Source organism: Ceratotherium simum, chromosome 9 (genome assembly GCF_057802395.1).
Source record: "Ceratotherium simum simum isolate JZ-2026a chromosome 9, ASM5780239v1, whole genome shotgun sequence".
NCBI lineage: Eukaryota > Metazoa > Chordata > Mammalia > Perissodactyla > Rhinocerotidae > Ceratotherium > Ceratotherium simum.
Genome location: NC_141908.1, coordinates 13,906,814 through 14,050,992, shown reverse-complemented (window position 1 = coordinate 14,050,992; position 144,179 = coordinate 13,906,814). Strand labels below are relative to the sequence as shown.

The following is a 144,179-nucleotide window of genomic DNA, read 5'->3' as shown; positions in this document are numbered from 1 at the left end:
TATTATTAAGAATATGTTTTACTAATTATGAAAATTTGTTCCTTTTGTTTTAGATCAATTTATTTTTAGAGATTCTAAATGATAAAAATTCTCCACTTCTAAGCGGTGGATACTTTACCACTTCTAAGAGATTAGGTCCCGGTCCTGCTTATGTTCACCTCCGCCTCCCACCCACTTTCCCAGCTCACTTGGTTCATAGTCCCCATTGCAAATTTGTTTAATGTAAAAATAACAATTCCAAACCAATATCACTTACACAAGAGAAGGTTTATTGTTTTTAACTAAACAATAGGAATGCTGTGAAAAAATCAGCCATTGAAAGATCCCAGCTACTTGATGGATCATCCAGGTCTCTCCAACACTCCTCCTTTTATCAGTGCACAATATTAATGAGTTCAATCATGAGGTTGTGTTGTTTACAGAGGTGCCAGGAGGTTGATGTCAGGTCTTAGAAATGTGTTTATTGGAGTAAGTCTGTGTGGGACTATGACTAGTTAGATGGATTTTAGAGGCATGTTCACTGAAGTGAAATGTTATTGATGTGTTAAACAGGTTTAAAACTGATTCTGGCCTTTATACTGTAGTTATCAAATCAAAGGTCATTTTCTGAGAGTGGGTGATGTTTTTATTTTCACGTGTCATGATTTCCTAACTGATTTTCCTACTTATAAGTTTGCCAGCCCATGAAATGTAATTTTTTGTTAATGTAAATTCTGTCTTTTTACTCCCTCCCTGAAATTCTTCAGTGTTTCCTATAGCTCTCTCCATAAAACCTAAAATAAAGTGTATAATAGTATCTAAAATAAAATCTACAAGACCATGTATGATCAGTGCACCCCAACTTTTCCAATATCATTTTGACTCAGGCATGATTCTCCTGCTTACTTATAATTCTCTGCACCCAACATCCTTTCCATTCTTTAAATAACCAGACTCATTTCCTTCTCAGATTTTTGTTCCTTCATCTGGGTGGGGCTGGTGTAATTAAGTTAAATTTACTTTAAAAAGCTTACAGGGTAAGATGATTTAAAAAATAAATGAGATAAGGAAAAAATGTTAGATATATGGCAACAAACTAAGAGACACCAGTAAGAACAACAACAATAAGAGCAATAATGAAAACCAAACAGAAATGAGGATTCAGGTATAAATTAAAAGAATTAATATGCCCGAAAAATCAAATTACTGACACAGAGAAAAGCTCTAGATAATTCCAGTGAATATAGATGACAAAGATAACCAGAAAGGAGGTCAAAATGAATCAAACAAAAAGATGACTTGTTTTCTAATGTAGAGAAATAAACAAGTGGAATAGAAAAACACATTTAAAAATATAATGAATTAAAATTTCCCTGAAATAAAGAATAAGATTTGTATATTAAAAGAACAGATGTTCTAGCAAGCTTGAACAATCACCACTGAAACATAGACTAATTAAATTAATGATTTTTAAAAATGAAGTAATAGAAAGTCAGGTAGAAAAGATAAATCTCACAGTTAAAAAAAAAAAATCAGGTTGGCCTCCAACTTTTCTAGAACAACATTCAATGTCAGAACATAATATTAGAAGAGTTATGTATGTCAAACTCTGAATGAACAAATATTCTGTCTAGCCCAAATTACCATTTTCAAGGGTAAAGACCAGGCATATGTTCTGAACACAAATAAATCAGGAAATAGAGACCAAATATCTAGAACTGCTAAAATTATGCCATTTTACATCAGAAAATTTTTATTGTAAACTCAGGCAGTATAAAAATAATGATTTAATTAATAACAACCAAAGTAGCAAAAATGGAGTGGCTCATGGAGTGAAGGTGGGAAAAAGAATCAGAATGCTAATATCCTCACCTTTCATAGCAGAAAGTCAATATAGTTACTGTAGAAAATTGAAATTATTGAGGAAAAATGTTCCAAAGTCTTAATGTTTTTCATAATATTTTTACATTAGAGAAAACTTTAGGGAAGTAGTATCTTTTATGAGAAGATGTTTAACAGTTCTGCAATTTACTTAATTTCTTTTTATTTTACTTTTCTTTTTTAGTTGGGTGAAATTCAAGTAAATTTTAATTCAATATTCTATCTTTTTAAATGCATGGGAAAATGATGTCGAGTTTATAGCTATGTATAGTTAGTGGTGTTATGTGGGATGATTTATATCTTCTTTTTTGCTCATTCATGTTATAAATGCTTTGTAATAAACAGTACATTTTTTACAGCAAAAAAAAAATGATTTTCTTAACAAAAGAGGAAAAGAAAACTTCAGGTGATTATGGGTATGTATTGATTGTAGAATAAGTGTATGAAACTCAGTATCTGAAAGTTTAGATTATGTCTACAAGATTCCAGAGTTTTCCTGGGACTGTCACTACCTCACCATTCACTTTGATAACATAAACTAATGCTCTGCATGGCCTTCCTTAAGGCCCATCCAAATCCTTGATTCTGTTTCCTCTTCACCCAGCTCTAAGCAACCATCATTTTTTTATCAGCCAAAAGTCTTAGACACAAATGTTGCAGATGTGAGAAGTGGAAAGGAGAGAGAGAGGTTTACTCTATGTCATTGTCCTGACCTGAAAAGGCAAATGGATTTTATTTAACAAGATTTTTGACTCCACTACTGTGTCTCAAGCACTGTATTAGGTGCATGGGGTACAAAAATGAATTTCATATTTTTTTCTCTGACCCAATGTATAAACTATTGTAGGATACAAGTATATATTATAGTATAATAACCATCTATTTGCTTATTTATTCACTTAGCAAATATCTATTAAGTGTTTATTATATGATAAATACATTGCATTTACACAGATTGCAGAACATCGAATTGGAGAGATTACTAACAGACTTGGGGAAGGGGTTAGGAAAACGTCAGATAAATATGACCTTGAGGTAAAACACAAGTTCTGACCAAGTCTCCAAGCTCTCCCAGGCACAGTCAAGAGCGAGGCAGAGAGGAGCTTAAGCAAAGTTCTCACGGGTAGGGAGGGATGGGGATTGGTCAGTTCACTGCTTTCCAGGTGAAGGAAAGCAAACTACCAACTCGTTTTACTCCATTAGTAAGTAATTCTGAAATAGAAAATGCACGTGTCGTCGTGCCAGATTTTAATTCCAGAGCAAATATCCTGATCACTTGGTCGGTTGGCAGTCAAAGTCTCAAAGTACCGAGCTGAACATGAAAGAGGGGAAAATTCTCATGGATGGAAACTGTAATTTTAGCATGGAGGATAGACTTTTTAGCTAGCAGATATTCTGCTAAGAAACGAGAAATATTTTAACATAGTGGCAGGTGGAAACCTCTCAAATGCAATACATATAGTTTTGCGTCGGGAAAGGGAGGGCTTGAATTCTATTTAATTTCAAAAAGCACAGACTATTTTCTAATATTGCCTGAATTACTGCGGTCAGATGGGATCCTCCTACAAAAATTGATAATATTAACTTATCCATCTCTGTCCCCTATGATGTAGCAGGTAAAAATATTGTGAATACCAAGATCATTAATAATAATTTTCAGGTTATTGAAAGGCAGGAACAATTACACAATTCAGCTTTGCCAAGATAGAAAATATGACAAATAAAGAGAGACACAAAATCGATAGAAAAGGATACCCTATCAGACATTGTTGCTGCCAACAAAATGATATTCAATCAGACTTGAAAATATTAGGTGATAATAGAATCAGATAAATGTTCACAAAATGGTCAACTTGCATTTTCTGTCAGTGGAGAGAACGGTGGTACAAATATATGAAATAAAAATTTTTATAATAGCTCTGAATGTGTGTATTTAATATTTAGCCACCTAAGATTCATTGTGAAGGTATATAAAAGGTAAAATAGTATAATTTGTAATGTTACATGAAGTCGTTCACTTAGCCTTTTGTTGAATAAGTAAACGAATGAAAAACGTGCTGATATTCTGTTAAAACCTAGTTTTTTATTTGAAAATTGCTGATTATTATAGGGTGTTGGTAATAACAGGAAAAAAACGTATTGCAAGTGTATGTCACATATTTGAATCAGTTAATTTATTTATCTTATGCCTTACCTCATTCCACATTAGATTTGAGGCAAGAAAAAAAATTAATGTGTAATTGGTAAAAATGAAATAGGAATAATTAAATTGTACCAGCAGACTGTAAATAAAAGAATGATAATTAATCGTGGTGAGGATGATAATAATAGCTATTGTTTATAGCCTTCCTTGCACTAAGCAACATTTTGGTAGTGTGCAGATACATGATCTCATTTAACTTTTTTGTTGTTGTTGTTTATTGCAGTAACATTGGTTTATAACATTGTATAAATTTCAGGTGTACATCATTATACTTCTATTTCTGCATGGATTACATCATGTTCTCATGTTCACCACCCAACTGCTAATTACAATTTATCACCGCACACATGTGCCTTATCATCCCTTTCGCCCTCCTCCCTCCCCCCTTCCCCTCGGGTAACCACCAATCCAATCTCTGTCTCTATGTGTTTGTTTGTTGTTATTAGATGCTACTTAATGTGTGAGATCATACGGTATTTGATTTTTACAGCATCCGTGTCTGTTGTGTGTGTTAGCTTCATTTTGCAGCTGGGGAGACTGAGGCCAAGTGAGGGTAAGAATCATGATCCAAACTGAACAGCTTGAGAAAAGCTAATACTGAAAAACTGAGGATTATTTTCCCCATTATTCAATATCCAGTGTCAGAAAGATGTGAATATTTACTCATTAAGGTGAATATAATTGTGATAGCTAATTTCAAATTTAAACTAAATTTCTGGTCTCTTTAAAAAATATATGTATACTATTATCGAAATATTAATTGTAAAGTAATAATTTCACAGAAAACAATAGCATCACAGAAGAATTCAGAAAATTTTGAAAACAATGTTACTGGCATAGGTAAATATTAATATATATTTGGCATTTTCTAGATCCTGATAAAAATCTAATGACTCTCTGAGATTTTTATACCAATATAATGTATAATTCTTTTATTAAGTATAAAATATGAAAAATTTTTGTATTTTTCAGAAATATAGCTAAAGAAAAGTTAGCTAATTTGGTAAATTACCTGGTTGATTAATGCTTAAAAACATGTTTGCAAATTTAGTGGGTGACAAAGTTAAATAAAAATCTTTTCATAAAATAGGCTCAAATTCTGATATTCTCAATTAAAATGAATAACTGGTACTTTTGAGCATATTATCTTGATGTAGTTTATTCGATGAAAAATACCATACTTTGCAAAAACTTATGTACACAGAAAATTATCAAGTAAAAGTAATTTCATTTATATTTATGACATTCTTTACAGTTTCCAAAGAACCCCTTTAATCACACGCATACCTAATTCTAAGCATTTATGAAGGTGAATTTCATATTGAAATAACTGATGGTAAGTGAATGAATAGAAAATTAAAAATTTTTCTTGTAGGCTTTTTTTTTTTTGTTCTATTGGTTAATTTTCTTGCTTTGCTTCATAAGATAGCATGGTTATTCTTAACTTATCTGTTGAGAAAGGCCAATAAATTATAAGCCTATGTATGAACAAGTGTTCTTATATTGGCTCTAAACTGTAAAGTCCTATACACACATACATATATGCATACACACATACACATATATTTATATGTATATGTATACAAATATGTATATGTACATGAAGATATACTTTAATTTTTAATTTTTTGTTCACATAGTTAAAATGCTTAGTGCTTAAAGCCTTAATTTCCCTTTTAAATTTCTTCATACCTTTAATTTGCTGACTTGCTCTATCTGGAACCCTGATAATTTGAGGCCCACACAAAATAAGGAGATGTGTAATTCTTTTTTGACCCATGCGTTAATTGATGAGGTTTCCTGTTGAGCTGGTCTATAAATGTGGTAAATTGAAAATAGTATTGAAATCAGAATACATGGATGGGACTCCTGCTTCCATCACGTACATGTGTCTTAAAGGAAATTATTTAATCTTTGTGACACAGTTTTCTCCTCCATGTGGAGATATGAAACCTGTATTTCAGGGTTAATATGTGGATTAAATGAGCTATTGTTTATTAAAGCATGGTACTTGGTAGAAAGTGACATTTTTGTGAAATTTTAATAAAAGTAGTGGTTGTAGTTGATTTGCAGGTATTAGAAGCCCAGGTAGGTAGAAACTGGAGAACATGAGGTCAGTATCACTAATGAGCAGGAAATAGTGAGGCTGGCCCAAAAGAGAACACTTGGAAGGAGAACATTTTACTCTGAGTTCTGTTTTATGCGCTTTTCCTGTCATAAGCTCTCTTTGACACACAGGTATTCAACACAACCAGAAGGATGTCAGAAGACTGAAAGTCAACTGTTACAATTGCAGGCAGACAAATGGGTCACTAGCAGATTCTTCTAACACTGCTGAGAACAGAATATATTCTAGCAATGAATGGAAAGTATAAAAAGAGAGAATTAAATACTTTGGGGTCTATTCAGTTACAACAAAAAAATGCCCAATCAAACAACTTGTAAAACAATAAAGAGAACTGAAGAATTCTCGCATTTGGAAATACTCTCATTTGGAAAAACAAAACAAATGAATAAACACAGGTTGCAATGCATATCCCAACAATTCAGACCCCTCTGGAATCTATTGAATGAGTAGCTGAATTCTACTTAAGGATTGTCTTTTTCAGAATCAAATCAGGTTCTGTTTTATATTCAAAGCCATGAACACTTAAAAGAAAACATTTAATAAGGGTCTGAGTAGCAAAGATTTCCAAATACTTCCTTTCTCACATTGACTTTTGCATAGCTGACTTCATTGAAGAAGCAATTCTGGTGACTCATTTCTCATTGGAATTGCCAATACCACCAAGCTTTCAATCCATAAATTAATAAAGTTTTCAGTTGTGATTGCTCACATATCTCTCTCTCCTCATGTCTTTGCATATCCAACATATTGAGAAACCCGGCTTAGCTTCCCTCATTGATACACTTGTTTGGTAAACTACAATTTCCTCACTGGATTGTGTGTTACAAAAATCTGTTTTTATACATTAAGGCTTTATACAAGCAGGAGAGCCTCTACCTATGAATAGGTTAGGTCTCAATAGGTTATTAGTCAATTTTTTTGAAATCCCCAAGTCTCAATGTATTATTGATCACTAATGCCATCTCATGTCAGCAAGCCAAGAAGATAAAAACTGTTCAAATCTATGACATTTTATGATCTACCATGAGGTAAATTCCATAGCTATCTGTTTTAGTTCAATGAACTGCCTGAATATTTATGAATTTAATTATTTTTCTTTAGGATGTATTTTATTATGTAGTGGAGAGAGTCAGCCATCCTACTTTTACTTTTCATTTATAAGCTTCTGTTTACTTTTTCAGATGAAGTTTTGAATAATTTTACATAAGCCTCTATAAAAGAATCTTATTGAAGTTTTTATAGGAATTATAATAAATCTATACATAATCAGTTCCAAGTATTTTCAATTTTGAAACTCTTTTTTAAATTGTACTTTCTCAAGTTTGCGTCAATAACAGCCAACATATTTTCTTAAAGATGGTAAAAATGGAATGTATGTTTGACCAATTTGACACTTAAATTATAAGCTTCTCTTGTATAGCTTCTGGATGTTAGTCACATGTCCATGCATCTAAGCAAAACACTCTTTAGTGGGGCACAAAAAAAGTAATCCTAAGCTTTTGTCAAGTTCTATAATGACACATTCACCTGGCTTTCTTCCTTTCCCTAATTCCACACTAATTATTTCCATTTAACAAAACAATTTTTAGTCATTCTAGGAAACAGGCTCCGAGTTTTCTTTGGCTTCATTTACCCAGTGACATAAGCAGACTTTATGCTATTTTTCAGTCTTTGGAACACTCTTTCAGTAATAAAATAATAGGAAGAAAAGTTCCATTTCCCTTTGGTTTCTTGACTGTCTGAATATTCATTATCTGTGTGTGTCTCCTTCCCACCTGAACCCCAATTGAGCATAGCTATTCAAATCCCATCTGTCCGTGTAACTCCCTCATACACACAACCAATAGGGCCTCTGTGGCATCTAGAACTCAAACATTGCTGGGCCTTTGCTTTTAAGTCACTAAGAGTTAGAAAGTATTTTCTTTTCCAATTTGCGTTAAAATAAGTTTTCCATAGAAATACCATAGTATTACTGAGCAAATTTTCTTTGGGATATTTTGGAATTCATCTTCATTTTGGGAGTGAAACATTTTTTTTCATTACTATTATTAAGAAATCTTTTGCAGAAAATCTCACTTTATTTATTTTTGCCAAATGTACTGTCTTTTCTGTCTTTCCTAGCGTGGAGAATCAGAATTTGCCACCCAAAAATGTATCTTTCTGGTACGATTATTTTTAAGAACAAAAGACTTGGAAAGAAAGTTTGACTTTCCCCCTAACTGCCTATAAGAATTTAAGATAGAAGTCCTGTCCCAGGAAGGAGCTAATATCATAAGATAAGTATAGTATAATATAAACTGGGTGTGGTAGACAGGGAGGAACCTAGAAAGGCCCACCTAATTGAAGTCCTCCCCCTGTCCCACTGGTTTTTTGCAAGGTATGGCAAACATTTGTTTACCAAACATTTGCTTTTTCATCTCCATGTGAATTGCCTGCCTCCCCTTTGAAGTCCCAAACCACTACCTTCCACATCCTCTTTTGTCTTTAGCTGAAGACGGTATTTAAGATGGTGGCTTTGGCCATTTTGGCAAGTTACTCAGTTTCCTTGCATTTCTTCCATGTATACATGTTATTAAACTTTGTTTGATTTTCTCCTGTTGTTCTGTCTCGTGTTAATTTAATTCTTAGACCAGTCAGAAGGATGTAGAGAGTAGAGGAATAGTTTTTCTTCCCCTACACTAGGTCCTGGAGCATAGGAAAATAAATTTTTCCCCATATTCTTCTCTAGTTATTTACCTCTGAGATTTCTAGTAAAGAAGGCTTGTAAATAAAGGGAAACAATAGTAATAGGATAAAATTAGTCAGAGACTCTGCAATTGGGAGGAATGCAAATGTTCTTTTTGACACTGGTAACAAAATACATTGTGTTCCTTTCTGTACTTACTTTGAGATTCCTCATGATTTCTAAATGTCATATTTATATTCAGATATTCCTATTGACTGGGCTTTGGTTAAATTTTAAGCTAAATAATTTTTCTTTTTACATAACAGATTGTTCCTTTCAACTTGGATTTTTAAATTTTCTAAGGATGTATCTGGTTGGGTTATGACATATATGGAGACAGACATTAATAAACTTCATATCACAGGGGAGGAACATAGATGGAAATATTTATTTAATGCTATGCAGATAGTTGGTAGCACAGTCAAGGCCAAAACCCTGATGCTTCTACTTGGAATGCTCTATGAGCTTTACTAAGATTTAAAACCTGAAAACAAACAGAATCACTTTTTTCACTTCCATTTCTGTAACAAATATCTTTTGAGTGTTTGATATATTCTGGGCACTCTTTTAGGCGAGAGAAATAAGAGAGAACTTCTTCTTAAAAATATAATGTGTTTGAAAACTTTTATATGCAAGAAATGTTAACTAATAATAACCAGCAGCGATGTCACTGCCACAGGAGTTCAAAAGTACAACTACAATATTTTGTTCTGAATTGATCAAAAAAGCTTCATGAAGAGACCACGTTAAAATTACATATAGAATGATGGGCAGAATCTGGACAGGCAGAGCAGAAAGTATATTCCAAAGAAATGGCTTGAGTAAGGATATAATTATACGTGTTTAGAGAAATAAAATAAACTTGCTCAAGGGATATTACTCAAAGACCAACATTATAAAGTTAGGCTGGGGTCAAATTATAGAGAAGATGAAACATCTAAGAGTTTTGTAGAATGTTCTGCAGGCATTTGGGAGCTGTATAAGGTTTATGAGCAAAGTTGTGACACAAAGAGTGTTGTTATATTTATGCTTATTATGATGAATATTGCCACAAGGAGAAACAGCAAGTTATAATATGAAAACTTGAGCTTTAATACTTTTTAACATTTGTTGTGTTGTTATTTTTGCTGTTTGGTGGCGATGAGTGGGGTATGGAAGGACAATGCTCTGAAACCGTCAATTAAAAAAAGGGACAATTACACTACTTCAGTGCTATTGATATGATGGATGTGGGTATGAAAATAATCCCCAGGAAATGGATTGTGGTGGAAGAATATCCTCATGGTAGAAACAGGTTTCAGATAGGACAAGAGGGAAAAAGAACTTTCAAAGAAGTTAAGGAATTTTTCTATTGTGGGAAAAATGTGGATAAGGAAGTTTTCTACTGTGGGGCCATCTGTTCCAGAAGGTCCAGGGGGAAGGTTTGGAAAAGTGGGAAGAGGGGAAAGAAAGATCATATTATAAAGAATGCCATATTTTCAGAGAATAGAAAAAGATGCAACACTTCCTGAATCGTTTTGTGAGGCCAGTGTAACTGATGCCAAAACTTGTCAAGTATGTTACAAGAAAAAGAAATTGAAAATGATTATCTCTCATCAACATAGATGCAAATAACCTTACCAAAAGTATTATCAAATCAAACATACTGAAATATTAAAAAAAAGATTATACAGCAAGACAAAGTGGTTAACATTCAAAAAATCAACATAATCATCACATTAAGAGAATAGAAAAGAAAAACCAAATGATCATCTCAGTAGATGCAGAGAAACGCATTTGACAATTTTATCACCTGCTTATGACAAATATCTCAGCAAACCAGAAATAGAAGGAAATACACTTATTCTTATAAAGAATAGTTGCAAAAAGAGGCATAACTAATATAATATGAAATAAAAAAATGCTTTTTCCCCTAAGTTAGGAATAAGGACATTTATTTCTATTACTTCCCTTTGACATTCTACTAAAGGTAAGTGCAATGAGGAAGATTGGAATGGAATAAAGAAATAAAAATGTGTTTATTTACAGATAACATGATTAAGTGTAAAATTCAAAATAATACGCAAAGAAATTCTTAGCACAAATAAGAAAATTTAGCAAGTGTGTGGCATACTGAATCAATACCCCAAAATTTATTATATTACTGTTAAGCCACAAGGAACCATTGGAAAATGAAATTTAAAAACCATACTCAAGGGAGAGACACCAGATACATCAGGCATACACAGAGAAACAACCATATGAACACACAGCAAAAAGGCGGCATCTGCAAGCCAATGAGAGAGGCCTCAGGAGAAATCAAATCTGCCGACACCTTGATCTCAGACTTCTAGCCTCCATAAGTGTGAGAAATAAATTTCTTTAGTTTAAAAAATAAATAAATAAAAATTAAAAAAATGAAAAACCATACCCATTTATAATAACGTAGAAGAAAAAAATCAAATACCTACCCATAAATTTAATGAAAGTTTGCAGAGGAAAATTAAAGACTTAAATAAGTGGAGAAATATAAGGTTTGAAAGACTCATTATTGTTAGGATGGACATTTTCTGCAAACTTTTCAGTTTTTAGGTAGAAATTGACACACAATTCTAAATTTTATGTGGAAATGCAAAGGAATTAGAATGATCAAAACAATCTTAAAGAGGAATAACAATTTGGAAGAATAATAATTTCAGGACTTATTGTAAAACTATAGTAATAAAACAGACTGTTGGTGTAAGGTTAGGGGAATAAATCAATAGGACAGATGAGAGAGTCCAGAAAAATATCTACACCTATGAAGCAATCTGATTTATATTAAATGTTCCCTGAAATTCTGTGGGGGAATGAACTATCTTTTAATAAATGGTGATAGAACATCATACTGCAGAATCACTTTATTAGGCTTAAAAAAGAAAGATAAAACACTAAAAATCAGGAAATATTTTCATATCTTTAAGTAGGCAACTATTTCTTAGATAAGATATAAAAAAAATAGCCCTAAAGAAAAAAATGATTAAGTGAATTTTATTAAAATTAACAACCTTTATTCATCGAAAGATCTTATTAGAAGAATTAAAAAGTGAGCCATAAATGAGAAGACAATGCAAATATTTGCAAAATACTTGCACCCAGAAAATAAAGAAAACTTCACAAGTCAATAAAAATTATGAACAACACATATTAAAAAAAAATTCTTGAATAAGTATTTCATAAATATAAAGTTGAATAGACACAAATAGATGCTCAGCATTGTCATCACTAGATGCAAATTACAACAATGAGGCGTTCCATGTCCTGCATAACAGCAGGAGGAGCTCTGCAGATCCACTCCCCAGTGAAGATTATCTTAAAGATTATTTTAAAAATTACTTTATGCAGTACTAAGTTACCTCCCTTCCTCCAAATGCACACAATCCTTTATATTTCTTTCAAATACATATAATTGAATTGGAGGAATGGGTGTAGAGAAGAGAGTGGAGGGATATGAATTGTATATCTGTCCTTGCTATTTGAAATCAGTGGGGAATTGAATGTATTAGTATGCATATTCTTCAACTGTCTTTTTTAAAAATTATTTTATTGGGCTTATAACATTGTGTCAATTTCAGATGTACATTATTATATTTCAGCTTCTGTATAGACTGCATTGTGTTCACCACTGACAGTCTAGCTTTTATCTGTCACCCTACTTATGTGCCCCTTTACCCCTTTTGTCCTCCCCCGGACCCCCTTCTTCTTTGGAACCACCAATCTGTTCTCCTTATCTGTGTGTGTGTTTGTTTGTTGATCTTCCACATATGAGTGAAATAATATGGTATTTGTCTTTCTCTGTCTGACTTATTTTGCTTAGCATAATACCTCAAGGTGTATCCACGTTGTCACAAATGGCACAATTTCATCTTTTTGTGGCTGAGCAGTATTCCATTGTATATAGATACCACATCTCTATCCATTCATCCGTTAATGAGCACTTGGGTTGCTTCCAAGTCTTGGCTACTGTGAATAACACTGCAATTCAGTTGTCTTAATTGCCTTTTTATTATCTGTAGTTTTTCTCATTATTCCCTTATCATTTGTGTCTTACATTCTCATGTATATTTAAAGATGCTTCTCATAAACTGAAAAAGAGAAGTCTTATTTTTGAACAATTTCTCTTCCCTGTAAACTCCCCTCGCTGCATTCCTCATGACTGGTTTAGTGCTAAGAGGAGTATATTTGTTATATACTGCGGTGTGACAAATTACTCCCAAACTTTCCAGCTTAAAACAATATGCGTTTATTGTCTTACTTTTGCTCCTGGTTAGAAGTCCAGTTATGATTTAGCTAGGTTCTCTGCTTCAGAGTTTCTCACAAAGCTGTACTCAAGACGTTGACAGGGGAGCAGACATCTCAAGGTTCAACTAGAGAAGGAACTTTTTCAGAGTGGTTGTTGGCAGGAGTTAGTTTTTCATGGGCTGTTGAACTTGAGGGCCTTGGTTCCTTACTGGCCATTGGCTGAAGGCTATCCTCAGTTCCTTGACATATGTGCCTCTCCAATATGGCAGCTTCATCCAACTCAGCATGAGGGAGAGTCTGTTAGCAAGATAGAAGTCACAGTCTTTTGCAACCAATTCTCAAAACTGGGACGTTGCACTGGTTTGGGTTTTCCATCTTGACATTGATGGGGAAATTGCATTGGCAATACACGATGAGAGTAAGAGTTAGCAAGTCTGGAACAAAAAACATCCCGTGGGGAATCTTTTAGTTCATGCTGAGATTGGAGTTGATGAAGAATGGATATAAATTCTAGTTGGTACTTATGGATTCTAGTTTGTCTTTTGTCTTTCACTGCCCTGTTTTACTTCCACCTTTTCTTTTTGACTGTTAGCCCTTTTGACCTATTCTGACTTCAGGTACACCATCATTAACCTTCCACGGATGTCTCCACCAGCTTCCACAAGTGTATGATATCTAATCCCCATAATAAATCCCTTATTTATGACACTTAATCCAGTTTGGCTTCCTTGATAAAACACTGGAAAAAAGAAAGAAAAGATGGAAAGGAAGGAGGGAGAGTGGGAGAGAAGGAGGAAGGAAGATGAAGGGAAGGAAGAAAGAAGGAGGAAGGAAGCAAGGAAGGAGGAAGGAAAAGCAAGGGAGGAAGGAAAAAGAAAAATCCCAACTACTAAGTATGAAAAATGATTAGTAGTAGTAAAAATTGTAATACATTTGTTGAGTGTCTGCTATATGCTATGCAATGTGATTCAAAGTTTTACTTAATTTAATCATCAAAATAGTTATTTTTTGTGTGCTCATTATAATGTTCTATAATGTTTTACCAGCACTGACACATTTAAAACTTATAACATACCTGTGAGGTAGGTACTATGCTCAGCTCTATTTTACACACAAGCAAACTGTAGAACAAAGCAGTTATGTAAATTGCCCTAGGTCACAGAACTAATGCCTGAGAGGTCTCAGATTCAAACCCTAACAGTCTGGTTCTAGAGCTCAAACTTTTACACTTGATTTTTTCCAAAAAGCCAAGAAGTGATAGAGAGCTCACACTTGTTTCTCCGTGTCACCCATCAACATTGCAACATTGCAAGTGATGTCACTGAGGCTCAAAATTAAAGTAACTTCTCTAAAGAACAAATTGGAAGTAAAGGCTGAGCTGTGATTCAACCCAGGTCTGTCTAACACTATAGCCTGCATTCTTGACCATTATTAAATTGTAAGCTATATGACAAGTAGATGACTTTCTCTCTAAATGTATGAGATGTAGTTAAAGCTATATTCAGAGTTTCATCTTAATTTAATATGTAGTATATTATCATTTGAGAATGTAGGAAAATTAGTGGAGTAGGTATTCAACACCATTTAGAAAAACAACTCTAAACCTGAGGAAAGTTAGAAGAAATCTACCTATAAAATTTAAAAATTAGTTAAAATACAGAAGAACCATAGATTTCATAAACACAGCCAAAAGTTGTTGTTTTGAAAAGACCAAAATAATGAATTAACTTTTGTGGGCTAATCAAGAAAAAAAAGAGATGACAAACTAATACGTAATATTAAAAAGGATAAAGAAGACATAAAGAAGACTCCTAAAAATCCTTAGAAAATACACAACATTCTGTTAATAAATTAGCAAGTCTCAATTAAATGAAGATTTAATAGGAAAATGTAAGAATTTTAAAAGAGAGCGGTAGAAATAAATACAATGAATTTTCAAAAAATGAAACTCTAATTTTGAAATTGCAGAAAAATGAAGTCATCTGGGTGGGGGACAATTTGGGGAATAGTTAGACCTTGCTACATTTCATATCGTGCTACTCAGGAAAGGGCTTAACGTATTTATCCTAAAATATTGTCTCTGGAACATTATAATGATTAAGCTTGAGTTGCGCTAGGAAGAACAGAACATTAGAATTGGCATAAACTGGACAACAAAGTACCTACATTGTTGTCTCCATGACCTTCAACAATTCATCTCAACTGACCTCAGTTCACCATCAGTGAAATAAAGAGGTTGGGCCCCATGATGTCCAAGATTCCTTCTAGCTGTATAATTTTATGGAGCATCAGCTTTCTTTTTTGTAGGATGATGATTTAAACTTTATTGCTAACAAGACTTGTTCCTTCGAGGTGTGATATCACTGTATTACTATCCTTTACATGGAGAGGAGGTTTATTTTTCACAGTAAATTCTTCCTTTATATGCAAGTCAATATTTTACAAGCATGGAAGAACTAGGAGGAAAAATCTCTGTAATATTTTAAAACAAATATTTAAATGCTCAGATTGCCCCTGTCTCTCCAAATTACTGTTTTGGCTCTGGCAGAAAAAGTATAATTTGATTGATTGTCAGAAAAATTATACTACACCTTCATTACCCAGAATCACACTCCTCTGTGCATAATGCCATATGAGAAGTCACGGCCACTGAAGCATAGTAAGGAGGCAGATAGTCTCCATCTTTGTTCATCCAAAGGTCTTAAATTTGAGCTACATTTTTCAGTGAAATAATTCCTGGAAATGAATTAATTCCAGCAGATCTCATAGACTCATAATTCTGAATAGCAGTTTAGGAGTAATTTACCTTATTTTGGCAGAGATGGAGAAAAGGCACACAAAGGTTAAGAGATGTATTGAAGGTCACTATGTTAGACCCAGGGCTTGATCCAAGGCTTGGGTTTGCTGACCAAGGACCTCACCCAGTTCTAAAACTGGTTGATCCTCAAACAGCTTCCAATATATTTTATGCCACTTGTTACTGTTATTTTCTTTATTAAAAATTGTTAAAATTTTCCAGATTACAGTAGGACACCAATCCTAATCCAATGTAGAAAAATGATAGAGTTGAAAAGTCAATATTTTGTGGGCCACCCGTGGCGTAGCGGTGAAGTGCACTCTCCACTGTTGGCGGCCCAGGTTCGGATCTCGGGCACGCACAGATGCACTGCTTGGCAGGCCATGCTATGGCGGCGTCCCACATAAAGTGGAGGAAGATTGGCATGGATGTTAGCTCAGCGCCAGTATTCCTCAGCAAAAAAAGGAGGATTGGCATGGATGTTAGCTCAGGGCTGATCTTCCTCACAAAAAAAAGAAAAGAAAAAAGAAAAGTCAATATTTTGCAACTATTTCGGTAATGAAAAATCATCAATGGATGCTAAAATACTACTAATGTAGTTTCGAGGTCCTGGAATGGTTCTTAGATAGGGAAACATGCTATGAAAAATAATACTGGGAAAATTGCTGAATTTTGAAAATGGGTGTGTGCTGATAATAGCATTGTATTGATGTTAAATTTTCTTATTTTGATCATTGTAGTTATATAAGAAAGCAGATTGTTCTTGGGAAATATGTGTGTGCATGTGCACGTGTGTGTGTGCATGTGTGTAGACAGAGAGAGAAGGCAATGTGTCAAAATATTAACAATTGATGAATCATGGTAAATAGAAATTATCTGTGCCTTTCTTGCAAATTTACTGTGAGTTTAAAATTATTTCAAGATAAACAAATATTAACAAAAACCCCCAAACTGATATAGTAATATGCTCTTTTTTGTAACAAATAAAATCTTCAAAAATGTGTAAAGAGAAAGTTGTTAAATTCTCCCTCACTGTCTCTTTCCATTCTTTTTCTCCTAGGCTAATAAATGTAATCAGAAAAGTTAGATCTCTCCACAGGTTACTATATGTGCAGCCGAATGTATATGTAGAGGTTTACATGAATACACACATAAGATTTTTGTTAGTTTTCACAAATAATTTACTATTTGCATGTTACTCTGTAACTTGGATTAATACATCAAGTATATATGTCCAGTTTAATACATATAGAAATTGCTCATTTGTTTCATTAGTTCCTTAGTATCCTGTTGTATGGAATGATCTATTTTTTTGTGTGTGTGTGTGAGGAAGATCAGCCCTGAGCTAACATCCGTGCTAATCCTCCTCTTTTTGCTGAGGAAGACTGGCTCTGAGCTAACATCTATTGCCAATCCTCCACGTATTTTTTTTTTTTTCCCCCAAAGCCCCAGTAGATAGTTGTATGTCATAGCTGCACATCCTTCTAGTTGCTGTATGTGGGATGTGGCCTCAGCATGGCGGGAGAAGCGATGCATCTGTTTGCACCCGGGATCCGAACCCCGGCCGCCAGTAGCGGAGCGTGCGCTCTTAACCGCTAAGCCACGGGGCCGGCCTGGAATGATCTATTCTTTATTCAACCATTTCTCTAGTTGTTTGAAATTCAGGTTGTTTACTTTTTCCACTACAAACAATTAAGTATCGCTATGGACACACATATATATATGTAGTGCACTGAGTCTCAGGCTGTGGTCTCCAGCAGTATAAGCACAGAGGTGTTTGTTGTTGTTTTTATTGTTTGTTGTTTGACTTGAATCACCCAGATAGCACCTACTTCATAAACTATTGAAGCAAAAGCTTTAGGGGTAGGGCTCAGTCACAAGACTTGCAAATATTTTGTTACAAGATTGAAAGAAACACAATTGGTTTGACATTTGAGTGACCTAAGCTAATTACCTATAAATGATTTGTGCTGTCTTATGCCTTATACTTACAGCTACTGTTATGTAATTCATTTATTAATTCATGAACACATTCTTACTGGTTGTATTTGGAGTAAAGAGTACCTTTGTCTTCTTAAGTTATGCTTTTTAAAGTAAGGCTTCTCAAGTTCTTTGTGATGGAAGATAAGTTTTTGTTTTTGTTCTCAATTTTTAAGCATCCAATTCATCACAGACCAATACATGCTGTTCATACTAAGTGTGATTCAGCACGTAAACTCAACCACACCCAAACAGATCTAGAACTGGTCGATAATGAGAAGATTCATTTGAATGTTGCTGCAATGTGTTTCTAAAGGCTTCCTCTCAATTTCTCTATTTTCTCTTTGCTGACACTTAGCAATTTGTGGACCAGCCCTGGGACTGAACTGGGAGTCAAAGACTAAGAAAGATGATTAAACTGAAATATTTGCTAACTTAAACCCCTCTCTTTGCTTACTCTCAAAATCTTTCCTTCCTGCCCTGCCTCTTGTCATCACCTATAACATAGTTTCCATCCTTATTCTACCTGTTCTCACATAACGTAGAATTAAACGACTATATTTTAAATGGAAAATGATAATATAAAAAAATCAGAGTAGAAAACAACCACCACCACCTAGCCCTGGAAATCACCCCCCATATCAATCCCCTTGTACTGATGACAAAAAATATGTGAAGTGTTGAGTATTCTCTGGCTAGACATATGAGTGAAACACCGTTCAAAAGCTGAAAACATTCAACAATTAACGCATATAACTGATTTGTCAGGAGTAGAGGGACCGGGGACAATTGAAAGAGATTCGTGTCTGCCAGCTTTTCCATCTAGTTTTTAGAGTTACAGCTTTTTTAATGGAAGCTGATTCTCTTGGTAAGATGCTTGTATGACAAAGACACTCAAGGGGAAAATAGAGAATGTAGAATGCAGACGCATTAGAGGACATCAGTCTTTCTCCACTGTAGTTATAAAATGTAACTGTGCAAAATACCTGCCTTAAACTGTGATATTCTTGGTGTCGTTACTAATTTTGTTTTCTTTTCCTCCTTTATTTTAAAATCTCATATAAATGTTTATGTAGTTCCTAGTTTATTATGGATTCCTGATGCATAGACGACTGACTAAATATTTGTATTAGAGGATAAACATTTACTAAATTCTGTAGCAGATACCCATGGTTGCCTATGCAAAAGTCTCCCCAGTCCTTTGTTACCAAAAGTCTAATTTTGTTGAGATATTCAGCCCTCAAAGAAGTGTAAATCAATCATGGAAATTCTTTGATAATGCTTATTTTAAGAGTGGACAAGTGACCCAGTTATGGCCTATGAAATACGAGAAAAAGAAAAAACGTATTTTAAGGAGTTTCTAAAAAAGATTTGCTAACTTTTAAAAAGGGATACCTGGGAAGAAGCATATTATTTTTCCGCTTGATATTGTCATGTCTGCAAGTGGTCTTGGAAATAAAATAGCCATCTTTACCCATGAAGAAATCCAAAATATCAAGCATGACGGAACAGAAAGGTGGGGAAAAAGCTGAATTCTTGATGACCTCATTTTGCCCATGAACTAACCAACTCCAGAACTACTTTATCCCTGGACTTTGGCTAAGTGAATTAATTTTCCATATTGTTTTGGTCATTTTTAGTTAGATTGCTACTAAAATCATTTACACTTGTCACTGTGTATTATATAATATATAATCTGGCCGTGATTAATAGTAAAGTAGGTTATATGAAAAGGGTTTATATTTTCAAACTTTAAGTTTGGATATGTTCACTCTTCCATAGGTCTGCGGTTTGGTCAGAATCTTTATGGACTGTCTGAGATATCTTTCTTTACAGTTTCATCAGTTTGTTACCCAAAGGTAATCATCTAGGAACAAATTTCAGCTCTTGTTTCTGATGGATGCTGGCTATGTGAACTGATAACAGTTTGCATCTATACACAACTCTCTTAGGACTTTAATGGATTTGGAAATAGTCACAAGTAAGCAAATTCTAGATTACTGTTGAAAGTACTTTGGAAATGCCCAGTGCTGCTAGAGTTAAGCTGCACTTTGAAAGAGGTTTATTTATAATATCCTATGATATAAACACATAAGTTAAAATAAATATGTATACAAACATGGAATCACTATGTTGTACACCTGAAACTAATATAGTGTTATATACCAATTACACCTCAATAAAAATAAATAAGTGAAGATAGCAAAAATAAATAAATAAAATAGAATGAACCTAGCGCTCAACTAGCATTAATCAAATGTAACAGATTACAAAAGGCATAATCCACTCTATGAGTTAGGCAATAATTTAAGGATTCCAAATCTCCAAAAATATGATTGGAAAGATAAGTAAAAAAAAAAGTTTAGTGGTTTTAATATTCTTCTTTTTATTTAGACGTACAGCTGGGTTGGTGTCCGATCTGAGTGATATCTAATGGTAAATTTGTTGTGTTGGAAGTATGTGGTTACAGATATTTCAGATCACTGATTAAGAGGTTTGCCAGTAATTACAAAGTAGAAAACATCAAGGTAAGTAAGAAACTTGAAACTGTATTTTGTTTCTTAAAAAAAATTCTTTTTTTTTCATATTTTTTAAGAAAATATGAAACACTGAAAAAATTAAACAGATGTGATGTGAAATAAAATTTTTTATGAGATTCCTCTCTGGTGATTAGAATCATGGAATATTGTCAGGTGAGATAGCTTCCCTGGTCTCAAAACTCTTAGAAAACTGATATTTCAGATAAGATCCCTAAGCAAAATTATATCATAGTGTTTAATTAATGGAAAATATGCTTTAATGCTCATACAGTTTCAAACTGAAAGAGACCATTTGTAATGCACAATTATTGTCTACTTCTGGTAAATATAGGTGGTAAACAATATTTCATGATGTGTGAACATTAGCTTCTCCTTTGTAAGCTCCTTTATAGATTATAAGGAAAACAAGTGTCAGATTAAACTCTACTGCACACACTTTTAACAAAGCAGGAAAAAGCCAGTTTTACAATCCCTTGGCTAAGCTCACTAACTTCAATCTTTTTGGAGCTCCAAAACACAATGCATGTAAGATTGACCTGAGAGAAATATGACAGTGTTCTAGCAGCAGTACTAGAGTGACCATTAGTCAGATTGAGGCAAATAAGAGATTCTCTAAATGAGTGGCTCAACACAGGGTCATTTATAGATCAAGCCAAGAAGTCGATATTGAAGAGGCTATAGGATTCACATGCCATGTTCATTCAAAGTCAGAGTATCTATAAACTGACAAATACTCACCATATCTTGAATGTTACAGATTTTGCCAAATGAGAACCAAATTCCAACAGTTTTAAGCTATTTCCTAAGTCATATACATCTCCAATTAAAACTTAAAAAAATATTCATTGCATTAATTAGAAAGGCTTCTGGTATTGATATGAGTGTAAAAGAAAAGGTGTCCCAAACATGGTCTAGACACTTCTCATAGCCATGACTCAAAACTTTCTTCTGAAAATAAATTAGCATTTCTGATAAAATAAGTAATTTTTGAAGAACTTAATTTTATTTATTTATTTATTTATTTATTTTTGATGAGAAAAATTGGCACTGCTAATGTCTGTTGCCACTTTTTGCTTGAGGAAGATTGTTACTGAGCTAACATCTGTCCCAATCTTCCTCTATTTTGTATGTGGGATGCTGCCACAGCATGGTTTGATGAGCAGTGTGTAGGTCCGTGCCTGGGATCTGAACCTGTGGACCCCGGGCCGCCAAAGCAGAGTGCGCAAACTTAACCACTACCCCACTGGGCCAGCCCTGAAGAACTTTATGGAAAATAAGACTTGTTCTGAAAATAAAGAACGAACTATACTCCCACCTAGCTGACTGTCAAACAAGAGTATAGCGACTTTAACCAGGTTTTGTTTTCATTCTCTTTCCATCGAATAATGATTATTTCTCCTATAAAAGTGTCCTAACAAGAAGGAATCTTTTAGGTGGCCCACTAGGGGATTTTTCTCCTTCTAAGTAATATTGTAATAAAATTTTAACATGTGCTCATAAATAAATTGTCTAAGAAACGTTCTTTGGCAGAGATAATGATGGCTGAAGCACTTGTAGTAGCTGCCCCTAGAGTGCGGTCTTTTTGTTAGATTACTACCATTGGAGTACACGTTACTGATTAGAGGACCCGATTGTCCTGAGCATGTTGTTTAATCTAGCTAATAAATACAGACTATTACAATGTCTATGTTAAAACAGTTATATACAAATGATATAGACTTCTGTTTCCAGAAAATGGAACGGACATACTTCTCTCCACATCTCCAAACAAGCACAACTAGAAACCTAGCACATTATATATATAACCAACATAAGAAAACTCTGAAAGGTGGAGAGAAAAAAAAACAGACTAGATAGGGGTCCCAGAATGGAAAGAATGATGGTGGTGAGTTTGCTGTGTTTTCTCTTTGTCTCACATGACCCAGATTTGGTGCTGAAGAAGCTGGCAACCTGGAAACACCAATAGGCACAGACCAAAAAGAATGCCACCAAGAGCCTGCTCTCTCTAGCCAAAACACCAGGAAAGGAGCAGCCTAAGAAGGCAGAAAACTTTTACAAAATAATGGCTCTAATCCAATCAACCACCACAAAACAAAAACAAAACCCAAAAAACCCCCAGTAGTCCCACCACTACCTCACCAGCAGAGGAAAATTGGAGAGCCCAAATTTCTACTCTTACAAAACTAGAGCAAGGCACCCAAACCCCTCCCATGGTGTATTAGTTAAGGCTGAGAAGGGAACATGGACTTTCATCCTTGCTGAGCAGTAATGAGGCCTATCCTGTGGAGTCAATGGAGTCCTTGTGGGGAGCCTGGATTTCCACTCCCACCAGGCAGTAACAAGGTGCCCTCTCCCTTTCTACTGAAGTGAAGTGAAAGGAGACCTAGTTGAGAGTCAAGATATTCACCACCATCCAACAGTGATGAGGTCTTCTCTCACTTTCCTGTGGTGTTAGTGAAAGCAGCATGGGAAACAGTAAGACAGCACCCTCCTACCCTCTCAGTCAGGGTGGTATCAGAGGAGACCTGGTTTGAGAAAGAATTCCTACATCCATCCAACAATAAAGAGGAACCACAGACCTTGGTGGCAACAGGGATCAAATGGGGACCCTTGACTTCTACCCCCATTTGGCAGTAGTGAGGTGGCATACTCCCTTCCTTTGTCAGAATGATGACATAGAAAGCTAGCTAAAAGAGAAGATTTGCATAAGATCCAGAGTCTCATAATACACAAAATGTTCAGATTTCAATAAAAAATTATTTGTCACACTAAGAACCAGGAATATCTCAAAATGAGGATAAAAAGATAATCAAAACATGCCAACATTGAGATGACAGAGATATTAGAGTTATCTGAGAATGGGAAAGATTTTATAGTAGCTATCATAAGAAAAACACTCAAAAACACTATAGATATATCAAAATGGAATTCTAAAAAAAAAAGTTCAGGTAAGTTACAGGAAGGAGCCATTGCATGCTGCATGATGATACACATTTGAAAGTACAGAGTGTACTGAAATCAGCCGTATTTTTAGAAAATAATCCAGTTTGCAAATTGAATCATCATTTGTACATCTTAATTCATTAATACTACTAAAATTTCACTTCCAAGGAAAATAAAGCAGTATGGCTTTACATACAAGAAAGTGACATGGATGCACCTGGGTTAGTGAAAAGGATTATGGGCATAATTACCTGGGGACTACAGCTCCTGAACAGCAGAGATTTCAGAGGTTTTCACAAAGAGACTAAAGATAGGTTATCAGAAGAGGAATATTGAAGATATATGCACATTTATTTTGTGAGATATGCAAGTTGCTAACATTCTTTGTGTCTTGATTTCCTTCTCTGTAATTTGGGGGATAATTGTGTTGAATAAATGAGTGAATAGCTCAATCTTATCAATGATGAGGATGATGATAGTGATGTTTTATTATCATAATTTGCCTGTATCTAGCATTTTAAAGTGTTAGAAAATATATAGATTTTATTTCTTTTATCCCTTTTAGAATTGCAACAAATTGAAAGGTAAGAAATCCACAGGATGAAGGGAAATGGATTAAAAGAGATAGAAGAGTTTTGTTTTAATTCTGTTCTCAGTTTCATTCTGTCCTTTTATTCTTTCATGTACCCAGCCATCTACCCATTTATTCATCCTTACGTAGTTATTTAGGGACCAATTCTGAATGCTGTATTTATGATGACAAGGATATTAAGAACACTATGTACCTCATAGAATGTTTTTAATCATAAATGAAAGATAGCATAATAGAGTGGTTTAAAACTCAGGCTTGACTGATGGTTGGATAGAGATATAGATAGATCAATAGAATATGAGATAAAGCAAATATAGTAAAATTTTTATTGTACAATTAGTTGGTGTTTATATGGCTGTACACTGTACAACTGTTCCTTGCAGGAGTTATAGTCTCCAGGTGATTACACCCATAATCTTTTTCACCGAGCCAAGTGTTACCATGTTTTTTTTCTTACTTGTGAAGACACTTTACTTTATTTTCCTTGGAAATTAAACTTGAGTAGTATTAGTAGATTAAGATGTCCAAATGACGCTTCCTTACAAATTGGATTATCGTCTAAAAATACAGCTGATTTCAGTATGCTCTGTACTTCCAACCACAAGGATTCATGCAGCATGGAAATAGCTCCTTACATGGCTTGTTTAACCCTAAAATTTACCTATAGCCCAAAACTCATTACAGAGTAGCTTTCTTCCAAGAAAAGAAGCAAAAGAAAAGTAGTAGAAGAAGTAGTGAGTCTGTTGGGAATAAGAAATCATGAGTTGCTGAATGAACAAGTTGTTGTCTTTTTACTTGAATCAAAAAAACAGTTTTGTCATATTTCCTTGAGGAAATTAGTCTTAAATTTTGCACCTTTCACTTACTGGAATATTAATGGAGATGAATTATAAAAAAGGACTCAATTCCTTACACTTAGTAGTTTTTACTCTTACTCTTCTTGTCATTTCCTACCTTCAGATATTTAAGAATAGATGAAGGGAAAAAAAGGTAAAGTTTGTGTGAATGGCAAGTAGATACATCAAAATGGAATTTAAAAAAAAAATGTTCAGGTAACCACAGAAAGAAAAAAAACAGAGAGCAAAGAGAAACAAACAAAAAAATGCCAAAATAAAATGACAGACTTCAGTCCTAACATATCAATAATCACAGTAAATGTTAATAATCTAAATAATCCAATTAGAAGACAGAAATGGGGAGAGGAGCCTGAAAAATATGACCCAACTTTCTGCTGTCTGAAAGAATCTCACTTCAAATATAAGAAGTAGAAAGTTTGAAGTGTAGAAAAGACATGTTATGCCAATTTAATTAAAGGAAAGCAAAAGTGGTTATATTTATACCAGACAAAGAAGACTAGAGAACAAAGAAAATTATCAGAGAGAGAGTAGGACATTTTATAATGATAAAAGAATCAATTATCAAGAGCACATAGCAATCCTACAGATATGCAACAAACAACAGAGTTGCAAAATAAGTGAAGCAAAACCTGATGGAAATGAAAGGAAAGTAAACAAACCCTCTATGGTAGTTGGAGACATCAGCACCCCTCTCTCAACAATTGATAGACCTACTAGAATGATAACCAGTCAAGATATAAAAACATGACCAACACCCTCAACCAAGGAGATCTAACAAACATTTGTAGAATATTGATCATTTCTATTGAATATATGTGTTTTACTTTCAAGTGCCCACAAAACATATACCAACGTAGAACATATCCTGGACCATAAAACACGTTTAAAAGAATTCAAATCACGCAGAGTGCATTCTCTGACTACAAAGGAATCAAGCTAGAAATCAATAACAGAAAGGTAGGAAAATCTCCGAAGACTTGGAAACTAAACAAAACACTCCTAAATAATCCATAGGTCAAAGAGGAAGACACAACATAAACAAAAAACGTATTAAAATTTGTGGAAAACAAATAAAGCAATGCTACTGAGAAGGACATTTATAGCACTAAGTACATGCTTTAGATAAAAGGAAAAGACTCAAGTCAACCATCTAAGAAACCATCTTAAGAGCCTAGAAAGAGAAGTGTAAATCAAAGCCAAAACATGCACAAGGAGGGAAATAACAAAGGGCAGAAACACAGGAAATTAAAAACAGAAAAATAATAGATAAAAGGAAGGAAATAGAGCTATTTCTTCTAAAAGATCAATAAAATTGAACCAGAAATAGATCCACGCAAATATGTCTAAGTGACTTTTGACAAAGATGCAAAAAATTCAACGTAAGAAAGATACTCTTTTCATCAAATGAAAAAAACTAAAGAACCATAAAACATTTTGAAAAACAAAGTAAGAGAAAATCTTCAGAACTGGGACTAGGCAAAGAGTTCTTAGACTTGTTACCAAAAGCATGATCCTTAAAAGGAAGACTTATTAAACTGGACTTCACTATATTAAATCTTTTTGTCTTTCTAGGACACTGTTAAGAGGATGACAATACAAGCTATAGATCAGAAGAACTAGTGCCTAGAACATATAATAAACTCTAAATCTCAATAGTAAAGAAACAATCCATTTAGAACATGGGGAAAACACATGAAGAGACATTTCACACTAAGGAGATATACACATGGCAAATAAGCCCATGAAAAGGTGTTCAACATCATTAGCCATTAAGAAAATGCAAATTAAAACCACAATGCCACGTCACTACCCACCCATCAGAATCCTTAAAGTAAAAAATAGTGACAAAACCAAACCCTAGTGAGGATTCAGAGAAACTGGATCACATATACTGTTGGTGGGAATGTAAAATAATATAGTCATTCTGGAAAACACTTTGGCAGGTTTTTTTAAGTGTAAATTTTCAGTTGCCGTACCCACCACCAGTTGTACCCCTGAGCATTTATCTCAGAGAAATGAGAACTTGTCTTTATACAAAAATCTGTGTATAAATGTTTATAGCAGTTTTATTTGTAATAGCCAAAATATAGAAACATCCCAGATGTTCTTCAACAGGTGAATTGTTAAACAAACTGTGTTACATTTACACCATGGAATACTACTAAGCAAAAAAAAGGGATTAACTACTGATCTATGCAACAACCGGATGAATCTCCAGAGAATTACGCTGAATGAAAAAAAACCCAATCCAAAAGATTACATACTATATAATTCCATTTACATAACATTATTGATGGCAAAATTATAGAAATGAAGAACAGATTAGTGGATGCCTGGGGTCAACTAGGGGGTGAAGATGAGATTGAAGTGGATGTGGCTATAAAAGGGCAAGATAGAGAAACAAACAAACAAAATCCTTGTAGTAGAAATGTTCTGTATATGTTTGTGACCTTGTATTATAGTTTTGCAAGATATTACCATTGGGAGAATCTGGGTAAAGGGTACATGGAATCTCTCTGTGTTTTTTCTTACAGCAACATGTGAATCTACACTTATCTCAAAATAAATAATTTTAAAAATAAATTTTGAACCACATAACATACTGAATATTAGATGTCTAAATTGCCATAGACCCAGATAAATTGCAACTGACTTTAGTCTGAAAAAACACTTACTCCACTCATGAACAGTGATAGTTTTTTCTTTTATCTTCAGGCTTATTTCCATCATTGTCTTTTTACTCAATTATATTCAGTAATTATTAATTTCTCAATTATATTTGTCTTTTGGCATATTTGAAACACTGGCACACACTTACTTTGTAGTTCACCCTTTCAGCTACCTCTAATCGCAGAAACAAATAGGCATACCCCATTAGCTCATTCGCTTTGGGATATAAGAGGACATATATCTTCACTTCTGGGAAAAGCTGGTCTTAACCTATCTTATTTTTTTTAAGACAATTTTTCAGAGTGGTTTTTGGTTGACAACAAAATTGAAAGGAGGTATAGAGATTTCCCATATACCCCTGACCCCACACATTCTTAGCTTCTGCCGTTATCAATACCAGAAACAGAATGATACATTTTGTTTTACCAGGGATTAACCTACATTGACACATCCTAATCACCAAAAGTCCATAGTTTACCTTAGGATTCACTGTTAGTGTTCTACATTCTAAGGGTTTGGACAAATGTATACTGACATGTATCCATCATTGTAACATCATGCAGAATATTTTCACTGTCTTAAAAATCCTCTGTGCTCTGCCTATTCAACTCGACCCCCAACTCACCTCTGTCAACCACTGACCTTTTATTGTCTCCATAGTTTTGCCTTTTCCAGAATGTCATATAGTTGGAAACATAGAGTATGTAGCATTTTTGGATTGGCTTCTTTATGCATTTAAGTTTCCTCCATGTCTTTTCTTGGCTTAATAGCTCATTTATTTTTAGTACTGGACAATATTCCATTATCTAGATGTACCATAGTTTATCCATTCACCTACTGAAGGACATCTTGGTTGCTTCCAAGTTTTGGCAATTATGAATAAAGCTACTATAAAGACCCTTGTGCAGGTTTTTACGTGGGCATAAGTTTTCAATTTCTTTGGGTAAATACAAGGAGTGATTGCTCACTTGTAGGTTAAGAATATGTTCAATTTTGTAAGAAATGGTTAAACTCTCTTCCAAGGTGGCTGTACCATTTTGCATTCCCACCAGAAATGTATGAGAGTTCCTGTTGCTCCATATCTTCATCAACATTTGGTGTTATCAGTGTTCTGGATTTTGGCCATTCTAATAGTGTATACTAGTTTCTTATTGTTCTCTAAATTTGTGTTTCCCTGATGGGATGTGATGTGGAGCATCTTTTCATATGCTTATTTGCCATATGTATATCTTCTTTGTTGAGGTATCTGTTAATATCTTTGGCCTATATTTTAATCAAGTTGTCTGTTTTCTTACTGTCAAGTTTTAAGTGTTATTTGTATATTTTTGATAACAGTCTTTTATCAGGTGTATCTTTCAAAAATATTTTCTCCCAGTCTGTGACTTGTCTTCTCACTCTGTTGACATTGTCTTTCACAGAACAGAGGTTTTTATTTTAGAGAGGTCCAGCTTATCAATCATTTCTTTCATTGATCATGTCTTTGGTGTTGTATCTAAAAAGGCACCACCATACCCAATGTCATTTAGGGTTTCTCCTATGTTGTCTTCTAGGAGTTTTATAGTTTTGCATTTTATGTTCAAGTCTCTGTTCCATTTTGAGTTAATTTTTGTGAAATGTGTAAGTTCTGTGTTTAGATTAAGTTTTTTGCATGTGGATATCTAATTGTTCCTTCATTATTTGTTGAAAAGGTTGTCTTTGCTCCTTTGTATTGCCTTTCTTCTATTGTCAAATATCAGTTGACTATATTTATGGCAGTCTACTTCTGGGCTCTCTACTCTGTTCCATTGTTATATTTGTCTAGTCTTTCACCAATACCATGCTGTCTTGATTACTATAGTTACAGTAATTCTTGAAGTTGGGTAGCATCAGTCCTCCAACTTTGTTCTTCACATTCAATATTATGTTGACTATTCTGGGTCTTTGCCTCTCCAGATAAACTTTAGAATTAATTTGTCAATATGCACAAAAATAACTTGTTGAGATTTTGATTGGGATTGCATTGAATCTATAGACCAAGTTGGAAAGAACTAACATATTGATAATATTGATTCTTCCTATCCATCAACATGGACTATGTCTCCGTTTATTTAGTTTTTATTTCATTCATTGAAGTTTTATAGTTTTCTTCATATAGATCTTGTATATATTTTGTTAAATTTATACCTAAGTATTTCATGTTGAGGGGTGTTAATGTAAATGGTATTGTGTTTTTAATTTTAAATTCCACTTGACCATTGTTGGTATACAGGAAAACATTGACTTCTGTATATTAACCTTGTTTCCTGCAACTTTGCTATAATTGATTATTAATTCCAGGAGATTTTTGTCAATCTTTTGGATTTTCTACATAGACGATCATGTCATCTTTGAACAAAGACAGTTTTATTTCCACTTTCCCAAACTGTGTACCCTCTCTTTTTCCTTCTCTTGTCTTATTGGATTAGTAAGGACTGCAAGCATGGTGTTGAAAAGGAGTGGTGAGAGGGAACACCCTTGCCTTGTATGTGATCTTAGTGGAAAAACTTCAAGTTTCTCATCACAAGTATGATGTTAGCTGAGGAATGTTTTTAGGCATTCTTTATCATGTTGAAGAAGTTCCTCTGTATTCCTAAATTACTGACAGTTTTTAATCATGAAAGGCTTTGGATTTTGTCAAATGCTTTTTCTGCATCTATTGACATGATCATGTGATTTTTCTTTTTTAGCCTTTTTTTTTTGAAGCTCGTCATCTATGAATGATTTAATACCAGGTTCCCCACAAAAATGCATTTAGCCTGTTGATGTGATGGATTATATTAACTGATTTTCAAATGTTGAACCAGCCTCACATACCTGGGATAAATCCCACTTGGTGGTGGTGTATAATTCTTTTTATACATTGTTGGATTCAATTTGCTAATAGTTTGTTAAGGATTTTTGCATCTATGATCATGAGAGATATCAGTCCGTAGTTTTCCTTTCTTGCAATGTCTTTGTCTGGTTATGGTATTAGGATAATTCTGGCCTCATAGAATAGGTAAGAAAGTATTCCCTCTGCTTCTACTCTCTGAAAGAGATTATAGAGAATTAGTATAGTTTCTCCCTTAAATGTTTGGTAGAATCACCAGTGAATCCATCTGGACCTGGTGCTTTCTGATTTGGAAGTTTATTAATTATAGATTCAATTTATTTAATAGATGTAGGCTTATTCAGATTGTCTATTTTCTCTTGTGTGAGTTTTGGCAGATTATGTCTTTCAAGAAATTTGTCCATTTCATGTAAGTTATCGATTTTGTGGGCATAATGTTTTTCATAGTATTCCTTTACTATCCTTTAATTTACATGGGATATGTAGTGATATCCCCTCTTTCACTACTGATATTAGTAATTTGTGTTTTCTCTCTTTTTTTATTAGTTAGCCTGCCTACAGCCTTATCTATTTTATTGATCTTTTTCAAGAAGCAGGTTTTGGTTTCATTGATTTTCTCTATTGATTTCTTGTTTTCAATTTCACTGATTTCTGCTCGAATTATTATTATTTCTTTTATGCTGCTTTCTTTGGATTTAATTTGCTCTTATTTGTCTAGTTTCTTAAGGTAGATACTTTGATTATTTATTTCAGATTGTTCTTCTTTTCTGATACATGCATTTAATGCTATAAATTTCCAGCTAAGTACTGCTTTTACTGCCTGTCACAAATTTTATAAGTTGTGTTTTCATTTTCATTTAGTTCAAAGTATTTTTAAATTTCTCTTGAAATTTCTTCTTAGAGCACTGTGTTATTTAGAAATGCGTTGTTTAATCTCCACATTTTTTCCAGTTGTCTTTCTGTTACTGATTTCTAATTTACTTCCTTTGTGGTATGAGAACAGACATTGTATAATTTCCTTTTTGTTATATTTATTAAGGTGTATTTTATGACCCAGAATGTGGTCTATCTTGGTGAATGTTCCATGTGAGCTTGAGAAAAATGTGTATGCTGCTGTTGTTGGATGATGTATTCTCTAGGGTCAATTCTCTAAGAAGACATTTCTTATGTGTATACGCCAATCAACAGAGCATCAAACTATATGAAGCAAAAAGTGATAGAACTCCAAGGAGAAATAGATGAATTCGCTATCATAATTGGAGACTTCATCACCTCTCTCTCAGAAATGGACAGTTCAAGAAGGCAGAAAATCAGTCAGGGCATAGTTGAACTCAACCACACCATCAATCCACTGGACAGAATTCATATCTATAGAATACATCATTCAACACTTTCTCAGAAAAATAAAAATTAAGGGAATTTAATGCCAGTAGACCTGCCTTGCAAGAAATGTTAAAAGAAATTCTTTAGAGAGAAAGAAAATATGGGTCAGAAACTTGAATCTACATAAAGAATGGAAGAGCATTGAAGAGGGAATAAACAAAGGTAAAATAAAAAATTTTATTTCTCTTATTCTTAATTGATCTAACAGATGACAGTTTATGCAAAATAAAAATAGCAACAATGTATTTGATTATATGTGCTTATTGCATGTATCTTATGTGTGTGTATATATGCTTATATATATAAGTGAAATAAATGAGAGCAAAAATATGAGAAAGAGAAGGAAAGAATTAGGATTATTTTGTTATTATATGGTACTCACATTATCTGTGAAGTGGTATAGTGTTATTTAGTAGTTGACCTTGATTAGTTGCAAACGTATATTGCAAACTTTAGGGCAACCATTAAAAAAAGAAGTATAACTGATACTCTATGAAAGGAGAGAAAATGGAATCATATAAAATGCTAAATTAAACCTCAAAGACAGAAAAAGAGCAGACAACAAAAATAGGAACAAAGAACAAGGTCAAGAAATTGCAAACAGTAACGAATATGGTAGATAGTAATCCAACTACACGTATCAATAATCACTTTGAAAGGCAATGGTGCAAATGCACCAATTAAAAGACAGGTACTTCAGAGTGTATCAAAAAACACCACCCAACTATATGTTGTCTACAAAAAACCCACTATAAATATAAAGACGCATATAGATTATAAGTAAATGGATAGAGAAAAATATATCACATTAACACCAATCAGAAGAAAGCAGGAGTAGCTATATTAATTTCAGACAGAGCAGACTTCAAAGTAAGGAAAGTTCAATCAATTAAGAATAAGAAAAATAAAAGATGTTTTCTGGGTTTCCTGGATATGTAGTTTGGTATCTGACATGAATTTGGGGAAATGCTCAGTGATTACTGTTTCAAATATTTCTTCTGTTCCTTTCTCTCTCTTCTTCTGGTATTCTCATTACGTGCATGTACACATTTTGTACTTGTTCCACAGTCTTGGGATATTCTGTTCTGTACTGAGTAAAAGGAGCTGCTGTAAATAGGCCTTTAGTTGTGTGATGGTGAGGTGTGTGTGTGGGGTGAGGGGGAAGCATTCTAAAGCCTATGATTGAGTCTCAGTATTTTAGTGAGCCTGTGCTTCTGGACTGAGACTTCACAAGTGTTTCTCAGCATTTTCTCCCTCTTAAATGGGAACAGGATGGCCAGAGTGGGCTGGAGGTTGGTATTTCCCTTCCCCAGGTCACCTGGACGCTGAAAATACCCGATAGGTTAGGCTGTGGTTAAACATTTTCCTGAGGGCAGGCCTTGTTAAGAACAGAATGCTCTGGAATATTTCAAAATGGTTCCTCTCCCCTCCTCCTGCTGAAGCTGAAGGGATTTTTCTCCAGTATTTACCATGAGAACCTGGTCAATCTTCTAGAGGTAAATCTGATAAGGGGACCCTCCATCACTGGGTCCCCCTGGAGATTTTAACTCTTAGAGTATTCCACACTGAGCCTCCAACAATTCATCAATTACAGTTCAGGTTTTCCTAACCCAGCTCTGGTTCCTGCCTGGCTTCTGTTTGTGAGTTTCTGCTCTGGGAAAACACCACTCCCTGTATTCACCTGTCTCTCCAACATTGGGGGCAGTGGTTTGTCCTGTATTCTCTCCTATCTTATGGGTCTAAGAAGAGTTGCTTATTTTTCAGTCTGTTCAACTTTTTACTTGTTGTTAGGATGGAGTGTGACTTCCAACCTCACTACTTGCTGGATCAGAAACCAGAAGACTCCTTATTTATTCTTACTCATAGAACATAAGATCTTGTCTCAGAAGACAGCTAGGAGTATGAACACTAAAGTTAATTCATACCTATATTTCCAATCTACCTGAAGGAAGAGAAAAAGTTATCATAGTTCATTTGCTCAGAACTCGTTGTTCAGAGTTCAACTGTCACAGATAAGTAGGCTAAATATTGATTTATTCAAGTAGAGGCTATATAGCTTAACCTTCACAAAGCAGAATTATTTCATTACATATTTAAATATTTCCTATTAGAAGTATCATAAAATACATTAAAATGCATACTTTCTTTATTTATTACTACATAGCAAATTAGTTTTTGAACCCAAAAACCTAGTGACTTAGTCCAACAATTTATCTTTTTTCACAGTTCTGGAGGCTGATAGTCTCAGATGGTTAGGGTTGTTTAATGAATGAACGACCTCTAGTCAATCCAATAAATTCTCTATTGATTATTTCTTCCATTGCTTTTAGTGGCAGGCATTTGGTATTTGTTGAGTGAATAGATACATGAATGTACCTGAGGATAAACGTTTGTTGTAACAGAACAATCTTTCTACCACGAACTATCTCTGCGATAGTCATAGTTCACATGTAACTAGTGATATAGATGTCGAAGCTGCCTGCTCACGTAAAGAAAAGTCTATGAGCTTTGCCTAACAACCAATATTTCTCTACTATAATTAGATTGAATTGGCTGATTGAATTTTCAAAGGAAAAGCATAAATTTCATTATATTATATTTCTTTATAATTATTAGTCAATCCTTATTTACTTGGGGCTTGCTATGTCAAAGACAATCTGTAACTTTTCTGAGGGTGAAAAAAGTACTTAAAGAAAAGTTCATATCCTCATAAATCTTTTTTGTTTTGTTTTGTTTTTTTGTGAGGAAGATCAGCCCTGAGCTAACATCCATGCTAATCCTCCTCTTTTTGCTGAGGAAGACCCGCTCTGAGCTAACATCTATTGCCAATCCTCCTCCTTTTGTTCCCCCAAAGCCCCAGTAGATAGCTGTATGTCATAGCTGCACATCCTTCTAGTTGCTGTATGTGGGACGGGGCCTCAGCATGGCTGGAGAAGCGGTGTGTTGGTGCATGTCCGGGATCCGAACCCAGGCCACCAGTAGCGGAATGCGTGAACTTAACCGCTAAGCCCCGGGGCCGGCCCCATATCCTCATAAATCTTATGTCCAACACATTCTTGCTGATGGAGGTTAGCAAGAAAAGAATTAGTTAAAGAAATGAAATTACTTCTCTAAATTTAAGGTAATAATTATCTTTAGCAAAATAGTATAAGAAATTGCCAGATGTTCTTAGTTATTTATTTTGCTGTAGAGCACTGGTTAATCTTTTTACCTACACCAACACATCTAGTGAAAAATTACAACAAAAATCACAAATCCTGGTAAAATTATAACAAAAAAAAAAAAAAGGAAAAATCCGTCATCAAATAACAATAGAAATGTTGTCTGAATTTCAAGTGCACAGGCAGAAATTCTCCAATTACTTTTATTTTCACATGAAACATTTTGTTAATTTAAAATTAGAGTTTAAATGTGAAGGACATTGTTTCCTCCAGGCCTTCTAAACCAAATTGGTATGTGCAATGTAAATCTTTCTTCACCTTCTAATCTTTGAAAATATAATTAAGCAAATGTTTTTGTCCCAGTATTATATTATCACATCAAAGATATCTTATTGCCAGTTTTGCTACTACTCTAAGTTCAGTGACTTTTATATTAAACTTAAGCAAAATGTTACTTGCATGAGCAATTTTTACTTCCTAGCGTCCCTAAAGTACACTCAAGACCAGTGCTGTGAAATGAGACAAATTATGAGGTGTTATTCCCTGAAATAACATTTAAATATATTAATTGCAAATTGATTCATTAAGAAAATGTTTAATGTATACCATTTCTTCCCTGATTTCAGAATTCTCATGAGAAACCATTTGTTACTTTGTATCTCATTATCTTGGAAAGATTTATATTAAAGTTAGGAAATGAAAATGAATGCTTCAGCAAATACCATCCTTTTATTTACAGAAAGTGAAACAATGGGAAATGATTTCAAAATATAATAATGTAAGTTACTAATTTATAGAAGATGTGTATCTTAGTAGATACTAGAAAGTTTATGGAAATTATCTATTTATATTTAAAAGCTGAACAAATGTTATTTATATTTCTGTGTTTTTTATCTAAATTATCTTATATAATAAGCAAGGACAGTATAAATGTATATATATACAAATTCAAAAATGATTGTGAAAAATGCAGAGATATTTTGATAAACAAATAAAGTAACAATGACATTTGAAATGTCAGTGAAGTTTGTTTTCCCACTGATGGATACAATTTTAGGTTATTGTTGTTCAGTGTTGTGAGATCTAATAATGTTGCTGAAAACCGGGACCTCATCATTGTAGCCGAATCAATGAACACAATGACAAGGAATCAAGGAAAAGAAAGGGTCATTTATTAATTTGCCAGCAAATTAGGAAGTGGCAGGCTCATGCCTTGAAGAGCACTGTCCTCCTGAAGCACTAGCAGTTAGGGTTTTTAAAGGGAAATTCATGGGAAAGAATGTACTGTCTACATGACTGCAGACATCTGGTGGGGCAGGTATGTGAGGGTCCCAGACGAGGGTTCCAGACATTCTGGTGCCTAGACAGCTGTTATCTTCATCTGCAGCAAGAGGTCCGGTGTTGGTCAATCAATCCTCCTGCATCACCAGAAATTGGGTCCTGGAAGAGAAAGGAAACTGCCGAAGATAATTGTGGGCAATACGGCATAAGGTTTCAATTAAGGAGAAGGAAGGTTACGGGACTCTTTCTGTTTTTCCTCTATTACAATAACAATTGAAAACCATCTCTTCTGGACTTGGGGAGAAATAAAACACATGCATGCCAATTTAGGCTCCTCTGTCATTCTATACTATCAAAGTTTTTTAACACACAATGGCTATTCACATGTATATTGCAATCTGCCTATCACGGGGAGCTGGTATCTCAGAAAGCTGACTTTAATTTTAGTCGTCTACAGTATACTGCTTTTTAAATTTATTATAAAGACATCTTCCTGTGATGAATAAATTTGTTTTAAAAAGTACCCTATCTCTTCAGAAAAGTTGTGTTTCTCTTTGTAAGATAATTTATTACACAATTTAATTTATTCCTATGGTCTTTTGATGACTCTTTCTGTATGGTAATTCACAAACATATCTTTCCTGTTATCACATATATTCTTCTCATGGGCATTATTTATTTCCAGGTTTTCTCTAACCCTCATTTGAATATCTTCCAGCAATGCCTCCCCATTTCTTCCTCTATGATAGGACAAGATTGACATCAATATTCTCCCTAAAATAGTGCACTCCATTTTGAGTTTGGACTTTCCTCATATTATCAAAGAGGAGAGTGTTCCCAAAGTGGTTGTCGAGGACCACTGCCATGGGTGATAAAAGACTACAATGCAGTCTGAATGAATATAGACAGACATGTACTAGAGTTGAAAATACCTGATTGCTGTCATGACAAAGTACCACAAACTTGGTGGCTTAAGCAACACATATTTAATATCTTACAGTTCTAAAGGTTAGAAGTCTGATGTAGTTCATATTGGGCTGAAATCAAGGTGTTCATAGCACCGCGTTTGTCCCTGGAAGCTCTAGGGTAGAATCTCTTTCTTTGCCTTTTTAATCCTCTAGAGAGCATCCACATTCCCTGGCTCATGGCCCCTTTTCTCCATCTTTAAAGCCAGCAATGTTGCATCTTTCTAACCTTATTTCCATAGTCACTTCTCCCTCTCAGACCTAGCCTGGAAATGTTACTGTCCAAGGGAGTCACCACCCTCCTGCAAGACATGCCAATAGTCAAGAGGCAAGGTGGTAGCAGATAAAGGGTTTTATTACAGCTCGCTAGCAAGGGGGAAGATGGCTGACTAATGTCCAAAAGAATCATCTTACAGAACAAAGACTATAGGCCAGTTATAAAGGGGGACTCGTCTCTAGGCGGGGAAGGCAGCTGGTCTCCAGGTGGGGGAATCCATCTGATCTCTGAGTGCGGGCAGACATCTAGTCTTAGTTCCTGACAGTCTTTTGTTTTACTTGATACGCATCAGAGACTGGAGCCACGCCCTATACCCTGATCTTTCAGTTGTCATTGCTGATGGCTATCAGCATAGACTCTCCGCCTGGGGGTCATCACATTCCTAAGGAACTCAAAAGAACAAAGTTATCAACTTATGAGTTGGGAGGGGCCGTAAAATCTACAGAACATGTCTGGGTTAGTTAATCAGATGTCATTCAACATTGCAATATGGCTTCTTTTCTACAATATGGCTTTCCTTATGTCAACCTTGTGTTGAGCTGGAATCAGAAAGATCCCTGCTTTTAAAGACTCATGTGATTAAATTTGACCCACCTGGATAATCCAGTATAATTTCCCTTTCTCAAGGTCCAAATTCTCAGCCACATCTCCAAAGTCCCTTTTGCCAATGAAGGTAGCATATTAATCCACAGGTTCTAGGGATTCTGACATGGATTCATTGGGGTTCTTTATTCTTCTTACCACAAGCATCACACAATTTTATATAGTAAATTAGAAATGAACACTATAAATTGATCTGAATTTGTTTTCTCCCCATATTTCTCTGAAATAATCCCCCTATAGTTCAGTCAAATCTCACTCAATGTCCTCTCTTCTATCCTGGTTTCATCTTTATCCCAAAGACTTGCCTCCATGTATCATCACCTTCTTACTACATTCCTTCTCTTCCTCTAAGAATTATTTAAAAAATAATCCCAGGTCTGTGGTCCTCAATCCTGCCTCGTTCAGCAAGAGAAAACATGCCAATGCCTTCAGTGGCCTGTAAGATGAAAAATTTTCACCCCTCAAGATGCATTGAAGATAAAAAAATAAATAAATAAAGTTACAAACACTGTCACGGATTAATTTCCCCTAGGAACTCAAGGGTGGTTTCAGAAGCATTTAACTGTTTCTCCAAATTGCTTTTCTCTTTTTGTTATGTTAAGAGATGCAATCACCAACCACCCTGAACCAAGCCCCACCATGAGTGCAAGGCCTAAGACCGTTGCCTCATTTTTAATGCTAAGATCTCCACGGTGAGGAGCTTAGGCCTTATTCCCATAACCTGCAGTGAATGTGGAAGCATGTTTTCCAACTAAGCCTGGGCAAGTGAAAACTCTCCTCTCCCTTTTGAATATTCATTCCCCATCCAAAATAAAAGGTTCCTACTGTCTGGTGCTTGGGGACAGCCATGACTTTGGAAATGATTCCACATGGCCTCCTGTTTGCTGCAAATAAGCTTTACTTTGTGTGACAACTACTTCTGGTGGAGAGTCTAATTTTAACCCACCATAAGGTGAACCCGCTTTGGTTAAGTAACAACACTTCCCCATTTTTAACTTGGATCAGGGCTGAAACACATCATCTGCTACATTAGTGATTTAAACTTCTTCCCCTAAATATTTCTATGGAACCTCTTTTTCAGCTTTGGTTTCTAGTTTACATTTCTTATTTTCTTTATATTAAACTATTAGTACATTAATTTGACATTAAGGTGATGTGGCATTTAGATAGTGCATTTGACTTGTAAATAAAAAAAATATGACAAAGACTCATTGCCAGCTGTTTGAACATGGGCCAGTTATTTAAACTGACTTATTCCCAGTTCCTTCTTATAAAAGAGGGTTAAAAATACCTGATTCTTTACTTCAAAAGTTGATTTGGAGGATCAGATAAGTTTAACATATTTAAAATTTCATTATTAGAGAATTTAACTAAGTAGTTTAAAATAATTACTGAAAAATAATCCTAATTATAGTTTCATTTATATTTAAGATTAAAAATGAGACAAAAAAAGACATATATTTTATAATTTACCCTTATACTTCCTCTTTTTACTTTTTCCTTATAATATATTTATGGATATGCTGCATGCAGTAAACTGTGATGGGAATTTTTTTTTTTAATTTACTTTATTCTCATTGTTAAGTGAAAGAAACACTTTCCTTGATTGGTTCATCATCTCAGTAAAAAAGACAAGGTGTTTACACATGGAAATCATACACAAAGACAGCATAAATATGAACCGAAAGAACGTGAAAAAGTCAGTCTCTATGAACAGAGGTTGAATTTTCCAAGAAATATCAAGAGAAGATTAAGAAGTCCAATATTTTTCATAATAGTGACCATTTATTAGGTGTTCTATAAGATAGGTGAACTACATGTTAAGCAATATATAACAGCTGTCATAGTCACAATAAACCCGTGATTAAAATATTCCTGACTATTTTACAGATGAGAAACCTGAGACTCAGAGAGATTAAGTTACATCCTTGAAGTTACAGTTAGGTATTATAATGGCTTTGCCAAGATTTAAACCACGTCAGCTTGATTTTGAAGCCTGTGCCCTTGTCAACTCTGCTTCATGAAGAGATGTGATGAAATGATGTGAGGTGAATTACGAGGGACAGGCAACCATTGAGACCCTTCAATGCCAGAACAAAATTAGATACAATGCTCAGTATGTTCTTCTTAGGAAATTTGATGTGTTTTGATAGCAAGAAGAAATGATTAGATACTTGTAACCATTTGCTAAAAGCTATAATTATAGCAAGAAACTGCCTTTGTTTAATTTTGGTGTGATTCTGTTTAAAAATAGGTACTTTTATTGTCTCTTAAAAATGAACAAAAACCTCCCCTTAACTATCTCTCAAGTTGAAGACAATAATCATAAGACTAGACTCACAATACAAGAGAAAAAACAAAACTCTTAGATTTCTAGTGCTCAACTCACAGAGGTTTGCAGTAGCTAGTTTAATTTATATTTGATTTTTTTATTTTTTGAATTTAGTATTCATTTAGGTGACAATTATAATATAAATTGTCACTTAGTGTATGGCAAACTTTTCAGTTATTAAAATTCTAGAGGAGAGACTCTAAATTTGACTTTCGACTATGACCTACAAATATTAGAGATTCATATTCCAGAAGGCTGTGTCTTCAATTTATTTTATATTAAATAAAATTACACATCAAGTGAAATTAATGCATTAACTATCATAGTATTTAGTATCAAAAAGTATTTTTAATTTTGGAATATAATTGTTAAATTTCAAAATTACACTTTGAGCACTCCCTGCTTATAACATAGCATAATGAAATTTCTTGATTAAAATAATTCGAAAAATTCCCAAACTCTTAGAGTAAAACACAAAATTCTTATTCTAATTCAAAAGACCCTGCAGGACGTGACTCTGGATTAGCTCTCCCGCCTGAGGTTCTTGGTGTCTCTAACCCAGCTATACACATTTTCATTTAATTACACGAACTTTCTAAGCACTTCCTTGCCTCAAGGTCTTTGTGCACAAAATTTGTCTGATTATGATATTCATTACTATATATGTGACTATCTAACTCTTAGCCAAAATTCTCAACCTCGACGTAACTTACTCTCACAGAAAATTTAATTTTTGGATGTTTCCTCATTCGCATCACAATTTTGTACATATTGAGTGCTGATATGAGACAGACACGATCAGTAGGGTGGAGATATAGCAGTGAACATTATTGTCCAAAATCCGTTATCTATTGATTTGGTCATAGTTAACGGTATTTCATTCAGAGAAGCAAGCTCTGGTGATAATGAAGTGGTAGGCTGATCTTATTTTCATGGATATTTTGATAGAATTCCCCCAAGAGTTTTGTTTACTAAAGATCTTAGCCTTAATATAAAAATTTTACTCAGCGTAATTTGCTTAGAGACAGTCATTTGTGTAATTTATTATTTGATTAATAGTTCTTCAAAGAAAAGAACATTTCATCTTGGAAAAGTGTGTTGGTCAATTTTACAATTACTGAGATGTGGAGAAAATGATGAGATCTATGAAATTTCGTCCCTTTTTATCTCTCAATCATATATTCATACCTGTGCAATTCAGGTTTCTAAACACTCACTCTATGAACTTTCATTTTGTGAACTTCCTTTTGTTATTGCGCTTAATTATTAAAGTAGTTATCTTTACAATTAGTGTCATAATTCACTCTTAAAAACTGCTTTTATGATTGCACTCATAAATTACTGTTAACAGTCACTGTTACAATATTGTTCAGAGTGCCACGGAAGAGTCATTACTTTTTACAACCTTTTACTAAAACTAATTGCATATCATCCCTGTGAAACTCTTGGGATAATTAGTTCTGTAAACCCATTGACAATTTTATCTATCCTAAAAGTGTCTCCTTCATGCTTCTGCAGTGCATATTCCGAAGGCTGTTGATGGATATTGGTGAAGCAGAGATTAGATTTCTATTTCAATGTCCTGATTTGATTAAGAAGTTTGGGTTCACATTCACTCAATCTATCAATTTCACGAAGCTATAGATTTCACATTGATCCTACTTAAATTTGTATAATTATTAACATAAAAGAGATAATATTTTTAGTCTATATTCATATAAAGTCTACTCCGTCACTTTGCTCATGTATACTTTCATTCATGTGTGTTAACTGCATGCTAATTTAGTCCCAAGTCCAGATTAATTAATTAACCCATTCATTTATTCAACAAATATTAATTGAATATTGACCAAGTGGTTGGCCCTAGGGATCCAAATTCATAGACAATGCCTTTGAAGAGTTTGTGTCTAATAGAATAACCATAAAAGTAAATAAATAAATAAAACCTGAAAATGCCACAATACAAGAAAATCCATTGTGTTGTAAGAGCACAGGGATATGACAAAATAAAACGTTGCCCAAGAGTATTAGAAAAGAGTTTCTGTAACAGAAGACAACTGAGTTGAGTCTTAAAGCATGAACAAGAGCTAGCCATATAAAGATATGAGGATGTGTTTCAGGCAGAAGGAACTGTGTTTCAGGCAGAAAGAAGAAGATGTGCCCACATGGTCTATCCAACATAAAACGTACATTGTAACTAGAGCAGAGAATGTGTGTAATTGATTATTTAATGGGAGGCTGAATAGGAAGGATGAGTAAAAATTATAGATTTGTCAAAGCTACCATAAGGAATTTGGACTTAATACATTCTGTGACAAAATTCCACAGACATGAACTTTAATTCCAGGATTTACCTATTTCCTATAAAACCAACAGCCATTACTCAAGAACACTGACAATTTCTTGTCACCAGAAAACAACAAATAACTATTTCCAATGACTTGTGTATTAATTCATTTTCTACAATGAGAAATGTCCTAGCCTCTGCCCAAGTTAATCCTCTTATTAGACTCGGATTTACATTCCTTCGTAACTCCTCAGTGATCTTGTTCCTCTAATTATTCCTTGCTCCTATATCTTTATCCCTTCCCAACTACCGGATCATTCTCATCTCATAAAATTCATTTATTAAAATTAAAAAACAAACAAATAAATAAATGTTAGAGAGCAGCCACTCTTGACAAGAGGTCTGGGAAAGAAATGTGGATGAATTTATTGAAACATGTGCAAGTGAAAATATTTATGTGATTCTCTTCTCTGCTTGTTGGCATAATGAGAACTAAAAAAAAAAAATCATAAATCTCAAAAGGCAAAAATCATACAATCCAAATAACAAAACTATAGAAATTTTAACAAAAATTAATGTCAAACTAAGATAATTGACATATACTTATCCCAGCTGAATTGTGCCAAAAATCTGGTTTATCTTTCTTAGGACAGGTGAAAAATTTCACCATTATATATCAAACCATAGGGTGGTGCCCCAAAACCACACGTGGAGTAAAATTCAGAGCTGTAAATTATTAAATAGCAAAAGAGTGCAGTATTTAACTCACTATTTGAAAATTAAGGAAAGTAGGAGAAGTAAGTTAACTAAATATTAAGTAGAATGCTAACGAATTATGAAGCAAGAATAAATGGAAAGTAAAATTGCTTTAAAGTGCAAATACTTTAAAGAAATATAGAGGAGGAAAAAGTTTTCCTTGACCTTCTTAGAATCCCTAGCTGTATCTGAAAATTAAACTGACACGGCCAGATTAACAAGGGAAAAGCATGCAAATTTTATTGAATTTTTACATGTACATGGAAGCCTTCATAAGAGAATGAAGTGCTGAAGAAGAGACAAAAGTGGGAAGCTTTGATACCTTTTAGACAAAGAAACAACAAATTTGTGAAAAATTTGATCTTTCACAAATTGGCAAATTTCACAATTTTTCACAAAGGGGTTGGGCTAGGGGTAATAAATGATGAAGAAGAAACTAGGAGGATTAGGGTTAGTTTAACAAGGTTTGTTTGTATAGATTTCTCATCCCCAAATTTCCCATCTCTGGTGATAAGAATGTCTTATTTCCTCCTGGTACAGGGAGGGTGCATTTCACATGGGAGTTTTAGGACTTGTTTCAGGGAAGAAGGGTGAGAGGGGAAGGTCAGAGTGACTTCTCTGCTTCTGCTGTTTTCTCAAAGTCCTTCAGCCTAAGATAGTCAATATGCCAAGGTGCTATATTTTGAGGTAGTGTGTCCTGAACCCCATCAAAAACATCTATTCAAAATAAATAGGAGAGTGTATGTATGTGTGCAATATAAATAAGCAAACCAACAAAAAACCAAACACATAAGTAAAATGTTATTTGGAATTGGAAAGGACGCCAAGTCAAAATATCAAAAAATATACAGTAGAAGACAATGTTTGGTGCAAATTTGTGTCAATATATCTGAAATAAAATTCCTTTTATGCTTTCATGATAATATATATTACTGTACCCAATGAGAATGCAGTATAAATGTAAATAAACCAAGACTCATGATATCAGTTTTCACATTTTTCAAAAAACTCTATCCAAAATCAGCCGTGGGCCCAGATGGTTTCTGAGTAGGCTATTTGTAAAGTTCTCTTTGGGATTTTTCTGAACTTTTAGTTGTGTTAAAAATGCAAAGCTGGTTTGAGCTCAGGTATGAAAAAATTTTTCAGAGCAGATGGTTTTCCTCCCTTAGGAAATGGAGCAAAAGTCCAAGATTGAAATTATGCATAAATATTAAATATTTTTCACAGACTAGGAGAACTTCATGATAGTCAAAAGGACCAGGCCAGAAGAGCATTTTGATATCAGACTTGTCTCCCTAATTAAGAAGTTGAGTTAACAGTTCTTAAATCCCTTTGTTCCCGTTTTGGTCTTTAGAGAAAATAAAAAGTGAAAAATGGAAATAACACTGTTTCAATTTTTGGAATTTAAAAATTACAGCAGTTCAAGATCCTTGGTAATCCTATAGCATTTTAAGATTTGACTGGGAGAAGAAATTCAATCTAAATGGAGGACAGAAAGGGAAACATAATTTGCCTAATTAAAAAAATAGGTAAAAAGTAAACCTTATAATGAGATTTATGATGGTAGCTATGAATATATATACATATACATAGTGTTATGTTGAAAAAACACATGACATAACTTTACTCTCAACAATTTTTAAATATACTGTACAGTATTGTTAACTATATGCACATTGTTGTATAACAGATCTCTAAAACTGTTTTATCTGGCATAACTGAAACTCTATACTCTTATCTGGCATAACTGAAACTCTATACTCTTTGAACAGCAATGACTCTTTCTCCCTTCACCCAACTCCCAGCAACCACCGTTCTATTTTCTATTTCTATGAGCTTAATTACTTTAGATACCTCATATAAGTGGAATCACGTAGTATTGGTCTTTTTGTCATTGAATCATTTCACTTAGCATAATGGCCTCAAGTTTCATCTATGTTGTAGCATTTGCCGAGATTTCCTTGTTTTTTAAGGTTGAATAATATTCCATTGTATGTATATACCACATTTCTTTATACGTTCTTCTGTCAATGGACATTCACCATCCTTCCACTTCTCAGCTATTCTGAATAGTGCTGCAGTGAACAAGGGTATACAAATATCTCTTTGAAAAGGATCTTGTTTTCAATTTGTTTGGATCAATTCCCAGAGGTGCAATTGCTGGATCTTATGATAGTCCTGTTTTTCAATTTTTGAAGCACCTCTATACTGTTTTCCATAATGGCTACACCATTTTACAATCTCACCAACAGTGCACAAAGTGTTCTAATTTCTCCTCATACTTGCCACATTTATTGTTATTATTGTTATTATTATCATTATTATTTTATGTGACCATCCTAATTGATGTGATTTTGATTTACGTGGTGGTTTTGATTTACATTTCTGTGTTGAGGATGTTTTCATATGCTTGTTGGACAACCGTATATCTTTTGTTTTTGTATATCTTTTGTATATCTTTGGTTTTTTGTGTTGAGTTGTAGGAGTTCTTTATATATTCTGGATATTAACCCCTTATCCAATATATGATTTGCAAATATTTTCTCCCATTCCATAGGTTGCCTTTTCACTTTGTTGATTTGTTTCCTTTGCTGCACAGAAGTGTTTAAGTTTGAAGTAGACCCATTTGTCTATTTTTGCTCTTGTTGCCTGTGCTTTTGGTTTCATATCCAAGAAATTATTGCCATTCCAATATCATAAAGATTTTCCCCTTGTATTCTGCTCAGAATTTTATAGCTTCAGGTCTTACAATTAGATCTTTAATCCATTTTGAGTTAATTTTTTATAAATGGGGTACTATAAGGGTCCATCTTCATTCTTTTGCATGTGGATATCCAGTTTTCCCAACACTAGTTATTAAAGAGACTATCCCTTTAGCCTCATATGGTCTTGGGACCCTTGTAGAATGTCATTTGACCATATATATGAAGGCTTATTCTGGGCTCTTTATTTTGTTCATTGGTCTCTATGGGAGTCTTTATGCCACTACCATACTGTTTTGCTTACTGTAGTTTTGTAATATGTTTTGAAATCAATAAATGTGTGGCCTCAGGCTTTGTTCTTCTTTCATAAGATTGTTTTGGCTATTCGAGATCCTCTTTGGGTTCACCCTAATTGGAGTCCTTTGAGCTTCTTGAATTTAGATGTCCATTTTCTTCCTCAGATTTGGGATGTTTTCAGCCTTTATTTCTTCAAATAAGTTCATTGTCCCTTTCCTTTTGTATTCTCCTTCTGGGACTTTCATAATGCATATATTGGTCCGCTTAATGGCATCACATAAGTCCCTTAGGATTTTTTCACTTTTCTTCATTCCTTTTTCTTTTTATTCCTCTGACTAATGATTTCAAATGACCTGTCTTTAAGTTCTGATTCTTTCTTCTGCTTGACTATGTCTGCTGTTAAACCCCTCTAGTGAAGTTTTCAATTCAATTATCATATTCTTCAGCTCCAGAATTTCTGTCTCTTTTATATAGTTTCTATCTCTTTGTTGATATTCTCATTCTGTTTGTGCATAGTTTTCTTGATTTTATTTGGTTGTCTACCTGTGTTGTCTTGTAGTTCATTAAGCTTTTTAAGATTATTACTTTGAATTTTTTGTCAAGTTATTCATAGATCTTTGTATTTTGGGGTTAATTTCTAAAGATTTATTTTACTCCTTTGATTTGGCCATGCGTCCCTGTTTCTTTATATGCCTTTCAATTTTTTGCTGAGTCTTATGCATTTGGAAAAATAGCCACCATTCCTGGTCTTTATGGACTGCCTTTGTACAGTGCAATACTTTCATCAATCAGTCTAGCTAGAGATTTTGGGTGCCTCTGAAATATTTTGGGGGTATGAGAATTCTCTGGGGGTGTGTGTGTAATTTCCCAGTAAGAGAGGACTGCTGGTTTCTTTTTTAGGAGCTCATAATCTCTTGCTCCCTCTGGTGTCTGTCTATGATACGGTAGGTTCTGTGGTGCAGCAGCAAGCCTCTCTAGTTTCCTTTTTTCTCAGTGGCCCAGGCATCCAAAGCATGCCAGCTCCCTGTTAACACTCTGAGTCAGGAGAGACAAAAATCAGTCCCTTGGGCAGCCCTCTGAAAAGCCAGGACACTGTACACATGTTCCACTCTTCCCTTCCTCTTCTAGGGGAGAAGCCATGAGCAGGGCTTCTCTCCCGATGGCACTGAGCTGTGTCAGCTTAGAGGTGGGATGATTGAAAGTAAAGTGAAATGACTCTTCGTACATGTTTCAATGTGTCTGTTCTTGGCTTTGCCCATACGTGGGATACTGCAACTTCTCACGTGGTCTCTGCAGTTCTCATGAAGATATTTTGATCCATATATTGTTGTAAGTTGGTGTCTCTGTGGGGGAAGGAAGCCTTAGACTTCCTAATCCATCATATTTCTGACTCATGTATGCTTCCTATCAACATTTATACTGATACAGATAAATGATTTAATGTTTGTGTGTTTTATTTAGGAAAAATAAATATCTATATATATGAAAAGAGCAGAAGTGAATTAATCCCAAATTTGAACATTTCCAGTCTGTAAACTTGGTTCTGCCAAGATGTAACAGGTATACTTTAGCTTAGCAAAGCAAATGTAATTATGAGTGAAGTTTATTCCTCCTAAGGGTTCCTGCACATCTGTTTCTATGTTTAGAAAATGTCAATGCAAAAATAATCAAAAGATAAAAATTTTGGTTTTGCCCTTAAGAAATGATGATCAAATTTTGTGAGATTCTGTGGCATGCTTTTAGTCCTCTGAGAGATTTGGGAATCCATGTTAAGCACTAAAATTGCCTTTTTAGATTTGTGAGCATGGCCATTCAGCTGAAATTTTAGAGTTTCATGTTCCTTATCATTTTAATTAAAATATTTACTAATAGTATATCTAGATGCAAAGATACTTTCAGATGATAATTTTTCCATCAAATCCACAATTTATGATATTCCTTTACAAAATGCATTTTTTTTAGTAACGTGAGTAGATCTGACTATAAGTTGATTTTTTATTATTTTGTTGTTTCTCAAGGAAGATTGGCCCTGAGGTAACATCTGTTGCCACTCTTCCTCTATTTTGTATGTGGGATGACACCACAGCATAGCTCGAGGAGCAGCGTGTAGGTTTGCGCCTGGGATCCGAACCCACGAACCCTGGGCGGCTGAAGCAGAGTGTGCAAACTTAACCACTATGCCACTGGGCCAGCCCCCAGTTGATTATTTTTTATAATTAAGACACCAGACCTCATATATTGGAGAAAAGTATCCTATTAAAAGTTGTCATGAAGAGGCCAGCCCAGTGGCACAGCGATTAAGTTCAAGCGCTTGGCTCCGGCAGCCCAGGGTTCACAGTTTCGGACCCTAGGCGCGGACCTACACACCGCTTATGAAGCCGTGCTGTGGCAGGGATCCCGCATATAAAGTAGAGGAAGATGGGAAGGGATGTTAGCTTAGGGTCAATCTTCCTCAGCAAAAAGAGGATGATTGGCAATGGATGTTAGCTCAGGGCTAACATTCCCGACCAAAAACAAAATTGTCATGAAAAGCTGGACACCTGTTCTTACAGTGGGAGGAGCAGGGACTTGGGAGTCACACTGGCCTAGGTTTGGATCCTGAATATGTCATTTCTTTACGGGGGAACTTTAGTGAGTTACTTCAACTCTTTTTAACCTCAGTTTCCATACACGTAAAACAAGGATAATGATGTTTACCCTATATTATTATGAGAGTCAAAATCACCTAAAATGGCCTTTGTAAGACAGCAAGGAGAGTGCTCTACGTTCAACAAATTTTAAACATTATATTGACAAGACATGTTTCCTTGAACTCATTCAAAACTAATTCCTTTCATGGAATGTTCTTCAGATCCTAAGGGATATGGCATAAAATAATGATAATGATTCACTACAGTACATAAAATGGAACTGAGACTTGTTAGAAAAAGAAATCCAAAACATTTTCCGAATGTTGTTTAAAAGGTAATCTCAGAAGGTTCTCATAACATTTTTTTAAATTTATGAAGACACTGATAAGAGCATAATACTACTTGAAACGATCAAGTATTAAAAACACTTTTATTACTAAGCATCATATTACCTTATTTAGAGAATTCTTTCTTATATTGGATTTCCCCAGAATCTTCATGGCCAGTAGAAGTATTTTCTAATATCCACGAATCCTCTCTATTTTGAATTGTGTACTATTATGTTATACTAAAAGGGAATATTAATAAAAGCACAGTATAATCATTAAGACATCAACTATATTGATAATTACTATCAGGAAATTTCAGTATCAGTATTTATACTTATATTTCAGCTTTGTTGGTGCATAAAAGTATTACTTCATCACAGACCATTAAAAACACACAGACACAGACTTACTGTAGAACAATCCACTTAAGCTAATTGAAGGACAAATAATATCTGGGAACACTATAAATAAAGAACTAACTATAGATCAAACAAAAAATAAATCAAAAAGAAAATGATGGAAGGATTGAACCATAACCTGGTGGTTAATAATTGCACTTGAATGCCAAACACAGGAGAACCCGAGTATCAACAGTCAGGACTCGGTTGATGTTCGTGTATACAGTCATAAAATATGATTGGGCTCCTATTAGGCAGCAGTTTCATTTCAGCAAAATAATAGCATGAATTCTATTGAATTATTCTTAGTAATTTAAGTTTAAGAGTTTATAGTTTTATTTGTAGTTTTTTTAGTTGTAAAAGAGTTATAAAGATTATAAAGTGGAGTTTACATTTATGTATTCAGTAATATTAAAATAAAAATGATTCATGGAAATAATATTTTTCAATCCCTTAAAAATGTTCTGAACATATACAAGTCTGAGAAACACTGATGGAGTGCATGGTGCTACTGAGGCTGTGGTTCAATTTCTGATGAACCCATAGGCTTCTCACTCCCAAAGACACGGACTACACTTAGCTCTTTCAAGGTAAGACATGAATAAGGGCTGATGAGAGGATGAGGTTGACAACTCATCATATACTTATCTTGAAGTGATTTGCAGTATTGGAAGGCAGATATTATCATAACTTCACTCATGGAAATAGAGGCTAAGAGGGATTCACTCTGATGCATATTACACAGACAATAAGCAGGTGGGGAATTAAAAACATTATTTGATTCCAAAATATCTCTTAATAATAAATACTCAAAACTGAAAATAAATAGTAAAATATTTCCCCAAAGTTTCTTATTATAGATTTTTATTTGATAAACACAAGAATTGGGGGTTTTTTAGGGACGAAATAGGTTAACATGCATTAACATTAGAAACAATATTATTACCAACAGGGGAATTGTAAAATTTCACAAGGAATAATGTGGGAAGTATCAATTCATACTATCAATACTACCAAAGCATTTTTACTGGTGAATTTTCCCTTGTAGCATTGAAATCATGGACTCTTACAAGGAGAGAATAACGGACTAGAAGGCATGTGAATGCATCTTACAGCTTTATGATTCCATTTTGTTCTTGAGGCAACAATCTAGAGAAATGCATCATTTCGGTATTTGGGATGCATTCTGCTTTCTACTGTAGTAAAATTTCCTATGTACCAAGCTAACCACTTTCTTAGCAAGGCATAAGATTTACTTCATTATCTGGCTCCTAATCCCCTTCCTAGCGTTGTCTCCTAACACTTCCCCCGGGTGCCGTATGGACTGGCCAGACCCTTCTTGTTATTATTCCCTAAAGACGGCAGGCACTTTTATGTTTCCACTTCACGGCATGTGCTGTTTCCTTTGCCAGGAATCAATTCTCCTCTCGCTTTGTTCTTGATGAATCCTCACTCTTCCTCCAAGACTCTGCTCAATTTTAAACTCTTCTGGAAGCTGATTAGACTAATCGACACCTTATGTACTCACTAGAATTTTTGCCTCAGGCTTCAAATCAAATCAGATACTATGCTCTATTAGCAGTTATTCCAGTGTGACTTTTAAACCAAAACTTCTGTTCTAAGCCTTTATCTACAGAAAGAAACATGTTTCTCATCTTTATGTCTCTAGCAACCAGATGAATCATCACATAATAGGTCCTAGATAAGTCAATACAAATGGATTGATGTGATTTTTGTGAAATAGCTACAATCAAGTCATCAATACAGAAGACATATTACAGTTTTCTTGTTTTCAAAAGAAACAAAGTTTTATTCGAAAATATCAATTCATAGATGAGGCACTTACTAAAGGAATGGAATTGTATCTTAAAAATGAGGAAAACACAAGTTGATGTGAAAAATAAGAAGTTTAATTTGAATTTTATCTGTGTGGCGCTAATTGATATGGATGTTTATATTTGATTCATTTGCTTTTAAAATATGTTATTTTTGTTACAAAAATTGACATAATGTATAATTAAAAAACATAAAATACAGACAATTATTGAGTACATTAAATAATTTATAATTACACTATAGAGAATATCTAATGTTAACTTTGAGGTGAATTTTTTTTCGCATTCACAGACATGTAAGAGTATCATTTTTAAAAATACACTATTTAAGCATGTATTAACCACCTAATATATTCCATGCTAGGCCCTAGCAGATTCAATGGTGAGTAACATCATACAAAATCCTTGTCTTTGTTAAACCAAATTAATCAAGATATTAATCAAATAACCTAAAAATACACATAAAATTACAAATAATGTAATGTGTTTTAAAGGAAAGATATATAGCATAATGATAGCTTATAGCATGAGCTCATGACCCAGAATGAGGTTTAAGGGAAATTTTTCACGAGGCAACAACATATAACTTGAGATCTGAATATTGAAATTTGGTGATTTTAATAATTTGTAAAATTCTGATGATGCAATGTTAAATAAATATCTGATCATATCACTTTTCCTGGATAAATAAAATCTTCCAATGGATTTTGATTTTATCACAATGAAAATGGGAAACCGTTAGAGGGCTTTGTACGTAGAAGGAATTCAAAAGATATGGTCTAGGGTGTGCTATTTTTGCTAAACATTAACCACAAAATCTTATTTGCAAAGAAACTTATACTTCTGCAAAAAAACTTATACTTCATTTATATGAATAGGGGCAAAAAAGTCATGCCTCAGAGGTCAAATGTGTAACATTGGGAAGTGAGAGAAAGGATCACATTCTCATTTAGTTTTGTAGTCCCCAAATAATTGTCACTCCTTCAAAACAATGTATATTTTACAGCCACCCCAACACAGGTGTACACTGTTTTTATGAAAGCCTCTTCAAACATAAATCCAAGCATAAGAATAATTGGTAAATCTTCTGCTTATGGAAGAATTTACAACAGACTTTATATGAAGTGTTCCTGTCAACCTGTCATGCAAAACACGAGGTTTACAGATTTGTATCTATATAAACAATTTCTTTTTCAGAAACACATTTTATGGAAAAAGCATACTTATTTTACCTTGGTCTAGCAAGTATGAAATTTAACTTAGCCTTCTCTGATTTTTATAGAGTAACTAGAAAGGAAGAGAAAATGTAAAAATCTCTGCAATTTCTATCCTACATTCCAATGGTGCCATAATGTATTACAGTGTTCTTTTCGGGTACGGAAACAAAGAAAAGAGAGTGATTATGAGAATAAGGAGTGATTTTGTAAGATATAAAAATATATATTTACTTATCCTTATCTCAAGCACTTTTCTTCATTGATTGTCACATGTCTCCAACCCAATGCAGAGAGAGATCACTTGGCAGTGCCTGTCATTACTTACTTGATGAGAATGACACACAGCCAAGTCTGGGACCTGTGCACTTCGAAATGTAAACGCTAATGAATGCTATGGAGTCTGAAATTCTCATTAGATACATTTCTGCATGTTAAGCCCAACATTTTAAGAGCAGGCAGACATAGCATTGCATCCTGTTTCTGCTGCTGATTCACGTTGTGAATTCAGACAATTACGTAACCTTTCTGATCTGCAAAATGAGAATAACAACATATACCTGACAGGACCCTGGTTGAGAGAAGATAAGGCTTGCAGACAAAATGCTTGGCATAAAGAGGATTGGAAGGTCAGTGCCTTAGTCAGGAGATAGGCTATAAATCAAAGGATAAGACAAACGTTTACCAAAACTTACATATATTATGTATGTATATGTTTATATAGTTAATATGTGTGCATGTATACATATACAAACATACATGTATACATATATATGTATGTGTGCGTGTGTGTGTGCGCATATATATACATAAACAATGCTAGATTGCTTTAGTAATGAAACTCTGAAATGACAGATATACTTTGAAGAGTTATTGTGTCAAAAGGTATCACAGATGCTTAGTATCACAGATGCTTCAACAGATGGACAATAGTATCTGAAAAGCCTGTATTACACAAAAATTGTGAAATGGTGTAGGAAAATAAATCTTGATAGTCTGACAGGAAAGTATAGATGAAATGCAAGATATTTGTGTTTCTATTTTTAAGTTTAGAAAATGTATGTTTCTTTTTTTTTTTAATTTTTTGTTTATTGCAGTAACATTGGTTTATAACATTGTAAAAATTTCAGGTGTACATCATTGTACTTCTATTTCTGCATAGATTACATCATGTTCACCACAAAAATACTAATTACAACCCATCACCACACACATGTACCAAATTATACCTTTCACCCTCCTCCCTCCCCTCTTTCCCTCTGGTAACCACCAATCCAATCTCTGTCCCTATGTGTTTGTTTATTGTTGTTATTATCTACTACTTAATGAAGGAAATCATACGGTATTTGACCTTCTCCCTCTGACTTATTTCACTTTGCATTAAACCCTCAATGTCCATTCATGTTGTCACAAATGGCTGGATTTCATCGTTTCTTATGGCTGAGTAGTATTCCATTGTGTATATACCACAGCTTCTTTATCCATTCGTCCCTTGAAGGGCACTTAGGTTGCTTCCAAGTCTTGGCTATTGTGAATAACGCTGCAATGAACACAGGGGTGCATGTACCTTTGCAAATTGGTGTTTTCAAGTTCTTTGGATAAATACCCAGCAGTGGAATAGCTGGATCATATGGTAGTTCTATCGTTGATTTTTTGAGGAATCTCCATACTGTTTTCCATAGTGGCTGCACCAGTTTGCACTCCCACCAGCAGTGTATGAGATTTCCCTTCTCTCCACATCCTCTCCAACACATGTTGTTTCCTGTCTTGTTAATTATAGCCATTCTGACGGGCGTGAGGTGATCTCATGGTAGTTTTGATTTGCATTTCCCTGATAGTTAGTGATTTTGAACGTCTTTTCATGTGTCTGTTGGCCATCTGTATATCTTCTTTGGAGAAGTGTCTGTTCAGGTCTTTTGCCCATTTTTTAATTGTGTTGTTAGTTTTTTTGTTGTTGAGATGCATGAGTTCTTTATATATTTTGGAGATTAAGCCCTTATCAGATGTATGGTTTGCAAATATCTTCTCCCAATTGTTAGGTTGTCTTTTCGTTTTGTTGATGGTTTCCTTTGCTGTGCAGAAGCTTTTTAGTTTGATGTACTCCCATTTGTTTATTTTTTCTATTGTTTCTCTTGCCCGGTCAGATGTGGTGTTTGAAAAGATGTTGCTAAGACCGATGTCGAAGAGCGCACTGCCTATGTTTTCTTCTAGAAGTTTCATAGTTTCAGGTCTTACATTCAAGTCTTTAATCCATGTGGAGTTAATTTTTGTGTATGGTGTAAGGTAAGGGTCTACTTTCATTTTTTTGCATGTGGCTATCCAGTTTTCCCAACACCATTTGTTGAAGAGACTTTCTTTTCCCCATTGTATGTTCTTGGCTCTTTTGTCAAAGATTACCTGTCCATAGACGTGTGGGTTTATTTCTGGGCTTTCGATTCTATTCCATTGATCTGTGTGTCTGTTTTTGTGCCAGTACCATGCCATTTTGGTTACTACAGCTTTGTAGTATATTTTGAAATCAGGGAGTGTGATACCTCCAGCTTTGTTCTTTTTTCTCAGGATTCCTTTAGCTATTCAGGGTCTTTTGTTGTTCCATATAAATTTTAGGATTCTTTCTTCTATTTCTGTGAAAAATGTTGTTGGAACTTTGATAGGGATTGCATTGAATCTATAGATGGCTTTAGGAAGTATGGACTTCTTAACTATGTTAATTCTTCCAATCCAAGAGCACGGAATATCTTTCCTTTTCTTTGTGTCTTCTTCAATTTCTTTCAGAAATGTTTTATAGTTTTCGGTGTACAGATCTTTCACCTCTTTGGTTAAGTTTATTCCTAGGTATTTTATTCTTTTTGTTGCAATTGTAAATGGGATGGTATTCTTATTTTCTCTTTCTGCTACTTCGTTGTTAGTGTACAGAAATGCAACTGATTTTTGTATGTTGATTTTGTATCCTGCAACTTTACCATATTCGTTTATTACTTCTAAAAGTTTTCTGGTGGATTCTTTAGGGTTTTCTATATATAAAATCATGTCATCTGCAAATAGTGACAGTTTCACTGCTTCCTTTCCAATTTGGATCCCTTTTATTTCTTTCTCTTGCCTGATTGCTCTGGCTAGGACTTCCAGTACTATGTTAAATAGGAGTGGTGACAGTGGGCATCCTTGTCTGGTTCCTGTTCTTAGAGGGATAGCTTTCAGTTTTTCACCATTGAGGATGATATTAGCTGTGGGTTTCTCATACATGGTCTTTATTATGTTGACGTACTTTCCTTCTATACCCATTTTATTCAGAGTTTTTATCATAAATGGATGCTTTATCTTGTCAAATGCTTTCTCTGCATCTATTGAGATGATCATGTGATTTTTATTCTTCATTTTATTAATGTGGTGTATTACGTTGATTGATTTGCGAATGTTAAACCATCCCTGCATACCTGGAATAAATCCCACTTGATCATGGTGTATAATCTTTTTAAGGTATTGTTGTATGTGATTTGCTATTATTTTGTTGAGGATTTTTGCATCGATGTTCATCAGTGATATTGGCCTGTAATTTTCTTTTTTTGTGTTGTCCTTGTCTGGTTTTGGTATCAGGGTAATGTCAGCTTGGTAGAATGAGTTAGGGAGCTTCCCCCCCTCCTCAATTTTTTGGAAGAGTTTGAGAAGGATAGGTATTAAGTCTTCTTTGAATGTTTGGTAGAATTCACCAGGGAAGCCGTCTGGTCCTGGACTTTTATTTTTGGGGAGGTTTGTGATTACTGTTTCGATCTCCTTACTGGTGATTGGTCTATTCAAATTCTCTACTTCTTCTTGATCCAGTTTTGGAAGGTTCTATGATTCTAAGAATTTATCCATTTCTTCCAGATTGTCGAATTGGTTAGCATATAGCTTTTCATAGTATTGTCTTATAATCTTTTGTATTTATGAGGTGTCTGTTGTAACATCTCCTCTTTCATTTCTGATTTTACTTATTTGTGCCTTCTCTCTTTTTTTCTTGGTGAGTCTAGCTAAAGGTTTGTCAATTTTGTTGATCTTTTCAAAGAACCAGCTCTTGGTTTTATTAATTTTTCTATTGTTTTTTGGTCTCTATTTCATTTATTTCTGCTCTGATTTTTATGATTTCCCTTCTTCTACTGATTTTGGGCTTGGTTTGTTCTTCTTTTTCCAGTTCCTTTAGGTGCATTGTTAGATTGTTTATTTGAGATTTTTCTTGTTTGTTGAGATAGGCCTGTATTGCTATAAACTTCCCTCTTAGAACCGCTTTTGCTGTATCCCATAAATTCTGGCATGTCGTATGTTCATTTTCATTTGTCTCCAGGTATTTTTTGATTTCTTCTTTGATTTCTTCGTTAACCCAGTCGTTGTTCAGTAGCATTTTGTTTAATCTCCATGTATTTGTGGCTTTTCTGATTTTCTTCCTATAGTTGATTTCTAGTTTCATACCGTTGTGGTCAGAAAAGATGCTTGGTATTATTTCAATCTTCTTAAATTTATGGAGACTTGTTTTGTGGCCTAATTTGTGATCATTTTATTTAGCACTGGTTTCTTGGTGACAAACTCCTTTAATTTTTGCTTCTCTGGGAAAATTTTGATCTCTCCTTCCATTTTGAATGATACCCTTGCTGGGTAGAGTATTCTTGGCTGTAAGTTTTTTCCTTTTAGAAATTTAAATATATCGTGCCATTCTCTTCTAGCCTGTAAGGTTCCTGCTGAGAAGTCAGCTGATAGCCTTATGGGGTTTCCTTTGTATGTAACTTGACATTCTCTTGTGGCTTTTAGGATTCTCTCTTTATCTTTAATTCTGGACATTTTGATTATGATGTGTCTTGGTGTGGGCCTCTTTGGGTTTATCTTGTTTGGGGCTCTCTGTGATTTCTGTACCTGGATGTCTGTTTCCTTCCTTAGGTTAGGGAAGTTTTTATCTATTATTTCTTGAAATAGAGTCTCTGCACCATTGTCTTGCTCTTCTCCTTCCGGGACACTTGTAACACGGATGTTAGTGCGCTTGATGCTGTCCCAGAGGTCCTTAGACTGTCCTCACTCTTTTTAATTCTTTTCTCTTTTACCTGTTCACCTTGGGTAATTTCTTCTAGTCTTTCTTCCAGCTCACAGATCCGTTCTTCTGTATCCTCTACTCTGCTCTTGAGTCCCTCTAATGAATTTTTCATTTCCAGTATTGTATTCTTCATTTCTGATTGTTTTTTTTTTATATCTTCCATTTCTTTGTTGACATTCTCACTGAGTTCATCTATTCTTCTCCCCAGATCAGTGAACATCCTTAACACTCTTAGTTTGAACTCTGTGTCAGGTAGGTTGCTCATTTCTGTTTCACTTAGTTCCTTTTCTGGGGTTTTGTCCTGTTCCCTTACTTGGAATGTGTTCTTTTGCCTCCTCATTTTGCCTCTTTCCCTGTGCTTGTGTCTACGTATTAGGTAGGTCAGCTACGTCTCCTGCTCTTGGATAGGTGACTTTATGTATGTGATGCCTTAGGAGGCTTCCAGTGTGCTTCCCTCAGTTCTCAATGTTCCAGGGGTGACCCCTATGTGGGCTACGTGTGTCCTTCTGTTGTGGCCTGTTTGCTCTCCCTGTAGGTGCCCAGGGAGGCTGAGTTATGCTCCTGGCCAGCTGTTGTAATGCTCAGCTGCTTGCAGTTGTTGTAGGCCCTTCAGTCTCTTTATCAGGTGTGGGGCACCCCAGCACAGTTGGCTGTAAGTTCTAATACCACATTAGTGTTGCAGTATTTCTTTTAAGTGAGTAGGCCCCCAGCGTGGCAGGTTGTTAGGCTCAGGGCCTTACAATTGGTATAAGCCTCTAGCCTATTATGTCTCTTGTCAGCTCTCTGAGGATTAGCAGCTGGGTGGGGCTGGCCTCAGGCACAGGAGCACCCAACTTTTTTAGGCTTTGGAAGGTGGGGCAAACCTCCTATGTGGGTCTTTGAGAAGCACAAGTCTTCTGCAGTTGACAAGCCCTGCCGCCCACAGGTCCACACACACAGTCCACACAGTCCTGCCCCATGTGAGCGTCCCCACCTCCCCAAGTGGACCCAGTCTCTCCACAGCGGGAGCCCCACACACTCCGCCACGGCACCACACTCTCCACCTGCTCCTTGTGCACACCCTGCCCCGCTCAAATCGGCTCAGTTGCCAGGCTGCTGAGAATCCAGTCACCAATCTATGCAGGCCCACACGTTGCCTGAGGGCTTGTTGTTGGGTGGGGCCAGTCTCTAGGCTGGGCTGCCTGCCCTGGCTGAGCTGGATTAAATTGGTGCTCTAGGGGGTGGAGCAGACCCTGGGCTAGCAGGCCTCAGGGAGAACTCCAATGGCGTCTGTGTCAGCACGCTCACACCAGGCCACAACAATGGCCACCGCCAATGTCCCAGTCCCTGGAGAGGTCTCACCCCTCACCGAGATGCACTCAGGGCCTATTAGGTGAGTCTCTTGTCACCAAAGTACTGTGCACCTTTCTTTCTGGTGATTTTAGGATGCTTTCTGGAACGGGTGAGTTTGTGCACGGGCCCTTTAAGAGCCAGTTTTAGTTTCTTTGTGAACCGGGTTTTCTGGGGGTACTCCCCAATGTTTTAGTAGCAGGCACAGTCAGATATTATGCCGCTGGTGTCGATTGTGCTGGGTCCACAAAATGCCCACAGCGGGGGTGCTCCCCGGCTCAGGACCCTGCGCCTCCTGGGAGGCTGCGTACCTGTGAGCTGCTCCCGGCGGCCGTGAAGCTGGTGGCTTGTGAAGGTAGCGTTTTTCCTCTCCGGAAGGGAGTCTCTGCCTCTTCTACCCCACTTAGGATTGTCCGTTGTTGCAGGAGTTCCTCTTATCCAGTTTTCAGTTCTGTCTCAGGGGTAATTTTTCCACGAGTAGTTGTAAATTGGCTGTGTCCACGGGAAGAGGTGAGTTCAGAGTCTGCCTACGCTGCCATCTTGACTCTCCTCTCTGTTTCTTCTAATTGTATCTTTCCTTTCATTCTTTCACCTTACTTCACTCCATTCATTCAGATTCCTACTGTCATCTAGTTTTATCTGAATCCTTCACCACAGTGAAAATTCTCTTCCTTCATCCATTGGATTACTGGCTGACCATATTTTTGTCCCACTCAAATGAGCCAACCTCAGTATAGACACCTAGATTTATATTCCTCAATAATTAATTGTCTGAAGCATCTGTCAATCCATGTCCACCAACACAATTTAGAAAGGAGCACAGGTAGGAACTGTTCTCAAGTAAGATCCATTTTGCCTTCACAGACACAGACACACACACACACACACACATGTGCACATGCACACTTAGAAGAAGAATATTTACTTTTGAAATGTGAAATTGAGGATATTCTTTTTTGCTTTTCTGTATTCCCACAATAAACATGACTAAGATATTTTAAATAATCATTTTTATATGGGTATGATCTATAAGTTCATAATTTAGTGCAGGCACTCAAATGGGTAGGAATGCAATAAATCAAGTCAGAAAGTGTGATGAATACAAACAATTTTGAGGGTGAGAAAGATATTTATGAGTGAAACACCATTAATGCAGGCGGTAAGAATATTTTTATGCATAATGAGAATTTGCATCTTTCTGTTCCCTTTCACTGCTGTGAAATATGCTCGTTTTAAAGGTTGTAACTAAAAGGCAGCAGATGGTGAAGGCAAAGATAAAAAGAATAGGTCACTCAAATGACTGAGTATCCATCTCTCAAAATCCCAGTAAAAAGAGGCATTTATATATTATTTCACAAAACAGACCTCCAAATAAAGTACATAAAACAGTTAGACATGTTTCCTCTGATTCGAAATATTTTATGCTATTTGTGTCAATCTGAATTGTCTCTGTTTTCTATCAATCATTGCTAGTTTTGTAAATTTAGGATGTCATTTTTATTAATAATTAATATTCTAATAATTAAATTTTTGACTGTTATTTTGTATTATATATTTCATATTTATCTAAATACATTACATTAATCACACTTAGAAAATTATTGGTATTAATATGATAAACTAAAACATTATGAATATTTTAATACAAAAGCTTTGTCATATAAATAAAAAGAGAAGAATTTTTTGCTATTATCTGCTTAAAATGGTTTAGGAAACAGTTCTTACATTGATTTTATTAAGAGAAATGAAACTAAAATATGTTTTCTGATTACAGCAATAGTTTTCTGATATAGCAAAATAATTTTAAAATACTGAGTATCTTGCCCTAATCTCTCAGATTTTAATATATTTATATCTATTGCAATGGATAATTATTTAAAGCAAAATAAATTAATTTGAATCTCAGTATAGAATCACAAAAGAGAGAATGTCTTTCCTCACAATTTAATCACCAACAAAGCTAAATCTTTTCTTCAGTAGTGACAAAAGTCTTTGCGTTATGACAGAGTATTCCTTAGTTCTCTCTTTCTCTCTCTTCTTTTTTTTGAATTACATATTGCTCCTTAAAACCTGTAATATCAAGTATGAATCCTGAAGTGACTGTAATCTCATGGACAACAAAAGATTCTATGACTTAAGTTAACATTTTAATTAAAAATATATTTAGTACATGAACAACTTATATTTGATCATATTGATAGCTTTGCTCATGAGGAATTATGTAATCAATAATTTTCCTAACATTTCACCTGACTGAATTTTATCAACAGCAAAACTCTCACAAATGCAAAACAAAATACTGGCAAAAACAAACTTCACTGCAACTTTTACTGCAAAATATTTCTAAATAATATAGAGAAGCTAGATTAATGCCCTTCAGGATAATTCTTTTTTCTTGTCACTATAGATAATTTATATGGGGTTCAATGTCTCCTGAGTTTTGAATAAATATATAGACTTGAGGGAAATTGAAATAGGACAGAAGGACACCTCAAGACAGAAAAAAAAGAATACTTGGATATTGGTTGAAAAGTTCAAAAATAAGTATTTTGCCATCAGGAAAAAAATAGCAAACCTTTGAAGTTTGATAACATTTTGTTTTTTTTAAAATGAAATTCAATCAGAGCCATTGGCTTGTATAAACAAAACAGAACCAGAAATGATTCTTCGTTTGATACTGGTGACAAAAAAGAGCAATATATTTGGCAACCACTGTTTAAAATTTGGTGAAGTAAGATGTTTTTAAAAATTTTTCTTTCAGGAGCTGGCCTGGTGGCACAGTGGTTAAGTTCATGAGCTCTGCTTTGGCGAACCAGCCCGGGGTTCACAGGTTTGGATCCAGGGCACTAACATATGCACTACTTATCAAGCCATGCTGTGGCAGGTATCCCACATATAAATTGGAGGAAGATGGGCACGGATGTTAGCCCAGGGCCAACCTTCCTCAGCTAAAAAAGGAGGATTGGCAATAGATATTATCTCAGGGCTAATCTTCCTCACCAAAAAAAAAATTTCTCTTTCATCTCTTTATTTGACACTCACATGCTGTTTAATTTGGGAATCTTGCAATAAAATGTATACAGCTCTCTGTTGGGAATCATGGAATCTCCCAGCCTTGCCATAAAAGTGAATTATTTAACTTATTTAACTTTAGATGGAGTTAATCATTGAACTCCAGTTAATTATTTAACTCCAGCTAAAGTTGGAATTATAATAACTTGAAATTTCCTATAAGATGAAAACTAGGAAATTCATAGATATGCAAACTGACCTTAAAAAATAAAATACTCCTTATGCCAGGAAAGTTAGGAATTATGGTAAAAAAGTATCTTATAATAATACACATATCACAACAAAAATTGGGCAGCTTTTGGGAAACAGAAAAATAGAAGTCAAGAGGCTTATTTTATCAGCGTCCGTTCTGCCATTTACACGAGGAATTGAATCTGTAGCCATTTGGTTTTGAGTATTATGGTTCCAGGTATCTTGAGCAAGAGTTAAAGAACACTTGTTATAATCAGGTTGACTCTTTTAGTTCTTTCTTGATGATTATTAAATGTAACATGGGTAAGATCACAGATTTAAAACCAGATTGGCTAGATTCAAATCTAAGCTCTGCTACTTATGATCTATATGACTATGGGAAAGTAATCTAACATCTCTACGTCAGCTGTTCTTCATCTGTAAATGAACTGTTATAGGGACAAAATGGGCTAATATTTGCAAACTGCTTAGAATAGTGTCTGACACATAGTAAACATTGCTATAAATGTTTTTTTTTTAAATTTTTTGTTTATTGCAGTAATATTGGTTTATAACATTGTAAAAATTTCAGGTGTACATCATTGTACTTCTATTTCTGCATAGATTACATCATGTTCACCACAAAAATACTAATTACAACCCATCACCACACACATGTACCAAATTATCCCTTTCACCCTCCTCCCTCCCCCCTTCCCCTCTGGTAACCACCAATCCAATCTCTGTCTCTATGTGTTTGTTTATTGCTGTTATTATCTACTACTTAATGAAGGAAATCATACGGTATTTGACCTTCTCCCTCTGACTTATTTCACTTTGCATTATACCCTCAATGTCCATCCATGTTGTCACAAATGGCTGGATTTCATCGTTTCTTATGGCTGAGTAGTATTCCATTGTGTATATATACCACAGCTTCTTTATCCATTCGTCCCTTGAAGGGCACTTAGGTTGCTTCCAAGTCTTGGCTATTGTGAATAACGCTGCAATGAACACAGGGGTGCATGTACCTTTGCAAATTGGTGTTTTCAAGTTCTTTGGATAAATACCCAGCAGTGGAATAGCTGGATCATATGGTAGTTCTATCGTTGATTTTTTGAGGAATCTCCATACTGTTTTCCATAGTGGCTGCACCAGTTTGCACTCCCACCAGCAGTGTATGAGATTTCCCTTCTCTCCACATCCTCTCCAACACATGTTGTTTCCTGTCTTGTTAATTATAGCCATTCTGACGGGCGTGAGGTGATCTCATTGTAGTTTTGATTTGCATTTCCCTGATAGTGATTTTGAACGTCTTTTCACGTGTCTGTTGGCCATCTGTATATCTTCTTTGGAGAAGTGTCTGTTCAGGTCTTTTGCCCATTTTTTAATTGTGTTGTTAGTTTTATTGTTGTTGAGATGCATGAGTTCTTTATATATTTTGGAGATTAAGCCCTTATCAGATGTATGGTTTGCAAATATCTTCTCCCAATTGTTAGGTTGTCTTTTCGTTTTGTTGATGGTTTCCTTTGCTGTGCAGAAGCTTTTTAGTTTGATGTACTCCCATTTGTTTATTTTTTCTATTGTTTCTCTTGCCCGGTCAGACGTGGTGTTTGAAAAGATGTTGCTAAGACCGATGTCAAAGAGCGTACTGCCTATGTTTTCTTCTAGAAGTTTCGTAGTTTCAGGTCTTACATTCAAGTCTTTAATCCATTTGGAGTTAATTTTTGTGTATGGTGTAAGATAAGGGTCTACTTTCACATTTTTGCATATGGCTATCCAGTTTTCCCAACACCATTTGTTGAAGAGACTTTCTTTTCCCCATTGTATGTTCTTGGCTCCTTTGTCAAAGATTAGCTGTCCATAGATGTGTGGGTTTATTTCTGGGCTTTCGATTCTATTCCATTGATCTGTGTGTCTGTTTTTGTGCCAGTATCATGCTGTTTTGGTTACTATAGCTTTGTAGTATATTTTGAAATCAGGGAGTGTGATACCTCCAGCTTTGTTCTTTTTTCTCAGGATTCCTTTAGCTATTCAGGGTCTTTTGTTGTTCCATATAAATTTTAGGATTCTTTCTTCTATTTCTGTGAAAAATGTTGTTGGAACTTTGATAGGGATTGCATTGAATCTATAGATGGCTTTAGGAAGTATGGACTTCTTAACTATGTTAATTCTTCCAATCCAAGAGCACGGAATATCTTTCCTTTTCTTTGTGTCTTCTTCAATTTCTTTCCGAAATGTTTTATAGTTTTCGGTGTACAGATCTTTCACCTCTTTGGTTAAGTTTATTCCTAGGTATTTTATTCTTTTTGTTGCAATTGTAAATGGGATGGTATTCTTATTTTCTCTTTCTGCTACTTCGTTGTTAGTGTACAGAAATGCAACTGATTTTTGTATGTTGATTTTGTATCCTGCAACTTTACCATATTCATTTATTACTTCTAAAAGTTTTCTGGTGGATTCTTTAGGGTTTTCTATATATAAAATCATGTCATCTGCAAATAGTGACAGTTTCACTGCTTCCTTTCCAATTTGGATCCCTTTTATTTCTTTCTCTTGCCTGATTGCTCTGGCTAGGACTTCCAGTATTATGTTAAATAGGAGTGGTGACAGTGGGCATCCTTGTCTAGTTCCTGTTCTCAGAGGGATGGCTTTAGTTTTTCACCATTGAGGATGATATTAGCTGTGGGTTTCTCATATATGGTCTTCATTATGTTGAGGTACTTTCCTTCTATACCCATTTTATTCAGAGTTTTTATCATAAATGGATGCTGTATCTTGTCAAATGTTTTCTCTGCATCTATTGAGATGATCATGTGATTTTTATTCTTCATTTTATTAATGTGGTGTATTACGTTGATTGATTTGCGAATGTCAAACCATTCCTACATCCCTAGAATAAATCCCACTTGATCATGGTGTATAATCTTTTTAAAGTATTTTTGTATGTGATTTGCTATTATTTTGTTGAGGATTTTTGCATCGATGTTCATCAGTGATATTGGCCTGTAATTTTCTTTTTTTGTGTTGTCCTTGTCTGGTTTTGGTATCAGGGTAATGTCAGCTTGGTAGAATGAGTTAGGGAGCTTCCCCCCCTCCTCAATTTTTTGGAAGAGTTTGAGAAGGATAGGTATTAAGTCTTCTTTGAATGTTTGGTAGAATTCACCAGGGAAGCCGTCTGGTCCTGGACTTTTATTTTTGGGGAGGTTTGTGATTACTGTTTCGATCTCCTTACTGGTGATTGGTCTATTCAAATTCTCTACTTCTTCTTGATCCAGTTTTGGAAGGTTGTATGATTCTAAGAATTTATCCATTTCTTCCAGATTGTCGAATTGGTTGGCATATAGCTTTTCATAGAATTCTTGTATAATCTTTTGTATTTCTGAGATGTCTGTTGTAACCTCTCCTCTTTCATTTCTGATTTTACTTATTTATGCCTTCTCTCTTTTTTTCTTGGTGAGTCTAGCTAAAGATTTGTAAATTTAGTTGATCTTTTCAAAGAACCAGCTCTTGGTTTTATTAATTTTTTCTATTGTTTTTTTGGTCTCTATTTCATGTATTTCTGCTCTGATTTTTATGATTTCCCTTCTTCTACTGATTTTGGGCTTGGTTTGTTCTTCTTTTTCCAGTTCCTTTAGGTGCATTGTTAGATTGTTTATTTGAGATTTTTCTTGTTTGTTGAGATAGGCCTGTATCGCTATAAACTTCCTTCTTAGAACCGCTTTTGCTGTATCCCATAAATTCTGGCATGTCGTATTTTCATTTTCATTTGTCTCCAGGTATTTTTTGATTTCTTCTTTGATTTCTTCATTAACCCAGTCATTGTTCAGTAGCATTTTGTTTAATCTCCACGTATTTGTGGCTTTTCTGATTTTCTTCCTATAGTTGATTTCTAGTTTCATACCGTTGTGGTCAGAAAAGATGCTTGGTATTATTTCAATCTTCTTAAATTTATGGAGACTTGTTTTGTGGCCTAATTTGTGATCATTTTATTTAGCACTGGTTTCTTGGTGACAAACTCCTTTAATTTTTGCTTCTCTGGGAAAATTTTGATCTCTCCTTCCATTTTGAATGATACCCTTGCTGGGTAGAGTATTCTTGGCTGTAAGTTTTTCCTTTTAGAAATTTAAATATATCGTGCCATTCTCTTCTAGCCTGTAAGGTTCCTGCTGAGAAGTCAGCTGATAGCCTTATGGGGTTTCCTTTGTATGTAACTTGACATTCTCTTGTGGCTTTTAGGATTCTCTCTTTATCTTTAATTCTGGACATTTTGATTATGATGTGTCTTGGTGTGGGCCTCTTTGGGTTTATCTTGTTTGGGGCTCTCTGTGATTTCTGTACCTGGATGTCTGTTTCCTTCCTTAGGTTAGGGAAGTTTTTATCTATTATTTCTTGAAATAGAGTCTCTGCACCATTGTCTTGCTCTTCTCCTTCCGGGACACTTGTAACACGGATGTTAGTGTGCTTGATGCTGTCCCAGAGGTCCTTAGACTGTCCTCACTCTTTTTAATTCTTTTCTCTTTTACCTGTTCACCTTGGGTAATTTCTTCTAGTCTTTCTTCCAGCTCACAGATCCGTTCTTCTGTATCCTCTACTCTGCTCTTGAGTCCCTCTAATGAATTTTTCATTTCCAGTATTGTATTCTTCATTTCTGATTGTTTTTTTTTTATATCTTCCATTTCTTTGTTGACATTCTCACTGAGTTCATCTATTCTTCTCCCCAGATCAGTGAACATCCTTAACACTCTTAGTTTGAACTCTGTGTCAGGTAGGTTGCTCATTTCTGTTTCACTTAGTTCCTTTTCTGGGGTTTTGTCCTGTTCCCTTACTTGGAATGTGTTCTTTTGCCTCCTCATTTTGCCTCTTTCCCTGTGCTTGTGTCTACGTATTAGGTAGGTCAGCTACGTCTCCTGCTCTTGGATAGGTGACTTTATGTATGTGATGCCTTAGGAGGCTTCCAGTGTGCTTCCCTCAGTTCTCAATGTTCCAGGGGTGACCCCTATGTGGGCTACGTGTGTCCTTCTGTTGTGGCCTGTTTGCTCTCCCTGTAGGTGCCCAGGGAGGCTGAGTTATGCTCCTGGCCAGCTGTTGTAATGCTCAGCTGCTTGCAGTTGTTGTAGGCCCTTCAGTCTCTTTATCAGGTGTGGGGCACCCCAGCACAGTTGGCTGTAAGTTCTAATACCACATTAGTGTTGCAGTATTTCTTTTAAGTGAGTAGGCCCCCAGCGTGGCAGGTTGTTAGGCTCAGGGCCTTACAATTGGTATAAGCCTCTAGCCTATTATGTCTCTTGTCAGCTCTCTGAGGATTAGCAGCTGGGTGGGGCTGGCCTCAGGCACAGGAGCACCCAACTTTTTTAGGCTTTGGAAGGTGGGGCAAACCTCCTATGTGGGTCTTTGAGAAGCACAAGTCTTCTGCAGTTGACAAGCCCTGCCGCCCACAGGTCCACACACACAGTCCACACAGTCCTGCCCCATGTGAGCGTCCCCACCTCCCCAAGTGGACCCAGTCTCTCCACAGCGGGAGCCCCACACACTCCGCCACGGCACCACACTCTCCACCTGCTCCTTGTGCACACCCTGCCCCGCTCAAATCGGCTCAGTTGCCAGGCTGCTGAGAATCCAGTCACCAATCTATGCAGGCCCACACGTTGCCTGAGGGCTTGTTGTTGGGTGGGGCCAGTCTCTAGGCTGGGCTGCCTGCCCTGGCTGAGCTGGATTAAATTGGTGCTCTAGGGGGTGGAGCAGACCCTGGGCTAGCAGGCCTCAGGGAGAACTCCAATGGCGTCTGTGTCAGCACGCTCACACCAGGCCACAACAATGGCCACCGCCAATGTCCCAGTCCCTGGAGAGGTCTCACCCCTCACCGAGATGCACTCAGGGCCTATTAGGTGAGTCTCTTGTCACCAAAGTACTGTGCACCTTTCTTTCTGGTGATTTTAGGATGCTTTCTGGAACGGGTGAGTTTGTGCACGGGCCCTTTAAGAGCCAGTTTTAGTTTCTTTGTGAACCGGGTTTTCTGGGGGTACTCCCCAATGTTTTAGTAGCAGGCACAGTCAGATATTATGCCGCTGGTGTCGATTGTGCTGGGTCCACAAAATGCCCACAGCGGGGTGCTCCCGGCTCAGGACCCTGCGCCTCCTGGGAGGCTGCGTGCCTGTGAGCTGCTCCCGGCGTCGTGAAGCTGGTGGCTTGTGAAGGTAGCGTTTTTCCTCTCAGGAAGGGAGTCTCTGCCTCTTCTACCCCACTTAGGATTGTCCGTTGTTGCAGGAGTTCCTCTTATCCAGTTTTCAGTTCTGTCTCAGGGGTAATTTTTCCACGAGTAGTTGTAAATTGGCTGTGTCCACGGGAAGAGGTGAGTTCAGAGTCTGCCTACGCTGCCATCTTGACTCTCCTCTCTGTTTCTTCTAATTGTATCTTTCCTTTCATTCTTTCACCTTACTTCACTCCATTCATTCAGATTCCTACTGTCATCTAGTTTTATCTGAATCCTTCACCACAGTGAAAATTCTCTTCCTTCATCCATTGGATTACTGGCTGACCATATTTTTGTCCCACTCAAATGAGCCAACCTCAGTATAGACACCTAGATTTATATTCCTCAATAATTAATTGTCTGAAGCATCTGTCAATCCATGTCCACCAACACAATTTAGAAAGGAGCACAGGTAGGAACTGTTCTCAAGTAAGATCCATTTTGCCTTCACAGACACAGACACACACACACACACACACATGTGCACATGCACACTTAGAAGAAGAATATTTACTTTTGAAATGTGAAATTGAGGATATTCTTTTTGCTTTTCTGTATTCCCACAATAAACATGACTAAGATATTTTAAATAATCATTTTTATATGGGTATGATCTATAAGTTCATAATTTAGTGCAGGCACTCAAATGGGTAGGAATGCAATAAATCAAGTCAGAAAGTGTGATGAATACAAACAATTTTGAGGGTGAGAAAGATATTTATGAGTGAAACACCATTAATGCAGGCGGTAAGAATATTTTTATGCATAATGAGAATTTGCATCTTTCTGTTCCCTTTCACTGCTGTGAAATATGCTCGTTTTAAAGGTTGTAACTAAAAGGCAGCAGATGGTGAAGGCAAAGATAAAAAGAATAGGTCACTCAAATGACTGAGTATCCATCTCTCAAAATCCCAGTAAAAAGAGGCATTTATATATTATTTCACAAAACAGACCTCCAAATAAAGTACATAAAACAGTTAGACATGTTTCCTCTGATTCGAAATATTTTATGCTATTTGTGTCAATCTGAATTGTCTCTGTTTTCTATCAATCATTGCTAGTTTTGTAAATTTAGGATGTCATTTTTATTAATAATTAATATTCTAATAATTAAATTTTTGACTGTTATTTTGTATTATATATTTCATATTTATCTAAATACATTACATTAATCACACTTAGAAAATTATTGGTATTAATATGATAAACTAAAACATTATGAATATTTTAATACAAAAGCTTTGTCATATAAATAAAAAGAGAAGAATTTTTGCTATTATCTGCTTAAAATGGTTTAGGAAACAGTTCTTACATTGATTTTATTAAGAGAAATGAAACTAAAATATGTTTTCTGATTACAGCAATAGTTTTCTGATATAGCAAAATAATTTTAAAATACTGAGTATCTTGCCCTAATCTCTCAGATTTTAATATATTTATATCTATTGCAATGGATAATTATTTAAAGCAAAATAAATTAATTTGAATCTCAGTATAGAATCACAAAAGAGAGAATGTCTTTCCTCACAATTTAATCACCAACAAAGCTAAATCTTTTCTTCAGTAGTGACAAAAGTCTTTGCGTTATGACAGAGTATTCCTTAGTTCTCTCTTTCTCTCTCTTCTTTTTTTTGAATTACATATTGCTCCTTAAAACCTGTAATATCAAGTATGAATCCTGAAGTGACTGTAATCTCATGGACAACAAAAGATTCTATGACTTAAGTTAACATTTTAATTAAAAATATATTTAGTACATGAACAACTTATATTTGATCATATTGATAGCTTTGCTCATGAGGAATTATGTAATCAATAATTTTCCTAACATTTCACCTGACTGAATTTTATCAACAGCAAAACTCTCACAAATGCAAAACAAAATACTGGCAAAAACAAACTTCACTGCAACTTTTACTGCAAAATATTTCTAAATAATATAGAGAAGCTAGATTAATGCCCTTCAGGATAATTCTTTTTTCTTGTCACTATAGATAATTTATATGGGGTTCAATGTCTCCTGAGTTTTGAATAAATATATAGACTTGAGGGAAATTGAAATAGGACAGAAGGACACCTCAAGACAGAAAAAAGAATACTTGGATATTGGTTGAAAAGTTCAAAAATAAGTATTTTGCCATCAGGAAAAAATAGCAAACCTTTGAAGTTTGATAACATTTTGTTTTTTTTAAAATGAAATTCAATCAGAGCCATTGGCTTGTATAAACAAAACAGAACCAGAAATGATTCTTCGTTTGATACTGGTGACAAAAAAGAGCAATATATTTGGCAACCACTGTTTAAAATTTGGTGAAGTAAGATGTTTTAAAAATTTTCTTTCAGGAGCTGGCCTGGTGGCACAGTGGTTAAGTTCATGAGCTCTGCTTTGGCGAACCAGCCCGGGGTTCACAGGTTTGGATCCAGGGCACTAACATATGCACTACTTATCAAGCCATGCTGTGGCAGGTATCCCACATATAAATTGGAGGAAGATGGGCACGGATGTTAGCCCAGGGCCAACCTTCCTCAGCTAAAAAAGGAGGATTGGCAATAGATATTATCTCAGGGCTAATCTTCCTCACCAAAAAAAAAATTTCTCTTTCATCTCTTTATTTGACACTCACATGCTGTTTAATTTGGGAATCTTGCAATAAAATGTATACAGCTCTCTGTTGGGAATCATGGAATCTCCCAGCCTTGCCATAAAAGTGAATTATTTAACTTATTTAACTTTAGATGGAGTTAATCATTGAACTCCAGTTAATTATTTAACTCCAGCTAAAGTTGGAATTATAATAACTTGAAATTTCCTATAAGATGAAAACTAGGAAATTCATAGATATGCAAACTGACCTTAAAAAATAAAATACTCCTTATGCCAGGAAAGTTAGGAATTATGGTAAAAAGTATCTTATAATAATACACATATCACAACAAAAATTGGGCAGCTTTTGGGAAACAGAAAAATAGAAGTCAAGAGGCTTATTTTATCAGCGTCCGTTCTGCCATTTACACGAGGAATTGAATCTGTAGCCATTTGGTTTTGAGTATTATGGTTCCAGGTATCTTGAGCAAGAGTTAAAGAACACTTGTTATAATCAGGTTGACTCTTTTAGTTCTTTCTTGATGATTATTAAATGTAACATGGGTAAGATCACAGATTTAAAACCAGATTGGCTAGATTCAAATCTAAGCTCTGCTACTTATGATCTATATGACTATGGGAAAGTAATCTAACATCTCTACGTCAGCTGTTCTTCATCTGTAAATGAACTGTTATAGGGACAAAATGGGCTAATATTTGCAAACTGCTTAGAATAGTGTCTGACACATAGTAAACATTGCTATAAATGTTTTTTTTTTAAATTTTTTGTTTATTGCAGTAATATTGGTTTATAACATTGTAAAAATTTCAGGTGTACATCATTGTACTTCTATTTCTGCATAGATTACATCATGTTCACCACAAAAATACTAATTACAACCCATCACCACACACATGTACCAAATTATCCCTTTCACCCTCCTCCCTCCCCCCTTCCCCTCTGGTAACCACCAATCCAATCTCTGTCTCTATGTGTTTGTTTATTGCTGTTATTATCTACTACTTAATGAAGGAAATCATACGGTATTTGACCTTCTCCCTCTGACTTATTTCACTTTGCATTATACCCTCAATGTCCATCCATGTTGTCACAAATGGCTGGATTTCATCGTTTCTTATGGCTGAGTAGTATTCCATTGTGTATATATACCACAGCTTCTTTATCCATTCGTCCCTTGAAGGGCACTTAGGTTGCTTCAAGTCTTGGCTATTGTGAATAACGCTGCAATGAACACAGGGGTGCATGTACCTTTGCAAATTGGTGTTTTCAAGTTCTTTGGATAAATACCCAGCAGTGGAATAGCTGGATCATATGGTAGTTCTATCGTTGATTTTTTGAGGAATCTCCATACTGTTTTCCATAGTGGCTGCACCAGTTTGCACTCCCACCAGCAGTGTATGAGATTTCCCTTCTCTCCACATCCTCTCCAACACATGTTGTTTCCTGTCTTGTTAATTATAGCCATTCTGACGGGCGTGAGGTGATCTCATTGTAGTTTTGATTTGCATTTCCTGATAGTGATTTTGAACGTCTTTTCACGTGTCTGTTGGCCATCTGTATATCTTCTTTGGAGAAGTGTCTGTTCAGGTCTTTTGCCCATTTTTTAATTGTGTTGTTAGTTTTATTGTTGTTGAGATGCATGAGTTCTTTATATATTTTGGAGATTAAGCCCTTATCAGATGTATGGTTTGCAAATATCTTCTCCCAATTGTTAGGTTGTCTTTTCGTTTTGTTGATGGTTTCCTTTGCTGTGCAGAAGCTTTTTAGTTTGATGTACTCCCATTTGTTTATTTTTTCTATTGTTTCTCTTGCCCGGTCAGACGTGGTGTTTGAAAAGATGTTGCTAAGACCGATGTCAAAGAGCGTACTGCCTATGTTTTCTTCTAGAAGTTTCGTAGTTTCAGGTCTTACATTCAAGTCTTTAATCCATTTGGAGTTAATTTTTGTGTATGGTGTAAGGTAAGGGTCTACTTTCATTTTTTTGCATATGGCTATCCAGTTTTCCCAACACCATTTGTTGAAGAGACTTTCTTTTCCCCATTGTATGTTCTTGGCTCCTTTGTCAAAGATTAGCTGTCCATAGATGTGTGGGTTTATTTCTGGGCTTTCGATTCTATTCCATTGATCTGTGTGTCTGTTTTTGTGCCAGTATCATGCTGTTTTGGTTACTATAGCTTTGTAGTATATTTTGAAATCAGGGAGTGTGATACCTCCAGCTTTGTTCTTTTTTCTCAGGATTCCTTTAGCTATTCAGGGTCTTTTGTTGTTCCATATAAATTTTAGGATTCTTTCTTCTATTTCTGTGAAAAATGTTGTTGGAACTTTGATAGGGATTGCATTGAATCTATAGATGGCTTTAGGAAGTATGGACTTCTTAACTATGTTAATTCTTCCAATCCAAGAGCACGGAATATCTTTCCTTTTCTTTGTGTCTTCTTCAATTTCTTTCCGAAATGTTTTATAGTTTTCGGTGTACAGATCTTTCACCTCTTTGGTTAAGTTTATTCCTAGGTATTTTATTCTTTTTGTTGCAATTGTAAATGGGATGGTATTCTTATTTTCTCTTTCTGCTACTTCGTTGTTAGTGTACAGAAATGCAACTGATTTTTGTATGTTGATTTTGTATCCTGCAACTTTACCATATTCGTTTATTACTTCTAAAAGTTTTCTGGTGGATTCTTTAGGGTTTTCTATATATAAAATCATGTCATCTGCAAATAGTGACAGTTTCACTGCTTCCTTTCCAATTTGGATCCCTTTTATTTCTTTCTCTTGCCTGATTGCTCTGGCTAGGACTTCCAGTACTATGTTAAATAGGAGTGGTGACAGTGGGCATCCTTGTCTAGTTCCTGTTCTCAGAGGGATGGCTTTAGTTTTTCACCATTGAGGATGATATTAGCTGTGGGTTTCTCATATATGGTCTTCATTATGTTGAGGTACTTTCCTTCTATACCCATTTTATTCAGAGTTTTTATCATAAATGGATGCTGTATCTTGTCAAATGTTTTCTCTGCATCTATTGAGATGATCATGTGATTTTTATTCTTCATTTTATTAATGTGGTGTATTACGTTGATTGATTTGCGAATGTCAAACCATTCCTACATCCCTAGAATAAATCCCACTTGATCATGGTGTATAATCTTTTTAAAGTATTTTTGTATGTGATTTGCTATTATTTTGTTGAGGATTTTTGCATCGATGTTCATCAGTGATATTGGCCTGTAATTTTCTTTTTTTGTGTTGTCCTTGTCTGGTTTTGGTATCAGGGTAATGTCAGCTTGGTAGAATGAGTTAGGGAGCTTCCCCCCCTCCTCAATTTTTTGGAAGAGTTTGAGAAGGATAGGTATTAAGTCTTCTTTGAATGTTTGGTAGAATTCACCAGGGAAGCCGTCTGGTCCTGGACTTTTATTTTTGGGGAGGTTTGTGATTACTGTTTCGATCTCCTTACTGGTGATTGGTCTATTCAAATTCTCTACTTCTTCTTGATCCAGTTTTGGAAGGTTGTATGATTCTAAGAATTTATCCATTTCTTCCAGATTGTCGAATTGGTTGGCATATAGCTTTTCATAGAATTCTTGTATAATCTTTTGTATTTCTGAGATGTCTGTTGTAACCTCTCCTCTTTCATTTCTGATTTTACTTATTTATGCCTTCTCTCTTTTTTTCTTGGTGAGTCTAGCTAAAGATTTGTAAATTTAGTTGATCTTTTCAAAGAACCAGCTCTTGGTTTTATTAACTTTTCTATTGTTTTTGGTCTCTATTTCATGTATTTCTGCTCTGATTTTTATGATTTCCCTTCTTCTACTGATTTTGGGCTTGGTTTGTTCTTCTTTTTCCAGTTCCTTTAGGTGCATTGTTAGATTGTTTATTTGAGATTTTTCTTGTTTGTTGAGATAGGCCTGTATCGCTATAAACTTCCTTCTTAGAACCGCTTTTGCTGTATCCCATAAATTCTGGCATGTCGTATTTTCATTTTCATTTGTCTCCAGGTATTTTTTGATTTCTTCTTTGATTTCTTCATTAACCCAGTCATTGTTCAGTAGCATTTTGTTTAATCTCCACGTATTTGTGGCTTTTCTGATTTTCTTCCTATAGTTGATTTCTAGTTTCATACCGTTGTGGTCAGAAAAGATGCTTGGTATTATTTCAATCTTCTTAAATTTATGGAGACTTGTTTTGTGGCCTAATTTGTGATCATTTTATTTAGCACTGGTTTCTTGGTGACAAACTCCTTTAATTTTTGCTTCTCTGGGAAAATTTTGATCTCTCCTTCCATTTTGAATGATACCCTTGCTGGGTAGAGTATTCTTGGCTGTAAGTTTTTTCCTTTTAGAAATTTAAATATATCGTGCCATTCTCTTCTAGCCTGTAAGGTTCCTGCTGAGAAGTCAGCTGATAGCCTTATGGGGTTTCCTTTGTATGTAACTTGACATTCTCTTGTGGCTTTTAGGATTCTCTCTTTATCTTTAATTCTGGACATTTTGATTATGATGTGTCTTGGTGTGGGCCTCTTTGGGTTTATCTTGTTTGGGGCTCTCTGTGATTTCTGTACCTGGATGTCTGTTTCCTTCCTTAGGTTAGGGAAGTTTTTATCTATTATTTCTTGAAATAGAGTCTCTGCACCATTGTCTTGCTCTTCTCCTTCCGGGACACTTGTAACACGGATGTTAGTGTGCTTGATGCTGTCCCAGAGGTCCTTAGACTGTCCTCACTCTTTTTAATTCTTTTCTCTTTTACCTGTTCACCTTGGGTAATTTCTTCTAGTCTTTCTTCCAGCTCACAGATCCGTTCTTCTGTATCCTCTACTCTGCTCTTGAGTCCCTCTAATGAATTTTTCATTTCCAGTATTGTATTCTTCATTTCTGATTGTTTTTTTTTTATATCTTCCATTTCTTTGTTGACATTCTCACTGAGTTCATCTATTCTTCTCCCCAGATCAGTGAACATCCTTAACACTCTTAGTTTGAACTCTGTGTCAGGTAGGTTGCTCATTTCTGTTTCACTTAGTTCCTTTTCTGGGGTTTTGTCCTGTTCCCTTACTTGGAATGTGTTCTTTTGCCTCCTCATTTTGCCTCTTTCCCTGTGCTTGTGTCTACGTATTAGGTAGGTCAGCTACGTCTCCTGCTCTTGGATAGGTGACTTTATGTATGTGATGCCTTAGGAGGCTTCCAGTGTGCTTCCCTCAGTTCTCAATGTTCCAGGGGTGACCCCTATGTGGGCTACGTGTGTCCTTCTGTTGTGGCCTGTTTGCTCTCCCTGTAGGCGCCCAGGGAGGCTGAGTTATGCTCCTGGCCAGCTGTTGTAATGCTCAGCTGCTTGCAGTTGTTGTAGGCCCTTCAGTCTCTTTATCAGGTGTGGGGCACCCCAGCACAGTTGGCTGTAAGTTCTAATACCACATTAGTGTTGCAGTATTTCTTTTAAGTGAGTAGGCCCCCAGCGTGGCAAGTTGTTAGGCTCAGGGCCTTACAATTGGTATAAGCCTCTAGCCTATTAGGTCTCTTGTCAGCTCTCTGAGGATTAGCAGCTGGGTGGGGCTGGCCTCAGGCACAGGAGCACCCAATTGTTTCAGGCTTTGGAAGGTGGGGCAAACCTCCTATGTGGGTCTTTGAGAAGCACAAGTCTTCTGCAGCTGACAAGCCCTGCCGCCCACAGGTCCACACACACAGTCAACACAGTCCTGCCCCATGTGAGCGCCCCGACCTCCCCAAGTGGACCCAGTCTCTCCACAGCGGGAGCCCCACACACTCCGCCACGGCCGGCCCCACACTCTCCACCCACTCCTTGTGCACACCTGGCCCCGCTCAAGTCGGCTCAGTTGCCAGCCTGCAGAGAATCCAGTCACCAATCTATGCAGTCCCACTAGTTGCCTGAGGGCTTGTTGTTGGGTGGGGCCAGTCTCTAGGGTGGGCTGCCTGCCCTGGCTGAGCTGGATTAAATCGGTTCTCTAGCAGGTGGGGCAGACCCTGGGCTAGCAGGCCTCAGGGAGAACTCCAATGGCGTCTGTGTCAGCACGCCCACACCAGGCCACAACAATGGCCGCTGCCAATGTCCCCGTCCCTGGAGAGGTCTCACCCCTCACCGAGATGCACTCAGGGCCTATTACGTGAGTCTCTTGTCACCAAAGCACTGTGCACCTTTCTTTCTGGTGATTTTAGGATGCTTTCTGAAACGGGTGAGTTTGCGCGTGGGCCCTTTAAGAGCCAGTTTTAGTTTCTTTGTGAACCGGGTTTTCTGGGGGTGCTCCCCAGTGTTTTAGTAGCAGGCAAAGTCAGATATTATGCCGCTGGTCTCGATTGTGCTGCGTCCACACAATGCCCACAGCGGGGGCGCTCCCGGCTCAGGACCCCGCGCCTCCAGGGAGGCTGCGGACCTGTGAGCTGCTCCCGGCGGCCGTGAAGCTGGCGGCTTGTGAAGGCAGCGTTTTTCCTCTCCGGAAGGGAGTCTCTGCCTCTTCTACCCCACTTAGGATTGTCCGTTGTTGCAGGTGTTCCTCTTATCCAGTTTTCAGTTCTGTCTCAGGGGTAATTTTTCCACGAGTAGTTGTAAATTGGCTGTGTCCACGAGAGGAGGTGAGTTCAGAGTCTGCTTACGCTGCCATCTTGACTCCGCCTCTCTGCTATAAATGTTTGACAAAGAAAAAATAATGATAGTTTGGCTTCCAATTTAGAAGTTTCAGTATAGAACTTTACTCTGAGAGACAGATCACTTTTATAGGGAAAACAAGACTGGATTTCTGAAACGTCAAATCTGAGGACCAGACTCAAGACTGTGATACATTCTCTGGAATACTTGATGGCAACAAGGGAAGGTGCTTCATGTAGAGCTAAACTAATCAATCATGGCAATATGTGACTTGCCTTCTGGGAATAAAACTCCAATGACAGGTATGCATTAGAGACTTGGAAGGCACAAATTAAAGAGCCAGACGTTAAGGGAGCTGGGATGGAAAAGCTGAGATTCAACAACAACTCTCTGACTCCACAGCCTGAGTTATGTCTGTCTAGTCTTTTCAACTTTTTATTATAGATTATGAATGTAAAACATGTACAATAAAAGACATTATAGTGTAATGAACCCTCATACACCCATCATCCAGCTTCAACGGCTATCAATTCATGGCCAACTTTGTTTCACTTTTACTCTCATCTACTTCGTCTTGTGCTATAATATTTTGAAGAAAATTTCTACATTTTATTTTACTGTAAATATGGGGACTCTTTAAAAAAACATAATTAAAGTAACACATCTAAATAATTAATAATTTATTAATAAAATCAGTTATCTACTTTGTTTTCAAATTTCCAAATGTCTTTCTTATAAATGTCATAATGACAAGTTTTAATTTTCTTTACGTAAAATTTATGACTTATAAATCTTTAATTTAGAGATTCCTATACCCTCTCTTTTTCTCTATCTTATAGAGTTTCCCACAGTCTGGATTTTGATAATTACTTTGAGGTTGTACAGTGTAGTTTAACATGTAACTCTGTCCTCTGATTTACTAAAAACTAGTAATCAGATCCAGATTTAGTGTTTTTTTTTTTCAGAGCTTCTTTGTAGATGATTTTTCAAAAGTATTTCCTCCATCAGGAAGTAGTAATGTCTGGTTGAATCTCCTTTTTGTTAATTAGCACTTATTAATGACATTGTATAGATCAATTCAAAATAATTGAAAAATGGTAATATATTAATTATATTATTTCTTCCTCATTTTTTTCTTTTAACATTTCTTTAATGACAAACCTCCCTTCATCTACTTTTTGGCTTTCCAGAGGTGCAATTTGCCTAGAAAAGATAGGATAAATATTTGTTTTTCTCCTTATTTCCTAGTTTTCAAAGAAGGGGTTGGTTTCCAAGTCTCTTCCAATAAGACCAATTAGTTTTATTTTCTGTTTTAACAAGAATTTTAAAATTAAACATTTGGTTTTGTTTTTTAACACACTTTAATATTTTATTTTAAATATATTGAACATTTTTTAATAAAAATGTGTAAGCCTAAAGAAAAGTTGAAAATTGTGTAGTGTACAGTCATATGACTACTAATTTTACAATTAACTTCTTACTATATTTGCTTTATCGTACATTCTACCCATCTATCCATGGCCCTATGCATCAACCAGTCAAGTCCTAGTTTTTAACTACTCTATTATGTTATCTTTCATCTATTATTAAAACATTGCTTGAGACACACAGGGTTCTTAGTGTCCTTATCCTCATAAATATGGCATTCAAAGTTGGCCCCTAAATAGTTACATGAGGATGAACGAATGGATGGATGGATGAATTGATGGATGGGTACATGAAAGGATAAAGAGAGAGAATGAAACTGAAAAGAGTGGAATGAAAACAAAGCTCTTCTATCTCTTCTCATCCATTTCCCTTCACCCTGTGTATTTCTTACCTTGCCAGTTTGTTGCAACTTTAAAATGGAAAAAAAAATACTGTATATTTTCCAATACTTTAAAATGCTATGCATAGGCAAATTATGATAATAAAACATCACCATGATCACCATTGATAAGATTGAGTGATTAACTCATGTAATCCTCACGAATACCCCCCAAATTTTAGAGGAGGAAATCAAGGCACAAAGACATCAATTAAATTGCATATTTCACATAAGAAATGTGTATATGTTCTTCATCTAACCTACTTTTAGTTTGTGAAAACCTCAGAAATTCTTGCTGCTCAAGAATTACAGTCCCCAGGAGATTATGCCCATAATATTTTTCACTTACCTAAGTGTTGTCATGTGTTTTTCTTACTTGTGAAGACACACTAGTTTCTTTTCCTTGGAAATTAAGCTTTACTAGTATATGTGAGTTAAGATGTCCAAATGATGATTTCTTGCAAACTGGATCATCATCTGAAAATACTGCTGATTTCAGCATACTCTGAATTTCCAAGCACGAGTCTTCATGCAGCATGGCAATGTTGCCGGCTCCGATATCAGTTCTCCTACAGTAAAGCCAGCAATATGAGGTTAAAACCAAAAGCACTCATCCCCTTTCCTTGCTTCTCTAAGTGTCCTTCATATGCAAATATTGGTTTTTTAAAGCTTTGTATCCCTGAACTTCACAAGGCAGATAGAAGTTACAAATCTTTAAAAGCCCAGATGGCTTCATGCTGAGCTCACACTGAAGTTTCCGCTAATTACCAGTTCTTGAGGTTTATTACAGGGAAACTTATACGCAGAGAATATCAAGAAGCCGAAGCTTCCCAAACTCTAACTCCTTGGCTTCCTGGCACCAGAATCCACCCTCCACCACGGAGGCAGACAACAAAGGACACCCACCTGCAAATTCCCTTATCTCGCCATCCCCCCTCCCTGCAAGCAGCCTCACAAAGCCAAACACAGGCTGGCAGGAAAGCGCCAACTAGCAAGCCCACAGGCTCCCCCTCCTTGCAAGCAGCCACATTCCTTGCAACATTTAAAACCCCTTGCCTCTCATCTTTTGGGGAGATGGGATGAACTTGAGGGCTCACTCTTGTCTCCCGGCTGACATCACCCAAAACAAAAACCCTTTCCTTGCCATAAGCCTGGCATTCCAGTGTTTATTTGGCTCTTCTTGTGTGGCGAGTAAAGAAGTTGTGTTTGTGTCCGGTAACAGCAATAGTTCCTTGCATGGCTTATTTAACCCTAAATGCTAAATTTTACCTATTGCCCAAAACTTATTGCTAGATAGCTTTCTTCAAAGAAAAAAAATTCAAAGAAAAGAAGAAGAAGTAGAGAGTCTGTTGGGGATAAAAAATTATGATGTGCTGAGTGAACAAGTTGTTCTCTTTCACTTGAATCAAAGAACAGATATGTCATGTTTCCCTGAGGAAATTAATCTTAAATTTTGTACCTTTCAGTTGCCAGAATATTAATGGAGCTGAATTATAATAAAGCACTTAATCCTGTGAACTCAGTAGTTCTTACTCTTACTCTTCATATTTCCTGCCTTCAGATATTTAAGGATAAGATGGAAAAAAAGTTAGAGTTTATGTGAATTAGCAAGTAGTGAGAAAATCCAAAAATGTGAATTAAATAGAAAGTAAAGGCCCCCCTTGTGAATTTCCTCAAAGTTCTACTGTTTTTAGACCAATTTGGTCAACTTTTATTGATGGCCTCCATATCTGAATTAGTAAAAATACAGAGGAAAGAATTCATTATTAATAAAATAAACAGCCTGGAACTCTAGATTTACTGCATATCTAACAAAAAGGAGAAAACAAAAAGCATGAACTGAGTTTGAAATGTGGTGACATGAAGTTGAATACATTCCCGTTATTTTTCCAACTTAATGTATACATAATATAATGGTAAAATCGTGTTAAATAATACTCTGATTTCTTGGGCAAGATGGACATGAAATCATCTCCTTACCTCTGTATGGTTTCCTTTCTTCAGTCTCTTCCACTTTCAGTCTTCCTGAACATTCTTTCCACATCTATCCCTCTTGTGCCCTTGTAACTTAGTTAATAACTTTTTTTTCTGCCTAGACTGCCCTTGTTACTCATGTCAAAAGCACCCACTTATCAAGTACAATTCAGCTAAAAGGCTACTTCATCTTGTCAGCAGGTCCTAAAAGTCCCCACTTCTGCAGCACTTATTAGTATCCCGCTTTGGGGATTCTCCTCTGTGTTCATGTGACACTTGGTGATTGGTATGGTTAAACTTCTGAATTGTTGCCCATCTAGTGGGTGTAAAGTGGTGTGCCATTGTTGTCTTAGTTGTTTTATTCCCCCCTCTTTTGTAGAGCGTATGTATTTTCTACCATGATTATCATTATGATATCACTAATTACACAATAATTTGATACTTATTTTCTTGTTTATTTCAAATATTGACTGTGTACTACCTGAGGTCCCAAACTCATTCATTCTTATCTCTTTATCAGTAATATCTGGCACAGAACTATTCCTTTTCAAGGCATTCTATCAACTATTAAAAGATAATCACTAACTGTCACATTGAAGCATTATGTATTTAGATTGACTGAACATTAATGAAATCTAAGTATTTAAAATATTTCAAAAGGCATTTATTTCTCACATTTATGTGAAATTTATTTTATCCTATAAATTCTGTTATTGTTTCCACGTTGGCATGTTGTACTCTACCAAAATATCTGTAGAGGTTGGCAAGTTCCACTATCACAGGTACACATTCACACTACCAGCCTGTCAAGCAAAATGCTTTTGATTCTTAAAAATTTTTTAGGGGAAGATGTGTATTTGTGGGGTTATTTGTTTTTTTATATTCTTGCTTTCCTTTCAGTGAAACTGTCCTTATATATAAACCAGAATCATTGTGTTCTAACCAACTGAAATTACAGAAAACATATTTCAGTTTTTGCCTGCCCATTCACATCACATGATTAAAAAAAAAAAAAAAACTCTAACATTAGGTAATAGAAATAAAAGTTAAAAAAATAAAGACCATTTTAGTTGAATAAGAAAATAAACTAGTCAATGTTCTCCCATTATTCAACCTCTGTTCCCAAAAGAGAGGATTTTCACATTATGGGTATCTTAACTCATAATGGATATGGCTATCTAGAGATATAATATAATGTAAATAACTGCTTCCCGCCCTCCCCTCCTTGCTCCTTAGATTGAGAGTTGGCTTCCGTTGATCCCCAATTTGGGGTTGCTTCATTTACTTACGTGGAGGAAGATGATAAATTTTAAGTTGAAGTCCAAAGTCGCTTGAACAAATAGATCTCCAGGGGCCCCACTCCCTACTGAGTCTCAGTCCGAGCCCTACCTCCCCTCTACCCTGCTCCACTGGTTTGAGATGCTGATAAATTTGAGATTTTTCTGACCCTTGTCCTCTAAAAGTATTAGGTTAGAAGTGGGGAGATTTTCTTTCACTGGTTTGTTACCTGTAAGAAACATTTAGAGAAATTAATTCTGATTGTCTTAAATATTTTATCAAATTAGGGAGACAAGATTTGTTAAAATAAGAATGAAAAGGGCCGGCCTGGTGGCTTAGCGGTTAAGTGCGCGCGCTCCGCTGCTGGCGGCCCGGGTTCGGATCCCGGGCGTGCACCGACGCACCGCTTCTCCGGCCATGCTGAGGCCGTGTCCCACATACAGCAACTAGAAGGATGTGCAGCTATGACATACAACTATCTGCTGGGGCTTTGGGGGAAAAAATAAATAAATAAAATCTTTAAAAAAAAAAAAAAGAATGAAAACATTTTACAGGCAAGATCATGCTAGTCAGACAAAGTTATGTCTGATTTAGCAATAGACTATTTTAACAAAAACATGTACAGAGTATGAACCTTGAAGATACATCTGCCCCTCTATTTTTCAAGAGGAGAAAGGGCAAACCAACAGAGGAAATTTCTGAATGTACAAGCTGACTTCTTGTTTCTTTCTTTATCACAGGAAATGTTAGAAATTCTAAACTGAAATTTGTAAAATGTACTCTATACCTTAGTGGGTAGAGGTAATTTAAACAGGTTGTAGGCTACATATTTAGAAAGGAAATTTAGCCCTTCATTTCTATATAATTGATATTTCTAAAATAAATGGTGAAATGATCACACATTTGGTGAAAGATAAAAAAGAGATTAAGAGGTTAATAGACAACTCATGGTTGATGCTATGATTGAGAGTGATGGAAAATATTAGAAAAATAGTATCTTCCAGAACAATACTCATCAGGATAGTTTTGTCCAAGAATCTATATTTTAGAAGTTGGATTTGTTTCAAGAAGTCCTTAGGGAAGTGTTACTAAAATGTATCTACTTTACTGTCTACTATCTACTGCTAGTGTCCTAGCAATTAACTGATATAACTGTCCATATCCATTGTCTCTTCATTATAAATATTGAAGATTTGTACTTTGAAAGATATGTTCCATAAAGACAAAGATCATGTTTGTCTTGTCCTTTATTGTAGACTCTGTTTCCATCACAATCTCTGTCTCGAAGTTGATAATTCAATCAACATACATTGAATAAATGAATTACCATAGGAACCTCAAATGTTTAATTCTTTCTAAACCATATCTACTTGTGTCTCTACTCATGTCAAATCAATAAACAGAAACCTCATTAAATTGCAGTTTGGAGGCCAAAAGGGGGAGATCTCACACCCTACATTACAGCAGAACCCAACAGGAAGAAGAAAGACTTCCTCTTCTTGCCCAAAGAAGTTCAGCCAATAAGAGACTGTCACAATTCAGCCAATGAAAAGCCACTACACATCGAACTCCCAATTCCTCCAATGGATTCTTTGTTTACAACAGCCCTCCCAACTTCCTGTCCCCCCACTATAAAAGAGTTTCTCCTCCCTTGCTGCTGGGGGACTTGCACTTGTCAAACATGGTTGTAGACTGCCAGTTGCAATTCTTTACTCATCCCAAGAAGCCAATTTTTGCTGGAGAAATAAATTTGTTTGGCTATTTGTTTAAGGTCAACACCCACATACTCCATCAACAAATATCTTTAACTTTTCTGTATACAAATACACTCACAGTAGGATGAGTAGCTTTTATTCTTTCAACTATTTTTTTTAGTATTTTTCTGTATGTGTCAGGAGTACTGGGAAACTAAGATGGACAAAAACACAAAAACTTTCTTTGCTGTATAGAATTTATGATTTCCCAATGATAGATATCAAATAAATATTTACACAAATGAACATATTATTATACACTGACAAAATTGCTTTTGAAGCATCTATGATGCACAGAACGTATAACATTTATACCTGACCTAGAGTGGAGATAACATCCTCCAGCTAAGAAAAAAATAGGTATGAAATATAAGATTCCTCTAGAATGTAAGATTTATGAGGGCAAGTCAAGATTCATGTTTGTTTTCTGCTGAGTCCCCAGCACTGGGTACAGTGAATTGCATATTGTAAGCACTCAATAAATATTGATTATATAAATTATGAATGGGAAAATGAAACAAGACTTGAAATCTGAAGTGTCGATAAGAAAGGGAGAACAGAATTCCATACAAAGCCTTCTGCAAAAGCTATGTGTAATAGTATGTGGCATTACAGACCCTGATATTTTTAGGAATAAAGAGCAATTTAGTGTGGTTGAAGTGTCAAAAGTGAAGAACTTGCTGTGAGAATGCACTGGAAAGGTTCTGGCTGCATAAGACCTGTTGTCCATCTTAAGGAACACAGTTAATATTCTCAGATCAATGAGGAACCATCAATTGATTAGACAATGACTACAATAGCCTTTTGTAGGACATCACTCTGGTTAAAATATGGTGAATGGGCGTACGAGAGATAAGAATAAACCTTGGAGATGAATAAAGAAAGAATATAAGTTAGGGCATTGGCTTCAATTGCATAGGCAGAAAACAACACTCGTTTATAGTAGACTGGCTGTTGTAGGCTGAATAATGGCCTCATAAGGTATCCACATCATAATCCCAAGAACTTGTAATTACGTTACCTTTCATGTAAAGGGAATTTTGTACATGTGATTAAATTAATGATGTAAGGGAGCAGAATTTGCCACCCCAAAATGTGTCTCTTTGGATTGATTATTTTTAAGAACAAAATGCTCAGGAAGAAAGTTTGAACTTCCCCCTAACTGCCTAAAAGAATTTAAGATAGAAGGCCTGTTTCAGGAAAGAGTTAATGCCATAGATAACTATGGTATAACATGAACAAGGTATGGCGGACAGGGAGGAACCTAGCAAGGCCCATTTCATAAAAGTCCTCTCCATGTCCCATTGCTTCTGCAAGGCTTGGCAAATATTTGTTTACCAAACATTTGCTTTTCCATCTCCATGTGAATTGCCTCCTTTTTTTTGAAGTACAAACCACTTCCCCAGACATCCTCTTTTGTCTTTAGCTGAAGATAGTATTTAAGGTGGTGGCTTCAGCTGTTTTGGCAAGTTACTCAGTTCTCCTGGGTTTCTTCCGTGCATACATGTTATTAAACTTTTTTGATTTTCTCCTGTTATTCTGTTTCATGTCAATTTAATTCTTAGATCTGCCAGAAGAACCTAGAAGGGTAGAGGAAAATTTATTCCTCCCCTGTAATGATCTTGAAATGAAAAAATTAACCCGGATTGTTTGAGGAGGCCCAATGTAATAACATATTTTTATAAGGGGAAGCTAGAGGGGCATGATCAGAGAGAGAGAAATGAGAAAATACTGTGATGATGGCATTGAAGATGGAGGATATGGTCTAGATACAGCCTCTAGAATCTGGAAAACTAGTATAGGCATAGATGGCGATGGTGAAGAGTACAAATATTCAATGAAATTAATAAAGATAACTTGGACTTAGTTTGGATATGGCGCATGAGATAAGAGGGATTGTCAAGAATGGCTCCTAGGCAACTTTGGGGAGTGGTCCCCTTATTTGAGGTTAGGAACAGCAAAAGAGGAACAACAGAGTTGGAGCAGGAAGATTATAGAATTCCTTTTTGAATTTACTGAGAATGAGTTGCATTTAAGATATGCAAAAGGAAATGTCAAGTAGGCCATTGAGATTATGCTTCTGAATCTCAAAGAAGAGATTCAGGCTGGAGGGCCTATGGGGGATGAAAAATATTCACTGACTTCAATGACAGTGAAGTTCTGAATGAGAGCTGTTTAGAGTGAGATATGGGGCAGAAGCCAGACCAGAGTGGAGTGAGGAGAGGCTTACAAGTAAGAAAGTGGAGATAGCTGGTGTGAATACTTTTTTTCAAGTAGTTTGGCTATGAAGTGGAGGAGAGAGAATTCTAGAAGGATATGAGGTTAAGGGAAGTTTAAAATATTTTCAAAGTTTTAGTTTGTTTAATATCAGAGACCTTATATACATGTTCACAGCAAGGATTTTTTTAAAGACAGAAATGTTAAATATAAAGAAGAAAAAAACATAATTTTTATTATGTAAGTTTTTAGTTTCTAAAACATGAGAGGAGATAGGGACAAAATCATGGAGTCATTGTCCATAGATAAGAGAATGACCAATATCTGTAATATAACAATAGAGGAGAAGTTAAAAAGGGTTAATATAGATAGAAGTGAGTGAGAGTTTTGAAAGCAAGAGGCTAAGAGAATTTGTGAATAATAGAATGTGTGGTGCATGTGTGTATGTGTACACACACATGTATATATATACACATATATGTGTAAATACCATTTATCAATTATGTATATGGAGAGAGAGAGATTGAGAGAGTAAGATTCATTCACTAAGATGGAGGCTGGCTGGATAGAGTGTTGCTCAGAAAATAGAAGTAGGCTTAGATTTTGAGTGATAGAATTTAGTATTTTGTATCTCTGTATCCTTAGAATCTTGCAAATGTCTGACAAATAAAGGGCACACAACAAATTTGACTACTTTCTTCTTTATTTATCTGTAGATTTTCTTACCATAATCACTGTTCACACACTGTTTAATATCACTACTGTTTGAATAAATAAACTCTCCTGTGGATATATTGTTTTTTGAGTATTTCAATAGAAATGATGTGCAAAGCCCTTCCTACATCCTTATTTATCCATTATTATTATTATTATCCACTATCTCATGTCTTTTACCTCATTTAATAAAATGAGGACCATGCCCCAGGCACTTTGTTTTCTACATACTACGTGAAAAAGAAAAGAAGGAGATGAGTAAAGGAGTGAAACTGAGTGAGGGAGATAAATTTGTTTGAGATTAGATAGGAAAGCATAGAATAGATACAAATGTACAATACTAACTCAAATGAAAAGACAAAGACAGAGTAACAACGATTTGTGGAAACAGAACACAAAAGAGAATATTTAAGTAAATAAATACTGACAAAGGTGATGACGCGATGACGATAAAAATGGAGGAAAGAGGGTACAGAATCCTCCCCCCCTGCCCCTTCCTCGTCATCTTTAACCCATTAGCTGCAACACATTTGGAACTTTAAGGGTGAAATAGACAAAAATGGATGGAAATGAATTAAAATTATTATACATGAGTAGCTCTTTTGCGGAGGTATTATTCTTGGTATTTTCAGGAAAGAAAAGAGAAGAACAGTTTGATTAGGGTGACTGCAGAGGTTGTCAACATTCACGATATTTAAGGTCTTTGTTGCTTTCTTTAGTTAGTTTTAACTGCATATTTTAAAATATAATTGACGTTTAACAACACTATTTTGCATTCATCCGTGACTGTCATTTTTTATATGTTTGCTAAATCTATATTCTTCTTTGTTTAAAAAAGTAGGAAAAAGTACCAAAAAAATGGCGTATAACATTCTTTAAAAATATGCAGACTAGGCCAGCATGTTTCATATTTATAAGGTCTAGCTACACTTGATTATATTGCATTCAGTTTCTTGGAAGAGAGCAAGGTAATTGATTATATTATTGTATAAATAAAATGCCAGTGAAAATAATATTTTAAAACCAGTTTGAACCACCCCTATGATGTTGTACATAAAAAGACAATTCAAGAAGAAATCAATATAATTGAGTAAAAAGACAAATCTCTGTTGCCACCAATCATATAAATAACACACATTGCAAGCTCTGTGCTGTTATTAACTACAGTTTTGTATGCCTCACTGTAGCCAAATATGGAAGCAGGTGTGCATACATATATTTAACTAATGGGAAAACTGTTTTTCTCTATTTCCTAAGGTAGTATGGCTTACATGTTTCTATCAGAGTTTCATTCTTAAAGCAAATGAGTTTTGAACTAAAGTATTGAAAGAGATGCTGAGCTTAAGAAGAGTAAAGTGGAATATGTTCTAAGAGAGAGTGGATTGAGCGATAGCATGGAATAGTAGTTATTAGGAACAAAGGGAGAAATTAAGGATGTCGAATAGAACGAGGGTGTGCTATATTGGCATTCAACAAAAATAAGATAAGAAAGGTGTTTGATCTGAGAGAAAGAATAAGAAAAATAAAGTAGGACTGTCTGAAAGAAATTTTCAGCTGACAGCATGATAGATTTATAGAGTGAGGTGGCATTTTCCTATCTGTAAGTAGAAGGTTGTATTGGTGAGCATGAGCTAACATTTGTTTAATTCATTGAGCTTGTGCTAAAAGTCCCAAAGAAATTTGCTTTAAAATTTAACATGCTTAAAACTTTAAAATGTTAGGCCACGAATGATTAAGCTATTGTCTCTTATTTAAGTCATGGAGATCTAATACACTCTGTTGAAATGGTGCAGCATCCAGTTACATTTATACTGATTTTATAGCATCAGGACAAAACTACAAAATAATCACATGGTTCAGAATGGCTTAAGAACAATAATCTCAACCATTTGGAAGATAATAAGACAAAGTATGTTGATTACAAAAGCTAAAATAATCACATTCCTCCAGTAGAACTGGTTTAAAAATAAATAAGACTGTGTGTACACTGGGGAGAGAAATTGAGTAACTAAACATGAAGTTTACTGAATATGTTGTAGGGAGTGGAGAATATTGCTAAAGTTTAACTTGTAGAGTGTCTTATTTTTTTTTTTAATCATGATTATTACAGTTTAAGGAATAAAGATTTTCTGCAACTAAACTGATTGAATCTTTCTCATGGGACTTGATATATGTTACATCTTATCTAAGATAATATCCACACATAACTACTATGTCATTATGCATCAAATATCTCAGTGGAATCAGAAAAATTCAGTTAGATTTATGTACATTGTCTTAGAGCCTTGGTGGTCTAGCAATTAAGATTTGGGATTCTCACTGCCACAGCCCGGGTTCATTTCCCCATCAGGGAGCCACACCACCCGTCTGTCGACTGTCATACTGTGGTGGCTCTATGTTGCTGATGCTGAAAGCTGTGCCACTGGTATTTTAAACACCAGCAGGGTCATTCATGGTGGACAGGTTTCAGTGGAGCTTCCAGACTAAGATAGACTAGGAAGAAGGACCTGATCACCCACTTCTGAAAAAATTGGCCATGAAAAACCTGTGAATAGGAGCAGAGAACTGTTAACAGTGCCAGAAGGTGAGATCTGCTGTACACAAGGTCACCAGGAATCAGAATCAACCTGACGGCACTAACAACAAAATATTCCCTTTGGGTTACAAAATCACTTTATCTTCAGGCTGTTGTGCTGGCAGATAAACAGCTATAAACTTTAGGGGAATAATTACAATTGAATCGTTCCTAAGTTAATATTGTTTAAAAATCTTTCTCTATTCTAGCTATTAATCCTATTTTGTACTGCAGCTAAAATATCAACCACCGTATGTTTTTGGAACAAATTCATAACTCCAGGAACTAAGTGGATTATTTTACTAATTTTTCATGCAATCATTCATATAATTACATATGTCCAAGTAAACTTTGGGTGGGAGATGAGTATTTCTCCTTTTCACATTAATTAAACTGCATATTACAAGAGATGAAAATGTTGCATGTGTTTCACATGTGTGTATGTGCTATGATATTTGGCAAAGAGAGTAAAATAGGCAAAAAAAAAAAATAGCTATTATATAGCTGCAGACTATAGAAGAGCATTAATCTTCCACATCCATTTGACCTATCCAATCAAGATTGAAGATTGATAATAGAGTGATATTGACATATTTCATTTACCCAAGGAGAATATATTCTAATCATATCTACTCTACTCTTTTTTAATTCACACAGTTTGACAGAAATAGCAATATATGTAATGATATGAAGTAAATATCTACTTTGTCCAGAGGAATAATTTAATATCCAGCTTGGGGAGAGTGGAAACCCTGAGGGGTAAATTTACTTCATATTTCTCACTGTGCTGCTTTCTAATAACTTTGGTTCTTGGAGTGCTGATAGTGACATGCATGACATGAAAGAGATTTGAGTAAATACGGTCAATATAGGGAATATTAGAAGCAGTGGGGATAGATAATGGAAAGAAATGGGAAGACTGACTGATGTAGAGGGATTTTGGCCCAAATTAAAAATGAATTAAACATAAAAATTTAAGATAAATTTGGGTATAAATTTAAGATAAATAAATATGGTTTGTACATCTCCCATGTCACCCCAATCATACTCAATAAGTTTCTAAATTACTTACTAGTGCCCCGTGGAGTTGTTTCATTTTATCTATAATCTACCAAATTGTATCTCTTTGATTTTTAATTTATCTTTGAAATTCAATGAGGTGAACTCTCAGAATTTGACATAGACATAGGTAGAGCTAAAGTTATTTATAGGAGGCCCACAAAATTGGGGTGATATAGTTTTACTTTCATGTACTTTATAATATTTATTTTATTACTTTTAAGCACAAACTCAATTCTGTAATTCCATCTATAGCAAGTTTGAGAGGTATGCTTGCATAATTTATCATTTAATTACATATGTTTAATTGTATTGTAGGCATCATGTACTCTCCAATCTGTAGATTCTAACACGTTTTGTGAGCAGGAAGAGTGTTTTACTTCTCTTTGTTTTCTTAACTCATTATAGGTGATCAATTTATTTTATATTCTTCACAGACCATCAGTTTATTACTTCATTTTTAAAACATTTGTTTGCTGCATTCTATATGTTAGGGGTTATATTAGACATGAAAGTTACAAATATAAACAAGTTATAATCTCCAATTCTGACAACAAGAAATTATAACTCTAAGGTATTTGTATTAGTCAAGCCGTTTTAATTACATGTGAACAAAATTCTAATTGCATTGAGATTTAAGGATCCATTAAATAATACAAGCACTAATATAATATGTTAATTGGAGTTAAGGGAAAAAATGTAAAAAAACAGAAGTCACTCCATGAATTCTAGGTGGAAAGGGTTTAATATAGGAATCATGGGCATATATGACTGTAGAGCTGAGGGGATTGGGGTGAGACACATCACCGCTGTCGATCAGGGAATATATCAGTCAGAATTTCAGCAGAGAAGCAGAATCACCGGCAGTGACATAGAATAAGGACTTTATCACAGGGATTTGACCTTACACAATGTGGGAGCTGGCTAAGCAGTTTATTTCCAGCTATTGCTTCTGTGTCAGGTGCTAGGCTGACGTCAGCAAGGCAGGCAGTCAAGAAGAGAAGATGAACGTGGAGTGGAAGAGAGCAAGGACAAACTGGAATGCGTAAGGGCAAAATGTGACCCGTGAGGGTGAGCTGGAACCCACGTGGGCCTCTCATGGCTTCTAACCTTGCCTTCTGTGATATGTGCAACCTGAAATAGAAGCTGGTGTCCTTCATTGCAGAGCTAAACGTGCATCTGTTTGGGGAGTCAGAGAAGCTAGAGGAGATACTGAAGAAGCTGTGAGAGCTGTACGTTGGGCTGCTGCTACATGCCCACAAAGCGAAACAGTGGACTCATCACAACACAAGCTGATGCAGAGCCTGAACCAACACTGACCTGTCAAGAATATCCATGAATGCTGCTTCACTTTCACCTTACAAATTTCACTGAATTTCTTTAGAGGTCAACTTTATCCCAGAACCCCGCAGAGGAGAAAATTCTGTGAAATACAGCTACAGATTAGCTGACACAGAACCAAGCCATCACAGGGAAACTGTGACAAGGTCACTGAAGACTGAAGATCAACCCTAAAGCGCTAAAGCAAGTCATCCTCAAAAGTTCACTGCAAGGCTACTAGGGAATCTCCAAGAAACTCTAATCAACACTCCATCTGCAGCAGCAAAGTCGGTGGTTCTTAGAAGCTCATTAGGAAGCCACTGAATCTCCTGTCTGCTCCACACATCTGACAACAACTGTACTCAGAGAACAATGACTCTTCCTTCTTTTCTCCCTTCCAGACTTCCAAAGAGCTTTTCTTATTGGAAAAACTCAAAGCCAGACCCATAAAGAGAAGAAGACTCTGGAAAATGAGGTTCTTAGTTTCTCTTGCAATGCAGTAAAGCCCTTAAAAGAAGTCCAGGGATGCTGAATCGGCAAGAGAGAATCGAGAAAATATTAGTATTCAATGAGTGTTCTTATGTAGAAGAAGATCGTGTAACGTCCTAAAAGGATCAGGAAACGGATATCAGAGGAGATGATATTTGAGCTGACTCTTAAGGAAAATCGAAATTTCCAGGCAGTGAACATGAAGGGAGAAAGGTGGGGAAGGAGGACAGGAGTGGAAAGGACAGAGCTTAAGCAAAGGCACAGGTAGGCAGAAGCATATGGCTTACACCAAGCATATACGAAGAACTGTAAGAGTTGAGGATAACTGCAGTGTAAGGGGCACAAGGGATGGAGGGAGAGGAGTCTGGAAAGGCATAAGAGGCTTAAAGGCAATGGTGTACCTTGTGAGGAATAACGTGATTAGATGTGTCTTTTAAGCAACCAATAATAGGCAACAGTGAGGGAGAACAACTCAGAGAGTGCAAGACTGAAATCAGTGCAACTAGGTACCTATTTCAGAAAGTTTAAGTAAGATATGGTGGAAAATGAATTAAATCTTGACAATTGGACTAAAAATATGAACCAGAACTGAGAGATAATGAGAGGATCAAATTAATGACAATTGGAGAAGTGTCCTGGGGTACTGGCTTGGTTGGCTGGTGTTCTGTCCATTGCACCAGAGAAGACAGGGAACTAGAAGAATCTGGAGGCAAGTTATGGGTTTGGTTTAAAGCATATAGGAGTTGGTATTCTGTGAACTATTTAAATAATGTTGTTCAGTGTATAGTTGTAAATATGAGTGTTGAACTCACGGAAGAAGCCTGGGTGGAAACATGAATTTAAGAGTAATTATTGAAGCATAGTTGAAATTCAGGCATGAATGAATGTTTGTTGAAAAAACAAGACATGTCATGGAAAAGAAACCTTTTATTAAGTAGTTAATAAGTGCTCAACACTATGCTTCAATTGTGGACTAAAAAAAAAGTGAATAATACATTGTACCTGCCCACACAGCAACAAGTAAATATCTATTTTTGTGTGTGTGTGCGCACACGCATGCATGGTTCAGATTTTAAACTTAAGGAGGTATAAATAATATACTCATAAGCAATTGAACATAAATAGCAAAAATAGTGCATATTTTACAACCAGATTTTTTTTTTTTTTTTTTGCAGGGAAAGATTTGCCCTGAGCTAACATCTGTTGCCAATCTTCCTCTTTTTTATTCCTCTCCCCAAAATCCCAGTACATGGTTGTATATCCTAGTTGTAAGTCATTCTAGTTTTTCTATGTGAGCCACCACCACAGCATGGCAACTGACAGATGGGTGGTGTGGTTCCACAATCAGGAAGTGAAGCTGGGCCGCCGAAGCTGTGAGTGCTGAACTTTAACCACTAGGCCATCAGAGCTGACGCACAACTAGATTTTTTGTTGGATTGTCAGAAACAAATCTCATTACCTTTATGATTTTAGCCTCAGTTTTGTCATCTGTATACTGTTGTAGGGAAAAGGAAATTAGAAAAGCATATATAATAAGTTTTCAACATAGAATTAAAACTCTACAGAGGTGTTATAAGAGTAGCTGTGATTATATATATGTATCAAAGTCTAAAAGAAACATTTAGATATTCAGTCATCTAAATGTTTATAAATGTCCTACAATGGGTTAGACCAGACATCCAAATAATTAGCTCTAACTTCCACGTTTCATGCAGATTTCAGTTTTATATGGAGACAGTACCTAACTACACTAAATAAGTGTATAGATTCTGTCCATGCTTAATTTTTCCATTATTTCTGGCAGTAGAAAACTTATTATTTGGTGGGAAAAATGGCAGCTGAGGTTTCATATTGTGATGATGAACAAATGAAAAAATAAGTACTACTTTTTGTAATCTTGTCTTAGGCACTGATTGATATGTAAGTGCTTCAGCTTTTCTCCAAGACCTGAGCCACTGACAAGGAATTTTAGGGGAAGCATAGATGCGTAATAGAGACACAGAGAGAGATATAGTCATATCTTCTAACTTATTAAGAAGTCTCTGAGTGCCATACTTTCCTCCTTCATGCTCTGCATTCAAACTTTAAAGAGAGAAGCTTGGACATGAATCATGGACAAAACATTGCTCTCATGGACACATAATTAGATAACAGTACTGTAGGGAAAGAGGGTGGCTTTTTCTAGAAGATATTTTGGGATTAAAAATTCTATTTCCTTTTGGTTCTCTTCCTTTATGTCTTCCCTTCCTTTCTTTCTTCATGTGGCTCGATCATATCTGGAGAGTTTAGGAGCATCACTGTGGAGCCCAACTGAAATGACACATAAGTCAAAACTGCCTTAGGACTTGTCACTTAATTGCAAAAGTGTGAAAACCAGCTCTGTCCTCATTTACAAATGTGCCAATGATAAGAGATAGAGATGTGTGGTAATGGATAATTAGGTCCTCATATTTTTTTTATAGTTTAAGTCAGGGCTGACAAACTTTCTCTGTAAATGGCCAGATAGTAAATTTTTGTGTGTGTGTGTGAGGAAGATCAGCCCTGAGCTACCATCCATGCTAATCCTCCTCTTTTTGCAGAGGAAGACCAGCTCTGAGCTAACATCCGTTGCCTAATCCTCCTCCTTTTTTTCCCCCAAAGCCCCCCAGTAGGTAGTTGTACATCATAGTTGCACATCCTTCTAGTTGCTGTATGTGGGACAGGGCCTCAGCATGGCCGGAGAAGCGGTGCGTTGGTGCTCGCCCGGGATCCGAAGCCGGGCCGCCAGTAGCGGAGCACGCACACTTAACTGCCAAGCCGTGGGGCCGGCCCCCAGATAGTAGATATTTTAGGCTTTGAAAGTTATGAGGTCTCTGTTGCAACTCTTCAACTCTGCTGATGCAGCACAAAAACTGCCATAGACAATTTGTAAAGGAATGATGAGGAGACAGTATTAAAGATAAAGACACTCCTATAAAGACCGCCAAGTGAAAATATTTTTAAAAATTTTAAAAAGTTAAAAAAAAAAATCTTATCTTTGATAATGTCTGTAAGCTGGTTACTGAGCCAAACACAGCACCACCCCATTTCCTGATTTTTGTTTGGTAAGATAATATGTTTCCTCTTCTACAAGCTATTTGTAGCTGTTTTGTTTTTGTTGTTACTTGCAGCCTAATTTATCCTAAATGAATTAATTGCTTTTAGCTCAATAAATAATAAAATATCCAACCTTAGCAAATCACTCCTCAATATATAGGTCATTTGTGAAAATTCTGTTAAATGTTAACTAAGTGGTTACTACTAAATGACCTAAATTATAAGTTTGAACCTCACGGGGTCAGGTATAATTGTTCTATTTTATTTTTATGTCTTCCATTTCCTAGAGATTTTCTATAGTTCGGTAAGTTGAAAGAGTAGAGTTAAGTATCATTTTGTTACTGCCCAACGTGGGGCCTTCTGCTCGCTGCAAGACATGCCAACAGTCAAGAGGCAAGGTGGTAGGAGAGAAGGACATTTTTATTACAGCTTGCTGGCAAGAGGGAAGATGGCTGACTAATGTCTGAAAAAAACCATCTTAAGGGGTGCAAAGTCTTACAGCAGTTATATAGGCTGGTGGGTTATTGGGGATGGGGTTAGGAATGTTGACCCTCTGGTGTTACAGACTGGGAGTCGCCACATCCGATCTTTTAGTTTTCACTGATGATGGTTATCACATAGACTCTCTGTTCCGGGATCATCACATTCCTAAGGAAATCAAAACAACAAAGTTATCATCTTATCGCAGCTGGGAGGTACATGCACAAGCAGGGGTCGTAAAATCTATAGAACAGTTAGATCTCCTGGAGGGTGCATAGCCAGCTGGATTAATTTGGCAGAGGTCATTCAGAGTTACAATGGGGCTTCTTTTCTACAACATGGCTTCCCTCATGTCAAGCTTGACCTGAGCCGGGATCAATTTATTCTCTTATTCCACAATAGTCCCTGATCAGCTTTCACGTGCAGGGACTGAGCATGCGAGCGGGGATTTAACGAGAAGTAAAGCAGATCTGGACTCATTACATGCAGCACGCACTCTTGTAGGCAAGGGAGGCATTAATCAGATAATCACAAAATTATGTTCTTACAAAGTGTGATATGTGCTATAAAAGATCAATACAGAGAATCATAACATGCAGATATGATCACTTTTGGGGATTAGAAAAGATTTTCATGAGGAAACAATGCTTGAGTTGAGAGCTGAAAGATGTTTAGGAAAGGGAGAGGGGAGTTTAAGGCAGGGGGAGAACATTTCCAGCAAGGCCCCAAGGCCGTGTCGCATTCACGAACTGAAGGAAAGACATTCACGAACTGAAGGAAAGACATTTACGAACTGAAGGAAAGACAACGTGACAGAACCTCTGAGAGCCTGGGGGATCTTGGTGTGAGATGAGGCTGGGAAGTAAGAAGTGGCTGAACCCTTCAGGAACATGCGGCTTTTGTTATTGGCAAAGTAAAAGAAATGTAAGTGAACTATTTACCATTTCTCTCCATAGGTAAAGACATTAAACCGCTTCATATAAAAAGTGGCATAGTTCTCAAAATTCAAGTTGCATCAGAACCTTCTGCAGAACTAATACAAATTTCTGGGCCCCATACAGTCTCTGATTCAGTAGGATGACTGTGGCCCAAGAATTTACATTTCTAACAACGTCCTAAGGGATGCTGATGTTGCTGGCCCAGGGACTACACTTGAGAACCACTCTTATATGATTCTGCTATGCCAATATTTTTTCTTTTTTATACTTATGTCATGAAAAGCTAAATATGAAAAAGCACCCTAGATTGAGAATGAAGAAACATGTCCCTAACTATATATTTTCCTCAACCTATGTCAGATTCAAGGTCCTTATATTGGTCAGTGTTTTACATTAACATGTTTGCTCAGAGCAACTTGATTTGATTCTTTTTTTGTTATTTTTTTGGTGAGGGAGATTGGCCCTGTGCTAACATCCATTGCCAATCTTCCTCTTTTTGCTGAGGAAGATTAGCCTTGAGCTAACATCTGTGCCCATCTTCCTCTATTTTTTGCATGTGGGACACTGCCACAGCATTGCTTGATGAGTGGTGAGTAGGTCCACTCCCGGGATCCGAACCCACGAACCCCAGGGCGCCAAAGCGGAGCGCACGAACTTCACCACTACACCACCAGGCCGACCCCTGATTTGATTCTTAAAACATCTCTCTGAGTGAGGTAGATCCAAAATTATTATAACTTCCTACTGATGATTTAGCCATCATTAAATTTCCTCTCCACAGACACTGTATTAAAATGGATCTGAAGCCAGGGCTTCATCTAAATCTCTTTACTCTATATGCCCTACCCTTTCCATTGCACAGCATTTAAATGAACATTATTTCTTCTGACACTAACATTTAGTGTTTCTATTAAGTGCCTGATAAATTGTGTTAATAGTCATAACCCTACACTATTAACTGAAAATTAAAACTCAAGTGGTTTGTTATCCTGTTATTATTCTGAAAAGTAAGTCAAATTTATACCACTGATGTCCTCAGCAAATAACTTCGATGTGGTTCTCTTCAACTCAGACACTGGAATTTTTCATATACCTAAATATGATTCTATAGGAAACGAACCAAGAAAAACTGATGATGCTATAATTTATTCTAAAGATGATAGTGGGGGTAATCATTTAAGCATTTGTTTTGTCAATGATAGCAATTCAAATGGGACTATGAGTGTGTGTGTGTGTACTTGGAGGGTGAAGTACTGAAAACTGTCTTTGTGGGTTTCCTTATGTAAAGTCTCTGATTCTTTTTTCTCAAAGAATTGTCATCAAGGGGCTGGCCTGGTGGCATAGTGGTTAAGTTCATGTGCTCCGCTTAGGCAGCCCAGGGTTCACAGGTTCGGATCCTGAGTGCGAACCTGTACACTGCTGATCAAATCACACTGTTTTGGTGTCCCACATGCAAAATAGAGGGAGATTGGCACAGATGTTAGCTCAGGGACAATCTTCCTCAAGCAAAAAGAGGAAGATTGGCAATGGATTTAGCTCAGGGCCAGTCTTCTTCACCAAAAATAAAAATAAAAAATTGTCATCGAAATCTATCCCTTCTATATAGCGTAAACCTATACTATCACCTTATTGCCCATTTGAATATAGTAGTTGATAAAGACAATTTGCTTCATATTTCTCCGTCTTCCTTAATAGAGACTTAGCACTAATGAGACAGTAATTTCTAGCTGTTTTTCAGGGTCCCACCATTCATATTTTAGAGTTTTCTAACAAAATTGGTGTACAATTTGCAGCTTTTAAATAATTGTTCTCACAGTAGATAATGAGATAAAATATTAATTAGATTTAATAATGTAAGTAAACATTGCTAACCTATTAATGGGAAAGGTTGTGAAGAAATAATTTTTTCTTTTTGTCAACTACACTAAACAATGTGTTTTGTGTCACCATTTTTTTTCCAGGTAAGAACAATATCAATATTAACAAAAACAATATAATTTCAACTTTAGAGGAGAAAAAAAGGTGCATTAAAGTCATGATGAATACATGTAATCAGAATACAGCTAAAATTGTTGATTTCTTGTTATGCTGCTACTGTCACATTCCTTTCCAATAGTGCTCTGATGAATTTTAAAGAAAGAAAGCTTTGAGGGAAGGCTTTCTTTGGAAGTTTGGTAGACACACCACCTTTATTATTCATTCATTCATTCATTGAGAGCATGCTATGTGGCAGGCAAAGTTCTAAGCATTAGAGATACTTAAGAAAACAGATAAAAAATTCCTATTGTCAAAGAATTACATCCTAGTGGGGAAAATTAAGGAAGGAAGGAAGGAAGGAAGGAAGAAAGGAAGGAAGGAAGGAAGGAGGGAGGGAGGGAGGGAAGAAAGAAAAAGAGAGAGAGACAGAGAGAGAGAAAGAAAAGAAAGAAAGAGAGAAAGATAAAGAGAGAGAGGAAAGAGAAAGAAAGAAAGAAAGAAAGAAAGAAAGAAAGAAAGAAAGAAAGAAAGAAAGAAAGAAAGAAAGAAAGAAAGAAAGAAAGAAAGAAAGAAAGAAAGAAAGAAAGAAAGAAAGAAAGAAAGAAAGAAAGAAAGGAAGGAAGGAAGGAAGGAAGGAAGGAAGAAAGGAAGGGAGAGAGAGAGAGAGAGGGAGGGAGGGAGGGAGGAGGGAAGGAGGGAAGGAGGGAAGAAAGGAAGGAAGGAAGAGAAAGAAATTAGGTGACAGTAAATTCTATGGAGAAAAATAAAGCTAGGAATTCAGAGAGAGAAAGAGTTGGAAAGGTTGTTCCCATTTTAACTAGAGTAGTGAGGTGATGTTAGCAGAGCAAGTGACACTTGAACGAAGATCTAAATAAAATGAGGGAGTGATCCCAGCAGTTGATTATCTGGGCAAACAAGATTCCAGTAAAGAGAACAGAGAGTGCGCAGGACACAAGTAGAGGTGTGCCCAATGTGTTGGAGAAACAGCGAGAAGCCATTGTGGAGGGAGTGGAAGAATAGAGAGCAGATGGAGATGAGACCTGGAGTGGAAGCTGTATTGTTTAAGACCTTGTTTGAAAGTTAACGTTAAAATGAGAGTTCAAATAGTACCACAAACGATTTCACTCCGTACAAGTCAGCTATTTCATTTCTAACAAATTCCCAGGGGACGTTGATGCTGCTGGTCCATGGACCACACTTTAAGTAGCACAGGTGTACACACACCGAAACCCTCCCAGTCCTGAAGGCTAGGAAGGAGGTACAAGATAAAATAATTCCTGCGAGATGAGAGACTGTGGGGAAAAAAATAAAGAGTGATTACAACTACTAGACTTGCTATACTCATGAATCCTTGAAAAATCAAAGAGCTGTGCCTCTCAAGTATTTAAAGTATTACGACATTAAGAGCCCATGGCCACACAGATAAACAATAACACTTGCGAGATGATCTTCTTCCCACGCTTCCACCTCTAGACATGACTGCCAAAGCAGCACTGACAGAACACGCCCAAGTCACTCTTGGAACGGAGGTGGGTCTGTTTGCTCAGCCGTGTGAAGCGGGCCCTCTGCTGGGCTGAGTGAAATATTACAGCTTTTGCCAAACAACGTTGCGTTGAATAAATCTTTGGGGTTCTTGGACTTAACAAAAGGAGGGAGGATTAAAGACAAATCTCTCTTCTCAAGGGTTGGGGCAGGACGTGAGATGCGAAATCACACTGTGAAGCAGTAGGACATGTTGATTACGTGTAATTGTTTGCATTTATATGTTTACATCTTTACCTCGTGTATAAACTGGCAGCCCCTGGAGGGATGGGACGAGGGAGGCAGGGATTTTTGCTTTTGTATTTTCATATAACACAATCCCAGGCACAGAACAAATGTGCATTGTGTGTCTTGCTCGAATGAAAAATAACTAATTATAGATGTGTACTCATGCATTGTTGTCTGATGTCACAAAATTGTTGTAATGATCATGTGTTTACGGTTCTTGGAGATAACATTTTTGCCTCTTGCACAATTTACATTAATTATCTCATATCCATTTTTTGTTGTTTTTCAGTTTCTCATCCTACAATAACCACTTTATCTTGTACCTTCATACTAGCCTTCAGGACTGAAAGGGTCTCAGTGCATATGCACCTGTACTACTCAAAGTATGGTCCATGGACCAGCAGCATCAGCATCAACGGAGAATTTGTTAAAAATTAAATTCTTGGGCTGACTCCAGACCTACTGAATCACACCCCAGCAATCTGTGTTGAGTACCACTGGTGCACATTAATTTCTCAGCTGGTACTATCACACGGTTTTGTTTTGTGTGGGGTTTTTTTCCTGCTTTCCTATATCCATGTCCTGCTCTCAGTCAATCATCTATTTTTCATAAATCCCAGTTGATTATTCTTTTCCCCTATTTTACTTTGTATCTCATACCCTCTTTCAATATTACTCACTTTAATAAGTTATTCTTTATCTATTTTTAATCTATAGAAATGATAACAAAGGAAAAAAATGCACCTTAGCCCCTTGTACAGGTAACGTCAGTGAGTGTATACAATGTACATCATTACAAGAAGATGCCCTTATGGAGATGAACACAGAGAGCTACAATGATTTTGATGATGCCCATTTACAGAGGAGCAAGGAAGGTAACTAGACTGGAGAATGTGCTACTTCTTTCATGGGGAATTCTGTGTCAATTGCCCCAGTAGTTTGTTCTTTTGTTCTTAAAAGTAAATTAAATCATATATATATATGATTTTACCAGAGCACTCATGAGTTAAAGTTAATGGTGCATTCCCAGTCCTCTTACACACACACACACACACACACACACACAGAGTCCATTAGCCTGCAAAGAAATCCTATGCAGTTAGACTTACTAATATACAAATGGTCCACAGCATCTTCTTTCAAGAAATATATTGGATACGTATCGTGTTTTTTGAATGGTAAAGGAAAAGCTGTGAACTATGTGTATCCATGTCTAATCTATCTCAAGCAATTTGAAATATACACTCCCATCACTTTCTTTGGCTTTCATGACTTAATGTGCTTAGGTCTATAAACATGAAATTATCAGAGAGGCACTTCTGAAAGGATACTTGTTTACCAGCCTGCTCAGTGCAAATTATTCATATGCAGGCATAGTTTAATGATGCCATGGGTTAGGTATATAAGTAATTGAATAGTATATTGGCATCACGAATTGAATTGAATAGTACATTGACATCATGGACAACTAAACGAATAAAAAGACACTGTGGGGTTCTAAGTAAGGGGAAATTGCATGAAAAACCAGCATGTTGCAGTAGAAAGCACACTAAATTAAGAATTAGGAGAACCTAGGGGATGGTCCGGTGGCATAGTGGTTAAGTGCGCATGCTGTCCTTCCATGGCCTGGGGTTTGCAGGTTTGGATCCCGGGCTCACACCCATGTGCCGCTTTTCAAGACATGCTGTGGTGTCTTCCCGTATAAAATAGAGGAAGATGGGCACGGATGTTAGTCCAGGGCCAATCTTCCCCAGCAAGCAAAGGAGGATTGGCATCGGATGTTAGCTCAGGGCTAATCTTCCCCACAAAAAAAAAAAAAAAAGGAATTAGGAGACCTAAATCCTCTCCAGATTTCACTAATATGTCACCTTGGAACCATAATTTCACATATTTCTTTTTCTTATCTGTTGGAATACATTATATATGTTGCTCTTGAATATATGATGCAATTTTGTAGTCTTACCTATAATATCTGAATTTATTGTGTCTTATTTGTGCCACAGCATATATAGGGGTATGATAATAAACCAGAAGTATACTTCAGCAAATATGATCAAACATTTATGTAGACATACTATAATAATGAAATTATTATCAGACTTTGGATGACATGCTTTTCTTCAATGTGTCGACTCTGTGTGGACTTCCTGATTTTATTACCTTCCCTCCTCTTTTCTACATCCACCATCTGGAAAAAAATCATCTTAGAGATGACATCCGTCTAGCCAAAGGTGATAAATTTATCAGTATTCATGTATGACAACGAGTAATAACTCACGGCAGTCTATATTTGTCTGAAAGCTTGGGTTCTAAGAACCAAACATTAAGAAATGAAGCTCCGATGGCATTATCCCATTACTCTTAATAACATCTCATCTAGTGGACGGACTAATGTGGTTTTCATTGCTTTTAATTTGGAGTCCATCAGATTACATGCACCAACAAAAAGGCCTGGCATCAGAGTCTGAACAAAGCTGAGAGAAACAGAGCTGTATAATGAAATCCCGCGCAAGGCTTATCAGTTACTAACACCAGGTAAAATACTGAGTAACACCCAGTCAGGAAATCAATGCCTATTCATGTAGACTTCTTTTCTCCTGCCACAGAAAGATAACATTAACATTCTGACATATTAAAATATTGCGTTTGTGCTCCTTCATTATGGGACTGCATAATAAAGATGTTTCAATCTCTAAAGATTTACAGGCTCTTTCTGACTCATTGAAGCCACATGAAGTCAGAATATTTATCTAAATGTACACAGCCCAGATGTTTAGAGATTTGATCCTTCCGCTTGCTATTTGTTCCACTCCCTTCTCTCCCTTTCTCTCCTTTGATTTCATGTTGTGATATTTTTGGAAACATTAAGCCTTTGTATGGCTTCTGCCATTTCCATACTCAGACAAAAAAAGATTCCGCTACCGAGAATTATTTTCTTGGTTTGAACCTGAAATTCACACATTTGGATTTGTTTGATTTACGTTACCCTAGGACGGCCCTTGTTGAAACAAAAATATGTTATCTGAGAAGAGATGCATTATCAAGTTATATCCATGCACAGTTCATCACGGATTTGGGTTATTAGATTAGCCAGTATCTTGTCAAGGTCTTAAGCCAATGGATTCAAGCACCATTTGATTATACAATAACTTGGTCCAGGGCAAATACGTGTCTTTATAGATACTGGAAGGGTCAGAGTGACAAACTGGAATCTTAGAATTTCTATTTCTCTTGTTAGCCTTTCTTACGACCTGAAGTAATAACAATAAGTATCCCTATTAATTTATTTTCTCCAAGAAAAATGGTTTCCAATCATCCTAATAATGAAACTCAGTATGAACTTATTCATCCTGAAGTTACTTCTCTGGCAAGCTCTCCATCCCAGAAGATGACTGAAATGTGTGCCTGTGTGGTCACATGTATGTGCACGTGCTCACACATGCAGACGAGGAATCCTTAAGCAAAACAATGAAAATTGAACTTTTTTATTGCATAATGTGCACAGATACTTATCTCCCATCATTATTCTCATATTGAGAAGGAGTAAAAACAAATATATATTGACTATGTTCACTATCACATTGATCTAAAAATATTAGAGAAGTATAAAAAGATATAACTATTGACATATAACTCTGGAAAATTATTGACTGCCCTTTTTAACTCAGAGGATGCAGCGTTAAGTGCTTTCACTTAGAGAAGACTGTATAGGGAGGGTGGGAGCAATAAATTACCCTTGTTAGAACTGGAAGTTGAACAGGGACAGAGGACTAAAGTGACTGTGTACAAACCACTTAGGGAATTGTTAACAAGGCTACAAATTGTCAGTGCCTTAGAAATATATTTTCAAATTATTTTTATAGTGTAACTACCTCTAACTTCTCTCTTATGCCTAAATAACAATAGCACAATCTATCTGATAACTTGAACAAATTCAATATTTAACTATATTTTCCTCTCCCAGACAATTCTCAAATAATCTACAAATCCATCCCGGTTGTCATTTGTCTTTTCTACCATTTTGTTCTGGAACAGCACTTTACATCCCAGTCTTCCCATATTAAAAATCAATGTTTTGAAGTAGCTGATGCTATCATTCCTAGAGTCTATAGGCTCTACATTGTTGCCCATGAACAACCATATACCTTATACTGTAATCTTCTTCTGTTTTCTGGAACTCAGCCTATTCCCCAGACAATAGAAACACCCTTATCATGCTGTCCCCGTCCAGAGTACAAACTTGTTAGCCTTCTTAGAGGCTAGGGTGTCAAAACACTTTCTTCCCTTTCTCTCTTATTTTAGTTCAATTTCCTCCTCAATAACATGATTTCCAAGAATATAGCTCTTCTCTCAGTGAAGAGAAACTTACATACTGTTATGAACAGCAGTTTAGTTCTTGATTTTTTACAGTGTATAAATTCCAGACAATAACTTTCCATTTATATTTAAATAACTAAAAAGCCTATTAAAATATTTGTTTCCAAACCATGAAGACATGTGTTCCAAGTAATATATTCTGTTTCTTCTTTTAGAATAAGAAAAATTAATAGCAGCAGCTGGAAAACCAAAAAAATAACTAGCAAACACTGACAAATATCACCTATATGTCAATATTAGAGTCTATTCTCAGAGCACCCCATTAAAATCAATCTGTTGACTGAAGTTGGTTGAAATATGATCAAGAATGAAGAAAAATATTTAGAGGAACTATTTGAGTTTGCTATGTGCTGGCAGAATGATGTTGTGTAGTGCCAAAATTACATAGCCCTATGTGTTCCCTATGGGTTGGTCAGTGCAGGCATAGAAGTCTTTTCTGACATTACTAAAGTCCTTCCAAATATCCCAAACAAATTACCCCTACATGAAGGGGTACACCTACTGATCCCTATGGTATGATTCCATCCTTTTTTTTTTTTTTTTTTGCTGAAGAAGATTAGCCCTGAGCTAACATTTGTGCCAATCTTCTTCCACGATATATGCAAGTTGCTGCCACAGTATGGCTGACAAGTGGTGTAGGTCTACGCTTGGGATCCAAATCCACGAACCCAGGCACAGAAGCGGAGTGCACCAAACTCAACCACTACACCACGGGGCTGGCCCCTTAGCAGCTATCTTTTCCCATAACAGGAGTAAATACTGGGCCTGCATTGTAGAAATTTAAGCTGATAAAGATTAAATGACTTACTCAATGTCACACAGGTGCTGCTCAGAGTTGGAACTCATACCCAGGTTAGAATGAACTACAATGGTAATTATAATCTAATGTAGGTGAAAAAGTATAGCAAATTTTGTTCAATCAACAGGTAGATAGGGTCTACATATATAGCTAGGGGAAATGTCAAAAGCAATAACAAGAACAATAATCATAAAAATAACGAGGAGGAGGAGTTTAAAAAGAAGTAGAAACAGCTATTCATTGTAGGGTCTCAGGCACTGTTGTAATTGCTTTGCATACATTATAAGATTTAATCATCTCAATAATTTTAAAGGTTAAGTATCTATACCCATTTTTATGAGTGAAAAAATTGAAGCTCAGAGGTTAAGTTCCTTGTACAAGGTCATGTGATGATTTGCTGACGCAGGATTTGAATCAGCAAAAGATATGAGCAACTTTGAAACACTCATATACTATTCATAGTAAGATTCCTGCAATGATATAGATGTGAATTAAAGAACTTCTACTTAATACTATTGCTCAGCTAAGAAGTTCTCTTTCCATACAGAATTGAGAAGATTCATTGAATCTATTTAGCTTCTTCAATTTCTCGTCACATCCCATCTTCCTTCATAGATTATTTTACCATTATGTTTTATCAATCGCGCCACCAGTTATAAGATTTCAGACTCATATAGTACTCTGCTTCATAGAAAACTCATGCAAATGTCTTATAGATATATCAAAGGCTATATGTACAAAACAGAACCCACTATTCCCACCCTTATCCTACTTCTAGCAGCACTACCTCAAACTGGTTTCTATTGGTGTATTTCCCGCCTTGGTTGATGATGGCATGTTCTATCCTCCTACCAAGCCAAAATCCAGGGAGAACACACGGCCCACTCCCTCTCTCTCATCTCTCATAACCTATCCCTGTAGACTCTGCCTCAAATACTCTTCTGTTTTCCCACAAGTTGATTTAGACTAGACTTCCTTTATTTCTTGTCTGGATCAGGGAATAATGCTATGATTTTCTCCAACTTGGAATTGGGGACTACAGAGCTGGCTTGATTGTTTATCTACCACAGAAGCTTAATCTCCAATAGAACTATAGTTTTCTACAGAAGATCTACAATGACCCTGAACCCAGTCAAATCTGTATCCAATTAGGTCTGCCACCGATTCCCCTCTCCTCTTCTTGGAATGATTTCAGTGTGTTAAGGAATTATCTGTTCATGGAGTCTGGGATAAATGCTGAAATGCCCGGAAGTTCCTTAGACTTTTTCAATCAGGGTCCTAACCTTATGCTGTGTACAGTCGGTGCTACATGCCACACATCCAACTACTTATGCTCATTTATCTCAAAGTCTAAATTCTAATTGGTAGAGAGGTCTGCACAATTTCTATTCATTTTGAGATGGATTAAAAGAAACTCTATGGCTTACTTTGAATTGACCTCTATTCCCCCGTACCTTAAATACAGTAACCTTGTAGGTATGTTGAAAAGGTATTGTTGGTGCATTACAGCTAGCTAATGCACGTCAAATCCAAAATCCTATTTGTCAAACCTCCAAAGAGAAACAAAAGTGGATGATATTTAGCCCATTTGCTTGTTTAATAACAGAAGAAAAAGAAAGACAAAAAAAGACTCAAAAAGTAAAACTTGAAAAGATATATAGACTATTCAAAGTTATTTCACAAAAAGTATATGGAAAAGGGTTCTAAAGGAATATGCTGAAAGATTTCTCAAAATATTTCTTCATAAATGTTTCTCTTTCAAGTCTTCATCTTCATAAAATTGCCTGTATAATCTTCCCTCTTGTACCCCAAATTCTGCTCTTCTCCACTCTTCCTCTGTTTATTGTCACATCAGAAACAGCCAACATCTAATGCCCCCAACATCTTATTCTCACACAGAACAATTTAGTCGGCTCTCCTTCTCTGCCTTTCTACATTTCTCCCATCAGAAAGAAGGCTCGAGAGGCTAATGAGCCAAGAATTCTTCCTTTTTAGAAGATAGAAGGAAAGGGGCAGCCAGCAAATGCTTTACAATCTAACTATTTTGGTTTTTGTTTAGTTCAGTCAGAAACAGTTTATATATCATATGCTATATGATTTTATTCTTAAATTTAAACTATGTACACTTCAAGTGAAAATAGTTTTCCTTTATTCGTAGAGAAAGAAGCTCAACACTTTCAGTGCAGCTGGAAATCAGAATCCTCAAAAGTAAAGAGAAAATTTACAAAATTATCCTATAGAAACTATTTCTGTTTTGGCATGCCACCCCAAAGAACAATGTCCAAATTTGGGGTTGAAAAACTAATGGAAAAATCATTTTTTTGCAGAGACATTTCAAATGCAGACTTTTGACAATGCCTGGTCAATTGAATGATTTGTAATTAGTTAAATGAATGCCTGGGACTCCCTCCTTTCCCATTTCCACAGTCTTTTATTCAGCTAGAAACACAGCTGTGTGTATCTGTCCTATTCAATGTTTCAATTTTTGGAAACAAGATAAACCACATATGTAAAACTACTTTGTAGAACTGAGGAGGGCTTATAGTGTAATTTCTTGGGTCAAGTTAGTGGTTTTATTATGGTCTTGTGCTTAGTAAATACTGACAAGCATAATTAGAACTCCTTTTTTGTGAGTGCTGAGAAAGGAGAAGGACATGTTCCAACCTGGTAGGGAATTGCTTTGTCAATTTCATAAAAGCTTTTATAACTCCATAATATACCCAATTGCATAAGAGATAGTGTAGAAAATGGAAGGGAATCAAACTGACCTGGCTTTGTATTCCAGACTTATAACTAACTATACGGTCTTGAGTTAGTTGCTTAAAATCTTTGCACCTCACTTTCTACATCTAAATGGAGATAATGATATTAATTTTCAGATTCATTGTTGATATTACATATAGTATAAAGTTCGTGATATATCTACATCGTGATATATCTATCTACGTAATTTAGACAGTTATCTACATAATCAAGACAATATTTCTTTAAATGAGGATCATCTGTCTTGTAGTTGAATAAAGCAGGAAATTTATCAAAATAAGTGGAGAGATGTGCCATATATGCTATTAGTTTTAACTAGAGAAGGGAGCAAATTATCAAAATATCACTAAATAATTGCCAAAATTCAATCAATAACTTGAGATACTTTCTAATGTCTAAACTTGAGGTGTCTGTTTCCATGAAGCGGGCTAGCATTTCTGCATTTCAGTCCACTGTTTCAGCACTGTGGTGCTGTAACCTTTGTGTTAACTTCAAATGAACAACGGCAGCAACAAGCTTACAAAATGTTACAATTCTACAAGAGCTAGTTTGTTTATTAACAAGACACTCAAGTGTTCAAACTCTCTAACACCATCTGCTTTTTATTTATTGTCATCTCACTGCAGCCATTGGGAACTGAAAAGGAAGCACAATTGCTCATAGAAGCAACTCATTAAGAGAATCTCTCTCTCCTTCTGCAGTGTTTCAGGAGCAGTGTGATATTGATCAGAGTAGATATAGATTTGCCATTACCCTTCCAAATGTGAAATGGATGCAAAAGGCTTGATGGTCAAAGGGTCAATGAGCACTCATTTTTACCTAGATAGAGGCCATTCAGATGGTTTATTCTGGGTGTCGCTATCATTCCATCAATTCAATTCAATAAAACAAAATTGAGTGATTACTAGGTGCCCAGCAATGTGCAATGTACAGGGAATACAAAAATAAGCAATATTGTCAATCACACTCTCAACTCAGTTTAATAGGAAAAATGAGATTGTAAACAAATAATGTTTATTATGAGAGGTGCTATGATAGAGAGACAGATCAAAGCGAAGTGGTGGCACAAAGATGGGAGAAATAATTTACTTTGAGACATTTTGGGGGTTCATACCATAAGTGAAATATTGCCTCACAACGAGATTATTTGATTCATTAGTAATTAAACATATTAGGTAGGACTAAAGCCTGACCCTCTGTATATTGGATTTTCCTTAATATAAACCCTGTTGCATTGGGACCCAATCTATTTTGAATTAGAGACAATAAAAAAGTGATAAAATAACAATTATATCGCTTGAAGTAAGTAGTTCAAAAAATTGACAAATTCAAGAAATGAGCAAGACATTTTCTGCTTACTTTGCCACTAAACTGAAATAAAATCATATTTTTTAATTTAAACAAATTGCATACCATTGTACATGGACCCAATCCAAATTTTACTGGTCACGTTTGTACTATTCAGCTGTCAGAATGATGATAAAATTCTAAATACATAAAGATTTAATTTTGGCAAAGGTCCAGGGCTAGGGCATATTAATTGCTTTTTGCTAACCTGCTGAAGTTGATGGGCATATTTGAATTCACTCTCCAGACTGGTTGATGAATCCTTCTTGATTTCTCTATGTATACAACATAGAGTTCTATAGAGATATCTTTATTTTTATTTGATACAATTCCTCTTTCATTTGAAGCAAAGCCTTATTGTGTTCACAATGCCCCAGAGGGATTGGATATAATTAAACATTTTCTATTTTTGAGTTTAGTATGATAAGGCAATCTCCTGGACCCACAGAACCTGATCTTATATCTGGGAGCAGCCCTCCTTCACTTTCTAGCTCTTATCAAAATATGTCAAAAACCTTCTTATAATAAATACCAAGTTTCTTGGGAGCAATACAACCCTGGATGTATAAAAAGGGTAGAATTACATTCATTTGCAGGATTCTGAGATGCTATCCCATGCCCAACTCCATTTTGATCAGGTACATTTTTCCGAAAACCTTATTTGAATATGAACATTGCAATTTTACCATTTGCATCTTGCTTCTGGCTTGCAGGTATGGATGTGATCATATTTCTGTCTGTTATCTGCTGGATCTCTTTAAATTCTGAGTGTTAATAGGATCTTCTTAACATATGACATATTATGTTCTCCTCATCTTGCTTTATTCTCTGAGCATCTATTCTAAAGCACTCATTCAGATTTCAAACTCTACCTCTCTCATTTTTTTTTTTTATTTTAACACACAGAACGTATTCCCCTAAAACTTCTGTTTAAGGGAAATATCAATGTCAAAAGACTAATGACAGCCTTCAGTTGGAGGAAATCAATAAGAAAAAGATGGGCAAAAAAAGGGCAGCTAGTGTAAAGAGGCAGTTCATATATACACACAAAAAAACCCCATAAACATACGTAAAGTTACAAAGAACATATTTTGTCAAGCTTGTGGGGAAATAGGTACTCATACTGTATATGGGAATAAAATTGGTACATTTTTGGAGAATGAATTGGTAATAACCATCAAGATAAAAAAGTGCATGCATTTTTCCCCCAGTTTAATTGAGATATAATTGATATACAGCACTGTATAAGTTTAAGGTGTACAGCATAATGATTTGACTTACATTATTGTGAAATGATTACCACAATAAGTTTAGTTAACATCCATCATCTCATATAGATACCAAAAAAAGAAAAATTAAAAAAATTTTTTTCTCGTGATGAGAACTCTTAGGATTTATTTTTTTAACTTTCATATATACTATACAGCAGTTTTATAGTTATCATCTTGTACATTACATTTAGTACTTATTTATCTTATACAGTCATGCATCTCTTAATGGGACAGGGATGCATTCTGAGAAATGTTTCCTTAAGAGATTTCATCACTGTGCGAACATCATAGAGTGTACTGACACAAACCTAGATGCTATAGCCTACTACACACCTAGGCTACATGGTACTAATCTTATGGGACCACCATTGCAAATGCAGTTTGTCATTGACTGAAATGTTGCTATGCAACACATGACTGTAACTGGAAGTTTGTACCCTTTGACTGCCTTCACCCAATTCCCTCACCCCCTACCTCCTGCCTTTAGTAACCACAAATCTGATCTCTGTTTCTATGAGTTTGATTTCCTGGTAGTTTTTTGTTTTTTTAGATTACACATACAAGTAAAATCATACAGTATTTGTCTTTCTCTAACTTATTTCACTCAGCATAAATACCCTCAAGGTCCATCCATGTTATCACAAATGGTAGGATTTCCTTCTTTTTAATAATATTCCATTTACATATATATCTATATCTGTATATATCTCCCAACTTCTTTATCCATTCATCTGTCAATGGATACTTAAGTTGTTTCCATGTCTTGGCTATTGTAAATAATGCTGCAATAAACATGGGAGTGCAGATATCTCTTCAACATAATGTTTTTGTTTCCTTTGGATTTATTCCCAGAAGTGGGATTGCTGGATCATATGGTAGTTCTATTTTTAATTTTTTGAGGAGCCTCCATACTGTTTTCCATAGTGGCTGTATCACTTCCTCTTTCATTTGACCTGGATTTTGGATCATTTACCACAGTTTCAAATTCTGTATTAATAGAAAGAGTGCATTGACCCTTTTAAACCCATGTTATTTTCTTCTCTTAATTCCTGAACTTATTTTCAATAAGATTGTTATATTTGCAGACACCTAATTAGAAGAGAATAAATGAACAATCACAAGGAAAAAAGGAAAATGGGTGCATTTATTTCTTTGACTTGCTTCCCGTGAGGATGATACTGTGCCTTAAGGCACTATGCTAGACGCGGATTACAAAATAAGCATTGTTAAGTATTATGCAATGTTAAAAATCAAACAAAAATTATAGAATTCCAGAATTAGATGAAAATAAATTCAGCAAAATTATACATGTAAGTAGTCCTGGAAACTACAGCCTAATTATTTCTCAATGGTGGGAGCACTTCACATGTGCTTTAGTGAAAAACTTCAGAGTTTCCATATTTGAACAGTCAGGAAGTTCCTTTACAATTTGCTGTAGTAAAATGCAAATGAATTTTCTTTCATTCTATTGAATATCATCTGGTCCATAATCCAAGTTTATGCCAGAATATACAAATATATATTTTCCTGGATTCAAGTTAAAACTTATGAATATCTAATGTGTGCTCAGAGATTTAATTAATCGCAAAAGACATCATTCTTGGGTTCTGAAGGAAATTGGGTTATTTTTTTAAACACATGAAACAATTATCAATTACATTTCTTGATTCTTATCTTATATAAGTACATACCAGTGTTTCCCTGTGGTTAAATGTTTCTCTCTATGGGTACAGAATGCAGTAGAGGCAGTTCCTACTCAACAAATATTCCATGTGCTTGCCTCCATTTCCTTGCAGTAAGTTGGGGTTATGAGGCCAATTTTGACCAATGGACTATGAGTCAGTGCGTCCTTTATTCTTTGCTTTCCCTGCTCTCCTCACATTGGAGCCAAGTGTTCAGAGGTAGTAACTAAAAGATAGAGAATGGTCTCCTGGCCTGCATTAGACATTACATAATGACAAACTGCTATCGTGTTAAGTCATTCAGAATTTGAGGTTTCACTCACAGCAAACAGAATTAATTACCTCAACTAATAATACACTTGTACAATATTTAGGTCATTTAATAGGTGGACTTCTCTAAACAATTGCTGTAGATCTGATTGGGAAAGGATGACTTAAGGATCCTCAAATAGTGTTTCAGAGCCAAGCAAGCTCATAAGTGATGCTTGATAGGGCTAGATTTTAATTTCATTTCTATTTCTATATAGCTCTTTGATCTGGGACCAAGGTATATAACACCTTAAGACTTGATATCTTTGTAAAATAGGAAAAAGCATCTACCTTCCAAGATTATTATGAAGATAAAATGTTATAATGTAGGTGAAGTATATAGTACAGAGACTGGCACATATTAGATGGTAAATCAATAGAGCTTTAGATATTGGGTTAATCTCCATTTCATTTTCAATTAGCCATATACTCAACATTTTCCAAGCGAGAAAAAGTCACCAAGTTTTCATTATTTTGCTTGTATTTGGTATGTTCATTTAGACTTTTTGTGAAGGCTTGCAGTGTAAGAATAGCCTTTTAATAGTGATAGTGATGAAGACAAAGACATTGAGGCAGATGTACAGTATTTTCAGGATAGAATATCACATTGTTAGATCAAAGAGATAGAAGTGGGAGGCAAATTAGCCGTCTTACACATGTAATTAGACCACATTCAGCTGGGTCACTGTGTGTTGAAATGTGTGATCAATTTTTATTGCTGGTCTCATCTTCCATTGCCTTCCCTCTAAAAAGTTAAACACCTCTGCCCCATTGTCGTCAGTCTTGGTCATGTGACCTGCTTAAAAGTGAGTAGAAATGAAGTATGCTACTTCTGCATTGAAGCTTTAAGAGCTAGGTGTGGTTCCAATACTTTCCCTTCTGCATAAGAAGAGCAATGTTCCAGCTAGGGATGTTACTTCAGACTAGAATAGAGCCATAGATAATCTGCAATTTATGTGTATCATGAGTAAGAAATAAATCTTTGTTGTGGTAAGCCATCGAGAATTTTGGAGTTGTTTGTTACTATGGCACAATCTAGTAAATGTTGAGTAAATCAATACCCAAGTAGGACTTTTAGCTGTGTGTCTTTTTTTACTTCATGAAGGAGAATTGATAAGCCAAGTAATTCATATCTTTCCTGGTTCCATATGGATTGGATGAATAAATGTATTTAAAGCTGTTCTTAGCACCTCCGTCTATGACCATAACAATACATTGTTACTATCTTTGTTTTAACAATCACTTTTATTTCAAAATACTTTAATTAAAAAAATGCATTTCTTTTTATCCTTCTGCTTACCAATTCCAGTGCTCTGCTTTCCATTTTGTGGGTTCAGATTTCTATTCTATTTGGTTTACCTTCTGCCTCATAGACTTCCTTTAATATCTTTTAGTTTAGGTCTCCTGGTGATGAGTTCTTTTGGCTTCGTAAGTCTCAAAGCATCTTTATTGCTCCTTCATTTTTGAAAGATGTTTTTGCTGGGTATAGAGTTTTAGGTTGACATTTGGTTTTCTTTTGTACTTTAAGGTTGTTGTGTATTAAGTTAAGTATTGTTTTGTACCATGAATTTTGTCCAAAGAGAAAGGAACTATCTTCCTAATCTTTATTTCTCAGTGTTTAAGCTGAATTTTTCTGCCTGCTTTAAAGGTTTGCATCTTTAAGACTGTATTGTGATGTACCATGGTGTACTTTTCTTCATGTTTTGTGTGCTTTGGGTTAATTGAGATTCTTGGATCTGTGGGTTTAGAGCTTTCATGAAATTTGAAAAAAAAATGACTAATTTCTTTATATATTTTTCTGCCCTTCTTTCCTCCATAGACTTTAATTACATATTTAAAATCTGCTAAAAGTTGTTCTTTAGCTCCCTGAAGTTGTGTTCAGTTTTTTTTTCTCTCTGTGTTTTATTTTGGATATTTTACATTATTATGTCTTCAAGTTCAGTAAACTTTTCTTCTGCAATATCTAATGTGCTATTAATCCCAATTTGTGTATTTTTCATTTCACCCATCTTAGTTTTTAACTCAAGAACTTTTATTTGTATCTTTTTATATATTCCATGTCTCTACTTATCATGCATAATCTTTCCTTTAACTATTTGAACACACAGATTATAGTTATAATTACTGATTTGATGTCATTATCTACTAGTTCTATCATCTGTGTCATTCTGGGTCTGTTTTTATTGATTTATCTCTCACATGGTTTGTATCTTCTTTCTTCTTTGCATGCCTAGTAATTTTTAATTGCTTGCTTTTTATTTTACTGGATTCTGGATATTTTTGAATTTTATTTTTAAATTTTATTTTATTGGGCTCTGGATATTTTTGAATTTCTGTAAACATTTTTGAGCCTTGTTTTATGAGACAGTTAATTACTGGGAAACCATTTGATCTTCTTTGTCTTGCTATTAAACTTTGTTAGGTGGAACCAGACTGGCATCTTGCCTAAAGCTAATTTACTCTCCAACACTGAAGCAAAATCCTTCTGATTACTTTACCCAATACCCCATGAATTATGAGATTTTCTATTATGGCTGGTGAGAACATAAACTATTCACAGCCCTATGTCAGCATGAAATAATCCTTTCAGGGAATTCTTTCCCCTCCTTTGGTAAGTTTCTTCACACACCTGCATTGGTAATGTTCAACTTAAGACTGGAGGGGGACCCTATGCATATCTCCAGAGTTCTATCCATATGTAACTCTCTCCTCTCTATCTTGGCCTCCCTGGGCTCTTAGAATCATCTCATCAATTCAAGTTGCTGCCAGGCTCCACCTGGGTTCTCCATTACTGTGCCATGGTCTAAGAACTCTCTCAGATGGATAAGTTGGGCAAACATAGGACTCACTTCATTTGTTTCTCACCTGGCAGAGATCATTTTCACTCATATCCTGATGCCCAATACCTTAAAAATCATTGTCTTGTATATTTTGTATAAGTTTTTACTTATTTCATACAGGAGGGTATCTTCCATTTCTATTGGTTGATGGTGACCTGAAAAAAAAATTTCCATTGTAATGCATTTTATTTTTAAAAAAGGCCATTCTTCTATAAGGTATTCCCTACATATATCACCCTTTTTCCTAACAAGTGTGTATAAATTAGTCTTTGTCGTTATAATTGTTGTTTTTGTTGTTTTGTTCATTATAATTTTTAAAGACTGACATAATTTCTCCAACTCCATAGACTCACTATGTATGGAATTTAAATATAATCTCATCATCTTCCTCTCTTTCATCCTCCCTATCTGCCTCCTTTTTTTTTTTTTTAAAGATTTTTATTTATTTATTTATATTTCCCCCCAAAGCCCCAACAGATTGTTGTATTTCGTAGCTGCACATCCTTCTCGTTGCTGTATGTGGGATGCGGCCTCAGCATGGCCAGAGAAGCGGTGTGTCGGTGCGCGCCCGGGATCCGAACCCGGGCAGCCAGCAGTGGAGCGCGCGCACTTAACCGCTAAGCCACGGGGCCGGCCCTCTATCTGCCTCCTTTTAAAGACCACACATCACATGAGAATTTCTTCTATAGACACCAAACAAATATTCAGTCATTTTTTGCTATGACACTTTTATTTTCAGTGAAGCACTTTTTTCTATATTGGGGAAGATTCAATAAACAGGACTCTTGCTATTATAAATTAAAATGTGTTATCAGTGACATTCAGACACTGGTTTTAGTTTTGCCCTTTAGAGTTACAAAAAATAGCTCTTATTTTTTCTTCTAGGTGACAACCATTCCATAGTATGTAGACAGTTACATGTTTCTCTCACACTCTTTCAATTGCTTTAATGTTTTTTTATAAAAAAACTTTTCTAAATGCATCATCATCTTAGTTGTTTTTCATTGTTTTCCAACTTTTCAGTAACCCCTTATAATGTGGTTTCCAGAAATGAACAAGGTACAGGAGGTGTAATCTGAACAGCACAGAATACAGAAGAACTTTTGTTTTCTGTATTCCATACCCTAAAAATCCATTAATAGTATATAAAGACTGTGTTAGGTTTTGAAACCATTCCATTACTTTACAGAGAGAAACACATTTGGCCTCCAGAGAACTGAGATTATCAAATAATTTTCATGTATTTATTAAAGATATACATTTGACACATTTATTTTGATATACAATCATCCATCAGTATTTGTGGAAACTGGTTCCAGGACCCCCATGGATACCAAAATCCATGGATGCTCAAGTCCCTTATATAAAATAGTGTAGTATTTGCATATAATCTATGCACTTCCTCCAGTATACTTTAAATCATCTCTAGATTACTTATAATACTTTATACAATGTAATTGCTATGTAAATAGTTGTTATAGTGTACTGTTTAGGGAATAATGACAAAAAAAAAAAGTCTGTACTTGTTCGGTACAGACACAACCAATGTGGGCCTTTCAATCACGGTTGGTTGAATCTATGGATGCAGAATCTGTGGATATGGAGAGCCGATTGTACTTTCAACAATCAATGACTTTTAGAAATTTTACTTTAAGATTTCAGACTATGCCAAACTTCCATAAAATAAAAAACATACATATTTTAAGTTGCATGCATGCACTAAAAAAAGAAAAAAATGATTCAATAAAACTCCCTGAGTAGGAGATTGTCTACAACAGTTGTCATCCAATATATGTTTAGATTTTTTTTTTTTTGGTGAGGAAGATCAGCCCTGAGCTAACATCATGCCAATCCTCCTCTTTTTGCTGAGGAAGACTGGCTCTGAGCTAACATCTGTGCCCATCTTCCTCCACTTTATATGGGACGCCGCCACAGCATGGCCTGACAAGTGGTGCGCTGGTGCGTGCCCGGGATCCGAAACCGGGCCACCAGCAGCAGAGCATGCACACTTAACCACTACGCCACAGGGCTGGCCCCATATGTTTAGATTTTTATACTTTAAAAAAGAATTTTACCTAATATGAGAGCATACTGATATTAACCATGAGTTCACAATTTTTTTCAAACATCTGAGAAGTTGTCACAAGACCGTAACCTCCTCTAGGGTATGAACCCCATCCTGTTTATTTTTGTTTATCCCTGACTATCTGGTCCTACACTTGTAACAAAACAAGTGCTAAAAGAGCAAGTAGGTTTTCGCTTTCCCAGAGAAAATGTAGGCACATAACAGGGAAGCAGACATTGACTCTATATAACACAGAATTTTATCAAGTTGAAACTACCCCAAAGAGCTCTGCTTTGAAAAGCTACTGCCCTTCACCTAACTATTCAAGCAGATAGCTGGTGAGAAGCTGTCAGTGTATGTGTTATACAGACATGCACTGGAGTGAATTCTCAGATTCAGCAGAAATTTCACCCAGATAAGCTTTAGAGTTTCTTCAAATATTAAGACTCTATAGTACTAATTTTCTGAGATACATAATACAGTACTGGGGCCTTAGTTGTTTTATATATCAATCATATTAAGACAAAAAACATACAAAAGAATAAAAATATATTTGTATATTTTGCCATTTTCATTTAAAAGCTAACAGGAGTATAGTATATATGTAATGCTCAATCTGAATAAATAATATTCAAATAAAATACTCCATGTTTTATGATGGATATGATGGAGAAAACCATCAAATTTAAAATTTGCTATTTTTTTATATCCTTTGACAATGGCATTCTCAGTTTAGCTCTGTTTGTAAGCATATTTTTCAATATATGTGTAAGCTGAATCCTGAAGGACGAGTGGATGATGGTTAGTCAAAGGAGCATGAGAAGAAAGCAGTCTATGGAGTAATAGTAACATGAGTAAAAACAGGAAAGGCATCTTGTATTAATCAAATGATGAAGTGGAGAGTGATTCTATGGTTATCAAAATATTTCTGCTACAGTATTTTCAGCTTCTTGGTTCTGAACAATGGTATTTTTACTCCTGTCTAACAAGTATGCAGAAAAGTAAACTCTGAGATATCCTTAAGAGAATGGAAAATGCTACTTTCAAATGAGAGGAAGATTCTCTAGAAATGGAAGAAAAAAAAAGGTAAAATGTGAAAGAAATTGACCAAAGAAAAGAAGGCAGAACTTGATCATGTAGATAAACATAATGAGGAGAATTTAAAGTTATCCTGTTAAATTTGCTCCACCTGAATTTTTAATTTGTTAGATCAAGTTCGAGTGAACCTAAGTGAAAGAAGATTTACAGGAAATTTATTCCTCTGAGGAATGACAGTATTCGAGAAAATAAGACCATCACGGTTGAAAATCAAAGAGTACTTTATCACAGCGTCCTCGGTGTGCTCTCATATTCAAGCTTCTGCTAAGGAGTATTTTTTGTGTATTTGGATGTTAAAATGGGGCTCATTCTTTCTCAGTTTAGCTGAGACTCTGAGAGAAAAGAGAAATAAAACAGGTACTTAGAACCCCACATCCTAAAGGAAGCTGCTAGAGAGCATATGCAGTACAAGCCGAGGCCATGGAAACTGCTTCTGCCAGCATTAGGGATCACTCACCTCACTTGTAAAACAGAGAGGGTTCAGATCCATAGAGAGAATCACCATAGAGAGCGCTATTGGAATTCTCTGCATTCATCAAGCTCCCCAATTCCTCATACTCTCCGTGGGAGAAGAGGGGAGAACCTTTCTCTCCCACTTAGGAAAATGGCTTGGAGATCTGACCACCTCCTAGAGTTCTGATAATCAGTGTTTAATTCTCACCAAGGACTGACTAAAGATGAAAATCTGTCTGGAGCTGCCTCTCCATGGCACTATTGAGAAAGAAGGTGGCACTAAGAGGAAAATGGGCTTAGATAAAGGTGAGGAAAGAGTGGAGGACTCAAAGGTCAGCTGGGAGAGGGTTAGCCAGGGCTTTCTACAAAGATTCTGCCAAAAAAGACGACCAGGAAAAAAGAATAAATACACATTGATTGGAGATTAGGGGTGGGAGGTAACTGCTAGAAGCCTAGAGGCTGGCTGAGGGAGGAGACTCTTAAATGCCTAGCCGGAGAAGCAGCAGCATCAGGATAATTTCTGAAAACAAACAAACAAATAAAAGCAAAAAACATAATAAAAGCGCAGGAGTGACAGAGCAGCAATTGCGTGCTTCCACCTTGTGCAGGGGGAACCACTGTCGGACTATGTCACCACACACAACAGGGTGCTCTCTCCTCTTCATGCTAGGGAGCAGAAAAGGCACGAAGCTAGGTCACAGGGTCAAACCAGACCACATCCATCCCAAACTTCAGCATTCCAAGACTGAATAGGTCTAAGATATGGGAGATTAAAAAATGTTTAAAATTAATTGAAGCTCAGAGAATTGATTATTACAATGGACAGACATATTAATCTCTGAAGTAAGAATGTGCTTGGGACAGCAAGGGACAGAGAAGCTATGAGACATGCCTGAAATTTTTTTCATAGTCAGAAAAAGATCAAATCCAGGGAGGGCCTTTGAAGGGATCCTGGCAAAAATGACATTGCTTTATAGAGACAAAATAGCTGGGAATAAACCTAACTAGAAATGTACAATATCTATATAAAGAAAACTTTAAAATCCTTTTAAAAGACATAAAGAAAGACTTTGAATAACTGTTCTTGGAGAGAAAGGTTGAATAATATAAAGATGTTAACTCTCACCTGTTTTAAATTTAGTGTGATCCAAATAACAATACCAATAGTTTTTCTCACATCCTTTGAAGTTGGGACAGGACTAGATAAAGTGCTTTTTTAGTTCACTTGTAAAAACATACAAACAGATAACAAATACGCAAGAAATTTCAAGAAAAGGAAAGCAATAACCAGCCTGAACAGATAATAAACCTTTAAGCCCAATAATATAACTATGCATTATTGACATATAATACAATAAAATTGTATTTAGCTAGACAGATTAGGAAGCAGAACAGGAAGTTCAAAAATAAACCCAAATGTATATGGGAATTTAATTTATTTTGTATATGTCATCTCAAGTCAGTGGATAATTAGGTGGATCATTCAGTTCATGGAGTTGGTAACACTGGGGATCATTTGGAATAATATGAAGTTGGATCAATTCTTATTCATACTCAATATCACAATGAATTCCAAGTGCTTCACATATTTAAATGCAAAAAATAAGGTAAAATCATAAAAATACAAAAGAAAAACATGGAAAAATTATTTTACAGCCTCTTAGAGGCTGAGACCTTTTTACCTATGATTCAAAATACAGATGCTATAAAGGTTTTTTTAAAGATAAATTCAACAACATGAAAAATATCATGTGTATGGCAAAATACCATAACCAAATGACAAACTGAGAAAAAAATTTGCAATTTATATTACAAAGGATTAAGGATTTCCAGAAATAAGTAAGAAAAAGATTAATAGAAAAATGAACAAAGAGTATAAATATGCAATTCAAAGAAATGAGAATATAAATGCTTTTTAAATATGACAATGTCTAACCTCAATGTAATGAAGAAATAAAAGTAAAGACTATAATGAATATCTTTTTTCTTTTATCCACATTACCAAAACACGTGAGTCTGATAACACTGTGTTGTAGGAAGATGGGAAGATATTGACATTTGGAATATACATTTATAAAATCCCCCAAGAAGGAAATCTGAATAAATTTCTTAGATTTATAAATTCAGAGTTCTCTTTGACCCAACAATTCTAATTCCTGGATTTTATCCTACACACATATTTTCATATATGTGAAATGATATACGTAAGCCTGCCCAACTGAGAACAACTTGTGGAAGAGTTATATTTTATATCCGTGTTTTTTAATCAATGGGAGCGAAATAACCTTTGCTTTATTTCACTAAGAAGAGTATGTTTTTAAAAGCCAGCTGTCCAAGATAGCAGTGGTTCCCATCAAGCCAAAAACTTTGAACACACAGACATCTCTGGCATCCAGAATGATTAGCAGTTTCTATGCAAACCATGTCTTGTTGCATCCCTCCCAGAATTTGGCAGAGGACTTTTTCAGAAGAGGCGTGCTTATGCATGAAAGATGGGAGTACCAAGTGCATTAACAATATCCTTATATTTGTCACTCTTTATCACTGCTGCTGCATTTAGGTTGAAAATTAGGTATTGTTGGGAATTGTCTACTTCCACTGGATATAAGTTCCATGAGGGCAGGGATCCTTATAGATTTATTATCAGTACATTTCCAGCATCTAGAACATTGCCTTACACATAGTAGGCAATAAATAGTTACATGAATAAATGAAGCAAATATCATTTCATGGTATCTTTAGCACCGTTATATCTTTTCTTGTACTTGTGTACCTGTCTTCTTCATTTCTGTTTCCCTCCTGGTTACTATCTGTCTGTCTGCACATTGGATAATCACTCTCCAATATCTAAGTCTTCCCATTTGGGCCAGTGTCACATGGGTTCTTTTATTTAGATTATTACATTACTATTTTTAGAAATTCTTCTTTAACTGACCTTACAAAAGTTTTTTCCACAAATAAAAGAATATATATAATTGAGAGAACTCTTTAAAACAATGCAAATATGAATTTGTTTTGTCTTTTAACTAATTTATGAACATGAGTTAAGTGTCAAATGTGTACAGAACAGTTTTAGTGACTACACAGGATTCGTAAAGACACAGCTTTTCCATTAATAAAGGCACGAAGATAAAAATCCTAACCTTGCAGATTAGGACGATAATTCAGGACATGAAAATTTCCCACAGTCTAAAAAAATCGTAAACAAAAATATGTTCTCTAGAACAGTAATAACTCTCTCTTTTCATGCCCCTTTGCTCTATATTTTAAATGTCTTTCTCCTGGTGCACTCATTTATGGTTTCTGAGTTACTTGATCTCTTAGTAAATTATTTAAAAGCCCCACCAAGTAGAACACGGGTTCTATTAACAATAAAGATTTAGAAGCAAGTGGGATCAATACAAGGTCAAGCCTTTTCTACTAGAGTTAAGTTGGTCTCATTTCTAAATAGTGTTATTGTCTCGAAGCCATTTTGGGAATGATTTGCTGGCTTTGTGGAGACCTTGTTTGTTAGGAGAGCTCTATTTTAGTGGCTACATTAAATTTGATCTTCCCATTATTTAGGAATATGTTGCATTTTATCTCTCAAAAAATGACAGCTCTCAGTGATTAAAGACTAGTCCAACTCCATCCCTTCAAGTCTTTTATTGAAGAATGGATACTAAATAAACAATAATTAATAGAATAAACTCTATGATAAAAGTGCCTTTGAGCATGCCCTTCTTCATTCACTGTCCAACTACAATTTGTTGGCTCCTAGTTAGAAAACCTCTCTGCCTTGTTCTGATCCACTCCCTTTCTTCTGGGTTAGGAATCATTCTTTCTTACTTCCATAACACAGTAAGAATAACTCTATCATAGCAGATAGATTGCACTGTATTATAATAATCACTTAACATTCTACACTAAAAGCTCCTGAAAGACAGTGAGCTGTATCATTTATTTCTATGTCTTTGTGCCTAGCATAGAATGTGGCAAATAGTAGAGACTCAAAGAGGAATTGTTGAATAAAGGGATAAATAAATGAATAAGACTCTTTTAACTAACTCTGCAAGTTTGGAAAAAAAATAAATAAATCACTGAATTCAAAAAAGAAGAATGATAATGAAAGTTGCATATTTATGCTAATATTTAATTTGACACTACGCATGTTTTATTCTTAGGAAGTACACTGATATTTAAATATCAATTTCTTTATTTACTAAATAATTATAGCTAAGCTGTATTTTATTTCATTTATATTTTGATGAAATTAACTCTCCTAGATTTATCCCATGAAATTCCTTTAGCTGCCTAGAGTCCCTTATGTCTGAGTGTATGCCGTCAGTTACTGGATGACAATCTGTCCACACTCCACCTCAGTCCCAGGTACAGTGGCTGCAATATTGCCAATGAAGGAAAACTAACTTCTACTGAGAACCTGTTACGTTTCTCACAGGAGGTAGACTATCATTTATTAAATACATTTTAGTAGTGATTTTAACTTGCAGGAATTCAACTTTATATGATAAGGCAGACAAAAAGAGAGAACTTTTCATTTTTCTTGAAGCATGACATACAAAAAGAGTAGTGTACAAATCATAATCATAAATACCTACACATCACCCAAAATTTAAACTTGTCAATGGATGGAAAATTATCAGCATCCCAGGAGCTCTCTTTGTGACCCTTTCCAATCTCTACCCTTTTCTCTTTCCAAAAGAACCACTATTCTGATGTCTGACATCTTGGGTTAATTTTTCCATTATTTGCAAAGTATGAACATAATTGTATACTTATGTAGCATCTTATGTCTTTCCTTACTTTCAAATTATAGACATGGAATTATATATTATGTATTTTTTTTCTTTTCTTTTCTCTGTGAGATTCATATACGCTGTTGTCTGTTGTGTATGGCAATAGTTTGTTCATCATCATTTTTGTAGAATATCCTGTTATCTAAATATTTCACAATTTATTTATCCATTATATTGTTTATATGGACATTTTAGTTGTTTCCAGTTTGGATCTGTTATAAATAGCACTGCTATATACATTCTGGTCCATATTTTTCGACACATGCGTGCATACCTTTTTGTTGGCTGTATACCAAGGAGTACGTGTGTGTGTGAATGACTATTTATTTTACTCCTGAAAGTGAATTGAATGTAACAGGGAAATGAAGTAATGAAGCATGAAGTAGTCTTTCATAGTGGTAAAACTTAAGGAACAAATGTGTAGAAGATTCTAAGACTTTCCATTTATTGACAAATAACTGAAAGTCTAGCTGGATGAGTGGGTGGTCGTGTATCATTGGCATCCTGGATGAAGAAATAAAGAAATATTAATTTTAAAAGTGTAGAGGAACAGATAAAAACATCTGTAGAAGTCTCCATTTTACCGATTCATTGCTCAATTTATAACTTACTCTAAGACAAGATATGTCTCTACTGTACTCATTATGAAGTCTGAGCCTTCAATATATTTTTAATCCAGCAAAAAAATTAAACAGTTGCAAATTTTACAGATAACAAAACCAAATCTCAGTGAATTTAGGTAAATAACTCAAAGTAAAAAGACCTAAGTAGAAGATAAAAGATTTTATTATATATATACATATGTAGACATACATATATATGGAAATTTTATTCAGAATATGCCTACACAAATGACAAAGGCATTTAATAGACAAAATGAACTATCTGAGTTAGGAGAAAGAAAACATCACTATTGCTTTATGCAATTAAGAAATATTATATAAATTTGTATGTCTAGAACTGCACTTTGTGGCAAACATGGCATTTTCCTAAGGTAGAAGTGAGTGGAAAAAGGAATGGGCCATTCCTTCCTTCTGGAGATACACCAAACTGAGCCACTCTCAATAGATACAAATCTGCTAGGAAATAAACCGTCTCTGAGTCAATGGATTTGAGCTTATGAGCTTTTCTTCCACTCTCCGTTCCCATGAGCTATAAGACACTCACATTAGAGTTATCAGTTCTTAACTACTTCTAGGCATTAAGAGAGATTGAAGGTGCCTGGAAATTTGAGTTCTATGAATGACTCTCCACTAAGTTTGCAAATAAATGAGAAAAAAAGGAAGCATTTTAAAAATGTTGAAGATTTTATTTCTGATCTTTTTCAAGGCAACATAAAAGTTAAAAAGTAAATGAGGAAAAATATATAAAAATTATAGGTATTTGAAAGACTCTTGAAAGTTTTATTGTTTTCCTGTCTTAGGGATTAGCATTTTGGAAAGCATGCTCTAAAATACCCTTTCTTTATTTTAATTTGTGTGGTGGATTTTAGAGGATCTCTACCTCTGTGTGGGACTCCAGAAATGATGGTCCTAGACCAGCTGAGCTGGTAAGATAATTGATTAAGAAGGGACTGGAAGAAAAATAGTAAGCTGGAATTGTAATGAAGGTGTATGCCAAGGCTTTTAGAAATGAGGCTTTGTTGAGTTCACAGGGCAAGTTGTGACCAGAGCCCAAGAGAAAATGAATAACATGGCAGAGTAGAACGTTAAGTGGTCTTAACACCAGAAAACAAAAACAAAAGGACAGAAGAAAATTTGGGGAGGTATTGGACATGTCTATTACTTTGACTGTGGTGATGATATTGAAACTGGTAAACAGTTAGTCATTAATGATTAGGTAGCTAATAACTAAAGTTTTTTCTCTTTTTTTTGCAATTACTGATTATAGCTTTTAGTTGTTCACCCACCCATTGTTAACCGTGCTGCTTAGGCAATATACTATCTGATTCTCACTAGTTTCCCAAAGATAACGTCTCCCTGATGCTTGGGTCACCATGGTAATGGGTGTATGAGCTGTTTTTCAGGAATTAGGACCCCCTCATCCAGTTCAAGCCAGTTGAGACCACCAACCCATCAACTAGGCCCATGCAGATGCCGGATAAGTGACCTTTTGACGTCAAGAGGCTAAAATCTCCACCCTCAGGTCATACTAACGCTGCCATTTTGAACATGCATCCTATGAAGAGGCAGGAAGTTTGACCACACTTGCACAGGTCATCAATTACCTCACCTCTCCTCACCCCCAATTATCTATCTCCACACTTCAGACCACCTTGCCCCCCTACCCCATAAATATCCCTGAGTCCCATTTTCAAGGAGGTGGATTTGAGACTCATTCTCCTGTTTCCTCACTTGGCTGCCTTATGATTAAAACCCTCTCTCTGCTGCAATCTCACCTTCACCTCAGTGTGTGGCTTTCTGGGAGATGGACAGAAACAAACCTGGTTAGGTAATGATATCATGGGTGTTTGCATAGGTCCAAACCCATCAAATTTAACACATTAAATATGTGTAGTTCTTTGTATATCAATTATACCTCAATGAAGCTATTTTTAAAAAGTGTTGGATCAAAAAGGAAGTCTAAATTTAAACCAACCAATAGTGAGAAGCTTGTGTTTCTCTTTAATTATGTGATCTCAAGGTTGTGAAAATAAGAGCAAAAGCTTAAAGGATCCTGCAGTTATAAATTTATGATGAGGCAAATATTTTGTGTCTATAAAATCGGACATCAGTGGCTTTAGATGGGCTTTAAGAGTATGGTTAACTGACACCTATGAAGCACATTAAGTATGGCCGACATTGCTTCTGCTGATGTTTATACTGGGCCATTCTCAGATCCTAAATACTGTTACTTAATTCTCTATTCTACCTTAGTCATCTAGTTTCCAAGCCTAGAGAAGATTAGAAAAATAAAATCAGATTGAAGAGAGCAAACATGGAGAATAGCAACAAGTGATAACTGATAGCCTGATTGCCAAAGGGGCTATAAAAAATAGGATACAGGGTTCAAAAAAGTGTATGACAACCTAAGGCTTTACATAATAGATGTGAATGTAGGAGCCTTAGTTATCAAGGTAAGTAAGACTCAACTAGGTAAGGTTTATAAAAAATCATGACGCTGAAAACAGTAACCCCCAAATATGTGACAAATTCCCTTCTTGTGGACCATCTCCTACAGCGTAAGATAACTGAGCTATAGCTGAAGTGAACCAGATCAATTTATGTTGCTTCCTTAGTATATAACATTGGGCACATTTTTTAACCTCTTCGAGACTCAATTTCAGTAACTGTAAAATGATACTAAGATATATATTATTGGTTTAATGAAATCATTAATAAATTATATAACAAAATATCATATATATATATGGATGGAAGCTAAAATCATAATTTTAATCATAAGGTTAAAAAAAACCCATAAGTTTACATTTTTAGCTAGATTTGATTTCAAATGCCAATTCTTGGACCTTTTTACCTTTCCCATTGCTGTTTGAATGATGAGTCTTCAGATTTGATTGCTATATGGCGGCCAACATTTAAAATGGAGTCTTTGACGAATAATGAGGCAAAGAGCTCCCCATATGCTCAAGCTTACATCTCCACACATATCATCACACAGTCAAATGTAAGCAGTTTATAATGTTAAATGTGGGTAGCATTATCAGTGACAATATTTCTTTTTTTCCCTGAAGAAAACTAGGCTCAAAGGAAAAAAAACCCCACACATTCAATCCCATCACAGGCAGAAAGCTGACAACATCTAAGGCTAATTAAATGCTTGTGTAACATAGTTTTCTTTAACCAATATCTCATTACTGTGATCTCAATTCCATTCCCTGAAGTCATGAGGCAGTCTCTTGAGTTTCTCTTTTCTCCTTCCATGAAGTGTAAGAATGAGAGAAACACGTGCAAAGATGTCTATCTAATGTCAATAATTTCATTTGAATAAGAAGCTTCTTGTTTTCCCATTTTTATTTGACAGACTTGACTATGTATTACTGGTATTGAAATTAACCTTCTTTCTTTTTCTCTTTTAATAAAGATATTTATTGGAACAGGGTATAAAGAGCTTTATACAAAATGAAAACAAAACATCGAATCAATTAAATACTTGGACAGAGCAACCGTTTGTTACAAAAATTAAAATTCAATGCAGAAGGCACATTTATTCTATATATTGGGAGCTTACTGTGTGCCAATGAGAAGAAATCAGCCTCCACAATAAACAGAAGTTTGTCTTGTTGAAAAGTTGAAATCTCAACTAAGAAAGAGGTAATTAGCATTTTACTACCCAGAACAAACACTGCAACCCCATTATATTTCTTCAGTGTTTCATTCTGCTGGATGAATAAATTCTGAGACTCCATCGTAGATCCTAAATCTCTCTCAATAATATGTTTTCTTTCAAATGCATAATATCAATACCTCTTTTAAATAGTCATTGTTTTCTATTTTTGTCTGTAAGGTACACCTTTCTCTCTGTTAAGCGTAGCATGGTCTTCCATCCTCTCCTCTCCCAGTGACCCAAGGTCCTTCTTTTCCTGTTCACTACAAGACAATTCTTTGAGAAGATCTTAGGATTTCCTCATGTATAAATTATAAATTTGCTGTGTTAAGGAATATGGATGCCATGGTCACCCAGCTGCTGGACAGTATGCATTCCCCACCTTCCCTCCTGAAATAGTGCCTTTTGAAGGACAAGGGCCTTTTAAAAAATTCTCAGTCAGTGGTCTTATTTCCCACAACACAAAATGCATCCCTCGTGTTTTCCAAATAGCATTATTAAATCCTACAACAAACATAATTAGGTATGTATATACTATCAATTTAAAAAATAAAGAAACTTAGATTTAGAGAGGATAAACAATTTACCAAATATTTTACAAGTAAGTGGTAAAATTGGAACATTAATGAAGCGCTGATTCTTAGAACACCTGTTGGAATATCATATTTATCCCTGTTTGATCAAAATGCCCACTATGTATTTGTAATGCCTGGAAACAATGTTATCCTCCAAGCAATTGGTCTGAAAGTTTGTAGAGAAAGTGGCTTTGATAACTTTATTGAGGGACAGAAACCTGCAAGCATTTTAAGGCAGAAGGCAAAAGCCATCTGGCTCAATAAAGAAAAGTGGGAGAAAGCTAGAAAGCTGAGCGATGCCTGGGGATCTGTTGAATGGAGAGGGTTGATAGTTCCTAGCTGATGGAAGGACTGAACAGGGGCTTTGAGGAAAGTGTGAAGGACTCCTGAAGCTTATGGTGGTTTGGATATACTTTCTGTACATCGTTTTCAGTAAATCTTCTATTGTATTGTAACATTTTGTTTTTTAATTTAATTTAATTTATTTTTTTTGTGAGGAAGATCAGGGCTGTGCTGACATCTGCCAATCCTCCTCTTTTTTTGGGCTAACATCCATGCCCATCTTCCTCCACTTTATATGGGATGCGGCCACAGCATGGCTTGCCAAGCGCTGCGTCAGTGCGCACCCGGGATCCAAACCCATGCACCCTGGGCTGCCACAGCAGAGTGAACGCACTTAACAGCTTGCGCCACCAGGTCAGCCCGTGTATTCTATAGTTTTTGAAGAGCATTTTTTTTTTAATTAGAGCGTGTGGAGAAATGGCAACTCCTGCTGCAAAGACGGACGACTACACAGATGCTGCCAAGGGGGGCCGCCAACTTAGGGGTATGGGATCCATCACTGCAATACGCTGCAAAGAAACAGAAAGAGGGAAGGCACAGCTCCTGCCATGAGGGCTTAAAATCTAGTTGAAAATTGAAATAAAGTTTAGAATAAACATTTAATATTTTAACTAGCTGGGTTTTTATTATATGAGTAAAGGAGATGGATCTGTCAGGACTCTTACAGAGAATTAAAACCATTTTAATGATGTTTAAATAACACATGATATTTTAAAAATTTAGATAAGTTGAATTATTACAATAAGAACAAAGGTATACAGTATTACAAAAATTGTTTCCCTATTGTCCTATATTACGAGAAGCTGAGATGTATGTGGACGCCATTTTGATTTAGGGACATAGAATTATTTTCCTGAGATATCACCAGCTAGGATTGTTATATGAGGCCAAAATGGCTAAAATTTTACTGTATGAATGTTAACAGAAATCTCAAGTGATGCCCAGTTCTAATTCTCTTTTACTCCGATAGATTTATTCTGTTTTCCGATTCAATTTAGCAAATGTCTGAACACCTGCTGTTTATAGCATGCTCTGTTACGTACCGCAAGGAACAAAGGAAGTAAATGACAAAAGCTCTTCCTTCTACACGTTGCCATGCAAGAAGCAAGGCTGCCTACAGTGCTTCCTGGAGTCATCTAAATGCAGTCTCTTCAACCTGAGCGCTCCTTGGTACCATTCAAAGAATAGGTGTGATGTGTGCGAGGCCCACTGCCTGTCTAAATCTACAGAATCTAAAGACAAATAAGGCAGAAATCTAAAGAAAAACTAAAAACTTATGCAGTTGTGAAGTAGGCTGATTTTTTTTTCTTAAACCAATACACTTTAACATTTATCAAGGACTTATTAGGACTATTTTTGTAATATTGTGTGCTCTTTTATATTCTATCATGAGAACGATTTTTCAGGGAATTATATCTAAATGTATTATTGTTATATTTTTCTTTATTACTCTAATGGCAGATTTTTATACCAAGAACAGAACGTTTTTCCAAAAAACAATAATAGATAATAATTTCCTTTGACAAAGAGTATAATGAGACATAAAATGGAGGAGGAGAAAGTACATATTTATTCTTGTAACAAATATTTCAATGCACAGAAAATTGTGGACCATTAATCTATTTGTATGACAGGCTTTGGTTGGACTATCATGGGACTCAGAGGATGTCGTATCCTATATCAGTTTCTCTCCAGGAGGAAAATTATTCATGTGGTGGAATATGGAAGAATACAAATTGAAAGTGCAAACGTACCCTGCCAAACTACATCTAGAAGCGTTTCTCTCAGCAATTCTGTAAACACCCTTTTTCAAACACCATATGATACAATTACCATAATTAATTAGCTTTATGGGGCTGTGCTCAGCAGTCACGTTCTTTAGGAAGGAAATTAAAGTAACAGTTTCTGATAAGTTGAAGAATCATTATCAATGTGGCTGAAATTATAAACAATAGTGTTCTTATCATGTCAAGTTTTCCTCAGAAAAGGAAGGAAATAAATATTTCCAGGGGTGACTAAACTTTCTATGAAGAAAAAGACTAGTTAAACGAACTGTATAAATATTTGTCAGTCAACAGCATAACCAAAGATCAAGAGTTGCAAGTAGTCAAGGTCAGAGCTTTCCTCAAACCTTTGTATTTATGCATTTTCTACCCTTGTCATCAACTTAATAGTAGAGCTCTTTCCTGTGTGAGACAAAATAATATGGGCTACATATCTAAATGAGGTTTGGGATCTAATCTTCCATATGAATGTTGATAATGAGGCAAAAATATCTAGAAGAGAAATTTAGAATAATGAAAACAGATGTTTCTCATTTTTACTACCCTGTATTTTTCTAAGTAACTTTAAAATTTTTAAAAACCTTTTAAAAAGAAACCTGCTCAATTATATATGTTTTGTTATAAGGCAGAGTCTTGGGGAAAAAAACAGCATGTTTCAGGACTGAGCTTAGCCGTAGATAAACTGGAACGTTTGCTGATAAGATGGAAAATATTGCACGCTGCCTAAGCCCAGGAAAGAGAGACACTAACGAGGCAACCAGGACTAACAAAGGAATTGGTATGGAAAGAGTTTGCATTACACTCTGTCGTCTGCTCCATCTTGATTTTAGCAAATGTAGTAAGTGGAATGGTGGCACCTAAAAAGATGTGCCTATGTCCAAATCCCTGGAAACTGAATGGTAGCTTATTTGGGAAAAAGGTCTTTGCACATGTAATTAACTTAAAAATCTAGAGATGTGATCATCTTGGATTACTGGGTGGGCTGTAGATAAAGACAAATGTCCTTAAACAGAGAAAAGAAGACAGCAGATGTGGGGGCAATGTGAAGACAGAAGCAGGGATTGAAGTGATGTAGCTACAAGCTAAGGAATGGTGAGGATTGCCAGCAGCCGCCAGAAGAAAGGTGTGGAATGGATTCTCCCCAGAGCCAGGGACAGAGTGCCTTGCAGGCCTGTCTACACCTTAATTTCAGACTTCTGGCCTCCAGAATTGTGAGAGAATACATTTATATTGCTTTAAACCCTACACTTTGTGATAATTTGTTACAGATAATATAAGACACCATATTATCTCCAAAGTGAAATGATAAATAAAAATATACAAAAGGAAAAAGGAAAGAGAGACATTCCCATTTCTTTAGCCATCCAAAACTAGTGGGAAGACTTTAGCAAAAGGTATGCTGACATCTCAGAAGCCTGGCTAAGAGAGGGGAGAGGAAGTCTGGTTCTGGCAAGGTGAGGGAGAAACTCCAGATGGAAATGCTATCTTCTATATTCCTCCTAACACACCATCTAATGAAGAAGACAAACTCTGCTTTGTTTCATAAAAATATTGTAATTAAAGAAAACCAATCTGATGAGACGGCAGGCACAGCAGTGGGAGGCTAGACAGACTTGAATGGAAAAAGAGATTTATTGGCAGAAAACCTAGTGGATTCCTGGGCAAGACCAGAGACAGGGAAAAGAGGCAGATGCTGGCAAATTTCATACTTTGGTTGTAGCCAGCATTGCCGAACCATCGATTATCAATTTAGTCCCCCTGCAGTGTCAGCAGTTTAGTGTTCCCACTAAGATGACATGGGGTCATCTGACTTTGAGTGGTTTGAGATGACCTGATGGAATGCATAAATTGTACTATTTTGTTTCTTAATATAGCCTCTTTCATACCTCTTTAGAATGCTGATTTTTTGTTTGATACTTATTTTCAGAAGAATGTGAAAGTCCTTGAGAAGCCACAATGGTTTCAATTTTCCTGAATAGTTGTGGTGTTCATTTCAACTGCTCGGCTGACAGGGGTAAATAGTGAGATATAGTGTTTTAAATTCTTTCCAAAGTGTTCAGCATAGTTTAACAGTTGACAGCCACTCTGATATATCAGGGAGATTACGCTGTGTGAAATATTCTTTTATTTGATAATGACAATTTCATTGCTATTTTATGGTGCAGGTGCCATGGGGGAAGTCATGGTGATGTATTGGCATCATTGAGATTTTCCTAATGTGATAATTTCCCACTAATCCTAAAACCTCTGCCCCAATTCATATCAGCTTTCAGATACAGGCCTTTGACTACCCCTCTGGCTACAGTTTTCTGCTTATAAGTCAGCAGGAAGCATAAAAAGGGGAGAGTGCATTCAGTGATAGGTAGTGAGTAAAACAAAATATTTTGGCCCAGTGACAGGTTTAAAGTCAGCTTTACCCTTTACTAGCTGTTTAATATAAGAAAAGTTTCTCACCTGCACGTCTCAGCTGCTGTGTAAGTCAGGAACTATAATCTGCTCCCACAATTAATTTATCCATTTATCTGTCAGTGGGCGTTTTGGTAGCTTCCGGTTTTGAAATGCCATGAATAGCATTGCAATTAAATTTGTACATATTATTCTTGGTGAATATATGTACTCATTTCTATTGAGTATATACTTAAAAGTGGAACTACTGGGGTATATTTTATGTGCATGTTTGTTTTTTGAAGATATTGCTCAACAGTTTTTCAAAATGGATATATAAATTTTACTCTTCTACCTCCATTATATGAGAGTTCTGGTTTTCTCCCTGAAAGCTGTTTCTTCCATGGTCTTGCACATTGTAGTAAGTGATAGAGCTGCATTCCACTCCTGTGTGTCTGCATTGCTTTCTCTCGCCGTTTCTCTCCCTAAATCCTGTGGAGCACATGGCCTGATAATTTACTTCTAAACATCTTTCTAACGTGTCAGCTTCCCTTTCTCTCCACTGCCGACTTCCTGGTCTAAACAAACACCATTTCTCACTTGGTCTACTGTAACAGCTCTCTAACTATTCTCCCCACTTCTCTTGCTCCGTACAATTCATTCTTCATATAGCAGCCAATGAGATGTTTTCAAAAGTAAATTGGATTCTTTCACATCCCTGTTTAAAAACTCTTCATATAAAATGTTCTATAATTATATTATAATGTTTCCAAGGTTCATTGCTTTATATGACTGAATTATATTACATTGTATAGATATGCCATATTTTGTTTATCTAGTCATCTGTTGATGGACATTTAGGTTGTTTGCATCTTTTGGCTATCACGCACAGAGCTGTTATGAACGTTTGTGTATGTTATGCTAAATGAAAGAAGCCAGATACGAAAGGCCACATATTGTATGATTCCATTTATATGAAATATCCGGAATAGGTAGATCCATAGAGACAGAAAGTAGATTTGTAGATTCCAGGGACTTGGAGAATGAGGAATGGAGAGTGACTGCTTAATGGGTGTGAGGTTTCCATTTGGGGTAGTGAAAAAGTTCTAGAACTAGAGAGTGGTGATAGTGGCACAACATTGTGAATGCACATAAACCACTGAATTATACACTTTAAAATAGTTAAAATGGTAGATTTTATGTTAAATGTATTTTACCACAATAAAAATTTCAATTATACTGATGGTGGCACAACCTGTGAATATACTGAAAACCACTGAACTGTACACTAAATGGGTGAATTTTATAATGTGTTAATTTCATCTCAATAAACCTTTTTTTAAAAGCCCTTTTTAAATTTCCATTTTACTTCAAATAAATTGCAAATTTCTCATCTTGGATAATCTGACCAAGATTAGTTGCACAACACTGTGAATGCACGTAAACCACTGTTGATCTGTCATTCTCATTTGGAGCCATTCTCTTCAAATTAAGTAACCTCCAGCCATTTTATCTCCTTTCAGTTCCTATAACACACTGTATTTTCCTTAGTTTAGGTCATTGTACTCACCATTTCCTCTGCCTGGAGTATCATTTCTCCTATTCTCCTTCATGGCTGAATCCTTCTCATCTTGTAAGTTTTACTTTAATGTTATCTCCATAGGTAGACATCCCCTCACCCTGAACAAGTAGCCCTCAAGTTCTGCCTCCTGTGCTCACAATGATTTGACTTGTTCGACTCCTAGTTCATCCCCTTTATACCTCACTCCCAATTTGTAATAACCGACTTATTTGCTTACCTGTTTGACATCTGCTGCTCCCCAACTAGAGTGTAGGTTCCGCGAGAGCGGAGAACATGTTTACTTCAGTCACCACTAACAGTATCTGGCACACAGTCAGTGCTTAAGAAATATTTTTAACAAAATAATTAAATTATTAATGCATGCCTCTCACTGGTCCACATTGGAAGTTCACACTTCAACAGATGCTCTGAATAAAGGCACTCCATACACTTATGTGGAGAAGTTTTATTCCGCCTCGCCTGTATAGAACACCAACAAATGTTTTTTGTAATAGATGAATGAATGAATGAATGAACACTGGAAATGTTAGCTGAGTCTCTTAGATTCTTAAATGTAAAGGATTTCTTATCTAAAGAGTAATATATTTTTCCATTTACTTTAGTTTTCTTAATATTTGAAAATTTTATTCTTTACACCAGTATTTATATATATATCAAAATATGTATATATATGTATATATATATATCACTCTGTTTTCAGTCTAAATCAAGTCCCACATGGCCAGGCTTTGTAACTACTTAAATTATAGAGACAAATTAAATTTTAATTTCTGATATTTTTACAATTAAACTCACTGTGAAAATGGTTAAATATAAAGAAAAATGGATTATAATCACCTTCAGCAGCTTTCTAGGTACATGGGAAATCCCTTAGTCTTTCCATGACTCACTGTTTTCATCTAGTAAATGAAAAGGTTGGGCTAAATTGATGTTATAGCCTCTATAAGTTCCACTGCTCTAAGGACCTTCCATACAGAAATCCCTTCTACAGATCTGCTGACTGGTTGCCATTCTTTCCGTTCAGTTCTCCTACTTTCATAAAAATAAATTAAAAAATGAGCCACCAGACGAGATTTTAATTGTAATGGGAGTTACACTTCTTTTGTTTGTACAATTCCTTATTTGTTACTAATTTAAATTATTTTTTAAAAGTCACATACCAAATAAGAATTATATCTTAATATCGTTGGTTGTCTGGGAGCCTTTGCAATTCCATTTTGCAAGGAGATACAGTTCAAATTGAGAATGGGAATTTATATACACTGTAATTAGTTGAGCCTTATAAATTACAGACTTTACATCCTTGTACTGTGTCTCAGAGATTTTGTGTCAAGACGTGAAATGATATAATATGTCAAGATTTGGGAAAATATATGCCCAAGTGTGACAGTTTAGTTGAAAACACAGCTGTTGAGAAGAAAGGCAGGAAAATTGTAGGGTGCAAGAAGCACATTTAGTGCATTTGGAATGGCTCTAAAGATATTCACATAGTCTGCAGATTCTCTTTACTGTGGGCGTGAGAGGTAAGTTTAAGATGAAACAGTCCAGGAATATCTGGTAGTGTTGTCCCTCTTACTTTGAGAACTAACTAATGGCAGAATAAAGAAAGAACATGAGGAGTTGTTGGAAGTGACAAAAAGAACATAAATAAGTTATCCCTAATAGATAGGAAAACATTGATCAAAAGTATTGGAAAAGTTTACATAGGTACTCTGCCTCAGTTATACATTGCCTTTTGTTTTTCTTTCTAAGCATTAGTATTCTAGCCATCCTGCCTTTTAAGACTTGTTGATTGTCTCAGTCAACAGAGACCACACCTTTTCTCCAAAGAGCAGTAGCACTTGTGTAAAGCATGTGAAGCCAAGTGCAATCTTGTCTACTTCACGTTTGTGAGACACTTCCCTCATGTGGCTGTCAGCTCTCTGTGAGCAGAGATAGTCTTACAGTTCTTTGTGTGCCCGCAGCACAGTAGTAGTTGCCTAATGCAAAAATGAATACTTACTGCTTAAAAAATGGTTAATTCAGGGCCAGCTCGGTGGCATGGTGGTTAAGTGCGTGCACTCCGCTTCAGCGGCCTGAGGGTGGACAGGTTCGGATACCGGGCGCGGACATATGCAGAGCTCATCAGGCCACCCTGTGGCGGCATCCATGTAAAGTAGAGGAAGATGGGCAGGGATGTTAGCCCAGGGCCAATCTTCGTCAGCAAAAAGAGGAGGATTGGCAAGAGATGTTAGCTCAGGGCTAATCTTCCTCACACACACACAAAAAAAGGTTAATTCCATTCCACAAATATTTATTGACCACTTATTCTGTGTCCCAACACAGGCTAGTGCAAAAATTAGGCATAGTCTAGTTTTTCTCCTATCTCAAAGGGGCACCTAAATGCTCTTTCACATAGATAATATTTGTCCATTTTCAAATCTTGTCATACAAAGATGAAGCATTGGGTTTTGAAGGAATGTGAAGTAGTGCTGGAATGTCTCTGAGAGGCACCCTGGTCCTGTTACGTCTCCTTAGAAAGGAGGTGGAATTAATTAATTGACTGATTTGGGGCAGAGTGCAGAGTGGGGCAAGGGGTGGGCAGGCATTTAGCAACATGAAAACTTGTCCCTGAGTCTCAGGGAAAAGTGAAAAATCAGTGGACTACTTTAGTATTATCTTCATTAATGAAGACACAGTATATTGCAGTGCTCTTAAAGCCATAGTAACACAAACGGTATTCCTAATGCATTTATGATGAAAGCTAAGCAAAGTTGAGAGCTCTTTATCCTATGTGGGCAGAAAATAAAAATATGAATCCTTATTATATTCTGGATTCCATGTTAAGCACACCACAACAACATTGTCATTTGTTCTTGTAACACACTTTGAGGCAGGCTTATTTCCCCATTTTACATAAGGTGAAACTTGGACTCAAAAAGGTGATGTCTTTTCAATTTCACAGAACTAAAAAAAGCTAAGCCCTCAATAAAGGATGTTCTCCAGCACTTAACTTTCCCAGTTTTCCTTGCTATTGCATACAAGAGTATAGAATGAAGTGGTGTGCATTAATATTCCTGCAACAAATTGTTAAATATAACTTAGAAAAATGTATATGATTTCACTTTTTCACCTAGTGTGGTTATTGGAAATTTAACAGTTGCTACAGAAAAATAGTGAATACTGTTATATTTTCCTCCAGCAGAGAAACAATGAAGAAAAACTATATGATTTAATTTTACATTTGAAGTAAAGGCTAATCACAATTGCCTATAAAGTTATTCTCTGGAAACTTGTTCTGTAAAACAAATGTTACTGATTTTAATTAGAGTACATATATGCACAATTTCACATTTAATGCTGAAATGGGAAATTAAAGAATTCAATATCATTGGCCTTAATTCAATTCAGAATTAAAAATAACTTCTCACATCAGAGCTTAAGCAATAAACACAGCTTTAAAGTTCTTTGTTTGAATTTCAGGCTAGTCATTTTTTTTTCCTTATCATTTAGAAGTTTCAATTTTTAACCACAGTACCTCCTATATATTCTCTTCCCTCTGCCCAGGAAATAATGCCATTCTGAAAATATTAAGTTTTCAGAAGGTCAAACACAAAAGCAAGGAGGGGAAAGAAACTCTCCAGAGATTTTCTTTGTAAAGATGTTTTTGGGTAATTTCAATTTCTCAGTAGCTCTATTTCCTCATCTGTAATGCATAGTGCATTTACTATAACTCCTCTCTCTGATAGGCCGTGCAGAAAGCAGTCCTGGTTAGCTTTCATCAGCAATGGATTGGGTTACCTAGGAGACCTGCTTATATTCAAACAACCTAAAATAGACTACAATAGAAATGTAATTAAAAGTTAGCTAAGTATTCCAATGATCAGGTCTTTCATATTTGGTATATGTTGGATAAAGTGGCTCATTAAGAAATGGAAGGAAAGCATAGAACCTCCTTGCAGAAAAACATTTAATTACTCTACATTGCCTGCAGGAGAAAGTGCACACTTCTTCCAAACTGCTGTTTTGGGTCCTCCATTACTCAAATCGAATTTGCTTTCCTGTGGGGTTTGCACCTCCACAGTAGAGAGGCCAGGACTACAGACTGGGCAAGGAGAGGTCAGGAGTGTTAATAAAGGAGCACAGCTTCAAGGGTTTTTTTGTTTGTTTGTTTTTCAGAGTAGAGGCGAAGCACAGGACAGAGAAGCTTTTGCAGCAAACTTCCTCAGAAGGCTGTGGTGTGGAAACCCCAGGATGAGTGGGTGAATAAAAATGAAAGTATTCATAGGCTTGGAAATGAAACTGAGGTTGGAAACCATCTATCAAGTCAATTGGTCTATCAATGGAAAAATCTAAAACGAGAATTAAACATTCTGCATTCCATAATTCTCTGATTTGCCCTATGTTATTCACTAAAGACATTGTTCATTGATCATACGACTCTTCTGCATGGAGGTCAGATGATGCAACACACCTATTATGATCACCAATGGTGTAGGAGCCCCAAGAAAGTTGAACCTGAGCTAGTAGAGCAAGAAAATGTCAGGCAAATGAAACAAAGCAATTAAAATTGAAGGCTCTCAGCCTAAATATTGAACCCCCTCCCCCCATTTTCTTTTTATCTGAGAGACAGTATTGCTTATGGTTAAGAAACTAGACTCTGGAGCCAGACTGTCTGGGTTTGCTGTCTACCTCTGCCACTACCTACCTGTGTGACTTTCCATAATTACATCTCTAGGCCCAAAATGAGACAAACATGATAACAATTACCTTATGATGGTGTTGTGAAAATTGAATGAACCTACAACAATGGAAAAGGCACTATCAATAAGAGGTTTTAATTACACCAGATCTGATGACCTTCCTCTAGCCCTCACCAGAAGTGAACTCGCAAAGTGAAAATAGGGTCAAATTGTCACCAGCTTCATTATCCTCCCTTTCTTTTCCCAAAGTCTGCTCTTGTTAATTGGTTTTTCCATAGAATCCCTAACATGCCTCTAAGTATTTTCTCTGGTGGTGTGATGGTCAATTTTATGTGTCAACTTGGTTAGGCTATAGTCCTCAGTTATATAATCAAACGCTATTCTAGATCTCTCTGTGAAGGTATATTGTAGATGTGGTTAATATTGATTCATAGGCTGTGGATAATGATACGACTGGATCTTCAGGGACTTGGAAGAAACACAATTAGAAAATTCATGACAAGGACGTCTGGGGAGGATGTATGTGGATATACCTCTCTGGATGGGCAAAAAACGTGAAGATATCTGTTCCAATCATTCTGTATCTCTATTTCCACTGATACTGCAGAGTCTTGATTACTTTAGCTGTATGATAAGCCTTAAAATAGGATAGACTGATTCCTCCTACTTTATTCTTCTTTTTAAAAATTGTTTTAGCTATTCTAGTTCCTTTGCCTTTCCATTTAAATGTTAGAAAAATTTTGTGTATAACTACAAAAATCTTATTGAGATTTCTATAGGAATTGTGCTAAATCTGTATGTCAGATTTAGAGAGAACAAAGCTTTGTTCCTGTATGTCAATCTGTATGTCAATTTGGAGAGAACTAAAATTTTATGGTATATTTTTCTATTTTTTAAGATATTCTCTGATTTCTTTCATCAGTTTTATAGTTTTCTACAAATAGATCCTATACATATTTTGTTAGATTTATACCTAAGCATTTCATTTTATTTTGGTTTTATATAAAAGGTATTTTTTTTAAATTTCAAATTCCAGTTGTTCATTGCTGGTATATAGGAAAGCAGTTGACTTTTCTATCTAAACCTTTATTGTGTGACCTTGCTATAATCACTATTAGTTCCAAGAGTTTTGTTTTGTTTTGTTGTGTTTTTTGACTCATTGGGATTTTCTACATACCCAACTAACTGTATGTACGATGATATATATCTTTCTAGTTCACTACAAATAAATTGTCCACACTTCTGGCCAAAGGCAACGTCTTCAGTTGTGCCGGAGATCCTATTCTCACTAGTTACCTGAAGTACATCATTCCATCAATTTTTGCCTCTCTTTCATTTGTTACTTTTAGGCATGTGCATGATCTTAGTAGTAAAATTTGCTGCTTTTTCTCCCATCTTCAAATAAGCCAAAACAAAAAAATCAAATCTCAGTGTCCTGCTTTCCCATTTTATATACAAAACTTTTTTTTTTTCTTTTACAACAAAACTCTTTGGAAGACTAGTCTAAACTCATTTATTCTAATTCTTCTCTTCATATTATTCCTTGACCCCATTCTAGTTGGGTCTACTGTTTCTATCACTCTACCAAAATTGCTCATACAAGGACAGCAATGAGTTCGTAATTACTAAATACAACAGTCAATTCTTATCTACATCTTGCTTGATCTATCTGCAGCATTTGCCTCTCATCCCTACACATATTTTTAACTTGTATTGCAGACTATCAGCATTCTCCTGGATTTCCTTGTATACTCTGACCGTTCATGTTCAATTTTCTTCACTGCTTTTTCTCATTTCCTGCTCTAACAATATTGGAATTACCAAGGGCTCAGTCCTTGAATTTCTTGGTTATTTTATTTTATTTTTTTCATCTCCATATATACACTTAGCAGTAATAGACTTTTAAATGCAGTTTCCATACTAAAGACTTTACAATTTATATCTCCAAACTGGATTTCACCCTGACTCAAAGATTTATGTGACCAACTTTCTTCTTGACAGCTATACTTGGTTTTCTACCAGGCAACTCAAAAGAACCTGCCCTAAACTGAACTTTCAGACTCTAATATGTCTTCACTACCATCTGTTTTTCCTATAGTCTTCGCTATCTCAGTTTAAGGCAACTCCATTCTTTATTTCACAATCCTGTGGAATTGCATCTGTTACCTCTTTCTTTCTAGAGGCTAAAACATGCCTGATGCTACACAGGTTTTCAATGTGATAGATTGAACAAATGAATGCAGCTTTTGAAGGATTATAGGTTTTATTAATTATAAAGATAAATATTTGTCCTCTTAAATGTATTTAACTAACATTCTCTTTGCTCTAACTTCGATAATAACACACCTGTTTATTTTTTTTTTTACATATATCTGGTATTAACTTTTTTCTTTCTTCACTACCAGCATTTATGAGTCGTTTTCTTCTAAGTATAACTTTTTTAAACAGGAAACAAGATCACATTTTTTTAAACCCTATCTGGGACTAAGCATTTAAATTGTTAGTTTTTTAGATATTTACTTCATTTGTAATTACTGAGATGTTTACATTGCTTCCTGAACATTTATTTTATCTTTTCTACTATTTAAAAAATTATTATTCTTATCTTTTGATGAATTCCTATAGTTTTCATAGTTCCATTTTTTCTCTAATGGTTTAAAAGTTTGACATCTCATTAATATTTTTCAAATAGTTGCACTTGAAATTTTAACATGTGTATTTAAGATTTAATATTTCTGTGGAATGCCTTATGTTAATCATTTTCTTTATATTTTTACTATATAAATCAAGAATCTTAGCATTTACTTTTCTCTTCCTCCCACTTCCTGCCATCTTTTACATCAGTGGGCTGAAAAATCTATTCTGCCTTGAGATCATCAATAAACTAATCTTACTTTAAAAATTAAAGTTGTCACTTTTTGTAAGTAAACTACTCTTTTTTAAACCTAAGTATAAAATATGGTGGTTTCGCTGTTTTCACTGTTTCTTGTATAATCTCTCTTAGAGTCATTGTTCCTTTTTTCAAAGTGTATCCTCTAGTAACTTTTTCAGATGGGGCAATGGGTAAGAAATGTTGTATGTTTAGGCATGCTGTAAATGTTCTTATTTAGCTCTCATAGTTGAATGTTAGTTTGGTTGAATATAGAGTTCTAGTTAAATATTTTTACTTCAGAAATACAAAGACGTTCCTTCAGAATCTTGTACCTAAGTTTATTAGTGAGAATTTGGTTGTCTATCTGCTGGTTATTCATTTAATACTTATTTCAACTCCCATAGCATCTCCTGGAACTTCCAATGGAAGAACTCCTTGGAGTTCTAAAATTTTATTCTGATATGACAAGGTATGGGTCATTTTAAAAGTATTTTTCTTATCTGGGTTGACTATGAAAA

The 144,179-nt window shown here is 35.7% G+C and overlaps 1 long non-coding RNA gene across 2 annotated transcripts; it reads left to right on the top strand.

Moving 5' to 3' along the window:
* The first annotated feature begins 68,211 nt into the window (after positions 1–68,211).
* On the top strand, positions 68,212–140,464 carry LOC147916239 (uncharacterized). Of its 2 annotated transcripts, none has more exons than XR_015553094.1 (3): positions 68,212–68,369; positions 71,078–71,146; positions 140,266–140,464. It is a non-coding gene; the product is annotated as an uncharacterized LOC147916239 (long non-coding RNA). The 2 variants fall into 2 exon arrangements; XR_015553095.1 differs by lacking the exon at positions 140,266–140,464 and adding an exon at positions 84,407–84,737.
* Positions 140,465–144,179: the final 3,715 nt, after the last annotated feature.